General features: G+C 38.0%; 2 protein-coding genes and 1 pseudogene across 4 annotated transcripts; 1 reads left to right on the top strand and 2 right to left on the bottom strand.

Moving 5' to 3' along the window:
- Nucleotides 1-26,065: 26,065 nt before the first annotated feature.
- LOC143582072 (phenylacetaldehyde reductase-like) lies at nucleotides 26,066-95,657 on the top strand. 2 transcript variants are annotated; one of them, XM_077064717.1, is made up of 4 exons: nucleotides 26,066-26,076; nucleotides 94,216-94,338; nucleotides 94,690-95,401; nucleotides 95,475-95,657. In XM_077064717.1, coding segments are annotated over exons 1-4 (999 nt in total). In that variant the 5' UTR covers nucleotides 26,066-26,075; the 3' UTR covers nucleotides 95,638-95,657. The 2 variants fall into 2 exon arrangements, with proteins under 2 accessions (XP_076920832.1, XP_076920833.1); XM_077064718.1 differs by lacking the exon at nucleotides 26,066-26,076 and having other exon boundaries at nucleotides 94,215-94,338.
- Nucleotides 95,658-96,460: 803 nt separating this feature from the next.
- On the bottom strand, nucleotides 96,461-116,061 carry LOC143582071 (protein CHROMATIN REMODELING 5-like; annotated as a pseudogene). Its single transcript, XR_013143920.1, has 29 exons — nucleotides 115,945-116,061; nucleotides 110,843-111,280; nucleotides 109,884-110,107; nucleotides 109,701-109,784; nucleotides 108,973-109,032; nucleotides 108,798-108,895; nucleotides 108,098-108,149; nucleotides 107,555-107,621; nucleotides 107,262-107,355; nucleotides 107,082-107,169; nucleotides 106,854-106,988; nucleotides 106,142-106,330; nucleotides 105,999-106,066; nucleotides 105,231-105,324; nucleotides 104,997-105,121; nucleotides 104,850-104,913; nucleotides 104,116-104,328; nucleotides 102,787-103,028; nucleotides 102,587-102,697; nucleotides 102,400-102,487; nucleotides 101,884-102,066; nucleotides 101,696-101,776; nucleotides 101,117-101,353; nucleotides 100,183-100,338; nucleotides 99,890-100,067; nucleotides 99,585-99,802; nucleotides 98,256-98,544; nucleotides 97,144-97,237; nucleotides 96,461-97,066 (listed from the first exon to the last, which is right to left on the bottom strand). The product of XR_013143920.1 is annotated as a protein CHROMATIN REMODELING 5-like (transcript).
- A 19,243-nt stretch (nucleotides 116,062-135,304) lies between these two features.
- On the bottom strand, nucleotides 135,305-136,112 carry LOC143582069 (protein CHROMATIN REMODELING 5-like). Its single transcript, XM_077064716.1, has 2 exons — nucleotides 135,560-136,112; nucleotides 135,305-135,445 (listed from the first exon to the last, which is right to left on the bottom strand). Exons 1-2 carry the CDS (start codon nucleotides 136,011-136,013, stop codon nucleotides 135,339-135,341), a joined length of 561 nt encoding a protein of 186 aa, XP_076920831.1. The 5' UTR covers nucleotides 136,014-136,112; the 3' UTR covers nucleotides 135,305-135,338.
- Nucleotides 136,113-144,179: the final 8,067 nt, after the last annotated feature.

Below are 144,179 nucleotides of genomic sequence, written 5' to 3'. Positions count from 1 at the left end.
ATACGAAGTAAAAAAAATTGTTTTATAATTAAATAAAAGTTGTTTTAACTTCCGTTAGCATTTTCACTCAAGTATCAACTTTTACAAACCCAAACCGCTCGTTTAAAACTCGTTAAATAATTATATAGGAAATATATATATATATATATATATATATATATATATATATATATATATATATATAGTTGTATTTGTAACTTTATAAATTCTAAATCAACAAACGCTTATACTAATAATCATATCAGTAACGACAAACTCCTTAATTATTATTAATCTTGTAAATAATATTATAATAATAAATTGATAAAACCCGTTAACTTAAATTTTAATACACTTAAAAATGTGTAACAAAATACTTATAAATAAAAACGTATGAACTATAAAACCGACATTTTATTTTCATCAAATTAGTTAGTAGTTCTCTTGTTCTTATTATTTTTAGCTCGTGAGATTCGATCGTTTGGTTTCATATAACGCGCTATCGTTTCATTTTCAAGTTTGTCATCCCAATTCAAAGGTGAGTTTCTCACACCCCATTTTTACCCTTTTTAACTATTTTGCGGGTAGCTATATATCCTATCAACAATTCAATTTCATTTATTTATTAATACAAACAACAATTCGTTACATGCACTTGTGTGCTTATTTGCTTACTTGCTCAAAGACTACTTGCTCATGGTTTCCTCAATAAGTATGATAATACGCCCCCCATGCACTCAGGACCTCGATGTTATGAGTGGAATAGGGACCCCCGATCCGAGTACATTTGGTTGTTACCAAATGGAAAAGACATTATTTGCGCTATTACTACACCAAGTTTCATGGAATTGTATGGTTTTTATTTATTTGTATCAAACTTGTGTGAACTCACCAACTATTCAATTAGTTGAATTTATTTTATATATATGCTACAGGTACTTACATTAGAGGATGAAATGGTGAAAGACACTAGAAGTTAGGTTATTTAAAGAATAAACAAGAAGACATGTTTTGTTCCTTTTACTTTGTATTTGTTTACTTGATAAACTTGTGTACTTGGGATTTGAATGAATTAATGATATTATTGTTACTTTATAGTGTCACATGTGTTTTGGGCAATCTGTACGTCACACCCGGGCGTATTCCACTAAAGCCGGGGTGTTACAGATTGGTATCAAAGTCGTGACTATAAGATAGGACATTAGACGTAGTGTTCTAATTAGTTATACTTTATTTGCTTAATTGTTTAGGTTGCATGATTAGAAAATTATGTGGGCGTTATGTGATTGTTCAATGCACTTGCTTAATATTTTATTTTCAGTTCATTTACGCCTCATGTGCACAAAGAACACACGAGTCCAAGGCTTATGCCTAAAAGCAAAGATTTTTCAAACATTTTCAATAATCGATTTTTATTGTGGTGTTCCGATATTTCTTCTTCTTAAAGATTGTTCGTTATGGCGGGTATGTAGTAACTAGAAGGGGGCGTGCTTTTTTTTCCGAAACTCTTGACACCAAGGTTATTGAAACCTAAGGATAAGCAATGCGTATAAATCTCAATCAGACGCGGGACCCGGTTGCTTACCTGAAGAGTTAGGAAAGGGCATGAATCCTATTAGGCCAAAGTATACCACTTTCAACGCCATATGAATCACAACTTTAAGTTTTCACCATGATCATGTTCTCTTTAGGAAAAGAATATGGTTGCACTCTTCTATGTTTAACAATGTGTTTTAACTGGAAGTCTGTACACGAATACCCAACTTTCGGTTCAATTTGATTTCGAATTTCTTTGATGTTAGGAAAATAAGAGTCCATGGTGGTTCATGAAAACTCTAAAGTTCCACACAAGATTTATTACCATTGTTATGATTTTCATTTATGTATTTATTTTAAAACAAACTTTAACAAGGAATTTCTTTATACCACACCCTATTCCGAGTCTCACGAATTTCGTTACTATTGTTCGCAGAATGCCTATCCATTTCAACAAGCGACGTTCTTCCAAAACCTCTAGCCGCAAGTTAACTGCTCAAATCACCAAACAACTAGCCGCAGTCATTCCTGATATGCTGACCCAAATTCACCAGAACCTTTCTACTAGTATCGCCTCTGATTCAAGCGAGCCTAAACCATCTCACTATTCGTATAAGACTTTCACTAGCACCAAACCCCCGGATTTTGATGGGACTGAAGGTGCCACTGCCCTGCTTCAGTGGTACGAACAAATGGAAAGCAAACTACACCACATTGAGTGTCCAGATGATGAGCGAACCCATTTTGCTACAAGTGTCTTTGAAAAAGGAGCACTTACCTGGTGGGTGAAGGAAAAGACAACCCGTGGTGCCGAAGCTACCATGGCTATGCCATGGGACGAATTGAAATAATTGATGACCAAGCAGTTCTGCCCTCCAAGTGAGCTTATGAATTTGGAAGCTGAGTTTTGGAACCTCAAACAAGAGAGTGGTGAGCACGCAGCTTACACTTCTCGTTTCAATGAACTCAGTGTATTGGTACCTCACCTTGTTGCCCCAACTTCGCGTTCCATCGATAAGTACATTCGGGGACTACCGAGACAAATCCAAGATAGTGTTTTGTGTAGTGCTTCCAAAGAACTTGGTGACGTGATCAACCTTGCTTCAACTTTAACTGATAATCATGTTAAATCCGGGATTTTGACATTAAAGGGATCGAAGAAACCTGCTGATAAACACTCTACCGAGCCCAAAGAATCGAAACCCGAGTCATCCAAGCCTGCTTTCCCCTCACACCACCATAGCAAGAAGCGCAAGAACTATGCGCTAAGTCAACAAACCGCACCTCAACCTCAAACTAACCTTGCATCACCACCCAAGAAACTCTACAATGGACCCCATTCGTGTTGCAACTTTTGCCGATGTCATCACCCCGCCAATGCCGCTTGCCGCCAATGCACTCGTTGCAATTGCTTTTGGCACTTTAGCATCACTTGTCGTGAGACTGCTATGGTACCAACTGCTCCTCAGCGGTTTGTTCAACCCAACCCTCGCCATGCACCGTATGCTCAACCCATTAACAAAATGCGAGCTTGCTATAATTGTGCTGACCCTAACCACTTTCTCAACGCGTGTCCACGACTCGCACATGTGAATGCACTTAAGCTTGCTCCAGCTCCGTTGTATCAGGTTTAGACGTATCAAACCCAGCAAGCTTATTAGCCACAGGTTCCACCATTGTTGGATAACCAAGCTCAAGTTTAGCCACATCCCGCCGTTTTAGCTCCTGCACCACAAGGTGGTCAAGTTGTTCAAGCTGCTCAAACTCCTCAAGAAGATCGTGGGTGTGCTTTTCTGATTAACGCCAATCAAGCTCAACAAAACGGCGATGTGGTGAACGGTACGTTTCTCGTGAATGACCACTTTGCAACCATTTTATTTGATAACGTTGCCGTTATAAGCTTTGTGTCTTTTTAATTTGAGCATTTACTTGCTAAACCTCGATCTAAGCTTAAGAACTCGTATTCTGTTGAAGTAGCTAATGGTAAATCTGTAACAATTGACTCGGTTATTTGGAATTGCAAATTAAATCTAAATGGCCATAGGTTCTCAATCGATCTTATTCTATGCAATTGGGAAATTTTCACATCATAGTAGGCATGGACTGGTTATCTGTTCATCGTGCTGAAATTGTTTGCTTCGAGAAGTTCATTCGTATTCCGCTTGCCAATGGTCAAATTCTTCGTGTATCTGGTGAAAAGCTGTGGCATCCGTCAAATTTGAGTCTCAGTTTATATTCGTTTTGTAAACTTTCATATTGTACACCCGACTTAATATTTTTTGAACCTTATTTAATTATTATATAATACTATTATATACCTCTACCATCAATAAATCGATGTTTTGTCATATTATAGTGTCGTTAAGAAAAACATAAGGGGTTCAAACTAATTTTCGTAAAGTTGTTATAATATTTTAGAACTTTTAAACTCCTTTTAAACATTGATTGAAACTTAGAGGGGGTGTTGTGTAAATATGTAATATATATAAACAAACAAACCCTAAACCTAAACCACTATACCAGCCGCCACCCGCCTTCTTAGCCATTTTCCGGCAACCTTTTACCGGCGCCGTTTTCCGACTCCAGCGCACCTCCGGCCACTCCCCCTCTTCCGTTCCCGTTCTCTGGAAACCCCCCACCCAAATCCCCCATTTTTCCAGCGAGCACACCACCACCGAAGCCCCCTCCCTCTCTACTCGTTTTTCCGGTGACCGGAAAACCGGCCACAGGTGTATCACCTCACCGTCTCTCTCTCTACTCTCCCTCTCCGTCTCTCTCACTCAGCTCTCTCATTTATATAATATTAATCATACAAAAGGATAATCGATTTAGGGTTTTCTAAGAAACCTAAGACAGCCGTCACACAACATTCTTTCAATTTACTGTGTCTGTCTTATCCGTATTGTGCTCTCTCTGGCGGCGTGCCCTAAATATTCTATTTATAGGCCTACCAACCTTGGATAGCTGTCATTCCTTCTAGAAACCCTAAATACAGACATACATATTCAAATTACATATTCAAAATAAACTAAGTGTAAAACAAGTCTTCCGGGTAGGCTTTGCATCAATTTGTCTTTCCGAGTATGCTCGGCCATCCTTCATAACTTGATAACATAGAAGTGTGCTCGGGATCGGTTTCCGGGTAAACTTTACTTAAAGAGTATTTCACTAAGTAAAATACTCACCGAGCAGACTTCAGTCTTCTAGAATTTGCCAGACTTTGCCCGACAACTCCTTACGAGCAACCTTGTTCTTCAATGATCCATTTCAGCTCTTTGCTATAAAATAACTTATTAGCAAAGTGTACTCGGGAGTACTGTTCCTTGCTCTAGCTGAACCTTACTCGATATTACTTAGAGATATTCCTTTAGATTATCAAGCATACTTGGATCATACTTATTAATGAATACCTTGCCCGGTCTTCCAATCACTTGGCTTCTTGGACTTGGTTAACCAAACCTTACTCGGAAGAGTAATATACTTGGCTCTGAAGAACAGACTTGCTTAATAAAGTGAACATTGCCCGGATTTACATAAATTAGTGTACCTTACTCGGCAATGCACTAATTTGCAAACCCTGCTCGGATATCCACTTAAGAAGACTACTTGAAGTAAACCTTGCCCAGTAGGCAAAATATCGTACTCGGCTAAGTAAAAGCTTGCTCGGAGGTCTAAGGTGTGCTCGGATCCATTACTTAGAAAATTTAGAGGAGGTTGAGAAGATTCCAATCATCCATGTACTTCATTTAGGTCAAATATTTGACTCAACAATCTCCCCTAAGGTGAATTTCTTGACCCAACAATCTCCCCCTAGATTGGAACACCTCAGCTGACCCAAAACATTTCTATGGTTACTTACACTTAGCAAAAATACACATCAAATCAAAAATCAAAATTACATATTCAAATAACATAAGAAAATTACATAATCAGAAAGTTGTCCAAAGACATTACAAAACAAAGCCTATTCAAAGATTCTTTAATTTATCTAGAGATGCTTGTTTAGGCATGGAAAATCCAACTTTTCCTGCTCTCTTAAGAATCTTAACAGTTCTGATTGCTTAGCACTTGTAGGCCTTTGCCTTACATCATAATCTGAGAGATGCAGTGCTGCAATCACAGATAATTGCATAGATTGAATTTTCTGAAGTCATTCTTAGAGAATATCTTCACAATCTCACCATTTTCCATCATAACACTCAGATGTTCAGTCCTGGAGTCATAGAATACTCCACTTGGCATAACATTGTGGTTGACTGAATGGTTTTTGGCTTTTTCTGCAATCTCAACAAAGGGTTTATCCATCTTCAAGTGCATCTGCTTTGATTTTTCTTGAGTCGTCACAGACATCTTCCTTTTCTTTGTACTGTTTTGTTTTGAGAGCAAGGATGTTGTCTGTTTGCAGAATTTCTCTGCTTTAGATTTCCCCTTCATTGTCATCCTTGATAGATCAACCATCTTGTTGGATATTCCTTTGTTCTTACCAACTAGACACTGGGCAGCTCCCTTTTTCATGTTTAACTGCTGTCTTTTCATTTTCTTGAAGTTGCTCAAAATCTCTTTTCTTTTCATGACTTTTACATAATCAAAAGGAATTCCATTTTTAACCAAAAATTTTGGTTTACCACCATATTTACTCAAGAATTTTTGAATGTTCATATCTTCTTCCAATTCATCTTTCATTTTGTCTTGAACAGTCTTTTCTTCATTTAAAGCCTTTGAAATCTTATCAATGACAGTGTCTAGTTTCTCTTTTATCTCTTTCTCTGGTTCTTCTTGCTTAATCAGTTTGAGCAGAGAGACTACCACACCGTTTGGAATTTCTTGATCATTCAAGCATTTTTCAATCAGTTCTTGAGGGACTTCTCTCTGATTATTCTTCACTTCATCTCTTAGATTTCTCTCATCTTCAAACAGCTTCATCAAATTTTCTTGTTCTTCAAAGTCTTTATTAGACATCATTTGACTCAGAAATTCTCTGTCATAAATTTCTGTCATTATTTGCACATAGACTCTTTTGGCTTCTGATTCAGATTCATTCATTTTTGAGTCCATTGTGTTCTCCTTCTGAGAATTTAAAGTCTGAATTTTATCATCCTCCAGAGCAATTTCTTTTCCTTTTAGTTTCTTGCATTCCTCAAGTTCTTTTTTTTCATCTTTTGGAATGTTGTCAATTTCATCATCTGAGCTGTTCTTTTCATAAATGGAGAGACGCTTCAGCGAATTCTCCCCCTGATTCAGTGATTTCTCCCCCTGTTTTAGGGCAGCTGAGATTTTCTCAACCTCAGACTTTAGGATTTGAACTCGTTGCAATGCTTTCTTCAGTTCTTAAGAAAGATGATGTTTGTAGGAATTGGAATTACTTGGAGTTGGATCCATTGCTGATTTTCTGTTATATCAATGAACACACAATTCTCAGTTAGATCTCAAAGTAAGTATTAAAAAAAATTAAGGTATAAATTATATTTCAATTCAAACCGTTGTCTTGAATGATATAGAAATCTGCACAAAACATAAATGTAAGTTACTCTTGAAATGTTAAGTTTCAATTTTGAATAGCATATGCAGGTCTTCTTTTAATGAGAGTTAAGACAAATGTAAAGTACATATCTGCAATTTTTTCTGCCAAAATTGCAGATAAAGTTCTTTTGTTTATGCCTTTTTCTTTTACATGACAGGTAAAGTGAGAAATTTGAAAAGTGTTTTGCCTTTTAGCTTATAAATTCCTTATCTATTTAAAAGTGTGTAAAGATAAGGTAAAGTGTGTTTCTTTGAGGGTAAGGATTTGCAGTGGGAGGAGAGAGAGGGAAATAATGTTGAAAAATTTGCCTAACTCCCTCTTTTATACCTTTTGAAAGTGGGTTTTAAATGCTCTTTGTCCTTTTGTGAATTATTAGCTGTCAACCAGTAACATTATCCACTTGATATACTAAACATTTAATTTCATTTAAGTTCATAAGACCTTACTCGAAAGATTAATATATCCAAAGTCTACTCGGTATACTTCCACTTACAAACCTTACCCGGTCAAACTTTGCTTGGAAAATTTTCATTTTGAATATACAAAGTTTGCCCGAATTCTTCTATTTATAAACCTTGCTCAATCAAGTAAATTAATTTAAAGTTAAGACATGATGAAGAAAACTTACCCGAAATACTAGATTTCTTGAGAAATTAATCACAAGGCAAATAATCAAGTATAATCATCAAATAAATATCCTTACTAAGAATCAATTAAGATCCCCACATAGATTTCTCAATTTCAAATTAAAACTTATCTAGCATAAACCCTAATAAGAATCATAATCAATTTTATCATACTAACTAACATATTCAATCAAGCATACTTGAAAAACATAGTGTGCTCGAGCAATCTTTCTGATGTAAAGTGTGCCCGAACAACAATCTTATGCGGAGTATACCCGAATAATCTTCATATAGTACAAAGTGTGCCCGGAAAGGAATTCTAGCAGACGGTGTACTCGGAAAGTTAAGTTTTGAAATTACCAAGTATATTGAGGGAACAAAAGTGTACCCGGAATATAAAGTGTGCCCGGAAAACAAAGTTTGCCTGAAAACACTTGTAATTTCAAAGAAATCATAAACACACATATCACAGAACATGCTTGGAATGAAATTAAAACACATAGACATTTAAGTGTGCTATAGTCTAAAATTATATAGAGCTTGCCCGAAAATCCTATGTTAGCACTAAGCTTGCTAGGATAAACACATTCAATCATCAGGTATGCCCTTACCCGAGGGATTTCAACATGCCACACCATACCCGAAAAATGACAAACTTAAATAGTAATATCTAAGCATGCCCGGAAAGATTAACAAACCTTTCCTAACGACATATTCACACAAATCACAAAGCTTACTTGATGTACTTGACTAAGTTCATAAAGTTCGCTTGGAATCACAATCAGCATTTAACATGCATAGCTTGCCCGAAACAAGAATTTCTTGTTAAAAGCTAGCTATAACAACACATAATCATCTCAAGACTTCAAGCTTGCTCGGGAAATGAGTACAACAGTGTACTCTACCCTGAAAGTGTAAACACTTCAAAGCATGCCCGAAAATCATAAAGTTAGTCAAAAATGACTAAGCTTACTCGGAAAGGTTGAAAATTATCAAACCTTACCTGAAACAACATATTCACACATAATCAACTATTTTGTACTCGGAAAGGTTGTAGTTCATTAAACCTTACCCCAAACAACATATTCAAACACTTTGTTCCCGGAAAGGTTATAAGGCATCAAACCTTACCCGAACTTACATATTCAACCTATTTTAGGCAAAATGCAACACTTTTTGACTTAAACCACTTTGTCAAAATATATTTTTCATTTCAGGTCATAGTTTAAGAGCAAATGGTGCATTTAGAGATCAAATTTCAGTTATAATTCTCTTTAAAACAGTTTCTTCCATTTACTGAAAAGATCTCAAGAATGGGATCATATTGACTAAGTATCTATCTCAATACTTCACTCTCAGCATTATTATGGCAACATAGATAGGTTAACAGCAGGTATAAACTTAGCATGAATTTCATCTCTTTGGTGATATGATTTAGGTTCATTTAAAGCATAATGCATTAATGGTCAACACTGTGCTATGATGCCTCACATCTCTTCTCAAAGCTTATTTGGCTTTCCCCAGATCACCCCAATTTGACTCCAACCTCCTGTATTTGGTCAAAAATAGTTTTTGTATGACAGAACTTATTGTATTTTTGTATTTTTAGATTCAAACATATATAGAGGTTGAACGTTGGGCTTACAGTTAGTAACATGCATTTCATTAAAGATGAGACAGATTTTGTCAACATCTTTGTAGTTCTTGTTGTAACCCTCTTGTTTGATAAAATATTTAAAACACTTATCAACTTTTGGTTGATTTATTCATTCTTCCCCTTGTTTTTGTTATTTTCTCAAATTTTCTTAAAGTATGTTCCTTGTCATATTTAAAGATGTTTCATTTTTGGTTGATCAAATAACAACAGACTCGTGTATGACTGGGTAATCACTTTTCATGCCATATCATTCGGAGAGATTTATCTTGAGACATGCAAAGACAACTATGCATCTCCACATAAAGATTAGCATATTCATTATGTTTATATCACCTTAGATTTTACATCATCATGGGAAAGCAACCATACATGTTAATGACTATACTAAGGTCTTTTTAGTCTATTAATTCCATATGATCAGCTATGTAGTCAATGTACTATCATTTCCCATTAAACACAGTTTAATATTCAATCACCCCCAATATCTCTTCATTGTCAGGTTAATGGCTATCCTGTTTGACCAAAAGTGGTCAACAGGACCAAACATACATGTGAATATATGTCCTTTCAAAGTCAGAACTATTGACATAGTTTTAAGTGAAGGAATAAGAAACAAGTCATAATTGCCCCAAATGCATTCAGTTTTCAGGTCAATGGCTATCCTTTGAATCTGAGAGATTTAAGGACCAAACATACACAAGTGCATGTTCTTCCAACTGGGCAAATGACATAGTTTTCAGCAAAAACAACTACTTGAGACTTCTCTTTAAAAATCCTTCTTTTAAGCTTCTTAAAAGCTTGAACTGAATAATCTTATCATATCTCTACACTATTAATCAACTTGCTCATGTTTTAACCAAAATAAAGTATTTATGAAAAATTCATTATAAAATTCATTGAATCACTTAATTTTGACATAAAACACATTTTGACATAAACAGTTGAATCAAACAATCAAATCTTAATCATTCTTAACATCATCAAGAAAAACAGAATATACTAACATTCAATGTCTATCCTATCTTAACAACATCAGAAGATCAGATAAACATGTGATTACTCATGACATCAGACAAGCATTCAATTTCACCCAAATAGATCAAACTACTTATCATAACATCAGATCAGTTAACTTGATAGTCAACAATTATCATCAATTTCAAACAAATTGCACAGTTAGTTACTTAATCACCTATCAGTTAACTTCAAATCAGTGACATATTCAAAACATATTCAATCAACATTCAGTTGAAACATATTCAAACAACATTCAGTTGAACCTTATTCAAAACATATTCAATCTATTTTAGTTAAAACATATTCAATCAACATTTATAAGATGTAACCTCTGTCAAAATAATCAGTTAGCACAGAGAGACACACAACCAAGCACACATCCTTAATCAGATTTCATCAGAGTTGATCATTCCCAGGGCTTTCAGAAGAAAGTTGAACTTGGTTCTATCAAGTGGTTTGGTGAATAGGTCAGCCAAATTGTCACTTGTATCAACCCTTTGCATTTCAATCAAACCTTTTTCACTGCAGTCTCTGATGAAATGATGTCTGATTTCAATGTGCTTAGTTTTGGAATTTTGAACAGGATTTTTAACAGTAAAATATGCAGCATTATTGTTAATAAGAATAGTGGTGTTCAAGAAATTCAAACCATAGTCCAGCATCTGATTTGAATCCATAGAACTTGTGCACAGCAGGCAGATGCAGCAACATATTCAGCTTCTACAGTAGAGATTGAAACTGTAGTCTGCTTTTTACATTTCCATGACACTAGCCTTTCACCCAAAAATTGACATCCACCTGAGGTTGACTTTCTGCTCATGTTGCAGCAATCATAGTCACGGTCTGTATATGCAATCAGATCAAAAGCATGGTTCTTTGGATACCAAACCCTAAGTCTGGTCTTCCCTTCAAATATCTGAATATTCTTTTAACAGCATTCATGTGGGAGACTTTTGGACTTGACTGGAATCTTGCACACACACATACAGCAAACATGATATCTGGTCTTGTTGCAGTCAAATACACCAGAGATCCAATTTTAGCTCTATATTCATGTTCATCTATAGGCTCCCCCTTTTCATCTGCAATCATCTTTTCTTTGGTGTCCATTGGAGTTGAAGCAGTCTTGTACTCATGACAGTTGAACTTGTTCAAGATGTCCTGCATATATTTGCTTTGATGAATGAAAATCCACTCAGCTTTCTGTTGAACTTGCAATCCTAGAAAAAAGTGCATTTCTCCCATAGAACTCATGCTGTATTTGAACTTCATTACCCTTTCAAACACCATACATATTTGTTCATTTGTAGAACCAAAGATGATGTCATCCACATATACTTGTACTAGAAGCAAGTCTGATCCCTTTCTTTTGTAGAAGAGTGTCTTATCAATGGCTCTTCTTTTGAAACCATTTTCAAGAAGATGATTTGACAGCTCATCATACCATGCTCTAGGAGCCTGATGCAATCCATAAAGGGCTTTGTTTAACTTATACACCCTGTTTGGATACATTGGATCCTCAAAACCTGGAGGTTGAGCAACATACACCTCTTCATCAATCTTTCCATTTCGAAATGCAGACTTAACATCAAGCTGGAACACTTTAATGTTCTTTGAGGTAGCATATGCAAGAAAAATCCTGATAGCTTCAAGTCTTGCAACTGGTGCAAAGACTTCCTCAAAGTCTATTCCTTCTTCTTGAAGACATCCCAGTGCTACAAGTCTAGCTTTATTCTATCCCTTTTGTTCTAAAAACCCATTTGGTTCCAGTGGCATTTCTGTCATATGGCTTATCAACAAGATCCCACACATGCAGATCTCTAAATTGTGCCAATTCCTCTTGCATTGCTTCCACCCAACTATTATCTTTTAATGCTTGTGCTATGTTCTTTGGTTATATTTGGGATAGAAAACAAGAGTAAAGACAAATGTTTGCAATTTCAGAAGGACTTCTTGTAACTCTTTCATGCAAATCACCAATGATGTTTTCAGAAGGATGATTCTTTTCCACATAAGGAGTTTGAACAATTATATCTGTAGACATAGTTGTGTCAAGATTTGACTCATTGAGTTATGGTTCTTTAATGATCAAATCAGTCTCTGCATCATGAAATTATGGTGCTTCATCATTATGTTGTCTTGAAGTAAATGCACCATTATTTTCTAAGTTCAATATTTGAAATAGATCTTGAAATCTTGCTGTAGATGCAGCTTCTTCTCCACTTGCTTGGTTGCTTGTGTCATCCTCATTCTGAACTTGATCATTTTGTGCATCTTGATTGTCTTGATTGTTCTCAGTATGATTATGTTCAACATTGTGATTGTTTTCTTGATTAGGTTCACCAATATCACATGAGGAGTTCTTCACAAAAGTATATTCCTTTTCCTTTTCAGCAACCTTCTTCCATAATTCTTCCAAGTCCAATGACTTCTTCTTTTTCTCTTCAAATTCACTGGTCTTGTAGAAAGATTCATCAAAGTCTCCAGGATAAATCTTGAAAGACCTTATTAACTTCTCATGATCAAACAGCCATGCTGAACCATCAACTGTATTGAATTGATTCTCATTAAAAATGATGTCAGAAGATTCTATAACACTCAAGTGATCTTTTACATAGACTCTGTAGGCTTTTGAGTATGTAGAATATCCAACAAAGAAACAATCCAGGGACTTCATTTGAAACTTGTTCAAATAGTCTCTAGTGTTCAGTAGAAAACATTTGCATCCAAAGGGCTTGAAAAACTTAATGTAAGGCTTTCTGTTGTGAAATATTTCATAAGGAGTTTTGCTAAGCCTTTTGTTGACAAGTACCCTGTTCTGAACATAGCAGGCTGTATTTATAGCTTCAGCCCAAAAAGTGACAGGCAGATTAACATATGCTAACATAGTTCTTGCAGCTTCAATAAGTGTTCTGTTTCTTCTTTCTGCTACACCATTTTGTTCAGGAGTTCTAGGAGCTGAGAATTGTTGTTGTATTCCTTTTGCTTCACAGAATTCTTGCATAACTCCATTCTTGAACTCAGTGCCATTGTCACTTCTCATCATCTTGACTGTCTTATTCAACTTGTTCTCAATCATTGTTACATAACCTTTAATCAACTCTGCAGTCTCATCCTTGGTATTTAGGAAATAAACCCAAGTGTATCTTGAATAGTCATCAATGATCACCAGACAATATCTTTTCTTCCCAATACTTGGTACACTCACTGGACCAAAGAGATCCATGTGAAGTAATTCAAGTACTTGATCAATTGAATTGATGAGTTTTGACTTATGAGTAGATTTGTGTTGTTTTCCCTTTTGACATGAATCACAATGATCTCCCAACGTGAATTCTCTTGTAGGTAAACCTATGACATGCTCACCTTTGACAAGTCTATTCATGTTCTTCAAGTTCACATGACACAATTTCCTATGCCACAATTTTGACTCATTTTCAGTGGCTTTGGAAACAAATCATGCACCTCCTCTTGAAATAGCTTCTTTCATATTCAATTCATACAAGTTACCATTTCTTGGTGCCATCATCATAATCATTTCAGGTGGAATTACAAACTCATGTTTTAAAATGAAACAGTGTGAATCATCAAAACTGACTTTGTAACCCTTATCACACATTTGTGATATACTCAGCAGATTGTACTGAAGACCTTCAACATGAAATACATTATCAAATGAGACTTTCCCATTTGTTAAGATTCCTTTTCCAACAATCTTTCCACCATTCTCATCACTCCCAAAAGCTACTGGACCTTCATACTTCTCTTCATAATTGACAAGAGATCTCTTGTCACAAGTCATGTGCCTAGACCAACCACTATCCATATACCATATGTCATTTAAAGGAGTGGACTGTTCCTGCACATACAAAGAAAATTTGATTAGTTAAGTGATGAAGTGCAAGCCTTATCAACTTGCAGTTCATCAGATTCAGTTTCAGACACAGCTTGGGAAGTGAGTGTTGTTGGTTTAGGATCTTCATGAGCCAATTCTAAGTTGTCTGAATGATCAGTTTCATAACCACACTCTCTTGGAGTTTTGACAAGTGAGGTTGGGCAATGGTATTCATCTGAGTCAATGGCATACTCCTTTATCACATAGTCCTTCTTCTCAGAGTAGTCTCTCACATCAGCAACTTGCTCAACCTTACTCTCAGTCTTAGGTTTCCAAAGGAAACCATGTGGTTCATATCCATGTCTTAATAGAAACTTCTCATCACCAGTGAGTTCTGTTGGTTTATTTCTAGAATGTGCATCTTTTCTTCTTGTCTTCTCACTGCTTGATGATCCTTGTGAGCTATCAGATTTGACTGATTGAGTATCTTGCTTGATTCTCACAGACTGATAGTTCTTTTTGGTCAGTTCCTCATGCTTCTTAGGAGATTTACTTCTTCTTGCTAGTTCAGCCACTTTCTTTTCAATCCTTGTCTCCTTTTCAGATTTCTTCTCTTCTTTGTTCATAGTTTCATTTCCACACACCTTTCCATTTCCCAGATATTCATCATACTTCTTTTTGTACAGGACAAAGTCTTGCCCATACTTTGTTCCATCTGGTACATGAAATGGTTTGAATTTGAATCTTTCATTACATGAATATGTGTGGTGACCATATTCATCACACCTTTTGCACCAAACCTTGCCTTTGAATATTTCATGTTCTTTTGGTTTCTTGTATCTTTCACTTGGCTTAGGTGTCTTGACTCCTAGAGTATTCTGATTCTTTAAACTATCAAAATCAATTGAAAAAGAAACAAATTCCTCAATCTTGATGTCTTGTCTTTCAAGTTTGCTTTTGACAAAGACAATCTTCTCCATAATCATAGGTTCTTCATCACTGCTTTCTCTAACCCTTGACTGTCTTTTCTCATACTCTTCCATAGTTTCCACTTCTCCAACATCCAACACCTTATGACTAGAAAAGATTGGATAAACTGAGATAAAATTTTCTGTATCAGCTTTTTCAGTCACCATCTTCTTTTTGTTGTTCTGCTTTATCTTACCCAATACAGCCTTGCTTGGTGGTCTGACTGCATTGTAGTTTATCTTCCTCCTTTCACAAATATCAAAAGAAACATGTTCTCTTTTCATTTTATCATTCTGTTTCTTCAATCTTGGTGGGACTGGTGGATACTTTGGAAGTTAATTAACAGATTCAGGTTTCTTATATTTTCTTCCTCTTTCAGCAGCTTTGATTTCCTTTTCAGTAATTTGATCACTCAATTCACTCAAATCATCTTGATCCAACTCAACTGAATCAAAGTCATCCTCAGAGACTTGAACTCCAATTGACTTGTCCTCTTTTACTTATTTCTTAATCACAAACTCTCCTTCTTCATTCACTTCTACCTTTTTGTACAAATCAACAAATTCTTCCTTGTCTTGAAAGACATCTCTGAATTGTTGCAAGTATGCATCTCTTTTCTCTTTGTCAACTTTTGGCATGAAGTTGTTGTTGAATGGAGGTGGTACTGTTTTGTATTTTTCTTGTTCCTTCACCTGGTTCAGTATACCACATATGTTGCCTGTTGAGATCAAATTCTTCAGAAATTCAGTTTCAACCTTTAGTCTTGTGTTTTGTACCTTTTCTTCAACCAACATCTTCTTTAATCCATCAATCTCAGTGGTGTATCTAGTTTGAGTTCTGTAAATGATCATGCAATCATCTTCAAGGCTTTTAATCTTTTCATCACTGTTCAACTCACTTGCCTCATACTCATTGATGATGCTTTGTTTTCTAAAACACTCACTTTCCAGCTTGCCTACCTTTGTTTCAATTCAATGATAAGTTCATTTAAATCAAATGTAGGAGCAGAGTGTACCTGAGATGATGATCCTTTTTCTTTCTCAATTATAGCCATGAATGCCACATTTGCTTTCCTGATATCATCTGCAATGTCCTCTTCATGATTGCTCCAATCAAAATTTCCTTCATGCTGTGTAGTCACTGCCACATTTCCTTGATTTCTGATCTGATTTTGATTTGCTGGAACAGTGTTGTTTGGAACATTTTGAGCTGCTTGAAGGTTTTGATTGTTATTCATTTGAAAACCTTGAGTCTGTTGCATACTTTGTTGTTGATTAATCATTTGAGGCTGAAAGTTGTTGAAGTTGGGGTTGTAATTGTTGTTGGGATTGAAGTTGTTGTTGTTAAAGTTGTTCATTTGACTGTTGTTGTTGTTGAATCTTGGCTGATTTTGTTGGTAATGTTGCTGACCTCTTGGTTGATTTTGTTGATATTGATGCTGACCTCCTGGTTGTTGATTCTGGAATTGATTCATTTGAAAATTTCTTGGTTGATTGCATTCTCTTGCAAAATGACCAGGTTGCTGACAATTATAGCATATTGCTTTTGACTTGTTAAATCCAATCCTGTCATTAGGACCAGAAACCAGAGACCTACCAGTTCTGTTATACAACCTTTACTTCTCAAACCCAACATGGCAGCTTGCCACTTCAAATCCATGTCTTCCAAGTCATCTGCATCAATTTGTTCTAAATCATCTTGTACCACACTTGTGTGAATTAGATTCTTTGCAACAAATGCATTATATGACTCAGTAAACATAGACAACAAAGCTTGTGTTTCATTGCTTTGACCATGTCCTGTGCCAGTATTAGGAACATCTCCACTTGGCTTGGAGGCAGAATAAGTATCATCAATCATTTGCACATTGAACCTCTGCTGATTTCCTTGATTACTTGTGCTACCTCCAATGAAAGATTTTGGAGTAACAACATTATGTTCAAGTGGTTCTTCAATAATGGGAATTTGCTGTTGATTCTTGGTAGACAGATTTCCCATGGGTGCAATCAATGCATTTGAAACATTGAAGCAGGGTCTATCTTCCTTAATCATCTCATTCTCTATCATTTCAAGTTCTGCATCCTGAAGAAAGCATACTACATCATCCAATTTCAATTCATTGAAATTATGCTTCTGAATGATGAACTTGCAAGCAGTATACCATTCTTTTGGCATTGAGTTAAGTAACTTTGTATTTAAATCAAAGTCAGTCATTACATAATCAGTTGTCCTCAACTCATTCACAATACTTAGAAAACCTTCTAGTATTGATTTCAACCTTTCTCCATCCCTATACTTGAACCTTTCCAACTGTTGCTTCAATCTTTGCTTCTTTATGTTCTTTAGTTCAGTATTTCCTTCATACATTTCAAGGATAGCATCATACATTTGTTTGGCAGTTGTGTGATGAGCCACCTTGGTCAGAATCTCCCAAGACAAACCTAGATTAATCATAGCTAAGGCTTTGTCATCCACCTTTCTCATTTTTTCTCTTACAGCAGCAGTTGCAGTAGCATTTGCACCTTCTTCAACAGCAGTTTGTGGACCATTCTTGATGGAGTTCCACATATCAGTATCATTGTAGCATACGGCTGCTTCAAAGAGTACTTTCCATTTGATAAAGTTTTCCTGTCCATACAACCTTGGTATCTTGTTAGTAGACACCTCTTGTTCCTCATATCCAGACATTTTGAGAAATTAAAAAATCAGTTTCTTTTTAAAAAAAATTCAAAATAATCAGATCTGAAAACAGAATGCTCAGATCTGATGTGTCTGATGTGATTAGAACATGATTTAGATATAAAGATTAGAACTTTGAATTGAAATAAGGAAGAAAAAAACACCGGTAGATTGTAGATCTGGAAGAAAAATGAAAAACAGGGCGGCTGACGTCACAAATCAATAGAACAGTGGTCTGCTTACGTCATTCTTCTTCAAATCTTCAATCAGCAACAATCTTTCCAAAATAGCAGTAACAAGCTCTGATACCACTTGTCGGTCCCCTCGATTTCACCTGGATCTTAATTAATCATGTCATAACTCACACAGATTGATATGTCGACAAGAGAGTTAATGACGGGTTGCTATATTTAGAAAGATATCTGTTTGTTAAAGGTGGAATCAATAACAAACATACGGTTGCAATGAATAATCAAAGGTAGAAAGCACACTTAAGATTCACTCAAAAGATTTCCATTTATATAATAATAATCATACAAAAGGATAATCGATTTAGGGTTTTCTAGGAATCCTAAGACAGCCGTCACACAATATTCTTTCAATTTAATGTGTCTGTCTTATCCGTATTGTGCTCTCTCTGGCGGCGTGCCCTAAATATTCTATTTATAGGCCTGCCAACCTAGGACAGCTGTCATTCCTTATAGAAACCCTAAATACAGTCATACATATTCAAATTACATATTCAAAATAAACGAAGTGTAAAATAAGTCTTTCGGGTAGGCTTTGCATCAATCTTGTCTTTCCGAGTATGCTCGGCCATCCTTCATAACTTGGTAACATAGAAGTGTGCTCGGGATTAGTTTCCGGGTAGACTTTACTTAAAGAGTATTTCACTAAGTAAAATACTCACCGAGCAGACTTCTGTCTTCTAGAATTTGCCAGACTTTGCCCGACAACTCTTTACGAGCAACCTTGTTCTTCAACGATCCATTTCAGCTCTTTGCTATAAAATAACTTATTAGCAAAGTGTACTCGGGAGTACTGTTCCTTGCTCGAGCTGAACCTTACTCGATATTACTTAGAGATATTCCTTTAGATTATCAAGCATACTTGGATCATACTTATTAATGAATACCTTGCCCGGTCTTCCAATCACTTGGCTTCTTGGACTTGGTTAACCAAACCTTACTCGGAAGAGTAATATACTTGGCTCTGAAGAACAGACTTGCTTGATAAAGTGAACCTTGCCCGGATTTACATAAATTAGTGTACCTTACTCGGCAATGCACTAATTTGCAAACCCTGCTCGGATATCCACTTAAGAAGACTACTTGAAGTAAACCTTGCCCGGTAAGCAAAATATCGTACTCGGCTAAGTAAAAGCTTGCTCGGAGAGGTGTGCTCGGATCCATTACTTAGCAAATTCAGAGGAGGTTGAGAAGATTCCAATCTTCCATGTACTTCATTTAGGTCAAATCTTTGACTCAACAATCTCCCCTTAGGTCAATTACTTGACCCAACATGTCGTTGTCGGATTTCTTATCGGATCTCGTGTCGCTCACTAGCGCCGTTCGTTATCCCTCGGTAAATAAATTTAGGCTTTAGTATTATTAGTTTTCATATATTGATTTTCAGATTTAAATTGTTAATAATTGGATTGTGTATCGGTTATATTCTTTGATACGGGTTGGACGGGTATGAAGTTGGTTTGGATTGGGGAAAGGATAACACCCGGGTAATGGATATATAAATTTTTCTTATGTTTAATTAACAATTGTTATTTTTGTTTCGGTTGGTTTGTACATAAGTTGTTAAACTAGAGGTCACGGGTTTGTGTCTCATCCTAGACCGGTTTTGATATTATTTTATACTTAACAAATTTATTGTTACTACTAGTGTTAATATCAATATATAAAAATTATTATTAGTATTATTACGTATAACTTGCTATTATATTTATTTGATATTAATAATATTATTATTATCATTATTATTATAAATATTAAAGTTCTTATTATTATCATTAAAGATCATATTATTATTATCCATAAGAATCATATTTTATCATTAATTATTAGCAATAATATTATTATATTTATTTTGTGAACTCGTTTAGAGATCGAACCAACATCGTGTATGGTATCATTATTTACTATCAATATTATTTATTATTATTATTATTTTTATCAACAACATTTGAATTAATACTAAGATCTTTATTCTTTAACTATTATTATTAGTATTATTAGATATTAGTATTGTTAATAATAATTATTGTTATTATTATTATCATCTTTATCTTATATATATATATATATATATATAACATATCTTTTTATAATTATTATTATCATTACTATCATTATCATTAATAATATTATTGTAGACTATATTATCAATTCATTTTTATAAAACTGAACTCTTGATTTTAACTCGTCTTGTTTCTATTCAATATTTGGTTAGTTGTTTAAAAGCCCAATAAAATAATATTATTTTACTTTAAATTACCAATTAAGTACGAGTCCCTAATCAATAACAAATTAACCGGTAACCCGAGTAACAATCGAATCTTCTCGTTCAATGTTTCAAATGTAGTTTCAACTAAAGTTTAAGTTCATTAATATATTATTTATTCGTTTTCTTTTAGCTTTCAATTCGGATTCGTTCGTTCGTCCGCAAGGTTTCTATATTTCGATCATTTATTATTTCTCGATTCGTCAATCGAGGTGAGTGCATTTCATCCCCCGTTTTCCCTTTTATGGTTTGGGGATAACATGCATACTTATTCAAAACAAGAATGATTTAATATACACTTTTCTCAAACCACAAACTTCAGGGTGTATGATACTTAGAATACTTGCTCTGTTGTGTGTTATATGCCTCATATGCTTTACGTGCACGAGTGTTTATTTTTATGTTGATGTTGAGCCTCATCAAGTATGATCATATGCTCCCCTAACTACTTAGCCTTGTGCTAGTAGAATAGGGCCTCATTATCCGAGTATGTCGTTTGTTACCGATTAGAAAGGATCCTCATTACATATGTTTTATCTACCACGATTAATGCTTTTATTTATAGTCTCATATACGTTTGTGGATTTCGCTCATATTATATGTACTCAAACTATGAAATTGCTCACCAACATACGTGTTGACAAATATTATTTTATGCATTGTTACAGGTTTGACTTTTATTGACTTGAGGACTTGACGAAAAACGTTACCAAGACTATTAGGATATTAGTAAAACGAACAATATATATTTTTACTCGTATTAAATTTGTTTGTATGAACAAGATGTGTTGTTTATTGATTTTATAAAATAAAATGAGTTGATTAAATAATGTCGCTTTAATAGTGTCTTGTGTTTTGGGCAATCGGTTGCACCCCGGCATGTTCCGCCGCCTTTGGTCGGGGTGTGACAGATTGGTATCAGAGCCACATGACTATAGGATAGGTGGTTAGACGTAACGATCTAGTATAGTCTTTACTTTAGGGTCCTTATACGTGTTGCCTATACGTGTTTACCCTACTTGATTGTTCAATACACTTGTTTATTTATATACTTATTTATTTTATCAAATCATAAATATACACGCACACACTTTCATAGTACTCCAAGGTATCCTTACCTTAAAACACAAAAACATTAGTTTTTATTGTGTTTTATGGATCACGAGCTTAACTTGGATCCCGTTGTTTCAAATCTCCTTATTGATTGTCTCATATGAGATTACCACTTTAAGTAGTCGAATGCGAGCGTTCCGCTCGCCATCCTAATTTTCGGTGTCAAAACAATAGATCTGCGGTGGTACGTGAACTAGTTTTTTGACATGACGCTGTATTCCGACTTATTATTTTTGTTACAATCGTTATTTGAGTCGAAAACGTGAAAAGAACGCGGTGGTACGTGCACATGTTTAGACCCTAATATGGTATTTTTTTTGTAATAAAGGGTTTTAGTGTCGGAATATCAAGTCATGGTGGTTCATGCATGATTTTTCCGCCTTAAAATCTAAAAACATTATTATTACATTTCAAGAATTTAAACCGTTTTCCCTTTATTTTGTTATAAATTCTTATCTCAAGTCTTCATTTATAAATGTTATCTTCTCTTATATTGTTAATTATTCTTTTATATCTCGATTTTATATGGTAAAGTTATACACCAATTTTCTCATTTTGATTTCATTATGATTTTTATTACAAATTTCGTTCATTATGATCTCTTTGATATAAGTTAAATATATATATATATATACATATATATATATATACATATATAATCATATTAAGAAGGTTTTATAATAAATTTCACCTCAACTTTTCAAGTATATTTCCTATTGTATAAACTTTAAATTGTCTTTAAAGGCCTTGTACAAAATTTTATAAAATTTTATTTTTATAACTATTCCATTATTTTGAACGATCATTTAAAAATTTTAATTATTTAAACTTCTCACGACAAATTTAATTGTACTTCATTATATAATACACGTGGTAAAAAATAAAATAAAATAAAATTCGATACCCAAATTTATTTTCATAACAACTATCACCATGCAATCCTTGACTTATTATAAATTTTCATGAATAAAATTTGCATCTTACGAATTTTTTTCTCGTTTTGAAATTCTTATATTAGTTGTGCCTTGACTTTTCAAAAAAATTTACAAACTTATAGCTTGTAAGTTTCTTGAAACTATGCAAAAGTTCATAGATATTTTTTTACTTTAAAAATCAAAAATCGTTACTTATGATTTATCGATTTACAATGCAGGTCATTTTAACTTACCATGATATTTTCGTTACACGATATTAAGTAACGAACTTGGTAAAAAGAATAATTTTTCATTTCGCAACTTTATATTCCCAAAACGACATTCATCATTCAATATTGAGACCTCATAACAAATTTTAACATTCAATTCACTTATTTTAAATTCCTCATAAGCAAAGTTTTAATTTGATCCTTAAAAAAAAAAATGTGTGATTCACACGCTCAGATCTCAAAATTTTATTTATATAATATATATATATATATATATTTATATATATATATATATATATATATATATATATATATTCACTTGTAATTTTAATTATCAAAACTTTCATGGATGTTTCAAACATTATTTATAAATTATGATATTTTCAATTTAATACTTATTATTAGTCAAAAAAATCTCCCCAAACGCAACCACAAGTTTCCAAAACACCCGTATCACATCTCAAACTACCACCTTGAACCAAATCCTCACCTACCCAATTCCCATGCAAGTCCAAGATATACAAAAAAAAAATCAACCCAACGAAAGGCCCTAACTACCGACACTTCTACGCCACGAAAACCTATCAAACACACTACCCTAATACTTCAAAGAGTCCGACAAACACACTCACGAATACTTTGAACATATACAAACCAAAGTTACCCAACTATGACTCAAAACCCTTCGACCAATACTATGTCGAGTCACAAACCATATCGCCACACCGTTCACGTCCAACCATAGAGTTTGATATCAAATTAACAACCCAAACACTCCTTACGAAATACATGTATAAACCAAATCTCAACCCAAACTAGAAAAGATCAAAATTATCCAACCCATCAACTTAACTCGAGTTCAAATAAGCCAAACCTCACCTGTTAGCCCAACCACTACTCACACAAATCATCCAAGCCTAACCCACTCAAAAGACCTAGACTCAACAAACCCCATCGATTCAACTCAAGAAAACTCAACTACCCAGGCTGACCTAAACACTCCCACTTACTATTAAATTTCCAAACCATTCACCGTACGAAGCCTGAAACCCCTCCCTACACATTCAAGCTTCGTTTTTCCCTAAATTTATATATATATATATATATATATATACACACACAACTAGAGTATTTATAACAACCTCATATGTTCAAATAATCACTTTTAAATTATAAACTCTTCAAGGTTAATGATTTACGTATTTTGCTCATAGTTTATAAATCATCTTTGTAGAAAATAAATATTGTCATGACAACAAAATTTTATTATAAGGATTTGTCTTCAAAAACTATTGAACAAATATATACACGTTTTCAAGAGTATAAATATTGCCATCCAAGGTGATAAATCTCATAAAGACTTTATAAATACGAGGTTTCATCTTGAATGTTGAATGCGGGATTTATTTAGTAAAAAATTTTAACTTTCATCATTTTGCATAAACTCAATGACCATGGCTTTACGAAACTTTTGGGACGCATTTATAAATACTATATGTTTCATATTGTGACATGAATTTTGTTCAATAACGATTTACGCGAACTATTACCTCTTATTACCGCAAGCATCATTTCATAAATATTTTTCATCACAATGGCTTTACGTATACAATTCCTTTAACAATTTGGCTTACAAGATTTACATTTGATAATGATCAAAATGCTTCTCTAGCTACCCGTTACCGCGATGCCTTGTTATTATATACATTTTCTTTGAAACAATAAAACGGCCTTACTTAAGACCTCATTTCGAATTTTATTCTATTATACGCTACGCAATTTACATATTTCGACATTTATTCAAGTCTCATGATTATTGCGATTTTTCTTTTCATTTGATGAGATGTTTCGATGACAATATTATGCACATGAGATTTCATTTTGTGTTTCGATTATTCATGACCGAATTCAAGTTATTCTATAACAATTTGTGTAATACTTTCAAAGCCTCAATTTCGTTACAAATTTTGTTTATCTTTTAAACGATATTTTCATGACCATGTTATTTATAATTTGAGAGTTTATGTAAACACGAATTATATGTATTATTCTGCATCATGTCATCTAATCTATTAAGCGGCCTATGTGTGGTTGTCCGCAAGTTTTGGCGCTATTGGAAACCGTTATTATGAGGACGATTATATAAATGGTTTCACAATAGTAGTCGTATTCACGTTTTATCACATTTCATCGATTGTTTTGGTTGTTAATCGAATATTATTTTATTTATATTGATACACGTATGCGTCACTCCAAAGAAACTCACCTCATTCTCGTGATTTCAGGCAATCGAATTCTCAATTACTCATAACCTCAAGTTTGTTCACGTGTGAAACTCATCGTACAATGCTATTATTAATTGTAACGTAGTTTACACCTACCTTATGTACTCACCTTTCGGGTTTCTCATTTTCACTCTTTGGATCCTCGTTTCACTTATTGGATTTTTTCTCATTTTTCACTCATCGAATTTTATACTAAATTTTAGTGTCCCGACGTACAACCATGGAGCTCAAGGATTTTTTTATTCTTTTTGCATTGATGACATTTGATAATTGTTTACCCTGAATTTTATTTAATGAAACGTCTTTACTTATTTAAACCAAAAAAGTTAGTTTCGCCTTGGTTATACTTTAAGCTTTTAAATTGTTTCATTTATGTGTCCCATTTTCCTACTTATTAAAAAGTCAATCCCGAAATTTTCAATCGCTAGTACTATTTTATCAATATTGGTAAAATTCAACAAATTTATTTACACATTTATTAATTAAAGATTTGAAAATAAATATGTCCTTTAAACCACACAATGAGACGAACCATGTGGACCATACGATGATCAAAATAGTTATGGGTTCACACTTAATTATCGAAATCCTCGTATGGAAGCCATAATAAGTACGGTTGTGTACGATAACTCAGACACGAGGATGATGGCAGAAAAACGATAAAATGCGAAATCACGATAAGGTCATGGTGGATACGCCGCTGGTACATCCAATATATAAGTGCCTTTTTTATGTTTTCTCATTTGTACCGTTTTTCTAGTCATGCAAGGATTTGACATTATTCTTTTACTTAAAAATTGTTCATGCAATTATCTTACTGAAAACAATATTCTTTAATAATTACTTTTTCTTTAAATTTATTTTAATTTCGGGACGAAATTTCCAAAAGTTGGGGATACTGTGACATCCGTCAAATTTGAGTCTCGATTTATATTCGTTTTGTAAACTTTCATATTGTAAACCCGACTCAATATTTTTAGAACCTTATTTAATTATTATATAATATTATTATATACCTCGACCATCAATAAATCGATGTTTTGTCATATTATAGTGTCGTTAAGAAAAACATAAGGGGTTCAAACTAATTTTCGTAAAGTTGTTATAAACTTTAGAACTTTTAAACTCCTTTTAAACTTTGATTGAAACTAAGAGGGGGTGTTGTGTAAATATGTAATATAAATAAACAAACAAACCCTAAACCTAAACCATTATACCAGCCACCACCCCCCTTCTTAGCCATTTTTCCGGCGACCTTTTTCCGGCACCGTTTTCCGACTCCGGCGCACCTCCAGCCACTCCCCCACTTCCTTTCCCATTCTCTGGTAACCCCACACCCAAATCCCTCATTTTTCTAGCGAGCACACCACCATAGAAACCCCCTCCCCTCTCTACTCGTTTTTTCCATGGCCGGTAAACCGGCCACCGGTGTATCGCCTCACCGTATCTCTCTCTGCTCTCCCTCTCCGTCTCTCTCTCCCCTCCATCTCTCTCACTCATCTCTCTCCTTCTCTCCGCCACATTCTCTCCCCCTCCGTCTCTTTCTCTCTCTTTCTCTCTGCCTCTATTTCCCGCCGCTGCCATCAGAGCGCCACCACCGCCTCCAGCTGCTGCTGTTGTGCGCTGCTTGCTGCTGCCGCCCTATTTGTTGCTGCTGCTGTGCCATTTTTGCTACTGTTCCGCCACCACTCACAGCCGCGCAGCCACCGCTGTGAACCACTGTCGTTGTCGGATTTCTTGTAGGATCTCGTGTCGCTCACTAACACCGTTCGTTATCCCTCGGTAAATAAATTTAGGCTTTGGTATTATTAGTTTACATATATTGATTTTCATATTTAAATTATTAATAATTGGATTGTGTATCGGTTATATTCTTTGATACGGGTTGGACGGGTATGAAGTTGGTTTGAATTGGGGAAAGGATAAACACCCGGGTAATGGATATATAATTTTTTCTTATGGGTTTAATTAACAATTGTTATTTTGGTTTCGGTTGGTTTGTACATAATTTGTTAAACTAAAGGACACGGGTTTGTGTCTCATCCTAGACCGGTTTTGATATTATTTTTATACTTAACAAATTTATTGTTACTACTAGTATTAATATCAATATATAAAAATTATTATTAGTATTATTACGTATAACTTACTATTATATTTATTTTTTATTAATAATATTATTATTATCATTATTATTATAAATATTAAAGTTGTTATTATTATCATTAACAATCATATTATTATCCATTAGAATCATATTTTTATCATTAATTATTTGTAATAATATTATTATATTTATTTTGTGAACTAGCTTAGAGATCGAACCAACATCATGTATGATATCATTATTTACTATCAATATTATTTTTTATTATTATTATTTTTATCAACAAAATTTTAATTAATACTAAGATCTTTATTTTTTAACTATTATTATTAGTATTATACTATATTAGAAATATTAATAATAATTATTGTTATTATTATCATCTTTATCTTATATATATATATATAACATATCTTTTTAGAATTATAATCATCATTACTATCATTATCATTAATAATATTATTATAAACTTTATTATCAATTCATATTTATAAAACCGAACTATTGATTTAAACCTGTCTTGTTTCTATTCAATATTGGGTTAGTTATTTAAAAGCTCAATAAAATAATATTATTTTACTTTAAATTACCAATTAAGTACGAGTCCCTAATCAATAACAATTTAACCGGTAACCCGAGTAACAATCGAATCTTCTCGTTCAATGTTTCAAATGTAATTTCAACTAAAGTTCAAGTTCATTAATATATTATTTATTCGTTTTCTTCTAGCTTTCAAGTTGGATTTGTTTCTTTCGTCCGCAAGCTTTCTATATTTCGATCATTTATTATTTCTCGATTCGTCAATCGAGGTGAGTACATTTCATCCCCCGTTTTCCCTTTTATGTTTCGGGGTAACATGCACACTTATTCAAAACAAGAATGATTTATTATACACTTTTCTCAAACCACAAACTTTAGGGTGTATGATATTTAGAATACTTGCTCTTTTGTGTGCTATATGCCTCATATGTTTTACGTGCACGAGTATATATTTTTATGTTGTTGTTGAGCATCATTAAGTATATCATACGCTCCCCTAACTACTTAGCCTTGTGCTAGTAGAATAGGGCCTCATTATCCGAGTATGTCGGTTGTTACCGATTAGAAAGGATCCTCATTACATATGTTTTGTATACCACGATTGATGCTTTTATTCATAGCCTGGTATACGTTTTTGGATTTCGCTCATATTATATATACTCAAATTATGAAATTTCTCACCAACATACGTGCTGACAAATATTATTTTATGCATTGTTACAGGTTTGACTTTTATTGACTTGAGGACTTGACGAAAAACGTTACCAAGACTATTAGGATATTAGCAAAACGAACAATATATATGTTTACAAAGATGTGTTGTTTATTGATGTTATAAAATAAAATATGTTGATTAAATAATGTCGCTTTAATAGTGTCTTGTGTTTTGGGCAATCGGTTGCACCCCGGCGTGTTCCGCTGCCTTTGGTCGAGGTGTGACAAAAGCCTTCTTCCTCGAGTCTTAATCTTATCACTTGTTTTCAAGCCCAAACGTACTTAGGCAAGAAGTATGTAGCATTGTAGCCCATGTGGTGAAAAAGAAGGAACGAAAAATTAAAGACATTCCTGTTGTTCGCGAGTATCCTGAAGTGTTTCCCGATGATGTTTCTAGTCTTCCTCCTACTCGTGAAGTTGAATTTCGAATCGATCTCGTGCCGGGTGCAACCCCGATTGCTAGGGCTCCCTATCGTCTTGCTCCCTCTAAGATGCAAGAGGTGTCTAATCAACTCCAATAACTTTCGAACAAAGGGTTCATTCGTCCTAGTTCATCTCCTTGGGGCATACCCGTGCTTATATAGATCCTTCCGTATGTGCGTCGATTACCGCGAGCTCAACAAGCTCACAATCAAGAATCGTTATCCTTTTCCTTGCATCCACGAACTTTTTGATCAACTCCGAGGAGCTTCATGCTTCTCAAAGATTGATCTTCATTCGGGTTATCATCAACTACGTGTGCATGAAAATGGCATACCCAAAACTGCTTTTCGTACTCGTTATGGGCATTACGAATTTATGGTTATGCCTTTCGGGCTAACCAATTCACCCACGGTGTTTATGGATCTTATCAACCGCATATGCAAACCTTACTTAGATAAATTCGTAACTGTTTTTGTTGACGACATTCTTATTTATTCCAAGTCCAAAGCCGAGAATAAGAAACATCATCATTCCGTCCTTATCTCTTAAGGAAGGAACAATTCTAATCTAGGTTCTCAAAGTGCAAATTCTGGTTGAAGGAAATTCCGTTCTTAGGGCATATAGTAAACGAAAAGGGTATCCACGTTAACCCAGCCAAAATGGAAGCCGTCAAGAAATTGAAAACTCCAACCACTCCTACCAAAGTTTGTTCGTTTCTTAGTCTTGCGGGTTATTATTGTTGCTTCATTCTTAATTTTTCCAAGATCGCTTTGCCCCTAACCTCACTAACTCATAAGGATAAACCTTATGTATGGGGGCCAAAGCAGGATGAAGCCTTTCATACTCTTAAGAGCATGCTTTGCGATGCATCGATCCTTGCACTCCCCGAGGGCAATGAGGATTTTGTTGTCTATTGTGATGCTTCCAATAAAGGTCTCGGTTGTTTCCTTATTCAATGAGGTAAAGTTATCACATACGCTTCACGACAACTTAAGGTCAATGAAAAGAATTATACAACGCACGATATCGAACTCGGTGTCGTTGTATTCGCGTTGAAAATTTGGAGACATTATCTGTATGGCACTAAGTGCGTGGTATTCACCGACTACAAGAGTCTTCAACATATTTTCGACCAAAAAGACCTAAACATGCGGCAACGACGATGGGCTGAACTACTTAGCGACTACGACTGCGAAATTCGTTATCATCCTGTTAAGGTGAATGTTGTAGCCGACGCCCTTAGTCGAAAGACCCATGTGAAATCAATTCTGCTTAATTCTGTGACCGTTCAAACCGATCTCCAACTTCGTATCTTTGAATCCCAACATGTGTCTGTCACCGAGGGAAGTATGTACGATGAAATGCCATGTGGTGTCTATTGTGATGCTTCCAATAAAGGTATCGGTTGTGTCCTTATGCAATTAGGTAAATTTTTCGCATACGCTTCACGACAACTTAAGGTCAATGAAAAGAATTATACAACGCACGATATCGAACTCGGTGTCGTTGTATTCGCGTTGAAAATTTGGAGACATTATCTGTATGGCACTAAGTGCGTGGTATTCACCGACTACAAGAGTCTTCAACATATTTTCGACCAAAAAGACCTAAACATGCGGCAACGACGATGGGCTGAACTACTTAGCGACTACGACTGCGAAATTCGTTATCATCCTGTTAAGGTGAATGTTGTAGCCGACGCCCTTAGTCGAAAGACCCATGTGAAATCAATTCTGCTTAATTCTGTGACCGTTCAAACCGATCTCCAACTTCGTATCTTTGAATCCCAACATGTGTCTGTCACCGAGGGAAGTATGTACGATGAAATGCCATGTGGTGTCTATTGTGATGCTTCCAATAAAGGTATCGGTTGTGTCCTTATGCAATTAGGTAAAGTTTTCGCATACGCTTCACGACAACTTAAGGTCAATGAAAAGAATTATACAACGCACGATATCGAACTTGATGTCATTTTATTCGCGTTGAAAATTTGGAGACATTATCTGTATGTCACTAAGTGCGTGGTATTCACCGACTACAAGAGTCTTCAACATATTTTCGACCAAAAAGACCTAAACATGCGGCAACGACAATGGGCTGAACTACATAGCGACTACGACCGCGAAATTCGTTATCATCCTGTTAAAGCGAATGTTGTAGCCGACGCCCTTAGTCGAAAGACCCATGTGAAATCAATTCTGCTTCATTCTGTGACCGTTCAAACCGATCTCCAACTTCGTATCTTTGAATCCCAACATGTGTCTGTCACCGAGGGAAGTATGTACGATGAAATGCCATGTGGTGTCGAGAATCAACTTGAAACTAAGCGCGATGGTTTGTTGTATTACCTCAATCGATTGTGGGTTCCTAATCGGGACGATCTTCGCACATTCATCATGGACGAAGCTCATAAGTCTCGATATTCCATTCATCCCGGTACGGATAAGATGTATTTTGATCTACGGACCATATTTTGGTGGCCCGTATGAAGAAAGACATCGCGTTGTATGTGGGAAAATGCCTTACTTGCGCTAAAGTTAAGGCCGAGCACCAACGACCATCTGGTTTGCTCGTTCAACCACACATCCATGTTTGGAAATGGGAGGATATCTCTATGGATTTTGTGTTCAAAATCCCGACTACTCGAAACCGTCATGACGGTATTTGGGTTATAGTTGACCGTCTGACTAGTCCGCCCATTTCATCTCGATCAACGAATAGTTTTTGGTTGATCAACTCGCTCAGATTTATGTTCATCATATTGTTTGTCTTCATGGTATACCTTTGTGTATCATTTCCGATCGTGATAGTCGTTTTACTTCTCATTTCTGGTCATCGCTTCAAAACGCGTTGGGAACTCGATTGGATCTTAGCACGGCCTATCATCCTCAAATCAAAGGGCAATCCGAGCGAACGATTCAAACGCTTGAAGAAATGCTTAGGTCATGTGTCATGGATTTCGGTGGAAACTGGGATTCTAATCTTCACTTGATTGAGTTCTCGTACAATAATAGTTTTCATTCGAGTATCGGTATGGCTCCGTTCCAAGCACTCTATGGTCATAAATGTCGATCACCTATCTGTTGGAACGAAACTGGTGAAACCCAAATCACCGGTCCAGAACTTGTTCAAGAAACCACTGATTTAATTGCTCAAATCCTACAAAACCTCTTGACCGCTCGTAGCCGTCAAAAGAGTTATGCTGACAACCGACGACGACCCCTTGAGTTTAATGTTGGTGACCGTGTCCTTCTCAAGGTATCCCTTTGGAAAGGTGTTGTTCGTTTTGGCAAGTAGGGCAAACTATCTCCTCGTTTCGTTGGACCTTTCAAAATTCTTGCACGTGTTCGTAGTGTTGCTTACACACTGGAACTTCCTCAAGAGCTTTCTAACACCCATCCGACGTTTCATGTTTCAAATCTGAAGAAATGTCTTGCTGAGGGAAATCTCCACATACCACTCGACGAGGTGCACATCGACGAAACTATGCACCTTGTCGAGAAACCGATGGAAATCATGGATTGCAAAGACAACGAAACTAAATATAGCCATATACCTTTGGTAAAGGTTCGTTGGGAATCCAAACGTGGCACTGAGTTCACTTGGGAACGAGAAGATCAAATGCGAACAAAGTATCCTCATCTTTTTTTATGGATTCTTTTATATGTATCAATATATGTTCTATTTATTTTATTCATATTTTAGCTAAAAATGGCTAAGTCTGGTCAAATCTAATGGTTTTGTTTTCGATTACAATTTACATAGATTATAATTATATCCTCAATACTAAGGTATTTGAATGGTATTAGAATACATTTGCTTTAGATGCATTTGTATTCTAGTGATCACATTGTAATTGAATCCATGATGGTAATCTAATTTATACATTGTATTCGATTGAGGGTATGGTAAGCGAAGGCATACAATGTAACCGAATACTCATTGTATTCGAGTCTACAAGTTATATCGAGTTTGGAATGTATTCGATTAGTCGGTTATACACAAGGGAATGTATCAAGTGACTTATCGCAATCTGATGGCTTAAGGTATTCAAGTTATCCCATTGTAATCGAGTCACCGTCGTATACGGGTTACGTCCATGTATTCCAACATGGGTATTGTAATCAAATTCTTAAAATATAATCGAGTTTTACTTGTAGTCGAACATACATGTATTCAAATTTTAGCTTGTAATCGAATTCAACATTGTAGTCGATCTGCCACAATGTATGCTAATTTAAGGTTGTATTCGTGTCCTTCTACTGTAATCGAATTTGATGATGCAATCGAATACGTCAATGTATTCGAACGAATTGTTGTAACCGAGTTTATCCATTGTAATCTAGTTCCAAATTTTAATTGAGTCTAGCGTGTAATCCAGTCCCGAAATGTAATCGAATTTTACATGTAATCGAGTCCGAAATTGTAATCGAGTGAGCTGATGGTTTTCGGACGGGCTGTGGACTACGGGTTAGTCATTAAATCCATAATAATTTTATGTTTCCACCCTTAAACCCTTATTATTATATTATCTTACCCCGCAAACATTCCCATGACCATTTCCGGATAGGACTTGACCCAAGTGACCATAAAGCTTGGACCTTTATGCTCCAAAACGTTCAAAACTAGATCTAGGGTTTCTCTAAACGAGCCGTACATAACCATGGGTTCATTAGGTTTCTTTTAATTGTCAAGTTTGCAACTTTATGATTCATCTTGACCCAATCTACTCTAGGTTTGAGTTTCATGGCAAAACATTTATAAGAACATAACCTTTAAAGATCAAGAACGTACCTTTATGTGTTCGTTAGGTCACGGTTAGCTTGGTTATGAACTTAAATCTTGTATCTTGCTTAAATATCGAAGATCTAACAAGAATCTTTGCTCGTTTGGTTTCGGATCTTTCTTTCTTGCTCGCGGCCGTAAGTAAGAGAGTGTATGTGTGTGTTTTGAGTGTGTAGAGATTTATGAAAGATAGAAGGAGGATTTTAGGGTTTTAGGGAGGTTTAAGTGAGTATTTATACTCTCTTAAGCCAATGGACCTAAGGCCCATACCCATCCCTATAATCCATATTTTATTCCAAGTCCATACTCCTCATTATATTTGATCTTAATTAAATATTAACACACAATAAACGAACATAATTCTTTTATTCATTATTATAAATTTTATGATGTTACATTTATTCTTTTCAAGTAACTCATTAGTTTAAGTTTAACCACAATATTATTTATTGTGTCTATAAAATCTTTTGTTCAACATAACTCAATTTATGTGTTTTTAGTCCACTAAGTATATGTTAAATATATCTTTTGGCCATCTTAAGGTTTATGTCTTATATTTACTGGTTGCACATTACAAGGTCCATAACTTACAATTATATTTTAAGTGACAACATATTAGATTTTATTGTTGTGTCGTTATGTTCGTATTCACCTAATGCTAGTTTAACCAATTTAGTCACCTTGCTACATTATTAGTTTTGTTTTGTTGTTTTTACTTGGATGGACAAAGAATAGCCTAAACTAGATTTATAGTGTAATAATAGGGTTAGAATAGTGTTCATACAACTAGACAAGCTAGGTGGAGATTTCTAGTGGGAAAATAAAATAATCTTGAGCACTCCAAACCAACTTCTAGCTCTTGTAAATCCTTCCTACTCCTTGGTTCCTCCTTAAGATTAACAACCCTTCTTTGGACTTGATTCTGCCATGGCATTTTATTAGGGAATCTTGATTTATAGAAGTTAGTGTATGTGTGTATATTGGTGAAAAATCAAACAGAAAGGTGAAAGGTTTGGTAGATGGCCGAGAGTAATGTAAGTGGAAAAAGAAAGAGTTTAAGGTTTGTGATGTTTGTTGGGTGTTATGTGTGTTACTTTTAACCCAAGATTTTATTTTATAGCCATTACCTTATACATATAGTATACAAGTATCTAATGAGGGTGTGTGTGTTAAAAATAAGATAAAGAGATGAAAAGGAAATGGACAGTTGGGGTTGGGTGAGAACTAAAGTTAGAATGGGTTTCCTCTTTCTTTTCATGTACAAGACTTTGCTCCTATTATTTTTGAGTAAGGATATTAGTAGTAAAGTCTCTTGGTCAAAATTTTATTAAGTCTTTTTATTATTGTAGTTTTCATAATTAATGTGAGTGTGTGTGACATTTTTTAGATGCAACAGGGGTTCACGGGTGGGATTTTGGGTAGTGAAAGGGAGTAAATTTTAATGTTGCTTTTTATTACTTGAATTATTCAATTCTCATTCTTGTATAATAGTTAAATGGGGTATTACATTTGGTCAATAATAAATAAGATTCTTTTATTTTTATTACCATCTAATGAAAATTTTGAAGTTTGTAGCAGCATATGTTCATGCCATCAGTTATGGCATGCATCACATGGGGAAAATTAAATTTTGTTTTGTTATTATTATGTAAGTATGTTAACTAGTTTAGTTGATACACCCTTTAATTATAACTAGCATTGTTTATATAAATTTTGTGTTTACGCTCGTATAGCTAAAGTAATAACTTGAGTTTGTAAATAGCGGGACCAATTCTTGCCAAAATTTCGAATGGTCCAATGAACCTAGGATTGAGTTTCCCCCGCTTACTAAACCCAGCAACACCTTTCCAAGGTGAAACCTTAAGGAGAACTTTATCACCAACATTGGACTCTAAAGGCTTATGTCTATTATCGACATAACTTTTCTGTCTACCTCTTGCCGCCTTTATACGATCCCTAATTTGGAATATCTTATCAGTCATCTCTTGGATGATCTCGGGACCAGTGATCTGTTTTTCACCAACTTATGCCCAACAGACAGGCGAACGGCACTTCCTGCCGTAAATCGCTTCAAACGATGCAACTTTAATGCTGGTGTGATGTGACATTCATGACAAAACGAGGTATACTATATTCTTTACGTAACAAGTAAACGATAAATCGGTTAATTCGTAGGGCTTAAACGAGTAACCGACCGATACTAATTATGACCCGTATACATACTGAGGGGTCATATACGAGTTATATATATGTTATAGAGGCTAACATATTGATATTTAGGCCCTAGTACGTTTAAAACTCAATAAACGAAAAAGGTTTCGTTTATCGATACGCTATAAGCTTAAACGCAATCGTTAATATCAAAACAAGCATTGTAGCATCCGTTAAGCCGAAAAAGATTTATAAAACACTTATATGACATGTTCTAAGCAATCCGTGAAAATATTTTGGAATTTTACAACGAGTCAGTACGTTTTTCTTATTTTACAAAAATAAGCTGAAAAACACTCGTTTTTTACGCTATTTCTTACACCCGAATTAATTTTCTTGCGAAAAACCGTACCCGAACTAAATTTGAAGTGGGCTTTTCATGTTTGGGCTTGTATGATTGGAGTAATGGGCCAAAACAGCCCATTATGGGCCTCCAAGGAGTTCCGATCGGCCAGCCCCACCAAACATCACATTATTGTTTATAAACATAACTTCATCCTTAAGCTTTTGTTATTCATTTTAACATACAAACTTTTGAGGTCCAGCTCTGCTCTATCAACCTTCCTTCAAAAACTCTAGGTATTTTGATTACTTCATCATTTTTAACTTGATTTCGTTAACTATAATTAACATATAAACATGTTTTAGTTAGTTTTAAACATGTTTAACCATCCAAAAACCCTAAAAATCAAGTAAAACCATGTTTTGATGTTAAACATGTTTACAAACCAGGAACATATACTTTTTTGGTCAAAAACGCGGATTAGAACATGAATACAACGTTTTTACGGTTAGAAAGTTCGGTTTGAACCCAAAACCGAAACCCTAATTATCAAGGCTGTTACATGGATGATTTATGCTTGGTTTGATGTTATATGATATGTAGATATACTGAGTTTGCAACCCGAGACCCGGAAAGTCGTTTAAGCTAGCAAAATTCATCGAAAACCGACAAGGTAAACCCGTAATACTCGTTTAGGGGCTGTTTAGTATTAGGTTGTGACGTTCTTGTTGTTAGCTTGTGAAAACTTGCAGGGACATTAGGGATCATATAAATGAGTCCCTCTTCAAATTTGGTAATTTTTCGATAAACGGAGAATATTTGGTGAATTTATTTCCGTTTATGAGCGTTTATTTGGGAAAAATAGCTAAACATATTGAAAAATTATGAAACTTGGTTTTGGAGTTTAATATGTGATGGTAAGATCACTGGTAAAGTTTGGGAATCATTGGAAATGTCTAAGTATGGTTTGTGCAATCATGGCTTAACCGAATTTTAACAGCCGAAAAACGCACAAAAAGGCATTTTTTCAAAAGAGTTAGGTTCTGGAAATTTTGCAGGGGCTATTTAATAACATTGGGGTCATTGGTAAAAATTATCAGATTTTTCGGAGGTCGTTTGATATAAACGGGCCATTTATTACACGATTATAACCTATTAAATGAATTTTTATAAATAAATAAATAAGCATAAAATTTCTGAAAATATTTTTATAAAATTCTCCATGTCTTAATGTATTTTTACAAAAATTTACATAATTTATATATAAGTACATATTTAGTTATGATTAATCAAAGATTTAAATTATAATTGTTTTAACGAAACCGGCAGTTTTGTGTTTAACGGACTGACTGGTATGTCAATATGTCAAAAGTGGTCAAATATCATATTTTTGAATGATATTGATAAAAACGAACTTTTTACGAGAATTCCGGACAATTCGGGTGGATTGTGCGCGTTTTGTATAATCAAACCCGTGTAAAAACGGAAACGAACCCTGCAATCAAACCAGACACCGAAACTTTAAAATTCTTTCATAAATCAAATTATTTTATCAACCAATATATTTACTTAAGTTTTATGTGATCTTACCTAATCCCGAAACGTATAAACGATCAACTGAGCTAGGCTCGGAAAACGGTGAAACTGAGCCAAATCCAGTTTTAAACATTTCATAGTATACAACGTCGCAATCTAAGACAATGGTCATGTTCTGGGCCTAACAGCTATACCCAGATTATCTATACAGCCCGACTTAGCTTGAACACTGTACTAGTATTAACGATACGATACCGTTTATAGGAATCAGGCTATAAACGAGACATCTGACTATTTGATACGTGATTTCTGTGCAAACTACGATAAGGTGAGTTTCACGACCCCCACTTTCTAAACTGTTTTACGAACTTTTGGGGTGAAAAGCATGTTTACATAAACTGTTATACTTGAAAACGTGTGATGATGTGGATTATCTAAGTACTAACACTTGACAAGTCCCCACAAACACAAGTGATTAACTTCGTGCCGGTGACGTGTGGATAGTACTATAGGTTTGACAAACCCAACTGTGACAGAGCCGGTGGGGTAAGCCGGAACATATGTAAAACCAGTTGCACATTGTCATTATATATTTACATACTGCTATGTGGTGTTAGACATAGTACATACTTGGGGCAAAATGGCTGTTAAATGCCAACGGGAACGCATGGGCAGGAGAGGCCATGCAGTATAGCTCATTTCGGTTTCACTTGTGGCTTAGTATAATACATCATACACATACATATACACAGACATATATACATACACACTGTAAACTTTACGAACTCGTGAACTGATTTCATTGATACTCGTGAAACTTGAAACTCACCAACTAGACGTAGTTGACCCGTTTTAACATGCTTTTCAGGCAAAGCAAAAGTGGAATGATTTGCTTACATGCTTGGTGTTAGGAAGAAAGTTGAATAGCTGTGAATAGACGCTGATATAATACTGTATAAGAAGCTCGTAAACCGGTTATGTGTTTTTCTCATCTAGTTTGTAAACTTAGTACCAACCCATGTATTATGATGTAAATTAGTTTATGAATTTCTTTTTAAACAATGTTGTTGATACCAGTGTTATCTGTTACATTCCCGTAATACGCTTCCGCAACTACCTAGTCGGGGTGTGACAGAAGTTGGTATCAGAGCCATTGGTTATAAAGAATTAGGATGTCCCTTAGGATACCCTAAGATAACCGTAGGCTCGATTAACTCTGGGAATAAAATAATATTAAATAATATATACGAATGATTCTCGTGATGAACGCGAATGGACAAGTGGGTTATTATGGTCCGGAACGTAATAACAGACTTGTTTGTACGAGGAAATTCGAGAAGAAGTCGATAAACAATCGAATAGGTAAAAACAGCAACATATGTGTATAAAATATAATAATAAATAAATAATTGTGTATATAAACGATTATCTGTGCTTATGTATATAAATACATGCATATATTTTACTATGATGAGTATAGAAGGATATTATTCTTATTACTAACCATTGTGCAGGAATATGTCAAGATCTACTGATCGTTTACCTACTACCCTACCAACAAGGCCTGAGGAGGAGGAGGAGGAGGATCCGGAAGAAGAAACTGAGGAGGAACCAGAGGAGATGGAAGAAGGTGCAGATGCGGTAATTCCACGCGAGGTACCCGCAGATCAACCCGACTTATCGGGTTACCGTTGTGACACCTACCCCCCTAGGGAATCCCCTAGGAATGTTGCAGGACAGGGAGCTACTAGTGCTTATCGTTCACCTGTTAGAGCACCCAGATCCCCTACTCCACCTGTACAGCATACACCAGTACCCCCACCCACTATTAGAAACCGTCAGACCGCTCGTATTTCAGTGCGTCCACCTGAGCACACTTCTCTCCCACCTCGATCTACGTACCATAGGGGAGAAACATCACGTGTCCAGGTCACTGAGATACCTATTCCTACTTGGGGTTTACCCGCCCCGATACCCGAGCCACCTCGTTATTCTGATTCAGCATGGTTTGGTTTAGCAACTGATCAGCTTGTAGACCACTCACATTCTATAAATAACCTAAACCTGCATAGACATAATATGCAAGATCACATGCGGTACATGCAGCAATAAATCAGAATTGTGCAAAGATCCAGTGCTCACAGCCACGGGCGTCAGGATCGAGCGATGATACTACTGGGGGTATGCTTAACGGTTAATGCGGCCCTAGTGGCTGCTGTTGTTTGGTTGTGGCTCCATGTTGCAAAGAGTGGATAGGACATAATAGTCTAGTCTTATGTATATAGTCTTTTGATATCCCAAGCAGCATTTTGTTACAGCATGTTGGGCTGACTTGGGAGTTGTTTGTGGTTTAGTACTATTTCAAGCACTGGCCCTTATCGGGTTAAGTCTACATGTCACTTAGTGACAAATTTTGATACGCATATACAAGCGCTGGCCTATACCAGGTTAAGCCTATGCGCTAATTTTGGATGCATATGTACAGTAATGATTATAATTAATACAAACGTGTTTTCTTTGGCATAGTTATGTGTTGTGAAAGTGTAATATCGTAAAGTTGTGTTGATCATAGTGAAACGATATTGATTATTATATAATTGATTATTCTATAGAATGGCCCCGAGGAAAACAAACCCTTTGTCTGAGGCGGAAGTGGCCGCAATGATTGCTCGTCAACTACAAGCAGTGATACCAACAATTGTAACACAAGTCACTGCAGGCATACGTGCTACAGTTAATCAACCTACGAGCACTACCACGGCCACTGTTAATACACCTCCGCCGGACACTAATGTAGCCCCGGGTGTTACTACCCCGGTGAATACTGATAATGTCATAAATAATAATAACACTCTCCCAACTATGAATGTCACTGGGAACCCAGAACCTGTTGTGCACCCTGATAATATCCCGAACCCGAACCCTGTACCGGTTGTTAACACAACTAATAATGATAATACTCGGACCAATACCGATAATAATAATAACCGAGAACCCCCGCGTCAGGAGTACTCATACAAACAATTTACATCATGTAAACCGATTGAGTTTATGGGTATTGAAGGACCTAGTGGACTGGTCAAATGAATAGAAAAGACCGAATCAGTAATTAATATCAGTGAGTGTCCACCGAACCGCGTGGTCAAATATGCTACCAGTATGTTTCTAGACCAAGCGCTGATGTGGTGGAACACGGTAGTCCAAATAAGGGGACAAGATGTTATTAATCGTATGTCATGGACTGAATTAAAAACCCTCATGCTAGAGCATTTTTGTCCTAAAAGTGAGATTCAGAGGTTGGAACACGAGTTATGGAATCTGGAAATGAAAGGAGCGGACCATGTAGGATACACGAATCATTTTAACGAACTGTCCCGCTTAGTTCCATGGTTAGTTACACCGGAAGCGAAACGAATTGAACGTTATATCTGGGGACTGACTCCTGCTGTGAGAAGTATAGTGAATTCAGTTGCCCACCCGACATTAGAAAGTGCTGTATCTCAAACGGGTGTCGTTACCTTTGATCTGATGAGGAGTGGAGTGATAAGGATGCCAGGTGAAACAACAAGTTTAAAACGAACTGATTATGGAACAAGAATGCAAGGAAACCCTCAAAACAAGCGGACTCGTCCGAATACCCGAAGTTATACCATGACCAGTTCTAATGTAAAACAAGAGACCTATAAAGGGACGTTACCGAAGTGCAGAAGATGTAACTTTCATCATGTGGGTGATGTCATTTGTCAAAAGTGTGGAAGAACGGGACACTATGCCCCCAACTGTAGAACCCCCACCAACACTGTTAACCGTCCACCGCAATCAACTCAACTCCCTCGACCTCAACCAACCCGCCCACAACTCAACCAACAAACCCCACCTACCACGAACCTCCGTGCCTGCTATGAATGTGGCAGTACGGAACACTTTCGGAGATACTGCCCTAATTTAAACCCGGGTGCAGTGAGAAGGCAGAATCAAGCACAAGCATCAACCTCCAATGCAGCTAAGGGAAGCGCGTTTGTATTAGGACCGGGTGAAGCGCGTCATGATCCGAATGTGGTGACAGGTACATTCTTAGTTTCGGGTCAGTATGCTTCAGTTTTGTTTGATACGGGCGCCGATAGAAGTTTCGTATCTGTTAATTTCTTACCTTTAGAAAACATGCCAGTTAGTGAACTAACAAAACCATATACTATAGAACTCGCTAACGGTAAGCCTATACTTGTTAACCGAATAGCCCGAGACTGTTCCCTTATCCTAAACGACCACCCATTCCTTATTGATTTACTTCCAGTGGAACTGGGAAGTTTCGATGTTATAGTCGGTATGGACTGGCTATCTAAATATAAAGCTGAAATTGTCTGTAAGGATAAGACCGTTAGGATACCTCTTTCGAATGATGAAGCTATGATTGTTCAAGGTGAGAAATCTGGTACGGTACTGCCTCTCATATCTCAACTTATGGCATTGAGATATTTACGCCAAGGTTGTACTTTATACTTGGCGAGCGTAACAGTTAGGGAACCGAGGAAAAACGAATAGAAGACATCCCAGTGGTACACGAGTATTCAGATGTATTCCCCGATGAGTTGCCTGGTTTACCACCGACCCGACAAGTTGAATTCCGTATTGACTTGATACCAGGAGCAGCACCCATTGCTAAGACACCTTATAGACTTGCGCCTTCTGAAATGCAAGAACTGTCCAACCAGTTACAAGAATTACTGGACAGGGGTTTTATTCGCCCTAGTTACTCACCGTGGGGAGCACCAGTGTTGTTTGTAAAGAAGAAAGATGGGAGTTTTCGAATGTGTATTGATTACCGGGAATTGAATAAAGTGACTATAAAGAATAGATACCCCTTACCTCGAATTGATGACTTATTTGATCAACTCCAAGGTGCGAAGTATTTTTCAAAAATTGATCTTAGATCTGGTTATCATCAAGTAAGAATTCAGGAAGAAGACGTGCCAAAAACAGCTTTCCGAACTCGGTATGGTCACTATGAATTTTTGGTTATGCCGTTTGGGTTGACAAATGCACCCGCAGTGTTTATGGACCTCATGAACCGAGTTTGCAAACCTTACATTGACAAGTTCGTGATAGTGTTTATCGATGACATTTTGATATATTCGAGAAGTAAAGAGGAACATGAACAACATTTGCGGGAAATCTTAAAATTATTGAGGCAAGAGAAGTTATACGCAAAGTTGTCCAAATGTGAGTTTTGGCTACAAGAAGTACAGTTTTTGGGACACATTGTGAACCATCAAGGAATCCAAGTAGACCCAAGTAAAATTGAGGCCATTAAGAATTGGCAAGTGCCTAAGTCACCAAGAGAAATTCGTCAATTCTTAGGACTAGCCGGGTATTATAGAAGATTCATTGAAAACTTTTCAAGTATTGCACAACCTCTAACCTTCCTAACTAAAAAAGATCGAGCATATGAATGGGGAGAAGAACAAGAAATGGCCTTCCAAACGTTAAAACAGAAGTTATGTGAGGCTCCAATATTAAGCCTTCCAGATGGAACTGATGAATTGGTGGTATATTGTGACGCATCTCGTAAAGGTTTAGGATGCGTACTGATGCAAAGAAAGAAAGTAATAGCATATGCTTCCCGACAATTAAAAGTACATGAAAAGAATTATACGACCCATGATTTGGAATTGGGAGCAGTTATCATTGCATTGAAGATTTGGAGACATTACTTGTATGGCACTAAATGTACCATCTATACTGATCACAAAAGCCTACAACACATATTCGATCAGAAAGAGCTAAACATGAGACAAAGGAGATGGGTAGAACTGTTAAATGATTATGATTGTGAGATTAAATACCATCCGGGTAAAGCCAACGTAGTAGCTGATGCTTTAAGACGAAAAGACAGAATCAGACCATTAAGGGTACGAGCATTCGGAATGATTGTTCAAAGTAGCCTAACCGAACAAATTCGCGTTGCACAAGATGAGGCCTTGAAGGCAGATCATCTAGAAAAAGAAGAACTGCATGGAAATGAAAAGAATTTTGAGAAGAAAATTGATGAAGTATATTATTACAAAAACCGGGTCTGGATTCCAACACTTCATAAACTCCGAAAGCTGATACTTAATGAAGCACACAAATCCAAATATTCTATTCATCCAAGTGCTGATAAGATGTATAAGGATGTCAAAGAATTTTACTGGTGCCCTGGTATGAAAAAGGATATAGCCGTGTATGTAAGTAAATGTGCAACATGTGCAAGGGTAAAGACGGAATATCAAAAACCTTCTGGAATGTTACAACAACCCGAAATCCCACAATGGAAATGGGAACAAATTACCATGGACTTTGTGACACACCTTCCTAAAACCTCTCGAGGACACAACGTAATTTGGGTAATTGTGGACCGATTAACCAAATCCGCACACTTTATTCCCATCCGTAACAACTACACCACCGAAAAACTCGCTCAAATTTACATTGATGAAATAGTATCTCGACATGGAGTACCTCTTTCAATTATTTCCGATCGAGACAGTCACTTTACTTCACATTTCTGGCAAGCAGTACAAGAAGCCTTAGGAACCCGAATCGACCTAAGTACGGCTTACCATCCCCAGACTGATGGTCAATCCGAACGAACCATCCAAACTTTAGAAGATTTACTTCGTGCTTGTGTACTGGACTTCAAAGGGAATTGGGATCAACACCTCCCGCTCATTGAATTCTCTTACAATAACAGTTATCACAGTAGTATACAAGCAGCACCTTATGAAGCTCTATACGGGCGAAAATGTAGATCACCACTATGTTGGACAGAAGTGGGTGATACTCAAATTTCAAGATCCGATTTAATTCAGGAAACCACCGATAAAATTCACCAGATTAAGCAAAAATTGAAAGCTGCCCGTGACCGACAAAAGAGTTATGCCGATGTTCGCAGAAAACCGTTATCTTTTGAAATAGGTGATAAGGTATTTTTAAAAGTATCGCCATAGAAGGGTGTTATAAGATTTGGAAAGACTGGTAAACTAGCCCCGAGATACATCGGACCTTTTGAGATTGTCGCAAAAATTGGTCCCGTGGCTTACCGATTAAAACTACCCTTAGAACTGAGCACTATTCACGACGTGTTTCATGTATCGAATCTGAAAAAGTGTTTGACTGATGAAACGACAATAGTACCACTGGAAGATGTTCAGATCAACGAAAAACTCAACTTCGTAGAGGAACCGGTAGAAATTGTAGACGGGAAAACCAAACACTTACGACCTAACAAAATTTCCTTGGTAAAAGTTCGGTGGAATTCAAAACAAGGACCCGAATATACTTGGGAACGAAAGGACGAATTCCGAAAGAAATACCCACACCTGTTCCCTATAAAACCGATGACACATTAAATTTCGAGGACGAAATTTCTTAACGGGGGGAGAATGTGACATTCATGACAAAACGAGGTATACTATATTCTTTACGTAACAAGTAAACGATAAATCGGTTAATTCGTAGGGCTTAAACGAGTAACCGACCGATACTAATTGTGACCCGTATACATACTGAGGGGTCATATACGAGTTATATATATGTTATAGAGGCTAACATATTGATATTTAGGCCCTAGTACGTTTCTAACTCTATAAACGAAAAAGGTTTTGTTTATCGATACGCTATAAGCTTAAACGCAATCGTTAATATCAAAACAAGCATTGTAGCATCCGTTAAGCCGAAAAAGATTTATAAAACACTTATATGACATGTTCTAAGCAATCCGTGAAAATATTTTGGAATTTTACAACGAGTCAGTACGTTTTTCTTATTTTACAAAAATAAGCTGAAAAACACTCGTTTTTACGCTATTTCTTACACCCGAATTAATTTTCTTGCGAAAAACCGTACCCGAACTAAATTTGAAGTGGGCTTTTCATGTTTGGGCTTGTATGATTGGAGTAATGGGCCAAAACAGCCCATTATGGGCCTCCAAGGAGTTCCGATCGGCCAGCCCCACCAAACATCACATTATTGTTTATAAACATAACTTCATCCTTAAGCTTTTGTTATTCATTTTAACATACAAACTTTTGAGGTCCAGCTCTGCTCTATCAACCTTCCTTCAAAAACTCTAGGTATTTTGATTACTTCATCATTTTTAACTTGATTTCGTTAACTATAATTAACATATAAACATGTTTTAGTTAGTTTTAAACATGTTTAACCATCCAAAAACCCTAAAAATCAAGTAAAACCATGTTTTGATGTTAAACATGTTTACAAACCAGGAACATATACTTTTTTGGTCAAAAACGCGGATTAGAACATGAATACAACGTTTTTACGGTTAGAAAGTTCGGTTTGAACCCAAAACCGAAACCCTAATTATCAAGGCTGTTACATGGATGATTTATGCTTGGTTTGATGTTATATGATATGTAGATATACTGAGTTTGCAACCCGAGACCCGGAAAGTCGTTTAAGCTAGCAAAATTCATCGAAAACCGACAAGGTAAACCCGTAATACTCGTTTAGGGGCTGTTTAGTATTAGGTTGTGACGTTCTTGTTGTTAGCTTGTGAAAACTTGCAGGGACATTAGGGATCATATAAATGAGTCCCTCTTCAAATTTGGTAATTTTTCGATAAACGGAGAATATTTGGTGAATTTATTTCCGTTTATGAGCGTTTATTTGGGAAAAATAGCTAAACATATTGAAAAATTATGAAACTTGGTTTTGGAGTTCAATATGTGATGGTAAGATCACTGGTAAAGTTTGGGAATCATTGGAAATGTCTAAGTATGGTTTGTGCAATCATGGCTTAACCGAATTTTAACAGCCGAAAAACGCACAAAAAGGCATTTTTTCAAAAGAGTTAGGTTCTGGAAATTTTGCAGGGGCTATGTAATAACATTGGGGTCATTGGTAAAAATTATCAGATTTTTCGGAGGTCGTTTGATATAAACGGGCCATTTATTACACGATTATAACCTATTAAATGAATTTTTATAAATAAATAAATAAGCATAAAATTTCTGAAAATATTTTTATAAAATTCTCCATGTCTTAATGTATTTTTACAAAAATTTACATAATTTATATATAAGTACATATTTAGTTATGATTAATCAAAGATTTAAATTATAATTGTTTTAACGAAACCGGCAGTTTTGTGTTTAACGGACTGACTGGTATGTCAAAATGTCAAAAGTGGTCAAATATCATATTTTTGAATGATATTGATAAAGACGAACTTTTTACGAGAATTCCGGACAATTCGGGTGGATTGTGCGCGTTTTGTATAATCAAACCCGTGTAAAAACGGAAACGAACCCTGCAATCAAACCAGACACCGAAACTTTAAAATTCTTTCATAAATCAAATTATTTTATCAACCAATATATTTACTTAAGTTTTATGTGATCTTACCTAATCCCGAAACGTATAAACGATCAACTGAGCTAGGCTCGGAAAACGGTGAAACTGAGCCAAATCCAGTTTTAAACATTTCATAGTATACAACGTCGCAATCTAAGACTATGGTCATGTTCTGGGCCTAACAGCTATACCCAGATTATCTATACAGCCCGACTTAGCTTGAACACTGTACTAGTATTAACGATACGATACCGTTTATAGGAATCAGGCTATAAACGAGACATCTGACTATTTGATACGTGATTTCTGTGCAAACTACGATAAGGTGAGTTTCACGATCCCCACTTTCTAAACTGTTTTACGAACTTTTGGGGTGAAAAGCATGTTTACATAAACTGTTATACTTGAAAACGTGTGATGATGTGGATTATCTAAGTACTAACACTTGACAAGTCCCCACAAACACAAGTGATTAACTTCGTGCCGGTGACGTGTGGATAGTACTATCGGTTTGACAAACCCAACTGTGACAGAGCCGGTGGGGTAAGCCGGAACATATGTAAAACCAGTTGCACATTGTCATTATATATTTACATACTGCTATGTGGTGTTAGACATAGTACATACTTGGGGCAAAATGGATGTTAAATGCCAACGGGAACGCATGGGCAGGAGAGGCCATGCAGTATAGCTCATTTCGGTTTCACTTATGGCTTAGTATAATACATCATACACATACATATACACAGACATATATACATACACACTGTAAACTTTACGAACTCGTGAACTGATTTCATTGATACTCGTGAAACTTGAAACTCACCAACTAGACGTAGTTGACCCGTTTTAACATGCTTTTCAGGTAAAGCAAAAGTGGAATGATTTGCTTACATGCTTGGTGTTAGGAAGAAAGTTGAATAGCTGTGAATAGACGCTGATATAATACTGTATAAGAAGCTCGTAAACCGGTTATGTGTTTTTCTCATCTAGTTTGTAAACTTAGTACCAACCCATGTATTATGATGTAAATTAGTTTATGAATTTCTTTATAAACAATGTTGTTGATACCAGTGTTATCTGTTACATTCCCGTAATACGCTTCCGCAACTACCTAGTCGGGGTGTGACATGTGATAACTATTGTTATAAGAAAACTTAATCAACAGCAAGTGAGTATCCCAACTACCACCAAAGTCCATCACACAAGCACGTAGCATGTCTTCCGAGGTTTGGATGGCTCTTTCGCTCTGGCCATCGGTTTGCGGGTGATAATCCGTACTCATATCCAATCGAGAACCGACGGCACTCTGTAATGACCCCTAGAAATTTGAAGTGAAACGACTATCCCTGTCAGAGATTATAGAGATGGGGACCCATGTTTTGAAATAATTTATTTTAGGTAGATCCTTGTTAACGCTTCCATACGATCCTTCGCTCTAATGGGAATAAAATTAGCGGACTTAGTCTAACATCGACAATTACCCAAATGGTGTCGAAATCATTTCTTGTCTTAGGTAATTTCGTGATGAAGTCCATTGAAATTTGTTCCCATTTCCATTTTGGTATCTTGGGTTGCTGTAGAAGTCCTGATGGCTTTTGATAATCAGCCTTAATATTAGAACAAGTCAAGCATTTACCCACGTATGTAGCAATATCTCCCTTTATATTGGGCACCAATAAAGCTCTTTGAGATCCTTGTACATTTTGTCGGCTCCTTGGTTGATCGAGTATCTAGAATTGTGAGCTTCATCCAACACTAACTCATGTAGACCCCCAATATATGGTACCCAAATCCTATTTGAAAAATAGAGGGTTTCGTCGGCCTTTGATTCGAATTGTTTAACCATTCCTCATAGGGCTTCACCTTTCAAGTTTTCATCTTTAAGGGCTTCTTGTTATGCATTTCAAATTTGAGTGGTGAGGCTCGTATGTATGGTCATTCCCAATGCGCGGACCCGAAGTGTTTTAACCATTTCCTTACGGCTCAAAGCATCAGCTGCAACGTTTGCTTTACCTGGATGATAACGGATCTCACAGTCGTAGACGTTAAGCAATTCAACCCATCGTTGTTGCCTCATATTTAATTCTTTTTGGTCGAATATGTGCTGAAGGCTTTTGTGATCAGTGAATACGGTACACTTTGTACCATAAAGATAGTGACGCCAAATTTTGGGTGCAAACACCACGGCCCCTAACTCTAAGTCATGAGACGTGTAGTTTTTCTCGTGCACCGTTAATTTTCGAGAAGCATAGGCAATCACTTTATCTTTTTGCATCAAGACACATCCTAAGCCTTGATGTGATGCATCGGAATATACAACAAAATTTTCAGTACCTTCAGGAAGGAATAATATCGGCGCACTACACAATTTCTGCTTCAAAAGTTGAAAGCTGACTCCTGCCCTTCGCCCCATTCAAATTTCTTATCCTTTTGCGTTAGAACAGTCATTGATTGAGCTATCTTCAAGAAATTTTCAATGAAGCGTCGGTAGTATCCGGCCAATCCTAAAAATTGCCGCACTTCGGTTGGAGTATTTGGTGCTTCCCAATTCTTGATTTCTTCAATCTTAGCAGGATCCACGTGTATACCATTCTCATTGATCACATGCCCAAGGAATTGGACTTCTCAAATCCAAAATTTGCATTTTGAGAATTTGGCATACAATTTCTCGTTTTTAAGAAATTCAAGAATTAATTTCAAGTGTTTCTCATGTTCCTCTTCAGTTCGTGAGTATGTAAGTATGTCATCGATGAACACAATGAAAAACTTGTCCAAATAAGGTTTGCAGACCCTATTCATGAGGTCCTTGAAAACAGCAGGAGCATTTGTAAAGCCAAAGGGCATGACTAAAAACTCATAGTGGCCATAACGAGTTATGAATGCGGTTTTAGGAATATCCTCCTCTTGAATCTTCAACTGGTGATAACCTGATCACAAATCAATCTTCGAGTAGAAACTAGATCCTTGAAGCTGGTCAAATAAGTCGTCAATCCTCGGGAGTGGATAACGGTTCTTAATGGTGAGTTTGTTGAGTTCTCGATAATCGATGCACTTTCTAAAAGTTCCATCTTTCTTCTTGATGAATAAGACCGGAGCGCCCAAAGGCGAGTAACTTGGTCTTATAAAGCCTTTATCTAATAACTCTTGCAGCTGATTTGCAAATTCCTGCATCTCTGATGGTGCTAAACGGTATGGTGAACGTGCCACTGGTGCGGCTCCTGGCACTAAGTCGATTCGGAATTCGATTTGTCGTGGTGGTGGTAATCCTGGCTAGTCTTCGGGGAAAACCTCAGAAAAGTCTCGAACGATTGGTATGTCCTCGAGTTGACGCTCTTCTGGCTTCTTCTCGACAAACATGAGCAAAAAAGGCATAACATCCTTTCCTTAAGTATTTGTGAGCTCTCATACATGTTATGAATCCTAATGCAGCACTTTTCTTTTCTCCCAGAATTACCAGGGTTTTGCCTGTTAAAAGTGGTATACGAACTAGCTTCTCATGACAAACGATCTAGGCATGGTTTTTGATAGCCAATGAATTCCAATCACTATGTCAAAGCTTCCGAGCTCGACAGGTAATAGGTCAATATCGAAGGAATGATCCTCGAGGGTAAGAACACAGCACTGAATGATTTTACCAGTTTCAATTAATTTACTATTGACTAATTCTATAGTATATTTGTCTGTTAATGCACTAGATTCTTCACCAAGCAGATGTTTGAATTTAGTGGAAACAAAACTCAAATTGGCGCCAGTGTCGAAAAGTATAGAAGCATAACAATTATTTATAAGGAACGTACTAATGACTACGTTTGGGTCCTGGCAAGCATCCCCAGCCCCCATCACAAATGCTCGACCGCGAGCTAGATGCTGGTTCTGATTCTTAAGCTCAGGGCAATCTTTCTTGAAGTGTCCAGCTTTCCCGCATTCATAGCATGCCTGAGTACTCTTTTCAGCAGGTGGCAGGCTGACTCGACAAGTTGTTACCTTGTGACCGTATCTCTAGCACCAGTCACACTGTGTGCACCCTCCGGTGTGATGATAACCGCATTTGGCACACTTAGGCAGTGTTCCGACATATCCCTCGGGTTTAGCAACATTAGTTACAGTAAATGCTTTCGCGGTCTCTTTCTTTTTGAACCCCCGATTACCGAAATTGTTTCCTTGCTTGCCTTCCCACTTACGTTTGTTATCGACCTTCTTTTCCTCTACAACTACCGCTTTCCCTACACTTGTTCCCTTTTTGGGCAGCAACCCCATTCGTATGGCCTCATCGGTTAAACTGTAGGCTAGAGAGATAGCCTCTTGGACAGTAGAGGGTTTGGACGAGGTAACCATACTTCGGATTTGAGGTGCAAGTCCCCAAACATACTTCTCGATCCTTTTATATTCAGGGTTCACCAAATGTGGCACCAAACGAGCCAACTCATTGAAACGAGTGGTGTTGGCAATGACTTCAGATCCTACCATAGCCAGGTTCCACAACTTAGCCTCGATTTTCTAAAGTTAATTTCGAGAGAAATATTCGTCCAACACCAACATCTTCAAATTTCTCCCAATAGAGTTGGTTTCCACCTTCCCTACCCAATGATTCAACTTTGGAATTCTACCAAGTGAGAGCTTCATCAGCCAAGGTACATGTGGCATATTTCCCTTTTTGGTCATCGGCGCAACCACTTATATCTAGCACGTTCTCCATTTTCTTAACCCATCTCATGATTCCAGCGGCTCCTTCTATACCGTTAAAGCTACGGGGTTTGCAGCCAAGGAAGGCTTTGTAGGTGCAACCCCTTTATATGTTTTCAGTTTCTGTATAGTCAACGTATATGATTTAATGAGTGATTAGTTGTAGTTGATGCCTTTCTTTGCACAGGGGCGGAATTTTGTTTTCACTTACTAGTAGAAGTCCTTACTCCAGAGCCATCTCCGGATCCACTTCCTCCGTCTCATGGTTCTCGAAAATCAATACCGGATCCTCCATTTGCTGCTCGGTTGATCTCGTATTGAGCCAAAGATGTAGCCACTTGTTGTGAGAAAAGCGAGGCGATGTCGGCAGCTGTCATTGAAACTGCATCGCCATAGTTGTTATTGGTGTTTCGTCGTTTGGGAGCCATGTTTTGTTTTCTTTCTAATACACACAATATATAAAAGAAATAAGACAATATATATAACAATATCATCACATGAACAAGAAATATAAACAACCAAAGTACCATACAATATCATAAACATAAAGAAATACTTGCTACACTGTTCATCAAAGACAATACAAAATAGACAAGGATCATCAGTCCTGTCAGATACAAGTTTTCAAAATACAGTATGATAGATATTGCATGGGCACAACCTGCCCTGTGTAGGCTAACGAGTAAAGTGCGAAAACATGTCGAACAACACAGCGAGTGCATCTACAGCAGTGCTAACAACAGATAACATCACTGCGGAGGCAACACGACGCTCCAAGTCGTCAACACCATCACGCACCCCAGAAAGTGTCTGACAATCCATATCCATATGTCCTCTGACACCATCCATGATCCTGTGAGTGCTCCTCACATCTACACACATCAATCTTAGCTTCTCTGTCGTCACCCTTCTCATGACCTCCACATCCTCAGTGAGTGCACCAATGGAGTCCCCGACTCCTCTACGCATAGTAGCCAAATCCTCTCCAAGAACCCTGACCATCTCCTCCATATCAATCATCCTAACTAGTACCTCACCAGTCTCAGTATCAATCTTCCCTAGCAACTCATCTCTCACGCCTCCCATCACGCGAGAAGCATTCCTCCTCATGTCTCCTACCACATCCTCAACCACGTCTAGTCTCTCAAATGTCTTAGTAACTTCCTCAGTTACCCTACGTATCACACGCTCTTACAATGCCCTCATTTCATCCCTAGTCTCTCTAGTCACTTCACGAGCTGACTCCAACTGCTCTTCGTGAAGGGCGATCCTATCCAATGTAATGCATAATCCTCCGTAAACGCGCAAGGAATACGAATTAATATATAACACATGAGCCTATAATCAAACCTAAATCTGTTATGTATGCCCGATAACCGTGCCATTACGATGTGAGTTATAGAATATATGTTCCCATTAACACGTCGGTTATAGCGACTAACCATGAGCGGGGGATCAATCCCGATAGTACTACCCACATATTCCTCGGGTAAACCCATAGTTGATGATTATATAATGCATTAATCCGGAGATCTAAGGGCCTCGAGTTACTCATGATTATATAAAGATTATTTATTACGCATTAAAAGTAAATATATATTACACTATATCTTTATTTTAAAGGAAATTGTATTTGTTTTTATTTTTGTTAATAAATATATTACTTGTATAAACATATTTTGAGTAACTATAAGTATTTATACAACCAAAAATACATATTGTTGAAAAATGATTTTAAATAAATTATCATACCTTGTACTTTTATGGATTTTAACGAAATTAAACAAGTAGCTACTAGATACTTATATATGTGTGTTATTATAAGTATAAATATGTCTATGTTTTTACACAAAACATCTACCTAGTTTAAAAGAATATGTAATATTAAATATATTATTCTTTTGTATGGTTAAAATAAGTCTTTAAAACTAAATTAATACTTTATTAAATAAACTTATAATTTTTAAAGTAACTCAAATGTCTCATTTTAAATAAATCTCTTCATAACTAGTGTTGATATTAAAAAAAAAGAATATAACATCTTCAAGACACAAAAGTAATAAATTTAAAACATTTTATTCTTTTCAAGTAACTCATTAGTTTAAGTTTAACCACAATATTATTTATTGTGTCTATAAAATCCTTTGTTCAACATAACTCAATTTATGTGTTTTTAGTCCCTAAGTATATGTTAAATATATATTTTGGCCATCTTAAGGTTTATGTTTTATATTTACTAGTTGCACATTACTAGGTTCATAACTTACAATTATATTTTAAGTGACAACATAATAGATTTTATTGTTTTGTCGTTATGTTCATATTCACCTAATGCTAGTTTAACAAATATAGTCATCTTGCTACATTATTTGTTTTGTTTTGTTGTTTTTACTTGGATGAACTAAGCATAGCCTAAACTAGATTTATAGTGTAAGAAGAGGGTTAGAATGGTGTTCATACCACTAGACAAGCTAGGTGAAGATTTCTAGTGGGAAAATAAAATAATCTTGATCACTCCAAACCAACTTCTAGCACTTGTAAATCCTTCCTACTCCTTGGTTCCTCCTTGAGCTTAACCACCCTTCTTTGCACTTGATTCTTCCATGGCGTTTGATTAGGGAATCTTGATTTGTAGAAGCTTGTTTATGTGTGTATGTTGGTGAAAAATCAAATAGAAAGGTGAAAGGTTTGGTAGATGGCCGAGAGTAATGTAAGTGGAAAAAGAAAGAGTTGTAGGTTTGTAATGTTTATTGGGTGTTATGTGTGTTACTTTTAACCCAAGATTTTATTTTATAGCCATTACCTTATACATATAGTATACATGTATCTAATGAGGGTGTGTGTGTGTTAAGAAAGAGATAGAGAGATGCGAAGGAAATGGACGGTTGGGGTTGGGTGAGAACTAAAGTTAGATTGGGTTTCATCTTGCTTTCCATGTACAAGACTTTTCTCCTATTATTTTTGAGTAAGGATATTAGTAGTAAAGTCTCTTTGTCAAAATTTTATGTAAGTCTTTTATTCTAGTTTTCATATTTAATGTGAGTGTGTGTGACATTTTTGAGATGCAACAGGGGTTCAAGAGTGGGATTTTGGGTAGTGAAAGGGAGTAAGTTTTAATGTTGCTTTTTATTACTTGAAATATTCAACTCTCATTCTTACATAATAGTTAAATGGGGTATTACTTTTTGTCAATAATAGATTCTTTTATTTTTATTACCACTTAATGAAATTTTGAAGTTTGTAGCAGCATATGTTCATGCCATCAGTTATGGCATGCATCACATGGGGAAAAACAAATTTTGTTTTGTTATTATTATATAATTATGTTAACTAGTTTAATTGATACACTCCTTTAATTATAACTAACATTGTTTATATAAATTTTGTGTTTACGCTCGTATAGCTAAAGTAAAAATTATTAAACGACTATTAAATTTAAGTTTAGATTCTCACTCGCATTTAGTCGTTGGACGGTTTGTTTACGTAAGTTTGTTTACTGAGTTATAAGATACCATTGCGCTATGGACACGGTTCAAAGTCACTATTCATTTATATATAGAATATATAATTATTATTTTTTTACTCCAAAATATAGTATCACCAACTTTCGTGTTGGACGGGTATTTGTGACTGTGACGCGGTAATTCTTATAATTACCTAGAATACGCAACGAACATGTTTGGAATTTATGACCTCTAAATGATGAACGATCATGCATGCAAGTTAAAATGCCTATTAAACAATAATGACTTTATTTATTATTGAGTTGTACAGATATTGACCTGAAAAATGCTAGTTGTCACACCAGCGTACAAGCTTGTTCTAGCGTATAAGTATAGTTGGCGTATTAGTTCATCTGGCGTATAAGTACATCTGGCGTATAAGTCCTTCACATACGTTTCATACATACACAGTGTATATGTATACACGTTGATAATTCTTATACGTTGACATACATATACGGTACGTACACTATGCTCTCTACTGTACTTACACGTTACTTTATACATACACGCTTCTGCAACTTATACAACATCTATTTACATGATACTGAACATATATGTGGTTATACATACACGCTACCATACATATACGGCGTATATACTTATACGCCGTATAAGCAATGTTCAGCGTTCATATACCTGTTTTTGGGGTTTTTCTTTGATTCCGGCGCCATCAGCCGCCGTTAACCATAATGTTTGATCGGGGTTTGATCACTTATTGTCTAGGTAGCCTCGGGGTGTCCAGATCTGAGCTAAGGTGGTCCTTAAGCTCGTTTTTGGTTGATTAAACACCCGAGTAAAGCTAGATCTTGATCCAACGACTCATACAGCATCCCGGGGCAGCGATGTCGGGTTCTAATATATTGGTACATCTTAGATAACTCATTTCTTACCTTGGGTTGGTATCGGATCGTTGGATATAGTTGAGTTGAGAGTGTTTGGCTTAAGTGTGTGATTTTGAAGGTGTAGGCTAAGGTGTAGAATGGATGGAAATGGAAAGGATTAAGGTTTAAGGGGTATTTATACTCCCTTAAGCCCATGGACCTTAGACCCATCTTTCCTTTTTGGTCCATAATTAATTCTATCTAAAAAGCCTACTTATCCTTCCATCTTTATTATTTATTATTTCTCTACTAACTTAAGTAAACTTTTCTATCATAAATAAATAATATATAAAAATTATTCTTAGAAGATTCGGGATGAGACAAAACTTAATATTATAGTGTTCATTTCATTATTTTATAAAAGGAGCAATTTTGTATATTCCCTTACAAATATTGAAAATATCATGTATACCCACGCAAAACTAAAAAAATCATATATGCACTTACAAAGTTATTAATATATTATATATACCTAGTTCGTTAAAAACAATTTAAAATCACTATATTACGGTGGTTCGTTTAGATATGATAAATGATTTACAATGTAGACTATTCGATGCGATAAACCTTCGAAGGTTTGCAATTTTGAAGAAGTATCGAGAGAAAATTTGGTTGTCGTCAAAGATGAGAAACGTTAACCAAAATTAAAATAATAACATAGGGTCTAAACACATTATGCAATGGGAAGGGATAAAATGATCTATTCATTAAAAAAATAAGCATATATGAAAGTTAAAATTATATAAAAATAATGGTAAAATGGTTGTTTATTGAATTGTTACTAATGATTGGAGGTATAAATGATATTTTAACTATTTTATAAGGGTATATATGATATTTTAGTTATTTTGTAAGAGCATGTATGATATTTTAAGTTTTATTTGGGTATATATGATATATCTAATGTTTGTAAGGTTTATATGGAATTAATCTTATATAAAAATTTTGATGTACATGTGATACATATGTGATATATATGAATAAATATAAATAAACTAGTTTTTATCCCCCGTATTACGGGATGGTTTAAATTTATTTTTTCTAATATTTTCGTTTCTAATATTGTGAATGTAATTTTTTATCTTTTAGTTTATTTATTGTAAGAAGTCACTAATATACTTGAATCTATTTTAATTAATCTATGTTGGATTATGTTCATTTTTTAATAAAACGTTGAATGAATTATCTACTTAATTTTTATATTTGTTCATTAATTATAATTTAGATATTATTTTTTGAAACTTTTCATTTAAGTTAACTTAAAAAAAAGAATCTCTAATGTAACTAAATCCATATTGAGAAATTAAATTAAGGTTTAATTTTATTTATCGTAAGGAAATTAATAATATACTTAGAGTTTGATGATGAAAGGGTTTCACTAATAAATGAGATGTTATCATTTGTTTAAACTTTTAAAGCTATCTGGGTTTAATGAGACCCATGACCCGTTTATTTTTTTACTATAAAATTGTTTCATAATTATAAATAAAACAATTTAAAAAAAACGGATATTAATTTTTAGTGTATCCCTATTTTATAAGATTTTCATATCAAATATTTGGAGATATTAATTTTTAATATAATGAGATGTTATAACCCGCTTAATGGCTATCTGGGTTTAGTGAGACCCATGCCCATGAATTCGGGTCAAATGCATGAGAAACCATCATTTAAAAATAAAGCAATCTGGTGGTTTGAGAGAAAATAGAGAGATTTCGTTTATATATATTTAAGATTGTCACCATAATAGTGTTTACGAGCAATGAACGATCTTTCACATTCCAACCTGACGTATAATTCGCCATATATATTAGTTGTGTTTAAAAGTTCCAATATTTTAAACACTTTCTTTTATTATAAGTTATACGAGTGCTAATGCCAATATATATTGACTTTTTGAGAAAATTTCCAAAATTTGTATTTTCATAAACAAATTATTAGTTTTAGGTATTATAAGCAAAGATTTTCAAGAGATAGGTATTTTAAACTAATCGTGATGACTAGATTCTTGGTGTTAACGAGTAGTTTAAAAAACAGGTCGAAACGACTATTTTAGGCTAAGCAAATTTTAGGGACGAGTATTTCAAAGCACTAAACTTGTCAGGATGACTATTTTAGGTAAAAATAGTTTGGACGAGTTTTGTTGGGCCTACACTTAATGGTTTGTACTTAGCTGGGATTAGTTTTGGGCTTTGTATGTAAACCGAGATCCTTATGGATCTCGGTGGGCTTTGGGTTATTGTTGGGCTAGGTTGATTGGTTACTCTATATATAGATCTCAATTGTATAGGGTTTAGGTTGTTGATTTTCGAGTTTTGGCCGTCTAGTCTTGGTAGACGAGTATTGTAAGCAAGTGCTTAAGCACCAGACGTTGATAAGAACGTGTGTTTTGAAGCATTCCTTGTGTTCTTTGTGTTATTGGTAATCGTTCTTGAATCATCTTGTGTTGGATTTCCGTACCAACATCAAGATTAGTATATATCATATTGAAAGATCCTCCATGGGACTTACAATTGGTATCAGAGCCTTAGACCTATTCAAGCTCGTTATTGTGATATCAACGGATTCAAGAGATAAAACTTTGGTGGTTTTGTTACTTTCCAGCGAGCTCTTGATCGGAGAAGAAGAAAGGATGAAATTTGGTAGAGATTTGGTCATAGGAAATAAATTTTGAATCCCCTAATTTACGGGATTCATATGGTTGAAAATATTTATCAATCAATACAGATATCCGTCCAAATTAGTAGTTCTCGGCCATTGACCAAGATTTTTCAACTTAAAATAGTGTATTCAGCCAAGTTTAGTTTGCCTGTTTTCGGCTTAAGATCATCGTTTTTCGGCCAAAGATTAGTGTTCTCGGTCAACTGTTTCAGTTCTCAATCGGTCAACTTTCTCTGGTTTTCTGTCCAATTTATTGGTTCTCGGTAAACTATACTGGTTCTCGGTTAAACCTAGTTCTCGGTCAACGGTGAACAGTGAACATTTTTGGGCCTGATCAACTTTATTTGGGCTTTGTGTATTGGACTTTAGAGTTTCTCTAGAATAATATTACCTTTGGACTAATTGAACTAAAATGGAACAATTAACTAACGGTAATGTGTCATCCAATGCCTCACTCCATCAAGAACTGGACTCCATAATGGGGACCACCACTCGTGTGCCCTTTCTGTCTCATGAGGGGTTTAGCGAATGGAAGTTTCGGTTTGAGAAGTATGTTAAGAAGAAAGATGCCAAAATCTGGAGAAGTATTGTTACGGGACCTCAAAGAATTACTTATCAACGTGAGAACACAACTAAAGTTATTATGAAGCCTATTCCTTTGTATAATGATGATGATGATTTTTCTAAAGTTGAGGAGGATGAAAAGACACTCTCAACTTTAACTATGTCACTCTCACATGAGATTGCCCTAGGTTTTAGAGAACTGCAGTCTGCTAAGGAGTTATGGGAGGCATTGATTGAGGTGTATGAGGGAAACGAAGACATGAAGAGAAGTCGCCAAGACCTGTTGCGTCAGAAATTCAATATGTTTAATCATTATCTGGGAGAGTCGTTGGAGACTCAGCTTCAAAGATTCATAGCCCTGATGACTGAGATGAGATCTGCAAGCATCTATCTAACAACTTCTGAAATAAACAACAAGTTGGTGAATTCATTGCCTAAAAGCTGGGATATGAATGTCGTTGTTTTAAAGAAGACTAAAGATCTCAACAGAATGTCTATGTTGAGTCAAACAATTGACCTAAGGGGGAGATTGTTGAGTCAAATATTTGACCAGAATGAAGTATATGGAAGATTGGAATCTTCTCAACCTCCTCAGAATTCGCTATGTATGGATCCGGGCACACCTTAGACATCCGAGCAAGGTTTTACTTAGCCGGGTATGATATTTTATCTATCGGGCAAGGTTTACTTCAAGATGTATTCTTTAGTAGATATCCAAGCAGGGTTTGCAAATTAGTGCATTGCCGGGCAAGGTTCACTTTGTCAAGCAAGTATGTTCTTCAAAGCCAAGTAAAGTTCACTCCCGAGTAAGCTTTTGGGCCAACCAAGCTCATGATGCCATGTGATTGGAAGACCGAGCAAGGTATTCATTAATAATAGTGGTCCGAACATGCTTGATGATTTAAATGAATATCTTTAAGTAATATCGAGCAAGATTCAACTCAAGCAAAGGAACAGTAATCTCGAGTACACTTCGCTAATAAGTTATTTTATAGAAAAGAGTTGAAATGGATCATTGAAGAACAAGGTTGCTCGTAAGAGTTTGTCGGGTAAATTCTGGCAAAGTCAAGAAGATTGAAGTCTACCCGGTGAGTATTTTACTTGGTAAAATACTCTTCAAGCAAAGTCTACCCGGAAACTGATCCCAGGCATACTTCTATGTTACCAAGTCCTGAAGGATGGCAGAGTACACAGCGTACTCGGAAAATGAAGATTTATGAAAAGCCTACCCGGAAGACTTGTTTTACACTTAGTTTATTTTGAATATGTAATTTGAATATGTACGTTGTATTTTGGGTTTCTAGAAGGAATGACGTTTGTCCTAGGTTGGCAGGCCTATAAATAGAATGTTTAGGGCAAGCCGCCAGAGGGGAAGAGACAGATACACACGAGACACGATATTCATGGATAAGGATAGACAGACACGTTTATTGAGAGAGAATATCGTGTGACGGCTGTCCTAGGATTCCTAAAACCCTAAATCGATTATCCACTTTGTATGATGAAAATTATATAGATGGAAATCTTTTGAGTGAATCTTGTTTGTGTTATCTATCATTGAATACTTATTAAGCAACCGTATGTTTGTTATTGATTCCGCCTTTAACAAACGGATATCTTTCTAAATATAGCAACCCGTCATTAACTCTCTTGTCGGCACATTAATCTGTGTGAGTTATGACATGATTAAGTAAGATCCAGTTGAAATCGTGGGCCCTGACAAGTGGTATCAGAGCTTGTTACTGCTATTTTGGAAAGATTGTTGCTGATTGAAGATTTGAAGAAGAATGACGTTAGCAGACCACTGCTCCATTGATTTGTGACGTTAGCAGCCCTGTTTTCATTTTTTCTACATATGAACAAATGTGTATGGAGTTTGAAGGGGTAATGAAGTCCAAATACAGCATGAGTTCTATGGGAGAAATGAACTTCTTTTTAGGACTGCAAGTTCAACAGAAGGCTGAGGGGATTTTCAATCATCAGAACAAATATGTGCAGGACATCTTGAACAAGTTCAACTATCAAGAGTACAAGACTGCTTTAACTCCAATGGACACTAAAGAAAAAATGATTGCAGATGAAAAGGGGGAGCCTATAGATGAACATGAATATAGAGCCAAAATTGGATCTCTGATGTATCTAACTGCAACAAGACCAGATATCATGTTTGCTGTATGTGTGTGTGCAAGATTCCAATCAAGTCCAAAAGTCTCCCACATGAATGCTGTTAAAAGAATATTCAGATATTTGAAGGGAAGACCAGACCTAGGGATTTGGTATCCAAAGAATCAATCTTTTGATCTGATTGCATATACAGACAGTGATTATGATGGCTGTAACATGAGCAGAAAGTCAACCTCAGGATGATGTCAATTTTTAGGTGGAAGGCTAGTGTCATGGCAATGCAAAAAGCAGACTACAGTCTCAGTCTCTACTGCAGAAGCTGAATATGTTGCTGCATCTACCTGCTGTGCACAAGTTCTATGGATTCAAAATCAGATGCTGGACTATGGTTTGAATTTCCTGAACACCCATATTCTTATTGAAAATACTGCTGCATATTTTACTGTTAAGAATCCAGTTCAACATTCCAAAACTAAGTACATTGAAATCAGACATCATTTCATCAGAGACTGCAGTGAAAAAGGTTTGATTTAAATGCAAAGAGTTGATACAAGTGACAATTTGGCTGACCTTTTCACCAAACCACTTGAAAGAACCAGGGTCAACTTTCTTCTGAAAGCCCTGGGAATGATCAACTCAAATGAAATCTGATTAAGGATGTGTGCCTGGTTGCGTGTCTCTCTGTGATAACTGTTTATTTTGTTAGAGATTACACATATTGAATGTTTAGTGAATATGCTTGATTATGTTACTTAAGTATGATATTTGAATATACTACTGAATATGTTTACTGTTATGTGCTTTAACTGTGTATGTATGCAAAATTTGACATGTTTGATCTGATTGATAGGTTTGCATGATTATCAGTTGATGTGAATTTGTGGTGTTAGAATAAGTGCTTGTGTTATGATTTACTTGTGAGAGTAAGCTTATTTGACATCACTGCTTTAATGCTTTACTATGTGTTTTATCTGATCATTTGATGTTGTTAGGATAGGCTTACACATGAATGTTGTTAAATATTTGCTTGTCCTGATAATATTGAGTGTCATTCAGATTTAATTATGTACTGCAACTGTTTATGTCAAAATGTGTTTTATGTCAAAATTAAGTGATTTAATGAAATTTCTAATGAATTTTGCATAAATACTTTATTTTGATCAAAACATGAGCATGTTGTTAATGGTGCTGAGATATGATAAGATTATTCAGTTCAAACTTTGAAAGAAGCTTAAAAGAAGGATTTTTTTAAGAAAAGTCTCAAGTAGTTGTTTTTCCTGAAAACTATGTCATTTGCCCAGTTGGAAGGACATGCACCCGTGTATATTTGGTCCTTAAATCTCTACAGATTCAAAGGATAACCATTGACCTGAAAACTGAATGCATTTGGGGCAATAATAACTTGTTTCTTATTCCTTCACTTAAAACTATGTCAATAGCTCTAACTTTGAAAGGATATATATTCACATGTATGTTTGATCCTATTGACCACTTTTGGTCAAACAGGATTGCCATTAACCAGACAATGAAGAGATATTGGGGTGATTGAATATTAAACTGTGTTTAATGGGAAATGATAGTACATTGACTACTTAGCTGATCATATGGAATTAATAGGCTAAAAAGACCTTAGTATAGTCATTAACATGTATGGTTGCTTTCCCATGATGATGTAAAATCTAAGGTGATATAAACATAATGAATATGCTAATCTTTATGTTGAGATCCATAGTTGTCTTTGCATGTCTCAAGATAAATCTCTCCGAATGATAGGCAGAAAAGTGATTACCCAGTCATACACGAGCCTGTTGTTATTTGGTCAACCAAAAATGAAACATCTTTAAATATGACAAAGAACATGCTTTAAGAGAATTTGAGAAAATATCAAAAACAAGGGGAAGAATGAATAAATCAACCAAAAGTTGATAAGTGTTTTAAATATTTTATCAAACAAGATGGTTACAACAAGAACTACAAAGATGTTGACATAATCTGTCTCATCTTGAATGAAAGGCATGTTATTAACAGTAAGTCCAACGTTCAACCTCTATATATGTTTGAATCTCAAAAAATACAAAAATACAATAAATTCTGTCATACAAAAAAAACAATTTTTGACCAAATACAGGTGGTTGGAGTCAAATTGGGGTGATCTGGGGAAAGCCAAATAAGCTTTGAGAAAAGATATGAGGCATCATAGCACAGTGTTGACCATTAATGCATTATGCTTAAATTGAACCTTAATAATATCACCAAAGAAATGAAATTCATGCTAAGTTTATACCTGCTGTTAACCTATCTATGTTGTCATAATAATGTTAAGAATGAAGTATTGAGAAAGCTACTTTGTCAATATGATCTCATTCTTGAGATCTTTTCAGAAAATGGAAGAAACTATTTTGAAGAGAAATATAACTGAAATTTGATCTCTAAATGCACCATTTGCTTTTAAACTATGATCTGAAATGAAAAATATATTTTGACAAAGTGGTTTAAGTCAAAAAGTGTTCCATTTTGCCTTTAATTGGATGAATATGTAAGTTCGGGTAAGGTTTAATGTTTTATAACCTTTCCGGGCACAAAACAGTTGAATATGTTTGAATATGATATTTCGGGTAAGGTTTGATGATTTATGACCTTTCCGGGTAAGCTTAGCCATTTTTGACTAACTTTATGATTTTCGGGCATGCTTTGAAGTGTTTACACTTTCCGGGTAGAGTACACCGTGTACTCATTTCCCGAGCAAGCTTGAAGTCTTGAGATGATTATGTGTTGTTATAGCTAGCTTTTAACAAGAAATTCTTGTTTCGGGCAAGCTATGCATGTTATATGCTGATTGTGATTCCAAGCAAACTTTATGAACTTAGTCAAGTACATCAAGTAAGCTTTATGATTTGTGTGAATATGTTGTTAGGAAAGGTTTGTTAATCTTTTCGGGCATGCTTAGATATTACTATTTAAGTTTGTCATTTTTCGGGTATAGTTTGGCATGTTGAAATCCCTCGGGTAAGGGCATACCTGATGATTGAATGTGTTTATCCTAGCAAGCTTAGTGCTAACATAGGATTTTCGGGCAAGCTCTTTGAAATTATAGACTATAGCACACTTAAATGTTTATGTGTTTTAATTTTATTCCGAGCATGCTCTGTGATATGTGTGTTTACGATTTCTTTGAAATTACAAGTGTTTTCGGGCAAACTTTGTTTTCTGGGCACACTATATATTTCGGGTACACTTTTGTTCCCTAAATATACTTGGTAATTTCAAAACTTAACTTTCCGAGTACAGTGCTAGAAATCCTTTTCCGGGCACACTTTGTACTATATGAAGGTTATTCGGGTATACTTTGCATTAGAAAGGTGTTCAGGCACACTATTCTCTTGAATGGTTGCTCGGGCACACTATGTTTTCAAGTATGCTTGATTGAATATGTTATTTAGCATGATAAAATTGATTATGATTCTTATTAGGGTTTATGCTAGATAAGTTTTAATTTGAAATTGAGAAATCTATATGGGTGTCTTAATTGATTCCTAGTAAGGATGTTTATTTGATGTTTATACTTGATTATTTGCCTTGTGATTAATTTCTCAAGAAATCTAGTATTTCGGGTAAGCTTTCTTCATTATGTCTTAACTCTAAATTAATTAGCTTGATCGAGCAAGGTTTATAAATAGAAGGATTCGGGCAAACTTTGTATATTCAAAAATGAAAATTTTCCAAGCAAAGTTTGACCGGGTAAGCTTTGTAAGTGGATGTATACCGAGTAGACTTTGAAAAGAATAATTTCGAGTAAGGTTTTACTACCTCAAAAGATAAATATTGTTTTTAATATATCAAGTGGATAACGTTACTGTATGACAGCTAATAATTCACAAAAAGACAAAGAGCATTTAAAACCCACTTTCAAGAGGTATATAAGAGGGAATTAGGCAAAATTTTCAACATTATTTTTCTCTCTCTCTCCTTCCACTGCAAACTGCTTACTTTCAAAGAAACCTAACCGACTAATCGCATTTTACTTCAATCCAAACTCTAACTTGAATTAGCCCTCTAATTCCGACTCGGTAAGCAACATTAATGTGTTTTTTGACCACGATTAGACTATAATGGGATTTGATTATGTATCTGATTACTAATACTCTGTTTATGTGTTTAAGTTATAAATTTGTCGAAGAACAGACTCTTGATGATTTTCTCTCTTTTCTTTCTTCTTCATTTTTATACCTTGAAATTATCTAAAGTACTGAACTTTATGACTAATTTCACTTTGAATATGTTTGTTTATGTGATTCAGATATGGAAGACGATGAACCCAAATATGTCTTCGAACCAAAACATAATATGTGTGCACTTCTGCAAGTGACACCTGACAATGAGCCGATGGCGAGGATGATAACATGGATGGCACGATCAAATGTTACCAAGTCCTGAAGGATGGCAGAGTACACAGCGTACTCGGAAAATGAAGATTTATGAAAAGCCTACCCGGAAGACTTGTTTTACACTTAGTTTATTTTGAATATGTAATTTAATATGTACGTTGTATTTAGGGTTTCTAGAAGGAATGACGATTGTCCTAGGTTGGCAGGCCTATAAATAGAATGTTTAGGGCAAGCCGCCAGAGGGGAAGAGACAGATACACACGAGACACGATATTCATGGATAAGGATAGACAGACACGTTTATTGAGAGAGAATATCGTGTGACGGCTGTCCTAGGATTCCTAAAACCCTAAATCGATTATTCACTTTGTATGATGAAAATTATATAGATGGAAATCTTTTGAGTGAATCTTGTTTGTGTTATCTATCATTGAATACTTATTAAGCAACCGTATGTTTGTAATTGATTCCGCCTTTAACAAACGGATATCTTTCTAAATATAGCAACCCGTCATTAACTCTCTTGTCGGCACATTAATCTGTGTGAGTTATGACATGATTAAGTAAGATCCAGCTGAAATCGTGGGCCCTGACAAGTGGTATCAGAGCTTGTTACTGCTATTTTGGAAAGATTGTTGCTGATTGAAGATTTGAAGAAGAATGACGTAAGCAGACCACTGCTCCATTGATTTGTGACGTCAGCAGCCCTGTTTTCATTTTTTCTTCCTGATCTACAATCTACCGGTGTTTTCTCTTCCTTATTTCAATTAAAGTTCTAATCTTTATATCTTAATCTTGTTCTAATCACATCAGACACATCAGATCTGAGCATTCTGTTTTCAGATCTGATTATTTTGAAACCCTGTTTTTACAAAGAAACTGATTTTTGATTTCTCAAAATGTCTGGATATGAGGAACAAGAGGTGTCTACTAACAAGATACCAAGGTTGTATGGACAGGAAAACTTTACCAAATGGAAAGTACTCTATTAAGCAGCCGTTTTCTACAATGATGTTGATATGTGGAATTCCATCAAGAATGGTCCACAAGCTACTGTTGAAGAAGGTGCGAATCCGCAAGCAACTGCTGCTGTGAGAGAAAGGATGAGAAAGGTCGATGGAAAGGCTTTAGCTATGTTGAAGCTAGGTCTGCCTTGGGAAATACTTACCAAAGTTGCACATCATCCCAATGCCAAGGCAATGTATGATGAAATTCTTGAGATGTTTGAAGGAAATTTTGAACTCAAGAACATCAAGAAGCAGAGATTGAAGCAGCAACTAGAAAGATTCAAGTATAAAAAAGGAGAAAGGTTGAAATCAATTCTGGAAAGGTTTCTGGGAATTGTGAATGAGCTCAGAACCACAGATTATGTCATGACTGATTTTGATCTCAACACCAAGCTGCTAAACACTATGCCAAAGGAATGGTATACTGCCTGCAAGTTCATCCTCATAAAGCACAACTTCAATGAGCTAAAGGTAGATGATGTGGTATGTTTTCTTCATGCTGCAGAGATAGAAATGATAGAAAATGAAATGATAAGGGAGGAAAGACCCTGCTTCAATGTTTCAAATGCGTTGATTGCACCTATGGGTAATCTGACTACCAAGAATCAGCAATAGATTCCTATCATTGAAGAATCTGTTGAGCATAATGCTGACAATACAAAGGCATTTATTGGTGGTAGCACAAGTAATCAAGGAAACCAGCAAAGATTCAATGTGCAACTGATTGATGACACTGATTCTGCCTCTATGCCAAGTAAAAATGTTCCTCATACTGGTACAGGACATGGTCAAAGCAATGATACACAGGCTTTGCTGTCTATGTTTACTGAGTCATATAATGCATTTGTTGCAAAGAATTTGATTCACACAAGTGTAGTGCAAGATGATCTAGAGCAGATAGATGCTGATGATTTGGAGGACATGGATTTGAAGTGGCAAGCTGCAATGTTAGCTTTGAGAAGTAAGAGGTTGTATAATAGAACTGGTAGATCTCTAGTTTCTGGTCCAAATGAAAGAATTGGATTTGACAAGTTAAAGGCAATCTGCTATAATTGCCAACAGCCAAGACATTTTGCTAGAGAATGCAACTTGCCAAGGAACTATCAGATGAATCAATTCCCGAATCAACAGCCAAGAGGTCAGCAACAATACCAGCAAAATCAGCAAAGAAACAACAACCAAAACTTCAATAACAACTTTAATCCCAACAAAAACTATAATCCCAACTTCAAAAACTTTCAGCCTCATATGAATAATCTGAATCAAAGTATGCATCAGAATCAAAGTTTTCAAATGAACAACAATCAAAACCTTCAAGCTGCTCAAAATGTTCCAAACAACACTGTTCCAGCCAACCAAAATCAACCAAGAAATCAAGGAAATGTGGCAGTGACTACACAACATGAAGGAAATTTTGATTGGAGTAATCATGAAGAAGACATTGCAGATGATATCAAGAGAGCAAATGTGGCATTCATGGCTATAATTGAGAAAGAAACTGGATCATCATCTCAGGTACACTCTGCTCCTACTGTTGATTTGAATGAACTTATCAATGAATTGAAAACAATAGTAGGCAAGCTGGAAAGTGAGTGTTTTAAGAAATAAAGTATCATCAATACATATGAGGCAAGTGAACTAGTGAGTGAAGAAAGAATGAAAAGTTTAGAGGAAGACTGTGTAAACAGTTACAGAGCTCAGAAAAGATTCACCACTGAAATTGATGGGTTGAAGAAAATGATTATAGAAGAAAAGTTGTTAAACACAAAACTGCAAGTTGACAATGAATTCTTGAAGAACTTGGTCTCCACTGGAAACATCTGTGGAATTCTGAACCAAGTTAAGGAAGAAGACAAATACAAAGCAGTACCTCCACCATTCAACAAAAACTTTATGCCAAAAGTTGATAAAGAGAAAAGAAATGCATATCTACAACAATTCAAAGATGTCTTTCAAGACAAAGAAGAACTTGTAGATTTGTACAAGTATGTTGAAGTCAGTGAAGAAGGAGAGTTTGTTGTGAAGAAAGAACTGAAAGAAGAAAAGTCAATTGGTGTTCAAGTCTCTGAAGATGATCTTGAATCAATTGATTTGAATCAAGATGACTTGAGTGATTTGAGTGATCAAATTACTGAAGAGGAACTTAAAGCTGCTGAAAGAGGAAGAAGTTACAACACGCCAGAATCAATTGATAAACTTCCAAAGTACCCACCAATCACACCAAAAATGAAGAAACAGAATGAAAGAATGAAAAGAGAACATGTGTCTTTTGACTTATATGAAAGAAAGAAGGTGAATTACAATGTTGTAAGGCCTCCTAGCAAGGATGTATTGGATAAGATAAAGCAAAACAGCAAGAAAATGATAAAAGAAGATATGAATGTTAAAAATTTTATTCCAGTTTACCCTATTTTCTCAAGCATTGAAGATTTTGACATTGGTGAAGTAGAAACAATGGAAGAATATGAAAAGAGGAAATTGAGACAAAGGGGAAACATTAACGAAGAATCCTTGAGTACAAGAGAAATTGTTTTTGTGAAAGGGAAAGTGGAAAGAAGTGACATAAGAATAGCAGAGTTTGTTCCCTTCTCAATTGACTTTGACAGTTTAAAGTCTAAAAGGACAATTGGAGTTGATCCACCAAGACCAAGTGAAAGGTTCAAGAAGCCAAAAGAACATGAAATATTCAAAGGAAAGGTTGGGTGCAAGAAATGTGATGAATATGGTCATCACACAGACTCATGTAATGAAAGATTGAAATTCCAACCTTTCCATGTACCAGATGGAACAAAGTATGGCCAAGACATTGTTTTATACAAATAGAAGTATGATATATATCTGAGAAAAGGAAAGGTGTGTGGAAATGAAACTTTGAACAGAGAAGAAAAGAAATTTGCAAAAGAGACAAGGAGTGAAAAGAAAACTGATGTTAAAACAAAGAAACAAATGACTAAATCAGTAAGAAGAAGTATGTCTTCTAAGAAAACTGAGAAATTGGTGAAGAAGAATTATCAGACTGTGGAAATCAGACAAGACAGTCAATCAGTCAAATCTGATGGCTCTCAAAGATCATCAAACAGTGAGATAACAAGAAGAAAAGATGCACATTCTAGAAAGAAACCAACATAACTCACTGGTGATGAGAAGTTTCTACTAAAGCATGGATATGAACCACATGGTTTCCTTTGGAAACCTAAGACTGAGAGTAAGGTTGAGCAAGTTGCTGATGTGAGAGACTACTCTGAGAAGAAGGACTATGAGAATGCCACGGACTCAGCTGAATACCAGTGTCCAACCTCACTTGTTAAAACTCCAAGAGAGTGTGGTTATGAAACTGATAATTCAGACAACTTAGAATTGACTCATGAAGATCCTGAACCAACAGCACTCACTTCCCAAGCTGTGTCTGAAACTGAATCTGATGAGCTGCAAGTTGATAAGGCTTGCACTTCATCACTCAACTAATCAAACTTTCTTTGTATGTGCAGGAACAGTCCACTCCTCTAAATGACATATGGTATATGGATAGTGGCTGTTCTAGGCACATGACTTGTGACAAGAGATATCTTGTAAATTATGAAGAAAAGTATGAAGGTCCAGTAGCTTTTGGGAGTGATGAGAATGGTGGAAAGATTGTTGGAAAATGAATCTTAACAAATGGGAAAGTCTCATTTGATAATGTATTTCATGTTGAAGGTCTTCAGTACAATCTGCTGAGTATATCACAAATGTGTGATAAGGATTACAAAGTATGTTTTGATGATTCACACTGTTTCATTTTAAAACCTGAGTTTGTAATTCCACCTGAAATGATTATGATGATGGCACCAAGAAATGGTAACTTGTATGAATTGAATATGAAAGAAGCTATTTCAAGAGGAGGTGCATGTTTTGTTTCCAAAGCCACTGAAAATGAGTCAAAATTGTGGCATAGGAAACTGTGTCATGTGAACTTGAAGAACATGAATAGACTTGTCAAAGGTGAGCATGTTATAGGCTTACCTACAAGAGAATTCAAGTTGGAAGATCATTGTGATTCATGTCAAAAGGGAAAACAACACAAATATACTCATAAGTCAAAACTCATCAATTCAATTGATCAAGTACTTGAATTACTTCACATAGATCTCTTTGGTCCTGTGAGTGTACCAAGTATTGGGAAGAAAAGATATTGTCTGGTGATCATTGATGACTATTCAAGATACACTTGGGTTTATTTCCTAAGTACCAAGGATGAGACTGCAGAGTTGATTAAAGGTTTTGTAACAATGATTGAGAACAAGTTGAATAAGACATTCAAGGTGATGAGAAGCGACAATGGCACTGAGTTCAAGAATGGATTTATGCAAGAATTCTGTGAAGCAAAAGGAATACAACAACAATTTTCAGCTCCTAGAACTCCTGAGCAAAATGGTGTAGCAGAAAGAAGAAACAGAACTTTAATTGAAGCTGCAAGAACCATGTTAGCAGATGCTAATCTGCCTGTCACTTTTTAGGCTGAAGCCATAAATACAGCCTGCTATGTTCAGAACAGGGTACTTGTGAACATAAGGCATAACAAAACTCCTTATGAAATATTTCACAACAGAAAGCCTTACATCAAGTTTTTCAAGCCCTTTGGATGCAAATGTTTTCTTTTGAATACAAGGGACTATTTGAACAAGTTTCAAACAAAATCCCTGGATTGCTTCTTTGTTGGATATTCTACACACTCAAAAGCCTACAGAGTTTATGTGAAATATGCAATTGGAACCAAATGGGTTTTTAGAAACCAAAGGGATGAAAGGGGTTTGGTGATTAAGAATAAGACTTGTAGCACTGGGATGTCTTCAAGAAGAAGGAATAGACTTTGAGGAAGTCTTTGCACCTGTTGCAAGACTTGAAGCTATCAGGATTTTTCTTGCATATGCTGCCTCAAAGAACATTAGAGTGTTCCAGCTTGATGTTAAGTCTGCATTTCTAAATGGAAAGATTGTTGAAGAGGTGTATGTTGCTCAACCTCCAGGTTTTGAGGATATAATGTATCCAAACAGGGTGTATAAGTTAAACAAAGCCCTTTATGGATTGCATCAGGCTCCTAGAGCATGGTATGATAAGCTGTCAAATCATCTTCTTGAAAATGGTTTCAAAAGAGGAGCCATTGACAAGACACTCTTCTACAAAAGAAACAGACTTGCTTCTGTTACAAGTGTATGTGGATGACATCATCTTTGGTTCTACAAATGAACAAATGTGTATGGAGTTTGAAGGGGTAATGAAGTCCAAATACAGCATGAGTTCTATGGGAGAAATGAACTTCTTTTTAGGACTGCAAGTTCAACAGAAGGCTGAGGAGATTTTCATTCATCAAAACAAATATGTGCAGGACATCTTGAACAAGTTCAACTATCAAGAGTACAAGACTGCTTCAACTCCAATGGACACCAAAGAAAAAATGATTGCAGATGAAAAGGGGGAGCCTATAGATGAACATGAATATAGAGCCAAAATTGGATCTCTGATGTATCTAACTGCAACAAGACCAGATATCATGTTTGCTGTATGTGTGTGTGCAAGATTCCAATCAAGTCCAAAAGTCTCCCACATGAATGCTGTTAAAAGAATATTCAGATATTTGAAGGGAAGACCAGACCTAGGGATTTGGTATCCAAAGAATCAATCTTTTGATCTGATTGCATATACAGACAGTGATTATGATGGCTGTAACATGAGCAGAAAGTCAACCTCAGGATGATGTCAATTTTTGGGTGGAAGGCTAGTGTCATGGCAATGCAAAAAGCAGACTACAGTCTCAGTCTCTACTGCAGAAGCTGAATATGTTGCTGCATCTACCTGCTGTGCACAAGTTCTATGGATTCAAAATCAGATGCTGGACTATGGTTTGAATTTCCTGAACACCCATATTCTTATTGAAAATACTGCTGCATATTTTACTGTTAAGAATCCAGTTCAACATTCCAAAACTAAGCACGTTGAAATCAGACATCATTTCATCAGAGACTGCAGTGAAAAAGGATTGATTGAAATGCAAAGAGTTGATACAAGTGACAATTTGGCTGACCTTTTCACCAAACCACTTGAAAGAACCAGGTTCAACTTTCTTCTGAAAGCCCTGGGAATGATCAACTCTAATGAAATCTGATTAAGGATGTGTGCCTGGTGTGTGTCTCTCTGTGATAACTGATTATTTTGTTAGAGATTACACATATTGAATGTTTAGTGAATATGCTTGATTATGTTACTTAAGTATGATATTTGAATATACTACTGAATATGTTAACTGTTATGTGCTTTAACTGTGTATGTATGCAAAATTTGACATGTTTGATCTGATTGATAGGTTTGCATGATTATCAGTTGATGTGAATTTGTGATGTTAGAATAAGTGTTTGTGTTATGATTTACTTGTGAGAGTAAGCTTATTTGACATCACTGCTTTAATGCTTCACTATGTGTTTTATCTGATCATTTGATGTTGTTAGGATAGGCTTACACATGAATGTTGTTAAATGTTTGCTTGTCCTGATAATATTGAGTGTCATTCAGATTTAATTATGTACTGCAACTGTTTATGTCAAAATGTGTTTTATGTCAAAATTAAGTGATTTAATGAAATTTCTAATGAATTTTGCATAAATACTTTATTTTGATCAAAACATGAGCATGTTGTTAATGGTGCTGAGATATGATAAGATTATTCAGTTCAAACTTTGAAAGAAGCTTAAAAGAAGGATTTTTTTATGAAAAGTCTCAAGTAGTTGTTTTTCCTGAAAACTATGTCATTTGCCCAGTTGGAAGGACATGCACCCGTGTATATTTGGTCCTTAATTCTCTACAGATTCAAAGGATAACCATTGACCTGAAAACTGAATGCATTTGGGGCAATAATAACTTGTTTCTTATTCCTTCACTTAAAACTATGTCAATAGCTCTAACTTTTAAAGGACATATATTCACATGTATGTTTGATCCTATTGACCACTTTTTGTCAAACGGGATAGCCATTAACCAGACAATGAAGAGATATTGGGGTGATTGAATATTAAACTGTGTTTAATGGGAAATGATAGTACATTGACTACTTTGCTGATCATATGGAATTAATAGGCTAAAAAGACCTTAGTATAGTCATTAACATGTATGGTTGCTTTCCCATGATGATGTAAAATCTAAGGTGATATAAACATAATGAATATGCTAATCTTTATGTTGAGATCCATAGTTGTCTTTGCATGTCTCAAGATAAATCTCTCCGAATGATAGGCAGAAAAGTGATTACCCAGTCATACACGAGCCTGTTGTTATTTGGTCAACCAAAAATGAAACATCTTTAAATATGACAAAGAACATGCTTTAAGAAAATTTGAGAAAATATCAAAAACAAGGGGAAGAATGAATAAATCAACCAAAAGTTGATAAGTGTTTTAAATATTTTATCAAACAAGAGGGTTACAACAAGAACTACAAAGATGTTGACATAATCTGTCTCATCTTGAATGAAAGGCATGTTATTAACAGTAAGTCCAACGTTCAACCTCTATATATGTTTGAATCTCAAAAAATACAAAAATACAATAAATTCTGTCATACAAAAAAAACAATTTTTGACCAAATACAGGAGGTTGGAGTCAAATTGGGGTGATCTGGGGAAAGCCAAATAAGCTTTGAGAAAAGATATGAGGCATCATAGCACAGTGTTGACCATTAATGCATTATGCTTAAATTGAACCTTAATAATATCACCAAAGAAATGAAATTCATGCTAAGTTTATACCTGCTGTTAACCTATCTATGTTGTCATAATAATGTTGAGAATGAAGTATTGAGAAAGCTACTTTGTCAATATGATCTCATTCTTGAGATCTTTTCAGAAAATGGAAGAAACTATTTTGAAGAGAAATATAACTGAAATTTGATCTCTAAATGCACCATTTGCTCTTAAACTATGATCTGAAATGAAAAATATATTTTGACAAAGTGGTTTAAGTCAAAAAGTGTTGCATTTTGCCTTTAATTGGATGAATATGTAAGTTCGGGTAAGGTTTAAGGTTTTATAACCTTTCCGGGCACAAAACAGTTGAATATGTTTGAATATGATATTTCGGGTAAGGTTTGATGATTTATGACCTTTCCGGGTAAGCTTAGCCATTTTTGACTAACTTTATGATTTTCGGGCATGCTTTGAAGTGTTTACACTTTCCGGGTAGAGTACACCGTGTACTCATATCCCGAGCAAGCTTGAAGTCTTGAGATGATTATGTGTTGTTATAGCTAGCTTTTAACAAGAAATTCTTGTTTCGGGCAAGCTATGCATGTTATATGCTGATTGTGATTCCAAGCAAACTTTATGAACTTAGTCAAGTACATCAAGTAAGCTTTGTGATTTGTGTGAATATGTTGTTAGGAAAGGTTTGTTAATCTTTTCGGGCATGCTTAGATATTACTATTTAAGTTTGTCATTTTTCGGGTATGGTTTGGCATGTTGAAATCCCTCGGGTAAGGGCATACCTGATGATTGAATGTGTTTATCCTAGCAAGCTTAGTGCTAACATAGGATTTTCGGGCAAGCTCTTTGAAATTATAGACTATAGCACACTTAAATGTTTATGTGTTTTAATTTCATTCCGAGCATGCTCTGTGATATGTGTGTTTATGATTTCTTTGAAATTACAAGTGTTTTCGGGCAAACTTTGTTTTCTGGGCACACTATATATTTCGGGTACACTTTTGTTCCCTAAATATACTTGGTAATTTCAAAACTTAACTTTCCGAGTACAGTGCTAGAAATCCTTTTCCGGGCACACTTTGTACTATATGAAGGTTATTCGGGTATACTTTACATTAGAAAGGTGTTCAGGCACACTATTCTCTTGAATGGTTGCTCGGGCACACTATGTTTTCAAGTATGCTTGATTGAATATGTTATTTAGCATGATAAAATTGATTATGATTCTAATTAGGGCTTATGCTAGATAAGTTTTAATTTGAAATTGAGAAATCTATATGGGTGTCTTGATTGATTCCTAGTAAGGATGTTTATTTGATGTTTATACTTGATTATTTGCCTTGTGATTAATTTCTCAAGAAATCTAGTATTTCGGGTAAGCTTTCTTCATTATGTCTTAACTCTAAATTAATTAGCTTGATCGAGCAAGGTTTATAAATAGAAGGATTCGGGCAAACTTTGTATATTCAAAAATGAAAATTTTCCAAGCAAAGTTTGACCGGGTAAGCTTTGTAAGTGGATGTATACCGAGTAGACTTTGAAAAGAATAATTTCGAGTAAGGTTTTACTACCTCAAAAGATAAATATTGTTTTTAATATATCAAGTGGATAATGTTACTGTATGACAGCTAATAATTCACAAAAAGACAAAGAGCATTTAAAACCCACTTTCAAGAGGTATATAAGAGGGAATTAGGCAAAATTTTCACATTATTTTTCCCTCTCTCTCCTTCCACTGCAAACTGCTTACTTTCAAAGAAACCTAACCGACTAATCGCATTTTACTTCAATCCAAACTCTAACTTGAATTAGCCCTCTAATTCTGACTCGGTAAGCAACATTAATGTGTTTTTCGACCACGATTAGACTATAATGGGATTTGATTATGTATCTGATTACTAATACTTTGTTTATGTGTTTAAGTTATAAATTTGTCGAAGAACAGACTCTTGATGATTTTCTCTCTTTTCTTTCTTCTTAATTTTTATACCTTAAAATTATCTAAAGTACTGAACTTTATGACTAATTTCACTTTGAATATGTTTGTTTATGTGATTCAGATATGGAAGAAGATGAACCCAAATATGTCTTCGAACCAAAACATAATATGTGTGCACTTCTGCAAGTGACACCTGACAATGAGCCGATGGCGAGGATGATAACATGGATGGCACGATCAAATGTCAGTTTTGCGTTAACCGAAAGCCTTGTCATATACAGAAATCATTCTTTAGATTTCTAGAGATCTGTTAAACTGGTTGAGGACATAAATGGTAAACAAATTGAAGCAACTGTTGGCAGACAAGAAATCCACATTACAGAGGGGTTGATAAGAAAATGTCTACGGTTGAATGATGGTGATCATAATTCTATAAACTTCAGCACACCTCACTTGATGAAGATATTTGAAGAAATAATGGGGTATCAAGGAACTATACATGACAGACAGTTTCAGAAGGGTATGTCCCCTATGTTGTACAGGTTTCTTATTCACCATGTGATCCATGGATTTGCTCCAAGAAAGGGATTATGGACATTGATGAGTCATGACTTGGCAAATGCCATTGTTGGGATTATATATGATCTACCCTTCAATTTTTCAAAGATGATATTTGAAGGACTAGTAGGAAACTTGAAGAAGGATGAAAAGAAAAGATTTTTACAATATCCAAGGTTCTTACAGATAATCTTCAATAGTGAACTTCAAGATCTACCCACTGTTGGAACTACACACACACTGCAAAACCCTGATACATACACAAGAATCAAGAATCCAGGTGTTTCAAATATGTACAACTCAAATGTCCCATTTGAGATATTACCATGGTTGTTGGACCATGATCTGAATGTGATGCTTGTGCCTGAGTTAAGCTCAGAGGAGGAAGGTGAAGATGACACTGAGAGTAATGATGATAGAGACTCTGATGATGGAGATGATGATGTTGATGGAGTTGAAGGAGGAGATGGAGTAGCTGTAGAAGTTGTTGCACCTGAACAGAGGAGCAATTTGAGCAAATTGAACAACCTATTCCAACACCACCACAAACACCACCAACAACAAGCCCAACTCATACTGATCCAATCATTTCAAGCCCACCTAACACACAATCACCACCACAATCAACTGTCCAACCTCAAACCATAACTCAAGAACCACCTGAATACAGACCAATCCTTTTCCACCTACAACCTCACCCATTGACACAGACTTTTTCCAAAGAAACCTGGAGCTGTTGGAAGAAGTTGCTGAATTGAGAAGAAGAAATGAGGAGGTGACAAATGAAAATGTGATGCTGTTTGAGAAGTTGATACAAGCTAAATTGAGAATTCAAACCCTGGAGCATGAGGTTGAGAAGACCTCAGCTGCCCCAAAACAGGGGGAGAATGATAATGTACCAACTGTCTCTGATATGAATCTTGCTGAGACTGTAACATTTGTGGATACTGCAGACAGTCTAAAGTTGATCTTGAATATGTATGATGATGATGAAGAGGAAAGTAGTGAGGAGAGGAGAATATTGGATGATGAAGAATATGAAGGTGATAAGTCAAATATTGGTGTACAAGATTATGATTACATTAATGAAAGAAGGGTTGAAGAAAATGTTGAGGTGGTGAATGAAATTGAAAAGATAAATATTGAAGAAAATGTAGCTATCAATGATGTGGCTACTGATATGTTAACTGACATAGCCACTGACGTCTTAACTGATGTACAGACAGAAGAAGAGACTGAAGTAGTGAATGAAGGAGATACTGCTACTGAGGAGCTAATACTCACTGAACCTAAAGCTGAACAACCCGAATGCTCCAAGAATGTAGAGTATGATGAAGAAATGGATGAACTTGAAAGAGACATTGATAATTTCCCTCAAGAGGATGAAGAAGATGTAAGGAGGAGGATTGAGACAGGCAAGGCAAAAGTTAATGTAGAAGAGCCTGCTAAGGCATATCCTGAAAAAGATGTAGCTTTTAGAGATGATGATATTGCCAATGCTGAAGCCCTAAGAGAACAAGAAAATAACTTGAGAGAAACAAGAGATAGGGAGATATTGGCCCAATCCATGACTCCTGAAGAGATTGCAGAATAGGAGGTCTTGATCAACCAAGCTAAGCTTGCAAAAGAAATAAGTGATGATGTGGCTGATCAAGAAGCAATATAGACCTTGATTATGATGAATAGAGCTGAGGAAGTTGACAATTCCCTAGCTATGGTGGTCAGTAAGTTTCAATCTCAAAGTCAACAACCAGAAACTACTGAACCTGCCAACTTGAATACAAGTCTGATTATTGAAGAAGAAATTGGTGAGTCCATTGCTTCAATGGTTGCCAAGAAATGGACTGAGCAAGTAAAATAAGATCTGAAGAAGAATCCTACTGACAGCTGGTCAGAAAGGGTGAATGTTCCTGAGCCTCATGAAACACTTAACCAGAAAAGAGAAAGACTTTCTAAACTTCATGAAGAATTTGCTGAAAAAGTCAATAGGTTTGCCAAGACCTACATGAGGAGAAAGAGGACATATGAGCAGCCTGAGCATGAAAAAGCTGCTAAGAGGGGCAAGCGGGATTAAGCTAGTCCTATAAGGGCTGTCCCACTACAAACCTTGCAACCAGGTGAAAGATTTCAAAGTGTCCCTGATGCGCCAAACAGAAGTGAACCAGATCATCCATCTTCTGATGAACCACAGATTGATGCAATGAATGATCTATCTGAAGGAGAGGATGAATCTGAGGATTCTGATGATGATGATGATGATGACCCTGAGAATGATCAAGGGAAAGTTGGTGCAGCTACTTATGTTATGTCCCCACAAGTTGAATTGACTGATGAACATAGGGCAAACATTGAGCTGAGTGTTCTGGAAGCTAAAAAGAAAAATCCATTGGTTGTAAAGCTGAGAAAGCATGGGATAAGTTTTGAATCTTTGACTGATCTTGATGATGATCAGTTGCAAAGAAGACTTGATAAAGAAAGTGATGCCTTGAAGAGAAAGATGGAGGAAAAGAATAGAGATGCCTAGAAATACAGAGATTATCTCAGAAGGCATGACTATTCAGAAAAAGATCTATCTCACTTAACCTTTGACAAACTCCAAGATCTTTACAACAGTGAAAGGGAAAAGGTGATTGAAAAATGTGTAAAACAGAATGAAAAGCTTGAGAAGATTGAGGAGTTGAAGAAAAAGTTTGGAGGCATGTGTGGTTATTTACTACAGAGAGGTATGAAGCCTGAGATTGTTGAACATTTATCCAGAGAATCAGTGTTGGACCAATACAACAAACTGAAAAGAAAAGAAAAATAGAAAAGGGTCCAAGCTGAGAGCTCTACCAAACAAGCTGAAGCAACTTATGAACCCCAAGCTAAAAGAAGAAGAATTTAAACTCTGAGGGAGAAGGAAAAAGAACAAGACAGATCAGCTGAAACCTCTGCTCCTCCAGATGCGAAACCTGAACCTGATGATGAACCATTTGTTCCATGGGAAATGAAGAAATGATAAATATACTGAGGAACATAATGATCAACCAAAGGGGAATGAGTGAAGCAGACTTCAATGTCTTGGAAAAGGAGGATTTGAAATACCTCTTTTATATTAAAAAGAATGAATGGGAAAAAGCCCTAAGGGAAGGAGAGAACCCTAGATACTATGCTGATGATAGGTTTGTACCTGCTGGATTGGCAAGAACCCCTGGCATGGATAAAATGTTAAAAGAACTTAAAGCAGCAGGACACAATGTTGTTGAACTTGCCAATCTACCAACAGAGATGGTTGAGGATGTATACATTAATGTCTTTAACTTGAGGCCTAGTAAACCAAAGAAGTCCATTCCCTTCAGGCCTCCTATTTCAAGAAGATTTCCAATAGGAGGAAGAGATCAAGGAGGAAGAGGTGAATCAAGCAGCTCAGCATAACAAAGAACAAAACCATAATCTAATGTGGATCTACCAAGAGAACTGTACTTTGATTCTATTATTGGTGCATTAAAGGTGATTATGGAGAGTAGACAATTGAGAGAAATTGTTGTGAGAAGTGACTTCCATGAATTCAATGAAGAACAATTGCGAAGGATGGCCACTCTCAAATTGTATGATTACAGAAATAGAAGCAGATTGGCAGGTAGACAGATGAATGATCTGTCGAAAAATTTGTTGGAAGAAGCTAACAAAGGGTTCTAGTTCCTAAAAGAAAAGAGAAATTGAAGAACAGCCCAAACTCACAAGTCAAGAAGGACTGCAAAGCTAAAAAGAATGGACATAGCTGAGAGAGACTTTCAGATGACTTTCAGAGATGAGAATCCATTGTCCAACATGAATACTTGTATAAGTATAGGAAGAAGAATGAGACGCCCCAACTACACAGTACAAAAGAATGGCATTATAACTGAAATTGAATACAAGGAAGATGATGATCATTTTGTACTGAGAAACTCTGATGGAAAAATACTGGGGATCATTAAGATAGATGAAGACTTGACATGCCTGCACAATGAAGAATTGATGGATATAAGGGATTTGGCTATACCAGAAAGTCACACTCACTACCAAGCCCTTAATATCTTCAAAATGAAAGCTGCTTCAGAGATAATCAATCGAAGACAAGCCATTCATAATGCAAGAAAGAGACAAGATCAATAGAACAGGCTTTGTTTTGTAATACCTTCGGACAACTTTCTGATTATGTAATTTGCTTATGTTATTTGAATATGTAATTTTGATTTTTGATTTGATGTGTATTTTTGCTAAGTGTAAGTAACCATAGAAATGTTTTGGGTCAGCTGAGGTGTTCCAATCTATGGGGAGATTGTTGAGTCAAACAATTGACCTAAGGGGGAGATTGTTGAGTCAAAGATTTGACCAGAATGAAGTATATTGAAGATTGGAATCTTCTCAACCTCCTCAGAATTCGCTAAGTATGGATCCGGGCACACCTTAGACATCCGGGCAAGGTTTTACTTAGCCGGGTATGATATTTTGTCTATCGGGCAAGGTTTACTTCAAGAAGTCTTCTTTAGTGGATATCCGAGCAGGGTTTGCAAATTAGTGCATTGCCGGGCATGGTTCACTAGTTTATGTAAATCCGGGCAAGGTTCACTTTGTCAAGCAAGTCTGTTCTTCAAAGCCAAGTAAAGTTCACTCCCGAGTAAGCTTTTGGGCAAACCAAGCTCATGAAGCCAAGTGATTGGAAGACCGAGCAAGGTATTCATTAATAATAGTGGTCCGAACATGATTGATGATTGAAATGAATATCTTTAAGTAATATCGAGCAAGATTCAACTCAAGCAAAGGAAGAGTACTCTCGAGTACACTTCGCTAATAAGTTATTTTATAGCAAAGAGTTGAAATGGATCATTGAAGAACAAGGTTGCTCGTAAGAGTTTGTAGGGCAAAGTCTGGCAAAGTCAAGAAGATTGAAGTCTACCCGGTGAGTATTTTACTTGGTAGAATACTCTTCAAGCAAAGTCTACCCGAAAACTGATCCCAGGCATACTTCTATGTTACCAAGTCCTGAAGGATGGCAGAGTACATACCGTACTCGGAAAATGAAGATTTATGAAAAGCCTACCCGGAAGACTTGTTTTACACTTAGTTTATTTTGAATATGTAATTTGAAGGAATGACAGCTGTCTTAGGTTGGCAGGCCTATAAATAGAATGTTTAGGGCAAGCCGCCAGAGGGGAAGAGACAGATACACACGAGACACGATATTCACGGATAAGGATAGACAGACACATTTATTGAGAGAGAATATCGTGTGACGGCTGTCCTAGGATTCCTAAAACCCTAAATCGATTATCCACTTTGTATGATGAAAATTATATAGATGGAAATCTTTTGAGTGAATCTTGTTTGTGTTATCTATCATTGAATACTTATTAAGCAACCGTATGTTTGTTATTGATTCCGCCTTTAACAAACGGATATCTTTCTAAATATAGCAACCCGTCATTAACTCTCTTGTCGGCACATTAATCTGTGTGAGTTATGACATGATTAAGTAAGATCCAGCTGAAATCGTGGGGCCTGACAATCTATCTCTGAGATGATGGTACTCTCAAGGCATGTGACATGGATGACAAGAAACGTGCAATAAATCATGCAAACTCTTACAGTGCAGCTGGGTACAACGTTGCTTCCAACAACGCCCTTATCTCACAAGACAGTTTCTCAATGTTCAAGACCACTCAGCAACTTCCACCTCAAGGAAATTTCCAAATGTTTAAATCCACTCGGGGCCAATCATCTTCCACTCCACCCCAACCAGCTCCATTACTCTTCACTAAGTCTGCTCAATCTCCAGCTGATAATGGTAAACCTTCATCATCTAGCGTTGCTTCTTGTCAGAACTCCAGTCAGGTTCCCACCATTCCGAAAGAAACTCAACAGAACACAGCTCTAATGGCGGGATTCATGAATTGCTATAATACATTCCTAGCTGGAGATTTGGTTCAACATGTAGTTGTTGCTAAGCTCGATATGATCCATCTTGATGATGTTGAAGAAATGGATATCTCTTGGCAAGTCGCCATGGCAGTATTGCGGGCTAAGAAATTCACCAAGAGGACGGGGAGAAATAGTTGGAATATGCCAAATAATCAGAAGGTGGGTTTCAACAATGACACTCTGAGATGCTACAACTGTCATGAGCCAGGTCACTTTTCTTGTGAATGCATCAACCCAGCAAAGGAGGGAAAAACGGAAAGGGCACTGGTTCTGGTGGGAAATGGTAGAGGAGAAGTTAGGGCTAGTTCGGAAATGGTGAGAAGGGTTTAGTTGCTCAACAATTCTCTTGGGCTGATCGGATGGCTGCTCTCAACATCAACAATCAGACCACCAACTTTGCTCATGTTGAGGACACTGAGGAAGAAAATGCTGCTGAGGAGCACGTCAAGTAACTTCAATTTACATTCATGGCCTTCACTCCTCCCGGCTCATCTGAGGTAAGTTTTCAATCATGTTCTCAAGATTGCATTGATAAAATAAATTTATATAAGCTCCACAATGATAACTTGATTAGAGACATGAAATGAGTAAATCTGAAAAATTTAAACTTAAGAAAAATGAAAAATCTTTCCTAGACAAAATAGGAGCACAGAAAAAGGACATCTCTAAGCTTAAGTCTGATTTCAGTATAAAAAGTTGTCACCACCTAGATGCCAAAAAGGAAATCGCTGAACTAACTACTAAACAGGAAGCCTCCAAGTTAGAAATTCTGGATCTAACTAGTAAATTTGAAAGGGCTAAACTAGATTTCAAAAAATTCGATGGTTACAGTAAAGTAGTCAATTCAATGATTGAAAATCAGTTATGGTGGAAAGAGAATGAGGGTTAGGGTATAGGATACAGTCAGATACCCCCACCATATAATGATAACTATACAGGTCTTCCTCTACCAAAGAGCAAGAAGAGAAGGTTAAAGATATGAAGTATGGTAAACAAGCTAATAGTGAAAAGAACAATTAAGTAGAAACAATTGTGTCCACTTCAAAAGTGAACGATTCTAATGTGTTTGCCTCATGTGCAGAGAAAGTAATCGTTGAGGAATGGACTGATGAGGATGATGACCCCATTGTTTCAATTAATAAAGACTTTAATTTTGATGTTTCTTCAAAACTACCTGCTATAAAATTCTGTTATTCCGACTGTTTGTGTGGGCTCTGGTTTTAAGAGCAAGGATTCTTGTGTGGTTGATTCTGTTAATACTTTGAATTCTAATAATGATGTTTCTAATAAACTTAAAAAATTCAACAAGTATTCACCGCCTAAGTTTGTCAAGGAGGGATGCTCTAATGACAAACAGGGTGGTGAAAATTATGCTAAGCGATCTGGTCCACACAATCGCTCCAGACAAGGATTTGCCCAAAATGATTTCTATGTAAAATGTCAAACTTGTTTTAATTGTGGCACTCTCGGTCATATTTCCATAAATTGTCGACATCGTCAATATGTTTCCTATTATGGATTATATTAGAGGAATATGCCTTATATGTCTTATAATACATACAGGAAAAACTTAAGGCACTACCCGGCTAATCCCTCTGATGATGATTGGAACAGACACATATCTGGAAGGTTTAGTCCTCATCAGACCAAACCCGACATGTTTCTCAAAAAGAGGGTAGCAAAAATGTTTTGGCTCTCAAAACGAGCATGAATTCGAAAACAAAACGAGTGAGAAGGACAAAATAGTTTGTTTCTAACCCTTAAAAACTGGAGATCAAGTCATCCATTCGTACATATAATACTAAATCTAACAATGGTAGACATAAATGGTTGCCTAAATCTCCGGTGAAAGAAATTTGGAATTTTGTGTTAGACGATCATAAGGACATGTCATGGAAACCTGTGACAACTCTATATGAGTCAGGTTCACCCAGTGTAACTATGGACTGGGTACCAAAGTCTAACAAATCTCGCACACCGTGCAGGAACAGCTATGGAGGAATATCATCAGACCTTGGTCTGTTGATAGTGGCTGTTCCAGGCACATGACAGGAGACATCTCCCAGATACATGACATTCAAATCTTTAAAGGTGGGTATGTGTCCTTTGAGGGAGGAGAAAAAGGGAAGATTACACAAAAGGGTACTGTAAGTAACGGTGTTTTAAAATTTAAAAATGTCAATTTTGTTCCAGAGTTGAGGCACAGTTTGTTGAGCGTGTCACAGATCTATGATAAGGGTCTTTCAACTCACTTTACTAAGCAAGAGTGTCTAATTTTTAAACCTGGTATCATTATACCAGAAGACTAGGTTCTTGTTCGATCACAAAGAAAAGATAATGCTTATGTGATCGACATGAACAAAAGTGTTCCTGATGAAATAACCTGTTTGATTTCAAAAGCATCTGAACATAATGTCATGCTTTGGCATCGGCGTCTTGGTCATGCTAATATGAAAAACTTGAACCACCTTGCTAAAAACGATTTGGTGTGTGGTTTACCCGTTAAAGATTTTATTACAATTGAAAAATGTGTGGCTTGTGCTCTGGGTAAGCATCATCAAAAAACTCATAGGCCAAAATTGATTAATTCCATTTCATCAGTTTTTCAATTGCTTCATATGGATCTTTTCGGTCCAGTTCATGTTCTGAGCCTTTCTCGCAGTTCTTATTGTCTTGTTATTACTGATGACTACTCACGTTTTACTTGGGTGTTTTTCTTGTTAAACAAGAGTGAAACTGCAGAATTACTCAAGAGGTTTATCGTGCTTATGGAAAATCAACTAAAGTTAAAGCTTAAGGGAATTAGGTGTGACAATGGTACAGAATTCAAGAATGCCTCGTTGAATCATTTCTACTCTGAGAGGGGGGTGCTTCGTCAATACAGTTCCGCTCGGACACCGCAGCAGAATGGTGTGGCTAAAAGGAGAAACAGAACTCTTATTGAGGCGGCAAGGACCATGTTGTGTGATTCTAAACTACCATAGTTCTTCCGGGCCAATACAGCTTGTTATGTTTAGAATTGGGTGATAATCAACAAGTCTCAAATGAAAACTCCAATGAGATTGTCTATGGTCATGAGCCTATTGTTGCACATTTCAGAGCATTTGGTTGTCCGTGCACTCTACTGAATCTCGAGTCTACTCCGAAATTCGGGGCCAAAGCTGATGAATGTTACTTTGTCGGTTATGCGGGTCACACCGCATACAGGGTCTACAATAAGTCAACAAGCAGATTCAAGAGTCCTATGATGTTCTTTAGTTGGAAGAAAACGATACTAATGCTCGTGTTGGTCCGGACTGGTTATTCGATTACAATGAACTCTTCAAACCGTTAAATGTGTTTCCGGTCATCAACACAGAATCTTCAGGTGGTGCTAGAATGGATGCTGAGGAAGAAGACCCACATGCAGTATCTCACATCTCTCCCCATCTGGATGATGATGTCACAGAACCACATGATGACAACTCATCCGCGTCCATCAGACAATCGAAAGAAGTTCCAGAAGCTGAATATTCTCAAAATTCCTCTTGAAATACGACAACAGTTGAAGGGGAGAGTCCTATTTGTCAAATCTTTGGGAGCACCTTGTTTCCCAATATCATTACAAATAAATACGTTGCCAGCACTTCATACTCACACAGCACGACAACCACTGGATGGAAGAATCCCCTCACTGAAATTGATGAGAATTTATCAAACTTAACTCCCAATGGAGTTGCTCCCGAACAACCAGTTCCGACAAGAACTCAACGAAATCATCCTATTGATAATGTTATCGATCCTTTAGAAACAGGTGTGTCCACCAGAAGTTAGGCAATACACATAAACAGTTGTTTGTTCTCGTGTTTCATTTCTCATATTGAGCCGAAGTCGGTGGAAATGGCTCTCCAAGAACCCAGTTGGGTAGATTCTATGCATGAAGAGTTGAATTGGTTTGATAAATTAAAGGTATGGAGATTGGTTGAACTGCCAGAGGGAAAGAAAGCACTAGATACGAGATGGGTTTTCCAAAACAAGCAAGATAACATGGGGGTTATTGTCAGGAACAAGGCACGGTTGGTAGTTCGTGGTTTCGTCAGGTTAAAGGGTTAGATTACACTGAAGTCTATGCTCCCGTAGCTAGACTTGAGGCCATCAGGATTTTTCTGGCTTATGCGTCATACATGGGTTTCACAGTATATCAGATGGATGTTAAGACCGCATTTCTGTACGGCGAGGTTAAAGAAGAGATTTATGTGGATCAGCTATCGGGTTTCGTTGACTCCAAGAATCCCAATCACGTCTACAAGTTAGATAAAGCATTGTATGAGCTTCACCAGGCTCCTCGAGCGTGGTATGCTACGCTGACAGCTCATCTTCTGGGTCATGGTTATAAACGAGGGACTATTGATCAAATTATGTTCCATAAAACTGTTGGGAAAGATTTGATCCTAGTTCAGATTTATGTGGATAACATTATCTTTGGATCTACCAGTGCTGAGTTGTGTACAAAAATTGAAGAAGTAATGAAGAAAAGATTGGAAATGAGCTCATTGGAAGAAATGACCACGTTTCTGGGCCCGCAGGTTCGTCAGAGCTCGACGGGAATTTTGCTGCATCAAGGGAAATATGTTGAAAATATGCTTGCAAAATTTGGGTTTCAGGATTCCAAAAGTGCTACTACTCCTATGGCGGAAAGACCACTCCTGACATCTGATCCAGAAGGGAGTCCCGTAGATCAAACGTACTATCAATCGATGATCGGGTCTCTGATGTATCTCACTGCCAGTCGTCTCGACATTATGTTTACAGTCTGTCAATGTGCTCGTTTCTAGGCTAATCCTAAACTCTCTCATTTAATTGCTGTTAAACGTATCTTTAGATATCTGAAGGGACAACCGAAGTTAGGTCTTTGGTATCCCAAAAACTCAGAATTTGATCTTTATGCTTTTGCTGATAGCAATTATGGTGGAGATGACATTGACAAAAAATCCATATCTGCCGGATGCCAGTTCTTAGGAGATCGTCTTATTTCATGGCAGTGTAAGAAACAACAAAAGGTGTCTACTTCGACTGCCGAGGCGAAATATGTTGCTGCGTCAGCCTGCTGCTCACAAGTTATTTGGATGCAACATCAATTGCTGGATTACGGTTTGGAATTTCTTGACACCCCTATCTTCTATGATAATGATGCTGCTATTGCCATTGTTATATATCCAGTACAACATTCAAAAACCAAGCACATAGATATTAAAATTCATTTTATCCGTGACTGTTATGACCGAAAATTGATTCATCTTGAACAAGTTCACACTGACAACAATGTGGCAGACTTATTTACAAAACCGGTCAGAACAGCCAGATTTAATGTGCTTGTGTGTTTTCTTAGAATACTTCGTTTCGAGGATTGAGTCTTTCTGGATATAAATTTGCACATAATTTGTAAGTTTGCTCAAATTTAGTGGGAGAAAATTAAAAATTTTCAAAAAGAGTGTGTGTTTATTATTTAAAAAAAAGGTTTTGATTATGTTTTTCAAGATTCACTCTCGCTTAAAATTATGCCGGTTGCTCAAGTTTGAAGAACATATGCTTGCATATGTTTGGTCCGGTGATCTACTTATAAATTCACAGGATAGCCATTTATCTAAAGACTGAAAGCATCTGGGGCGATTGTGATGTGTTTTTGTGTTTTGAATTCTTTCACTTAAAATTATGTCGGTAATTCCAAGTTGGAGGGACACGTACTCTCACATGTGTTTTGGTCCTGTTAACCACTAGTGGTCATACAAGATAGCCATTTACCTGAAAACTGAAGAGTGACTTGGGTGACTGAGTTCTTAACATGTGTGTCTTCTATAACCTTCTGGGAAGTGATATGATTATTTAGTTAACAGCTTTTTAAAAGCTTCAAAATATTTTCAAATGAAAATTGATCCAACCTTTGGAAAATGATAGAAAAAATTGTTCTTGTGTGCCTAACAGGTGAAGTTATTAAGCTTAAAAACCTCTAGAACAGTCATTGATTTGTAGCTAGCTTTCCATGATGCGTAAAAGTAGAAGTGATATAAACTAAATATGTTGAACTTGCTGTGGAGGGTCATTTTGAAGAAATGTGCATGTCTCCATATACATCTCTCTAAATGATAGGCAGAAAAGCAATTACCCTGTCATACACGAGCCCGTTAGTGTCTTGATAACCAAAAATATTGTGTTGTTCTATTGTAGTGAACAAGATTTGGGACTTACAGAAGCTTGTTGTTTTTATTAAAAAAAAATCTTTTGCACTTTCAAAGTGCTCAGTACGTATATATTATGTGCTGTTGTTTCTCAATAAGCGTTAAGTTCAAAGTGTTATCGCTTCCAATATTTTTGATCAAGCACTAGGGGGTTGGAGTCAAATTGGGATGATCTGGGGAAAGCCACATACGCTTTGAGAAGAGATAGGAGGCATCACAGGTCCATAAGTGATGTCCATTAAAGCTTTATGCCGAACTGAACCTAAGTCATATCACTGATATAATGAAAATCATGCTAAGTTTGTTATACCTGCAATAAACCTGTTTCTTTATGTCATAATAACGCTGAACATGAATCCTTGTGACATCACCTTAAACAATAAGATTCCATGTTCGGAACTTTTCATAAAAGACGACGAATTTTATCAAAAACTGAAATTTGATCCCTAAATCATGCTAAGTTACAAGAAGACTAGTGTCTCATGGTATATTTGTTATTTTTGTACTTAATTTACTTCTTTATTATTTTTAATCTTTTTTTGTCCTTTATGTTTTCATCTCGAAACTACTCTCCACTAAACATGCGTTCAAATTGGGTTCTCTTTGATATGTGTAAACTTCCTTGGGCCTTGTTTTGGCAACTGGTTATTTTACAAATTTGATTTGAGTCAAATATCTGGTTTGGGCCTGTCTTATTGGATTGGGGTCCAATTGGGTTCTCGGCCCGCTTGCCCTTGGGATATAAAAGTTGTTTAACCTCCCATTTGGGTATTATTCTCAAAAATCTTCACTCTCAATTATTCTTGGCTGAAAACCCTAATTTTTCCGCTAACTTAATAGAGGTGTTCTTGGCTTTTGATTGCTCTTTGTTTAATAACAGGTAAAGGATCGACGAATGATATGTTCGATACTTAAGAGTTTGATTAAAATGTGATATGGATGCATTGCTTGGTCTTTGTTTGATGAATTATATAATAATCTTGTATTATGGACATTTGACCTGTTTAAGACCATTGTTGGAGTTTTTAGGATTAGTTGCAGGTGTTTTTCTCTTGATCCATGGTGATTTCAGCCCTTCTGGAGAAGATGACACGAACCACGAAGCAGAACTCAAGGGTCTTTCCTTTCCGGCTTGACCGAAAACCCTTGGTCAAACCAAGAGTTCTCAGTTGACTTTTGTTGACTGAGATCTCTTGTCCCTGACCGAGAACTCCTGTTCTCGATGGGACTTGACAGAGATCATAATCCTCTGACCGAAAACTTAATTATTTGACCGAGAACTCTCTCCTTTGACCATTTGCTCACCTATGTGGACTATAAACTCATTCATGGACCGAAATCCATTATAATATTGTTATTATTTTTCATTTACGGTCCCTCTAATATGATTTTATTTAAATTAGTTCTAAATGGTTATTAAATTAGCAATTGTACCCTCAAGCTTATGATTGTTGGTCAAGTCATGTGAATATTTGCTAACTTGACTCGTTTGTTGCAGTAATGGCTGATCAGGCTCCTTTAAAGTTTGTCGATACTCACAATATTGTTGGATACTTGTTTGATCCTCCTCTAGCACACAAGGAGTTCAAGTCCATGATCTTTGGCCTAAATACTTGCAGGATTTCTCACGCTTTACGAGAAAATCCTATCATTTGCAAGAAGATGATCACGGACTTCTGGAACAATGCTTCGATCAACCAGCGAGGACCTGGTGGAGTTGTGTCTATAGACTCCAAAGTGCAAAAGAAGCCGGTCGTCATCACAGAGGCTATCATACGGGAGGTTCTTTTAGTTGGGGATCAACCTGATTACCCAACGGAATACCCGACTGCTGCTACCTCCGAGGTTCTTACAAGAATGGGATATGAGGAATCCTATCCTCCAGCAATCAAGTAGCTATTCCACCCGTGCTGGAGATTTCTGATACACACATTCTTTACGTGTGTGTCGGGACAAAAGGGAGGTTCCGATGAGATTAGCCACATGCAGATGTCAGCTGTGGTTGCTCTGATCATGGATTGGAATTTTAACTGTTCCAAGTTCGTTCTCGATAAGATGATGAGCAATCTGAAGGGAAAGGAGAAAGAGTTGTTTCTTATGTATCCACGGTTTCTACAGATGATATTTGATTCGCACTACAATGACCTCGTTAGATTTGTTGAGACACGGCCCAATCTTTTACTAAAAAGATTGGGACGAATTTCATTGAAATTCAATTAAGAGAACGAACGTTATATCTTCTTATCCTTGTCCAAAGTATCCGTTGCTTGGAATTTAATCAACAGTAGCCACTTCAGCGAATTCTTTATGGTAAGAGACTATGATCCAACTACTCGATACAATTGCAGGCTGCAACTCGCCTGCATGAAGCCGAAATCGATAGTAATCACCGGTCATCCATACGGCGGTGAATCCGTTCCCGGGCCTTGTACACAACGCCCGTTTTGGTCTGATTGTATAGGAGTTTTTGAACTAAAAAAGGAGCAATAGCTTCCCTCTTGATTGAAGTAAACTATGTAAGGCAAATAGTACTAAATAAAAAAGGAGCAATAACGCCCTCTTGTTTTATCAAGAGGGAAGCTATTGCTCCTTTTTTAGTATTGTCAAGGGGGAATTTCTTAGTATTTGGGTGATTTTTAGGTATTTCAATAAAAAAAATACTTGGGTTGCGCCATATATATGAAAGAGTATACAATAATGATGTATTTGTCGAATCAAATACCATGGTCTAATAATTAAACATTCTAACTAGTTGATAATTTTACAATTAGTTGGGAATTTGTGAAAGGTTCCTGTAAAAGGTTTCATATGAAGTCAATGGGACCCAACACCTTTGGATTAATGAAAAGTCAAGAAAAGGGGGCTAAATTTGTCAACCAGGGTCTTCACAAACTGGTTAAATTTGGTCGATTTGCTGAAACAAAGACTGTACCAGTTATAGCTCAAATTGCTGAAGAGCATGTGGCGCCAGCTCAAAGGCATGCTGCTACACTTGAGATTTCTTATGATGAAGATGAAGAGACAGAACACCGTGAAAAGGATAGTGCTACGACTACTGAGCAACTAAAGATTTTGAGATTTTTAAAGTTTACTACAGTCGACTGCCTTGAAGCCTCCTCAAGCAGCCACTGTGAATGAAGGTGATGAAGATATCCCTCAAGAACCAGCCGCCGATCTCATTCCACGTAAACGAAGGAAGAAAGATCCGAGACCTGGCGTGCTGGTCAATGAAGATGAAACAACAACACCTTCAACAACAACAAGCCTACAGCAGTAACCACATCAGCTTGAGTCGACTGCTCCTGAGACTCATGTTGATCCTAGTCCATCCACAGCTAAGCCTCAAACTTAAGATCAAATTTTTGATGACATTGCTTGTGAGTTTGATTTTGAGGCAGACATTCCACATACTTATAAGGCCTATATTCCATATACTGATGCTCCCTCTGGATCATCTGACCCAACCAATCAGGGTCAGTCAAGTTCTAGTGCCTCCGAGAAGCTTGCTCAGATTTTCGCCATGCAAGAAACTTATTTGAAAAATAAAGAAATGGGGGTTGTTCTTGAAGATGCTCCTGTTGATGTACAAGCTCTACAACGTTGAGTTTTTGAACTCGAACAGGACTCGGTTGTCAAAGACATCCGTATTCAAGAACTTGGAGTGAGTAACATTGATAAAGATTCAAAGGTGGATCTCAGTGACATGATAAATGCTCCATTCCACAACCAACTAATGATAAACGAGGTATTGATTTCAGGAACTTCCTGAGGAACCAAGTTGATAAAGGCTTTCGAACAAGACAACTGCAGAATCCTTTTTGAGTCAAGGATCCAAGGACAGGAAAGACCATGGTCAACGTTATGTGGCCTGCCACTAATAAGGCTATTCATATTCCTGTGCCTAAAGCTATTCCAGATGGTACTCCGGATAACATGAGGTTCTGGATGTATGATAGTGAGACTACCACCGTTGTTATACGCTTATAGAAGGACAAGGGGCAGTTCAGATTTGTTGATCCAAGAGACTTGCTTAAGTTTGGGGAAAAAGATATCAAGACCCTTAGCACTTTTCAAATAATAGCTGACCCAATTTTTGAAGCAGTGCAAAGGAATTCACAAGTATGGCAGCTTCTATTATCATAACTAAATTTTGGGCAGGTGGTTTAAAGGATGCTGACATTGACTACATGGAACACGATTAATGAACGAAGCTACAAACCAAGGGGGAGATTGTTAGGCCTACATTTAATGGTTTGTACTTAGTTGGGATTAGTTTTGGGCTTTGTATGTAAACCGAGATCCTTATGGATCTCGGTGGGCTTTGGGCTATTGTTTGGCTAGGTTGATTGGTTACTCTATATATAGATCTCAATTGTATAGGGTTACTCTATATATAGATCTCAATTGTATAGGGTTTAGGTTGTTGATTTTCGAGTTTTGGCTGTCTAGTCTTGGTAGACGAGTATTGGAAGCAAGTGCTTAAGCACTAGACGTTAATAAGAACGTGTGTTTTGAAGCATTCCTTGTGTTCTTCGTGTTGTTGGTAATCGTTCTTGAATCATCTTGTGTTGGATTTTCGCACCAACATCAAGATTAGTAGATATCATATTGAAAGATCCTCCATGGGACTTACAAGTTTTTTATGAAATTTTTGGTACTTTTCTTAATATTATTTTATTATATTAAATTTTACTCATAATTACTTTTCTTTTATAACTTTTAATATATAAAGTTTTACTAAAATCGAAATACATTGTTGAGACGTGTTTTTATTTATCTACGCGCCGACATAAATTTTATTCAAAATCGAAACTTCGACAAAAATTTGACTCACCTGGTTTTAAATAAAATTTATGTCTGTGCATAAATAATAAAAAGGGTGTCTCAATAGGGTATATCTAAAATAATCATCAATACTAGTTTTAAATATTTATTTCCGGAATATTTTGCAAAATGATACCTAAAGGCTAAAACTGTATAGTGAGAATTTTTAAGGTTATATTTATATGATTGAATTAAAATAATTAGTAAAATAAATAGAGTGGGTGTGGAATGATAACAATATAATCCGTGGGGACCATCAGTTACGAATATCATGATGATCATGGTGGCCTACAAAATGAGAGACCAAACCGCACTTGGAACACTTACTTAAAACAAACAAAGAAACAAGCAAACCCTAAGACAGACAATGAGTATGAGTGGTGTTGGAAAAAGTGTGTGCGTGACCGGTGCTTCTGGGTACATAGTCTCATGGCTCGTTAAGTTGTTACTTGAACAAGGTTACGCCGTCAAGGCGTCTGTTCGTGACCCAAGTAAGTAACCTTGCTTTTATATATATATATATATATATATATATATATATATATATATATATATATTATTACAATTTGATTTGCCATTTTTATCATTTCCATTCCATGTACTTATAGTTCCTCCAATTTGATATGTTTTATTTACATCAAAATAGATGTTTTTAATAATAGCTAGCTATCGTCTGTTGTTATTCGCTACTAGTCAGCCATGTCCTAATTATGGACATCTAGATTCTTATAATTTGCTAGTTGCTAGCTGAGAAATGACATCCTGTTAAAGTTGAAAATTTCCTTTTTTTAATTAGATAGATACCATAGAGAATTATTAATGAATTTTGTTGGATGTCTCAGAGGACCCTAAAAAAACAGACCACTTGCTTAAACTTGATGGAGCTAAAGAAAGGCTTCACTTGTTCAAAGCTAACCTGCTTGAGGAAGGCTCCTTTGATGCTGCAATTGAAGGCTGTGATGGTGTCTTCCATACCGCGTCTCCCTTTTACCACAATGTCACCGATCCACAGGCGGAACTCATTGATCCTGCGGTTAAAGGAACATTGAACGTGCTCCATTCGTGCTCAAGAGCCCCATCGGTTAAAAGAGTGGTTGTGACCTCCTCTGTTGCTGCAGTTGCCTACAACGGCAGGCCTAGGACTCCTGATGTTGTTGTTGACGAGACATGGTTTTCAGATCCAGATCTTTGCAACCAAACAAAGATGTGGTATGTGCTGTCAAAGACATTGGCTGAGGAGGCTGCATGGAAATTTTCAAGAGAAAAAGGGCTAGACATCGTCACCATAAACCCGGCAATGGTGATCGGTCCTCTTTTGCAGCCAACACTTAACACGAGTGCTGCTGCAATTGCAAACCTATTGAATGGCTCAGAAACATACCCGAATGCTAGTTTTGGATGGGTTAATGTTAAGGATGTTGCAAATGCACACATTCAAGCTTTTGAAATTCCTTCAGCAAATGGAAGATATTGTTTGGTGGAAAGAGTTGCTCATTATTCAGAGATAGTTGAGATATTACGCAACCGTTATCCTTCCTTGAACCCTCCACACAAGTAAGCAAGCTTTTCCCCTTGCCGTTTTTTTCTTTTTGTACCTTAAAAATACAGTAATTATTAAAACCTGCAGGTGTGCAGATGACAAGCCTTTTGTTCCTATATACCAAGTGTCAAGGGAAAAGGTGAAGAGCTTAGGGATAGACTACATTCCCCTTGAGCAAAGCATCAAGGAAACTGTCGACAGCTTGAAGGCAAAGAACTTTATAACTCTACCTGGCTCATCAAATATGTGAAGAAGAAATCAAAACATGGTGTTGGTCGGTGATTCAATAATAAATTCAAAATGACTTTGAATAATGGTGTGTAATTGAAGATGATGGTGTTGCATATTATTGTGTCTTGTGTTCCTAGCTTAAAACACTAGGATCCTTCTAAGTATTTAAATCATCCTAGCTTGAAACTAGAACAGTCCCAACTAACTAGGTTTACTCATCATTAGAAATCAAAGAAAGAATAAAAAAACAAAAACTCTTTCCTTTATTCTCATATTCTTACCCAGATGATTCTACCTGTTAAGAGCATCGTAAAACACTAGGATAAGTATTAAAATTAGAAGACACCTTACAAAGGAATAAAGTGTCAAGGTCGCCGCATGATGTTTCGATACAGTTTGTCCTTTTGTTTTGCTTTTTCATTTCAACTCGTACAATATGTGCAGCATTCTGATGATGCTGATCAACTAAACATTTGTCTATTTACCCTCACAATTTAATGAAATATATCAAACAAGTGTATTAAGATCCGAATAAATAACAAGAGAGCTTAAAACAATAAATTTCAAACAGAAAAAATTAAAAGCAAACGTCTTTTATTTTAAGCTACCATTTATTTGGGTCCACAGACTCACTTTTACACACTGGTATTCAGTTCCTTCTATCTTGTCAATGTCCATACTCATCCTTGCAATATTCTTCACCCAAAGAATCAATTAAAACAAAAACAAAAACTATTCCTCTATGCTCATAGGGTTTACCACAGTGATACCAACTGTTAAGAGTATCACCAAATTCAAAACCAAGTTATAATTCCAAGACACCAATGTCTCAATATGGACTATAAATTTCTTTGAAATACCCAATATATACAAAATAAACCAAGTTATCTAAATTTATATAATCAAAAGGTAAAAAGCAAAAAAATAAATAATAATCAAGAGAAGAAAGATTAAGGTTGCATTATGACTCCATGCACTTTGTCCTTTGTTTTGTTTCATCTCATGCAGATATAAAACGACTGTTGATTCACACATCTGCGCACTCTGAAGATGCTTTGCGCCTTCAGTTCATTAACATTTGCAAGGACAAAACCACTTTCCCCATTCGAATCAAGGCGGAAGTACCTGTTTTGAACCAAAACCCGTGTGTCGGGTCCTTTGGGGGTGGTTATGAGACGGAGGTGGACCAAGAATACCAAAACTTGGATCAAGCAGTGTGCTATTATTTGAAGCATCGGCTCGCCGCCTCCTTTTCCATGCTTCAAACTTTTCGGTATCTACCAATCCTTGGTTAAGTAAAGACGATGATTGACTCTTCCCGTTTATGTGGGATGATGATGATCCCGCAGCCTCTTTTTCTTGTTTGAGTTTTGAATATATTTGATGAAGTTTCGGCCCCGATAGATTTGAAAAGGTTGAGACGTAGTTCGGTAATCTTGTTGTCATTCCTTTCAAACATTTGAGACCATATACAAGTTTAGACATGAGAATCTCAATGCTATAGATATAAAGAAATATATATTACTTTCTTGTTTAGATGGATCGGCCTCATGATCGATAACAATTTCATCAATTCTTCGCCCAAGAAGCTGCAGATAGTTTCTGATTCTTGAAAGCACCTAAAAGCAATCAGAAAACTGGCTATAAGTAGGCTTGTAAACGAACCAAACAAACACGAACACGCATGCATGTGCTCGTGTTCTTTCGCTTAAGTTTAATCGCACAAACGATCGAACAAGAACAATTCAACGGACACGGTTTCTTGTTCGCGTTCATTCATTAAGAAAACGATTTTGCTTGTGTTTGTTTATGATTGTTTGTTAATAACATAAACAAACGGTTCACAAACGCATTCAAACGAATTAATTGAAAAGTGATGAAAGAACATAACCGAGGAACATCAAATAAAAATAAACGTGAACATATGGTGGGCCTAAAAATAATAAAACAAGTCTAAATGTAACGCGCCAAATGAACTTTAAAACCTAAACTAACGAACATAAGCAACTGTAACTAAACTAATGTTCACGAACATAAATGATCAGACAAGACATGTGTGCATGTTCATTTGTTTAAATAAATGAAAAAAACAATTGTTCATGTTCATTTGTTAATCTAAATAAACGGATTTTGTACTGGACGGTTTACGAACATTCGGTTCGTTTACAGGCAGGGGTGTAAACGAGCCGAGCCGCTAGTGAGCAACTCGAGATCGGCTCGCTAAAACCTCGAATCAAGCCGGGTTTAAACGCGCTCGAGCTTTTATTGAGGCTCATTTAATAAACAAGCTCAAGCCCCAGCTTAACGTGCCAAGCTCGTGTTGGCTCGCGAGCCTAAACAAGCTTTTTATTTAAATAAATCTTATCTACTGTATTAATATATTTAAATAATAATTATTATATATAAAACTGTGCTAAAAAAAACTAAATAGTATATGTTATTATACATTTAAAAATTAAAATTACTAATATATATCTAAATAAGTATAATATTGAATTAATAATAAATGATCCGAGCTTGAACCTCAACAAGCTCGGGCTTGGCTCGACTCATTTACAATTAAAGGCCTAGCTGGAAGCCTGTTATAATAAGAATATGTTTAAACCAAATAATAATAATAATAATAATAATGTGAACCTTTTCTTTAGGAAGATCAGCGCTAGTGGTTTGCAATCTATGAAGACGTTCAAGCATCTTTTTTTCATCAATTAAAACATCTTCGCACCATTCCATCCATTTAACTTCCTTGAACTGTTGATAAACTTGTTCATTGTCTGACATCTCACCTTCCTCTTTAGCCAAAGCAGCGTGCACGTGTCAATCTTAACTTATTTGCCGGCTCTAGTGATCCTGTTTGTCTTCCTTTTATACGAGAAACTGGCATATTTGGAAGATTATCTTTCTGCTTTTTGAAACCCTTTCGCCCCTGTAGTTTTCCCTCCAATAGCAACAAGCTCCTTCATGGCACAGAAACCCATATCAGTTAATAGAAAGCCAAACGCATATTACCAAAACTTTGTCCATGCGGAAAGCAAAATAACACAATCACTTGAAAAACAGGTGGTTCAGTTATATCTTTTTTTAATCAAGTTTTATGGTTCGGTTATGTGTATCAATAACTAAAATATTCAAATCATACCAACCTTCGTATGTAAACTTTTGAATTTCAAAATATATGTCGGTTTAGTTTTTTTTATACAGAATTTACTACTTGCCCCACCTTTATAAATTAACATGCTTGTTGCTTTTTTAGATTTGGCTAAAAACCTTATTGGATTTACCAAACCGTTTGTATCAGAACCGATCTCTTACGAAAATCTAAAACCGAAACAACGGTTACGAAAAGCTAAAAGCTGAAACATACGTTAGGTCTGATTTAAGAATTAAGGCATGTAAAATCTGTAAAAGTCAACTAAAGCATCACATGACTAAAGCTTTTTGCATTACTATCTTAGTTCTAAAATGTTTGCAAGACAAACTTTGTAATTGTATTATGAATTGTCAATCATAATTAGATGATTACATAGGATATAAATAGAAAATATATTTACACATCGTAGCCCTCTAATACTAAAGTATATTATTCTAGTACTAAAGTATATTGTCTAATAGTGCATCACATGATGCAGTGTTGAAGTTGTATCACACAATGCAGTTGACCGGTATTTGACCAAATCGGACCATCCATTACAATGGGTGTTGAGTTTTTCAGATGATGAGGATACCTTAAAATCTAGATTTTAAAACATAACATGTTAAAATATAATTTATAAATAATATTTTAGTAATTCTTTTAACAATGAATCTCTCACATACGTGATGCACATGCTTTGCACTTTGCGCATCACGCGATACGCTTTCTAAAACCAAGATTACTAATTTACTTGTCTTGAGAAAATATATTTAATGAAATGCAAGATTGTCTTGAAAACTTCATACCCCCAAATTTTTTATAATATCAAAGACGGCATTCATGTTTGTAAAGGAATCACAAATACATACCATTTCAATAAGTTGAGAAGCCCGTTCTTTTAACTGGGGAGCCCGCGGTAAAAATGTTTCATGATGCTGTAGTTCCATGGGAGCAATCTTCTTTAAAAGACCAAGCTTTTCATCTAATCTTATCTTTTCCCAGTTACCAAACCCATGATAATGAATCCCCAAAAGCAATCTAGCATCATCCTCTGAAACATCAACAGCTAATAAGTAAACAGGTCATTTAAATTATAAAAACACTAATACTACATGAAGACAACATATAACAAACTTACTTTGGTTCCACCCACAACCTTTAGACCAAGTAGCAGGTTTGAGGTACATCAAAGCCTGAAACTGTGTGATTGGGTCATTGTAGCGGTTAATCCGTTTGGACAGAAGTTGAAGCTCATCCACACGGCTTAATAACTCATCTGCTTTCACTAGAACACCAAAAAAGTCTAACAGTGGTCCCTACATGCGAGAACGAGGCGGATATTACATAAAACAGAGGATGTGAAATGAAAGAAATCGAAACTTTTTAGGTTTGAACCAACAAAGAGTCGGAAAAATGTTACATATTGGCAACCTTTGGGTCCAGACTTCCTACATTGACTGCTTCTCTGCATCCCTCTATTAGTAAATCAAAAAGCACTATTTGAGATTCTACAGGAGCAGCTTCAACGGACCCACCCACTTCTAATGTGATTAAGCTGATTTGGCTATCGGTACCATACTTCTTGACCTAATTTCAACAGCAAACAAACAGTTACGATAATCCTGTAAAGCAAAATCACCTGTTTGTTTGTTCAAAGTGCTAAAACCCAACATGCCAAGACCGACCCAACACAATTTAAACGAACCGAATACCAGTGATCTGCTTGGTGGGGGGTACATTCATTAAACACAATTTAAACGAACATGGATCATGGATGAACAAAAAAGTTTGTTCATGTATTAAACAAATGAATATGAACACACATCTCATTTGATTGATTACGTTGGTGAACGTTCATTTGCGTTTCGTTTACTTAGAACCGTTTATTTTTGTTCATTTACGTCTTACATAACTAATTTTATCTGTTGTTACTAGTAACACTAATTGGTCCAGCACGCATCGACCCATCAATCCATCGCCACAATCTTTATGTTTGTTCTTTTATATTTTTATATTCTTTCAATTACATTAGTTTATGTTTGCTCATTTACACTTGTTTAGAATATAAACGAACAAGCACATTCATTTTCTTAACAAACATGAACAAAAAGATCAGTTTGTATTAAGTTTTCATGTTTGTTCGTTTGTTTGATTAGAGTTATATAAACGAACATGAACAAGCCTCGTATGTATTCGCTCAGTTCATTTACAGGACTGGTCACGTATATGAAAGGATGTTGCTCATGTTAATCAAATATATGCAGGTCTCAAATTTAGGAAGTGTAAATAAGTTGCAATTGAAAATTCAGTAAAAAAAAAGTCAACCATCCAAAGAAAATAAAAAGCGTGTAAGAGAAATTCTTACTGCACGGAAAAAACGAGTAGCGTCTCGCTTTGGCAAGCTCCCATATGACCACTCTCTAACTTGAGCAGAAGCTCCATCAAGTGGTGGTGGCAAATAACTAGAATGATCAGCATTTCTTCTCTTTATGGCCCTCTCATTAGTTTCAGCACCCTTCTTTTTCCTTTTATTAACCCTTTCAGGTGGGATGACCTCAGCATAACTCTTGCTGTTTCTTGCAGCTCGTGGGGCTAAAGCTTCCTATATTACAAAACGAAAATCCTGTTAAAATAGTAGCCTTGTATAATTAGCTGAAAGAAGTACAACAGTTTCATCATTCTTGCTAATGGTGAGAAAATGGACTTGGTGGGTCAAGAATGAAAACAGAAATCTTTTTTTTTTCTTCGTCTGTAATAATTAACAAAAATTGTGTTTTTTCAACATAATCTGTTTTTTTTTCTAAATACTAGATTTAAGCATCCAATTGCACTTTTGGAGACCTATTTCTTTCTAGTTTCTAGGCAAACTTTTTTAATTTACCAGTTTGAAATGTAACATAACCCAAATCAACTTTTTTTAAGTAAATATACTGTATATACATACCTCAGCCTGTGAAACAGCATCAGGTTTTATCCATCGACTCCAAAAACTTCCATCATCTTCAGTAGATGCAAAATTAGCAACCTGTGAACATGGTAGAAGATAACAAATGCAAAGGTAAATCTACAGTTTTGTAGAACATAAATCATGAACTCAGTTTATGCACTCGTTATATCTAAATATATGCTTGCCTTAAATGCACTCAGTAATTCATGTCCCTTTTCGTCCTCGGCTCCCCTTTGTTCAACCTTCTCTGCTCTTTCAAGAATTTCATCAATATCCATGCTCAAAAGCCTCTTTTTACTTTCTTCATCATTTTTCTCTTCTTTAAACAGCTCTTCAGCCCCAAACCTCAAAATAGCCGATAGCTCATTCTGTTAAATAAATATTAGCAACTTTAATACAAGCTTTTTACACGAAAAGAAAACCATAACCCACCAAAGAATGACCATACATGTGATATTATCAAAAGCCACCTCCCAATTTTATTGTCCACAAACAAAAAAAAAAGTTCTAACTTAAGATATATGCATTAAAACTCACATTTTTTACTATATCACCAATGACAAAAGGAGAGTTGAAATAAGAGAAAGAAACTAGCAATTTGTTAAAAAAATTTAATCAAAATGAACAATATTTTGGGACAAAAATTAGTAATACAGACAACAAAACTGAGAGAAACGAAAAAAAATATTGCTGATCAATACCTTGTCAAAGGTACTCGCTTTTTTTTGCTTCTTTCTTCTCCAATCTTCCCTCTGCATTTAGTTTCTGAATGACCAAATGGTCAAGTACCTATACAAACAATGACCAAATGTCACCAAGAAAGCACACATAAATTCACAATACAATGAATAATTAAATGATTACAAAAGTAACCAATAATTTAAATACCATCTTCTTTTTAGCACGTTCCAAGATCTCTTCCTCAACACTTTTGCTAGTCACGAACCTATAAATATTAACAACTTCTTGTTGTCCAATCCTATGAGCTCTGCTCATTGCCTAACAGTCATAAAATCAGTATCAAAAAGACCATTCATCAAATATGTATTCTAAACATACAGATAGAAATTATATACTATATACCATACCTGCAGATCATTTTGAGGATTCCAGTCTGAATCGAATATGATGACGGTATCTGCTGTGGCAAGATTGATACCTAAACCACCAGCACGAGTGGAAAGAAGAAAACAAAATCATCACTACCAGGTGCATTAAAGTGGTCCATAGCCTGGTGGCGCACCTCAGCCTTTGAACTCCCATCAAGCCTCTGAAACTTGAACCCTTTGAATGACAAATATTCTGCAAGGATATCCAACATCCTCACCATCTGATTTTAAAAAAAATTAAAAAAATAACAGATTGCCCGATAACTAAGACACAAAAACTTCTAAACAAAACCTAACTATATATATATCTATAAACCCTAAATATGGAAGGTTAACGTACAAATGTCATTAACGTGCTAAACGTGAGAATCAAGTAGAGTAATTATATATACAAGTAGAGTAATTATGTAATTACATCATAGAGTAGTTATGTAATTACTCTATGATAATTACTCAACTTGTATATAAAATTACTCTACTTGATTCTCACGTTTAGCACGTTAATTTCATTTGTATTTGATCCAAACCCTATATAGAACAGGGTTCAAATAAAAAGAAGTTGTTTCCTAGGAATGGTAAGAACCAATAGTATTTTGACATGTGGCACTAAAACTTATGATGAAAGAATAATTCTATGAAACTATGTCGGTTATAATGGTGAAAGAGTAATTCTAGGAAACTATGACGGTTTTTGGTAATTTTAAATCTCAACCATTGATTGATATGATCCCATGGCTATGATTTATTCTTAGTCTTCCTAGAAAACTACTTATTTTTAGGATAACCCTCCCCTATATATATATATATATATAATCGAGGTTCGACAGAGCCCGTTCTAATGCCTCTGAAATGAGTTCAATCAGAGTTCGTTTGATCAAAGGTTCGCCGGTTCCCCATTTTATGTGGTTTCCCAAAGAATGAATGTTGCTACTCATTTAATAGAACTTGGTATAAGTGGTTTAGCAAGATGTATAAGCCCTTTAAGCATGTAGACGTGGTACCGTGAAGAACTGAACCTACACTGACCAAACAACATAGGTACCGGTGTCACTGTTATCGGTACCGGTTTCAGTAATATCTGGACGGATATCGGTATTCATTTTTTGTGGTATTCTGCCGATGTAAAACTCCGCATTCAAAAAATCCACCGCAACGCGTGGGTACGTTTAATAGTTTGATGTATATAACAAGTTGGAAATCTACAAGATGGCTTGTTGCATCTAACACAAGCCAACACCAAAGAAGTTGACTACCCAACATGCACGCTCCTCACAAAATACATTCATGCATGCAAAGCAGTTGAAATACCTGAGAAAATATTAAAACACGGTGGTTTGTCTCGTGCAATCGGTCAAGAAGCTTGTCAAGGATAACAAGCTTTCCACTGCTTAGAATTATCCTTTCAAGTTTACTGCTGCCTGTAATACTAGAGTCTCCACCATAACCATGGTCCGCGCTCTCAAACAAGAAAGGATGATTACAACATTTCTTCAACTCTACCACAATGTTCAAAAGAGAAACCTGCAGGGTTCCAAATCAATAATTTTAAGTTCCAAAACCAATCAAATGAAGATGCTATCGTGAACACTGTAAAGTCTAATAAGACCTAGGATATCAAAAACTATAGTGCAACTGACTTATGAGATGATATAAGTCCAAAACGATATATCATAAGAACAAACAAAGAGAGGATGAGAAGTTGGAACAGAGCAGATAATCAAACTAATATCTTTTTTACATGGTCACAAATAATTTTGAATACTACTTGCGAAAATGTGAACAAGGATGACTGATATTATGCCCTCTAAAGCAAGAACTATTGCACTTCCTGAACCCTCCATAACTCTTTCCCGCTATTTTTCTCAGCGTTTTTACATTAAAAAAAAAAAGCATAAATGCTCCACTCGAGTCTCTTGGGAAAATTGAATTCACAATCAATTTGAGAACATGAATTAACATAATAATTATAATTATAAATGGAACTGCTAAGACACTATAAACCCTAAAAACCTACTTCAGGAGTGTGAATACTGAATACCTACCTGATTTCCACGTACACCTTTGTTCAAGTCATGAAAATTGCGTTCCAAAATCCACTTGTAATACCTGCAAAAAAAAAAATAAGAGAATCATTGTGAGTCTGATAACTGACATCATTAACCACAAATTGAAATAAAATAGAATGTTACTGTTTCTGTAGTGGAGACATCTCAACCCGGAGAACCCGCTCAATTTTTGGGGGCAATGATTTCTCAACATCCTTGATAACTCTTCTCAGAATGTGAGGTCTCAGTTCCATATGAAGATTAGCAAGCTATTGAAACAAAAACTCACACTTCAGCCATCATGTTTATCTCACACACATAAGTTCATAACTCCTCAATATATCAACATTAGCAAGTCTAATTAAAGTTAATTGTTACCTCATTTCCGTTAAACGAGCCAAGGTTCTTGTAATTCTGAACAAATTCGTCCTTACTGTAAAATTTATTCGAGTCCAGAAAGTGAAGTAAAGCCCTGCCAGAAAAAAAAAAGAATCCGCTATAAATCTGGAATCGTGATGACAATAATTTCATAGATGATGTGCCCCTGTAGTATAACAAGCCATATTTTCTGGGCTCCCAGACCTTATATTAGAAAAAGTAAACATGGAAATTTCAACAAGAAATGAAACACCTATCATCTATCTTAAAATTCATTTCAATCAGAGACAAGCACATAAAAATAAAATTGCAACAAAAGAAGTGTTTAATTGTGCATATTAAGTCTCAAACAAGAAGTACAAGCAATGTGAGGCACATAAAGCACATAAAATATCTCATTAGCATACTATGATTTATCTTTAAATTATATCTTTATTCTTGACAATTTAACGAAATAGTGTTCTGTAACATAGAAAGATGATGAAAGAGTGAAAACAAGTACAAGATTTATAAATCATGTGAAGGTGTAGATTGATAAAAAAAAGCAAATTCTGAATGATCATAATTATCATAATAGCTTAAATTTCAAGCCGATATATGCGCTAGAAAACGTGAAAAGCTTTAACTTATTAGCTATACCATTATATTCTTAAAGAACATAAGATCATAGATAGAATTATGTCAACAATCAAAGGATCTGGTAACCCTTGTAGCATTAACAAATCAAGCACAATTGCACTGAATTACAATCGTAGCCAAAAAAGTTACCATAGTTCTTCCACACTGTTCTGCAGGGGAGTACCAGTAATAAGAAGTTTGTTCTTGGTGCTGAATTCCTGTGAAATAAGATGTAAATATATAACAAACAAGGACTGTTATGTTGCTAATAAGAACAGATAACACGAGAGTACCTTAAGTGTTGTATACAATGAAGCTTCACTGTTTTTTAATCTATGTGCTTCATCAACCATAAGATAGTTGCAATTTATTTTTGAGATCACAGCCTTATCCTTCAACAAAACTTCATATGTAGTCAACAAAGCATCAAACTTCGTACCCTTGCCAGCCTTTTCAGAGAAAAACTCATCCTGCTGACAAAACTTTAACCCAAAATAAAACATTTAGAACTTTTGACATATGCATTCTATCATAGTTAGCACCCCCCCCCCCCCCCAACACACACCACCCCACTCAAAAAAACAGTGAATATGTTTAAAAACAATTATGTAGCTACTTTCATCTTTTAAGCCTAATGCCTTAGCATATTTTCTATAAAGATCTTAGATTCAAGCTCACATTTATCAAAAAAAAATGATGACATTTAACATATATCAAGTCACAACTATGCAGCAACATTTGAGATAAAAAAAATGGTTTTTCTTTCCTAAACAATATTAAGAATTTCTCTCAAACCACATTAAGAATGCCAAAATCTCTTCATCATATGATTCAAATGTACCTTGCAAAACAGTCTCTACTTGCATATTTCAACAACAAAATAGAGGCATAATATTCATTAATCATAATCATCATGTAGCAATCTAATCTAGCAAATTATCACATACAGGAAACTTAAAATTTGAAAAAGAAAAAAAAATCCACACTCTACAACTATTAGCATACCTCTCGGCTTGCGCGAGTCCCAACGTATATGATTACATTCATATCAGGAAGCCACTTCCTGAATTCTTTAGCCCAATTTGACAAAGTCGATAGAGGTACAACAACAAGAAAAGGACCACGAATTTTTTGAGCATTCTGTGGAAACAGTAAAAACATTAACCAAATCTGAGCACTAGATCAGTTTAATGTATTGACAAAAGGGAAAGCACGGCATGAGCATATAACAACCTGCAAAAATCCTAGCAAAGAAACTGATTGAACTGTCTTCCCAAGGCCCATTTCATCAGCTAGTATGACATTAGTATCATTTCTCCAACTTCACCGTAAAATAAAGTATAAGCATAAGTATGAAACTCCAAATAAAACACATCCTATGGTGCAATGTTACTTTAATTTGACAAAAAATACCTGTTAACAAGAAAGTTCAAGCCCTCAAGCTGATAATCCCTAAGTTTACCACCTCTTAACCACTCAGACTGTTCCTCCAGCTTTCTTAAACTCGCTGTAAGTGAATAAATAAATAAACAAATAAAATAGAGAGTATATTTGATGAGTCAGAAAAGCACTACAAAATTAGTTTAAAACAAAAGCAAAGTCAAGACGCTCATTTGTTATGTAGCGCAGGAATAATGTCTCATAAAATACTAATGTACCTAAAATTTAAGTTGTAATTTCAGTTCACAATAGACAATACAGCATACCTTTACTATTCCTTCGCTGAAAATCAACCATTTTTCCCTGTACAGCTGTCAGGGCAGCTTCACGCGCCTGCATTCAAACCAAAAAAATTAGAACCTTAAATGCTATAAAACATTCTTCAAACTTGCTAGATAGATGGCCAAGGATATTTGCTAGCAGTTCATAGAATGAAAAGAAGCTACTAAACATATATGTACATCTAAATGGTTGTGGGCACCAACTTATTATAACTTTTACATGAAAAAGTTTAGTTGTATTATTAAGGGGGTGTTTGGGATTGCTTATAAGCCTACTAAGAACTTATTGAAAAGTAATAAGGAGTTTGGGATTGTTTTTGTTGTGAGAGAGAAAAGTTAATAAGTTACACTTTTGTAACTTATTAACTTATTGAAAAGTTATAAGGAGATTTCATAAGGAATCCCAAACACCCCCTAAATAGTAAAAACTTTACTGTCCAGCTGATGAGTAAAAAAATATTTATTTCATGTTAAATTACATAGATCATCAAATGTGGCATATTGAGTACATACATCTTAAAGTGGTACCTTATATTCATCAATAGCTGCCTGGGCAAAAGCAATATCAACAAATTTCTCCCTGAAGATGTGATGCAACACCAAATATAAGCATTCTGACACTAATCCCAAAATTATATCTACTAAAGTGTGACTTCAACTGCAAAATCAAAAGGCTATAAAAGCAGAGACCTCCCCATGTATGTAAAACATTAAACGCATCATTCCTTTTTACATGTATATAATATATGAACAAATACTAACAGACTTAGGCAATAACTATAATCAACACATGGAACATTATCCATATGTGCAAGACAAAATAAAATGCCACTCCCATTCCCAATTTCCCGTATGTCCATTTGAGTTTAAATATAATTATAAAAGTTAAAAAATGGAATCATAAATATGAAGCATTGTTACTGGAGGTAGCAAATGAGCTGTCTAAACAAAACTGGTACTTCGTTATTAAACAAATACCTTAAACACATACTTGTACTTAACCTTGCATTTTAAACCTTAAACAAACTGGTAAATAACTTATAAGAGTAATTCTCATTTGTTCAAATAAAGTGTTCCTGTCTCTTGAAAATTGCAATAATTACTAAAATGCTAAAACCAATTTGAATTAGGAAGGTACTAGAAATGTAGCAAACGATAAAGAGACTTCCTTGTGAGTTTTGGTCATACATTTGAAAACTCACGATAAATAAATAAAAAATGTGCATACCATGTTGCTTCAGCATAGGAGAGACCTTGCCACTTGACCAAATATTCTGGTGTTCCAGCTCCTTCTTTGCTGATTCTATCAGCAATTATCCGCTCAACCTAATTGAGTCAGTTGGAAAATCTGAGGTGAAGAAAGTAGAAAAGGATAACGCAATTGAACACGTAAAATGTGAAACCTGACAATTCTGCTTGATAAGATCCAAATCCATCTCCTTGCTCACATCGATTACCTCAATCTAAGTGGTAAAAAACAAAACCAGATAATTAAAACACACTTCAAAATTAGATAATCACTACATTAACAGTACAACAAAAGGTCTCATGACATTACGAAAAATGGTTTGATGCCTCTTTTATATCCAGATTCCAGAGATAGCGAGGCAGCTGTCAATATGTGTGTGTGTGTGTATATAAAATCATGTTTCACGAGTGACATTTCTCAGTTTTGTAAATCTACACTAGAAAGGTTTCAACTTTACATCAATATACGGTTTGATGCCTCTTTTATATCCAGAGATAGCACAAAAGAAGGATGCTGTCAGTATACATGCACACACACACACACACACACACACACACACACATACAATCATGTTTCACAAAAGTGACCATTTTAGTTTTGTAAATCTACACTGCAAATGTTAACTCTCAATATTAAGTAATTGTGTTTCTGTTATATCCTTGTGAACCGTAGCAAGCTTCACCTTAAATACAACTTGCAGCACATGTGCATTAATGTGTGCATGGGGGTGACGAGTAATGATCATATGCATGGGTAACAAGTTAAGGTTTTGTGTCTAACACAAATTAAGGGCTTCTTGATTGCTCATACATCAAACAAAATTAAGTAAACAGAACGAAGGAACAAAAAACAGTGAACCAAAAGAATGGCGGTCAGCATTACCTCCTCACGAGAGACTGATCTTCTGTACTTGATTTCCTCCATCACCCTTTTAGTGTAATTCAGAACTTTCTTAAAGCCACTCAACTGATCGTCAATAGAAAAGTAAAAGTTTATATAAAGAATATCAAACACCATATTATATTAAAAAAAACAAATCAAAGAATACACAGACTAAAAGCTTACTGTTTGCAAATCCGAAAATGATTTCCATTGGCAATGCAAATGTGATTGAACTTCCATTTAATAAAAAATTCAATCTCATTCCAATCTGGTAGCGAGTCGTACAAGTGGCTCAACAATAAAGGGTCTGTTGATTTGTTGTTTCGCTCAGCTTCTTCAGCCATTCCTTTTGGTTGATGCCATAGCACTTTCTCAATAGTGTCACGATCTTCCTCCCCGTTTTCCTCCTTACCTCACAAACAACAAACACAATATGAAGAGAAATATAAAATGAAAAGAATAGTACGTCAAACCACAAAAAAAGGTACCAAAAAGAAAAAATTAGAAAGTAATTAAAAAGATAAATTATTCAAACTCCATGTATTTAACTTTCTAAGTGCGTAACTATGAACAGCTTAAGTCTCGTGAAAAGCATTTACAGGTCAGATCAAAATGTCCACATATGTTTGATCATAGTATTACATCAAGGTACAAGTATTATCATGAAATGAATTTGTATTATTACATCAAGATAAAAGTATTTTAATAATAACCACCAATTATCAGTATTACATCAAGATACAAGTATTTTCATAATAAACTCCATCCACTAGCCGAGCTTGACAAGAAAGCCACAAGTTTCACTTACCTGCATTGGTGATATATATTATTAAATGAGTAAGTATTTGTATGATCATATTAAATCAGACTAGAAAATTCAACACTATTATAAATTTTGGATTATTAAAAAAGCAAAAAGGATAAAACTGTTCATTCTATAGTGTTGTTTGTTTTCTAAAGGTGTCCAGGTCATATCAAGTTTTTTAAGAGAAAAACTTATGCTTGAAACAGTTTTCAAAGTTCAACCAGCATCTAGACACATATCTCAAATGAAGCATTTAGAACTATGCTGCACCATATGATCGCTGCAACAGGAATATGAAGAAGAAAATTCATTGATTTGCACACGGATATTTCCAAACCTTTTGCCTCTTTCTCTTGATATCATCATCCTGTTCTTCACGTTCTTCACTTTCAGCATACGATACTTTCTGCACAGATCGAGTTGAAGTTCGAACTTCATTATAGCTTCCAGAATCTTCTGTAAAAACGGATCGACCACTAGTTTTTTTGTGCATATGTCTGCTTCTCCCTCCTGTACTTTTAAAGTGCTCTTCAAAATCATCCTCTAAATCATTTGCTGATAAATACTCCTCTTCAAAAAATGGTCTGCCTCTTTTCCTCCTGTTAGAAGCTGTAGATACATTAGGCTCTCTACCAGACCTTACATTACCACGCACACCCTTCCGTTTTGGCTTCTTATAGAAGTCGTCATCATCATCATCAACTGAGATGTCTAATTCATCATCAGAGTTACCAACTTCCTCAAAATATCCGCCTTCCCACTCTTCATCATGTTCCTGTAAAAAAATTAAAAATGCATGTTCATCACTTAAAAATGTAGTCAAGTCAATCCATGTATAATAAGTAAATAAACAAAATGGTTTAATGATGACATCATATTCAAATCCATCAAAATTCAAACCCGTATGCAAATATTAGAGGCGTCTTTGTTCTACCTAACTCAGCATTCAAATAAAAACAGAGCAAGAAAAAAATTGCACAATAAAAAATCAAAAGGCTGCTAATGTCATAGTTGCCAACAGAAGTTCAGGTTCAATCACATGCTAATATCATAACAAGAACAACTGAAAACTCATCTAATTCTTTTTGTCAAGTTGGATAGGCTTAAACATGTGTGTGGGTGCACAGGATGATGTTAAACTTGCAAGCAGTTGAAAGGCAGTATGATGTGTAGAAACCTGTACAAACTTTCGTGGTCCAAGTTTGTTACATGAAGAATTTAGTATGTGGTCGAGGATAAAAACTTTTGGAGACGTAAGACTAAGGTTAATGACTTTTAAGGGGGCAGGTATAGTTTTTGGTAAGAAATGTCTCTTAGGCTTTACGCTATGGGCGTTCAAGAGGGTGGTTTTGGGGAAGTAATGGAAGGAAACACTGCCAATGGGCGATAAAAGGGTGGGCTCCTGAAGACCGGCGCTAAAGGAGTGGATGGTGTGGGCCCTCATGCTTTTCACTCTCTCTGTCTCACACACACATACATATATATGTATGTATGTATATTGTGGCGGCAAAGGGGCTTAAAACCACAGTGGGCGTTATGGAGAAGGGCTTCGAAGCCCCTTTCCTACGTGGAGATGACGTGGAGGGGCTTTAAAGCCCCTCCATAGTGAACAGTCTTAGGGGCTTCTCTTTACCTTATTTTTGTTTTATGTCAATCTAATTTTAGTTATTTATTTGTATAATTATTTATTTAATTTTTATGTATTTACTTTATATCCTCATACTCTATCAAGTTCTTCTATTTTGTATTATGTATTTATCTTAATTAAATTTATTTAAGTACTTATTTATCTTTTTTTGAGTATCAAATGCTATATTGTTGTAATATATTACTTATTCGTTATTATATACTTTATTATTTTTTTTAATATTAACACTAATTTTATATATCTATTTATTATAAGGTATATTGGTTTTAAATAATCCCAACTATGCCTGAAGAAACACTAAGTGACCCCGGCAGATTAAGGATAATCTTAGGGTTAAGTAGATGTTTCCCACGAGGGTTAGGTCCAGCAAAGATGGTTATTCTTCTCAACCTGCAAAATAGACACCGTGAGCTCGTCACTGAGAAGGGGGGGGGGGTTCCTCCCTGTGACCACCCTCCGGCGTGAGAATCAGACTAGATTGCTTGGAATATAAGTGTATATTGAGAGAAATAGCTAGAGAGAAGATAAGATAAGATAATGATACCGTTCCAAGGTGTTGGTGTATTTATAGCCGAAGGTAGGTTTCCAAGCAGGTACGGCCAGCTGTATATAATATTCCTTTTCCAACAACTATGGGCTACGTTCGTGCCACGATGGGAGTTGGTGGGTAGGCAGCGGCTGATAGTGACATTTTGTACTGGAGCGTGCTCCTCCTCGTACTATTTGTCGGTGAGCTGTCACCCTGTGATTGGTTCATGGGTCGCTTTTGTCAGATCTTGTCTATTTGTCCATACCTTGGTAGGTATAGTACAAAAGATCTTCTAGAAGCGTACGGACTGGCTCTTTTGGGCGGGAATATTCCCACCCTGCTCATTCCTTCTTCAGGTGACATTACTGAAGTATAAGAGTTAGTGCCTTATGCGTGTAGCCTTACTGTTATTGCGGGTAGCCTTCCTTCTTGGCTTGTACCCACAGCTGCGGGGACAGGCAGGGTACTCTACCAAGGGAGGCTTTCCTGCGGGGACAGCTGGCTTACTGCGTGTAAGGTCTTCATCTCTCTGAGCATGGTGGGTCCTGCGGATCCAGTTGGTCTTTGCGCAGACGTACCTCTTTAAGGTGAGTCTTGCGGGTCCAACTGGGCTTTGCGGGGACCTACCTCTTCAAGTCCCCCCAGTCCATTGTTCTTCTCATGAATTGTTAATAAGTGAAGTGAACTTTTGGACTTTAAGCAAGGGGTTTTAAAGGGGTTTTCGTTTTCTAAGGTTCTCCGTGGGGATTCTTCCCGCAGTTTTCCTAATGTCACTTGCAGAAAATTCCCGACTTTTTTTGCCTGATCTTTGGGTATGATGCGGGTAGGTGCGTAACCTCTCCGCAAGTTGGGAGCGTTGAGTTTCACTTGTGTAGATTCTCCACGGGGTATTGGTAGTTTTAGACATAGTGATCAGTTATGTTAAATAACCAATTCCACCTTGAAGCTTTAAACAATCTAGTTCTCAACGTTCCCGCCATGCGGGGGTGTTATTTCCCTTTCCGCAATCATGACCCATAAGATCCATCTTGGGTTCAATTCCCTGCAAGTGCTAAGTATGTAAAGGGTTTCGCCTTGACACTGTACCCGCACTTGTCTTATGGTTTCTTGTTTTCCAAGGTATCTTCTTGGCTTCCATTCCCTGCAAGTGCTAAGTATGTGAAGGGTTTCGCCTTAACACTGTACCCGCACTTGTCTTATGGTTTCTTGCTTTCCAAGGTATGGGGGTATATTCCCTCTTATTTTTGAATCTTTTTGAATCTTTTTGGAATTCGGAGAGTTGGTGAAAGGATAAGGACAGTCCAAACGGTTGAAGGGACGTTGGCGTCTTCTGACGGTTTCAGGACGTACAGGAAGTTATGACGACGTGACAGCATGTGGTCAATCAGGACGCTTTTTCAGGCGCGAGTTTTATGACACGCGCCCTTTTGACACCTGTTGCCAGCTTGCTTTATCCACACGTGTCGCCGCTCCTGCGCCTTCTTTCTCATCCGCATTAAATTCATCGCATTCATTGCGATGAGTATATAAGGGGGAGAGGGTGTATTTCATCCATCATCTTCACTTCACTCTCCTTTTCCTTTTAAGCGATTTCCGGCGAATACTCATCTTTTCCGGCGAGCATTCTCCTGAAACCGCTTTCTTTCATCTTTAACATTTATAAAATGTCTTCTTCTACTCATGATCCAGAGGTTAACGTCAAGGAGTCCGATGTTTACCTCGAGAACCCGACATCGACGTCCGATAAGGACGATAAGAGTACTGCTGGCGAGTGTCAGTGTACTCTTTCTGTCGATGTATACCATTACATCGTCAAGAAATTTATGTTGGAGCCCTATGAGCCGGAGTTCCCGGAGGCCAACCAGACGGTGTACGATGCCCCTAAGGGCAAGATAGGGGTTTACGATTCGTTCTTCATATATGGGAATCTAAGATTCCCATTAACGAAGTTCGTATACCGTGTTTTGGAGAAACACGGTGTTCATCTGAAAGAGGTGCACCCAATGGCGATTTCCAAAGTTCGCCACTTCGAATGGGTGTGCCGTATTTTGGGTATCGAGCCTCGAGTCGACCGCCTGATGACCTTCTATACTTGGAGGTGCATCCAGGGTTGGTATACCCTTGTTACTCGGATCAAGGGTTTGAAGATCTGCGCTACTGAGCGTAGTCTTCGTTCTTGGAAGCGGGAGTTTTTTTACATCTCCGCTCGCGTCGTCCCCATCGCGATGACGTTCAAGAATGGGAGGGCACTTCCTAACCTTCACGCCTCCAATTACCAGGAGACGGAATGGTTCACCAAGATTTCCCAGATTCAGACTCCGATTTATCGCTTCGCGGAGTCTGGGATGGTGATGCTTAGGATGAGCCGCGTGTGGAAGGATGCCAGGTCTGGGACGCCGCAAATACCTATCGTTCTCGAATACGGTTTGAACTATCTTCCTTTTGGTACGCCCCGTCTTTTGTGTTGGATTAGGGTTTTCCTTCTAACATTTTTATCGTTTTTATTTCAGAGGGGAACGACCTACAGTTGCTCTTGCACCCGCGGGAGACTGGTGGTCCCGCACTGTTGGGTACTCGTGATCTCGATGAGAACGAGTTGCTCATTTTGGAGCAGACTGCGGATAGATTCGTAGAGGTATACCCGCCAGGCCACGAGATTTTAAGCGCCACTCGGCCAGGTAAGGAGTTTTTTAATCCTCGTCCTCTTCATGCTCAAACTTTTGCTGGAATTCCTCTGATCTTGTCATCTTCTGATGAGGGATCCGCAGATGGGCCTTTTATTGTGAGGAAGAAGAAGGCGGCCGGCGTGAAGAGCAAGACGAAGGTTGCTACCTTCGTTGACCTGGGGAATCAGTCTGATTCCGAGACTGAAAGTGAGGAGGTAGGGGGGGGGGAACCTTGGTGGTGGTGACGAGGTTATTGTCTCAGAGGTTGAGACAACGGCTATCACTTCTAAGCCGCCAAGCGTTGCGAAGATAACTGGCGTGAAGAGGTTAGTTTCATCGGGTCCATCTCCGCCTATCAAGGCTTTCAAAATCAAGAAAACCAGTAAGTGTACTTTTGTGTACCTTTTCCGCATTTCCTTCCGCCTTTGTTTTTTTATATCTTTGGTTTTTCTTTATGCAGGAGTGGACTTATTTGCCTTTGAGAGCGGTGCGGGAGGAAGTGGTTCAGGACCCACGACGATAGGTTTGGTCAACCTATCCGAGGCGATGACCCAGGCGGCTGCGCCTGTTTCTGGTACCGGTTCAGTTGCTTATACTGTTGAAGCAACTGTTCCGGTTATGACGTCATCTGTCATGGCTGCTGTGCCGACGATGGCATCCAGTTTCATTGCTGCGTTAAGCAGTTCAACTTCTCCGCCGGCCGTCAGTGCCATCTTTACTACATCATTCACCGGACCGGCGGTGACTTTTTCTGCGAGCTCATCTGCGGCGGCTACCACGGTTATGAGTTCATCTCCGATGGTCTCTACCTCAGTGGCTTCTACAGCGTCACTTTCGGTGTCAACGACTACCTCGTCTTTGGTCGGTTCATCAGGTATGTTTAGAGTTGGGACCTCTAGACTTACCTCTGTTGATGAGGGAGTCCAATCTTTGCCTCATTCCCATCTACTTGACCTCTTGGATGGATATCCTTTAGGTTCAGGTGATGGGTTTAGCGGCTATCGGCCTGTTATCGACCCTACAGGTGCGTGGGGTTACTTTGGCCTCTTATCCATCCTTGTCATTTTTTCCTAACTGTTTTTTGTTTTCGCAGTTTCGGATTCCAATGAGGTCTATGCGCCAAGGTGGAATACCCGCTGAGGGACCACTCTGAGGACTTCTGCAGACTGCGTCGTCTGGGCGCGCCATGCCGCTCCAAGTGGTGCATTGGGGGAGGCGATGATTAGTTACCAAGAAGGCCGGTTGTCTACCGAGCTTCGAATTTTACTCACCCGGATGCAGCCCCGTGTCGAATTACTTTGTCGTGAAAACGATAAGTTAAAGACTACGCGTAGCTTGGAGGTGGCTCAGGTGCGATCGCTGCGGGAGGAGAACAAGAAACTTGCCGCCACCGCTGCTGAAAAAGAAAAGGCCTTCAAGGATCTTGAGGCCGAGATCCAAGCCAGGCATGAGGCCCGTTCCAAGGCTACTCAAGCTGTTAACGAACAGCTTAGGTTGGCCAAGGAAACTGCGCGTAATGCGACCGAAAGGGCCACCAAAGTTGAAGCCGTTGCTGAGCCTCTGCGCGCTGAGAATGAAGAGCTGAAAGCCAAACTGGAGAAGCTTCAACAGGCTCTTGAGGCTTTGGCTTTGGAGGATGCCAAGAAGCTACAGGAGCTCTTGGATCAGAGGGGTGTGCTTGATCGCACTGAGCGCAAGCTTAAAGGCGTTGAAGAGGCTGCTGCCAAGGACGTGTTGCTTGCCAACCTAAAAAGGAATGAGGCCGAACGCGCCCGCGATCAAGCTCAAGCTACCCTTCAAGAGGCTAAGTCCAATAAGGATTGGCTTCTACGAGAAGCGTTGCCGTAGGTACGCATAGCTCCCTAACTCTTTGCTTTTTGCTCTTTTTCTTTATACTTAGAAAAGTTTTTTTTTTTTTTTTTTTTTTTTTTTTTTTTTTGTGTAGGTTGTGCATCAGATTTTTGCGAACACATCCTAAGATGATGCCATGAGTGCAGCCCTCAACGCTTCTCATGAGGATGGAGAGAAGGCTGGTTTCTTGCTTGGTCAAGGATTTGCAGAGAAAGGCATCCCGCCTTCCAAATTTCCTCTACATGATGTTGATACTGAAGCTGCCTACGACCAAGCTGTGAACCAGTATGCTGCTTTCTGTCATCCGGTTGTGGAGAAGGTGAACGAAGTTGCTACTGCTGTTGACGGGCTAGCTGTTCTCAAATCTTTCCTTTAACAGCCGCAGCCAACTGATGGTGCGGGTTCAAATGTGTTTGGAGGGAGTGGTTCCGAAGCCTGAATCTTGAGATTCCTCCCAGCCGTTAAGATAGATTTGTATTTTTTGTAGGCGGGTAGATACCTGACCATTTTGTAATGTTTGAACAGCTTTTAATGTGAATACAAATGTTTTGTTAACGCCTTGCCTTGTAAACATTATATGATTTGTTCACGCATATTTCAGTTTAACTTAGCAATTTTCTAAGTGTTTTGAATAAGTTAACCTTTCGACGCGTGTCAGATAATAGGTTAATGTTCTGTTTCCTCTATCATGATTGTGCGGGTAGGACCGTCACTTTCACTTAGTAGGATGACCAAACTTCATCTATGTCTGACCTGCGTGAAGGTTTTCCTCATCTTCCCCTTAGAAATTTTTGCTGTTTTTGTGTTTATGCGGGTTGTGCCGCTTTCCACACGCAACGACTTACTTCCTCCCTCACTTATTTATGCGGTGAATACCGGCATATCAGTGTGGTCAGTTCATAAGTATAAAGGCAAGGCTATCAACATCAATGTGATAAGGAGAATAATTTCCATTAGAAGTGGCTCTAGGCCTTTTCTTTACAAGTTTGGAATTGATCTACATGTAACATCTGCGTAATTGAGCTCCATTCCATATTCTTGGGATGGGGGTGCCATCGAGCCTTTCGAGCCGGTATGTGCCCTTTCCCAGAACTTCTTTAATAATGTATGGCCCTTCCCAGACCGGGGCCAGCTTTCCTGGGCGCTCCTGGTTTGAAGCCTCGTTGTTACGCAGTATGTAGTCTCCGACATTGAAGTTGCAGATTTTCACCCGCGTGTTGTAGTACTTTTGCATTTGTCGCTTTTAGTTCTCTTCACGCGCTGCGGCTAAGTCTCTGCGCTCTTCGGTTAGCATAAGGTCTAACCGTCTTTCCGCATCATTGTCTTCTGGTTGAGTCATGACTCTTGGAGAGGGTAGACCGATCTCGACTGGAACCATGGCTTCAGTGCCATAGGTGAGGCTGAACGGGGTTTCGCCCATGCTTGCCTTTTTCTGCGTTCTTGTTGCCCAAAGGACGTGTGGAATTTCGTCCACCTAGCCGGATCTATGCTCCAAGAGTCTTTTCTTTATGCCGTCGACGATGCTTTTGTTTGCTCTTTCCACCTCACCATTACCCTGCGGGTGTGCCACTGAGGTAAAGGTGTGGGTGATTTGAAGCTCTTTCAGCCACTTTTGTAGCTTCTGGTCAGCAAAGTTGGTGCCGTTATCACTCACCAAATTCTGTGGAAGTCCAAAACGACAAAAAATAAATTCCCAAATAAATTTTTTGATATGTTTTGCGGTTGTTTGGGCTAGGGGTTTTGCTTCTATCCACTTGGTGAAGTAGTCGATGGCTACCACTAGGAACTGAACGTTCCCTGCTGCTGTGGGAAATGGGCCTGTCACATCGATGGCCCACTTCTGGAATGGCTATGAAGAAGTGACTGGAACAAGTTCGTTCTTCGGGCGATGCGTGTTGGGTGCGTAGAGCTGGCCGGATCTACATTTTCTGATGTAGGCCAGCGCATCCGTATGCATCCCCGGCCAAAAGTATCCCGCTTTGTTTAGCTTAGCTACAACTGCGCGTGGACCTGCGTGTACTCCACAGATGCCTTCGTGTACTTCCCTTAGGAGGTAGTCAGCATCTTGGTCGTCAACGCATCTGAGGAGTGGGCCAAGAAAATTACGCCTGTAAAGTATGTCATCAACAAGTTGATAGTTCAGTGATTTACAGCGTATCTTTCTTGCCTTTGTCTTTGACTCTGGTAGTACACCCGCTGCAAGGTAATTTATGATTGGTGTCATCCATGTTTCCGTGCCGATTTGGATGACACAAATTTCCTTGTACGGGACTGATGGTGCTCCAAGAAGTTCAACGCGGACGTCTTTTCCCAAGTGGGTGAAGGCTAACGATGCAAGCTTGCTTAACGCATCCGCAGATTTGTTTTCGCTTCGCTTGATATGCATAACTTTGCAATCGTTGAAATCGCGCATAAGGGTTTTTGCTTGGTCGAGGTAAAGGGCCATTGTGTCATTCACGGCCGTGTACGTCCCGTTTATCTGGTTGGCTACTAGCATGGAATCCACGTGGGCTTCTAAGTTTGTCAACCCCATCTTACGCGCAATTCTTAATCCGGCCAAGAATGCTTCGTACTCCGCTTCGTTATTCGTACTTGGGAAATCCAGCCGAATGGTGTAAGTGTATTCTTGGCCTGCTGGGTTAGTTAGTTTCAACCCTGCGCCTGAACCTTCATTGTTGGCTGCTCCATCAGTGTAGAGTCGCCAGACATCGTTAATGTCTTGTGCTGAATAGGGTTGAGCCTCTTCCTGGCACTCTTTTTCCCGCGATGCGGGAACTTCTGCAATAAAGTCGGCCAAGACCTGGCCTTTTATGGCTGGTCTTGGCTTGTACTTTATCGCGTATTATCCCAACTCAATTGCCCATTTAGCTAGGCGTCCCGACAACTCGGGTTTGCCTAGAACATTTGCAAGTTTGAAGTTGGAGAGAATGGTGATTGGGTGACCTTGGAAATATCGTCTTAGCCTGCGTGAAGCCTGTACAAGCGCTAAGACTAATTTTTCCAGGGTAGAGTACCGGGTTTCCACGTCTGTTAAGACGCGACTTACATAGTAGATGGGCATCTGGATGCCTTTTCGTTCTACTAGTAAGACTGCCCCGGTTGCTCTGTCTGTGGCGGAGAGGTAGAGAATTAATTCCTCCCCCACTTCTGGTGCTGTGAGCGTTGGGAGTTCGATCAAGCGTAACCGAATCTCTTGAAAAGCTGCTTCCGCTTCAGGTGTCCAGCGGAAGTGCGTTTTCTTAAAGCAATTTCTCAATGTTGACACGAATGGGAACGACCTATCCGCATGGTTTGCCAAAAAGCGGTTAAGTGCGACTAGTAGTCCATTCAGTGTTTGAGCCTGTTTGATGGTAGTAGGTGATTCCATTTTCATAATGGCTTCGACCTTTTCAGGGTTCGCTCTGAAGCCATCTTTGGTAACGATGACTCCTAAGAACTTCCCTTCTTCCATCCCAAAGGAACACTTGCTCGGGTTGAGCTTCATGTTTATTTTTCTGAGCGTGTTGAAAGTTTCTTCGATGTCTTTCAACATCGCCTCTGGCTCGAGGCTTTTGATGACCAAGTCATCCATGTAAACTTCCAAGTTCCTCCTGATTTGGGCATGAAACTCTTTGTCCATCAGGCGTTGGTATGTGGATCCGGCATTCTTTAGTCTGAAAGGCATCATTTGGTAACAAAATGTGCCATCGGGCGTTCGAAATGCAGTTTTATCCTGATCGTCAACAGCCATGTGGATTTGATGGTATCCTTTATACGCATCAAGAAAACATTTAAGGCGAAACGGTGCTAATGAATCTACCTTAAGGTCAATTTCAGGTAACGGGTAACAATCCATGGGGCATGCTTTGTTTAGGTCTTTAAAATCTATGCACTTGCGCCATTGTTTTGGTACCATGACGGGATTTGCAACCCATGTTTGATATTTACTAACGCGTACGATGCCTGCGTCAAGGAGTTCCTTGACTTGGGTTCTACACGCGTTAGCCTGCTCAGCACCCATTACGCGACGCTTTTGTATGACCGGCGTAAACGCCGGGTCACACTTGAGCTTATGCTCAGCCTTCGAGGTACATCAGTCATGTCAGTTGGTGTCCACACGAAGATGTCGGCGTTTTTTTGCAACAAGCGTTTGAGTAAGGTGCGTGTGGGATTAGTGATCGTTGGGCCAATGGTAACAGCCTGGTCAGGGTATTTGCCATTGAAGGCCCATTCTTCTGGCTCAGAGGTTGTTGGTTTAGCCATCTTTGGTTTGGGTTTAGATGAGACAGATGCGATGCATACCTGGGGAATACCCGTGATCATCGCGACGCCCTCAGCTGTTGGCCATCCCATCATACCATGGACCGAAGACACCACGGCATTAAATCTTGCCATCCCATCTCTCCCGAAGAGAATGTCGTATGTGTGGTGTGGCTTCCTCATTACAACAAAGTCCACGTCTTCTGTGCGGGAGTACTTCTCGTCCGTGAGAGTGACTGGGAAAAATAGGATACCCAAGGGGGTGTTTGTGCTGCCGTCAAACCCTTCCATCGAGGCGTAAAACGTTTCTAGGCGTTTTTTGTCTTCGTCGTCTAGCTTGTCAAAGAACTGCCTATATATGACCGTTGACGAAGCGCCATTATTAGCAAGAGTGCGGGAGGTGATGTAGTGCCCCAGCTGGCTTTTAATGACTATGGGGCCTTCTTTGTTGGGCCCTCCTGGCACACGCGGGAAGCACACTTCAGCTTCCTTCCACGCACTTGGCTCTGTTGTTCGTCGTTTTCTTCCTCTGACGTTGCCATGAACCATGTGAATGCTGATGTCGACGGGCTTTCGTCCTTTGCCCTTGTACCGATTGTCATTCCTCCCTCCGTTCTTGTTTGACGCCACGAGGTGTGTGAGTTTCCTATCTTTGACGAATGTTTCGACGATATCCTTCAAAGATGTGCATTCCTCCGTGGTGTGGCCTTTTGTCCCGTGGAAGTCACAGGATTTGCTCTGATCAGCGTTATGACGCTGTCGGATTATTGGAGCCTTTGGCCATGGGAGTTTCTCAGTGGCAAATATCTCGGTGACGCTTTTGGTGAGTGGCGTCCATCTGGGATTCCGGTTCGACGAGTGCATGTTGTCCCTTCCGCCTAAGAGAGGGCGAGAGCTGGATGAGGTGTCAAAGTTTATCCTTGACTGCCAAATACCAAGCTTCCTCTTTTTATTTTGTTGGGCGGTACGGACGTTATTTTCTCTTGTTCTCTGCGTGTAGAGGTTTGTGCTCTGGGGAAGATTTCTACCCAGTTGCTTCTCCGTCTCGGCAAAGTGTTTAGCTGCCGTCATGATGGCATCCCACGTGGATGGCATGCCATCTTTACCCGTCAACGTGCGGATGAGCTCTGGGTACTCAGCGCCCTGGATGAAAGCGGCGCGAACAAGATCTTCGCTAATAGTGCCCAGACTTAGCTTTTTTGAGTTGAAGCGAGTGATGAGGTCTAGCAAAGATTCGTCTTCCTCTCGGATGCAGTTGAGGATCGTCCATTGCTCTTCAGTATATTTTCTTTGTTGACTGAAGTGCTGGCTGAACTTGTGCTGGAAGTCTGCCCAATCATAGATGTGGTGGACCGGTAGACGATCAAACCACGCTCTGGCTACCCCCACGAGCGTCATCTGGAACATGTAACACCATATGGGTTCCGTCCAATTACTGACGGTTGCCCCCGCTATAAATCTGTTCAAGTGATCGTCCGGGTCAGATATGCCATCGTAAGTGCCTATGTTGGACATCTGTTTGGCACTCTTTGGAGCGATTGTTTCCGCAATGTCCCTTGCAAATTTGGACGTTCCCGCATTCGCAATAGTTGGTCTGAAAGTTTTGGAGAAGTCACGTGGGTTTCCCCCCATGTTCTTTGGTTTGAAGGTTCCCTCGAAATTTCTTCTCGAGTGGAAGTCTGCTTCTTTACACTTCCCTTTCGCCTTATGACGAGGGTTTGCGTCACTGTCAGATTCTTCCCAATCTTCATCATCCAAATAATCGCAATCATTGCTCATGTTGAGCTGTTGTCGAGTGCTTCCAAATTCGCCATTGGCCTGTTGGAGTGAACGTAAACGTTCGTCCAACTCGGCTTGGAATTCTTTCTGACGTGCTTCCACCAAAGCTTTAACTTGATCTAGTGTTTTTCGGGGAAGCCTCGTCTGTTGTTTCTCCAACTGGGTATCAATGAATCCCAGGGGTGGATTGTTTACTGCACTTGCCCCGGCTTGGGTAACCGAGATAGTGTTCGTAAAAATCGTGTACTCACCGGTGTTCCCCCCAGTAGCTGGGGTTGTGGTTACCGGAGTTTCTTGGTCACTCGGTGGCTTTGGCATCGGAGTAACCTTAACCATCTTTCCAGAAGTTTGAAAAAACTGAGAAAAAGAAGAATTAGTTCTAGCTTAATGCACGGATGGCGCCAATGAAGAAACACTAAGTGACCTCGGCAGATTAAGGATAATCTTAGGGTTAAGTAGATGTTTCCCACGAGGGTTAGGTCCGGCAAAGATGGTTATTCTTCTCAACCTGCAAAACAGACACCGTGAGCTCGTCACTGAGAAGGGGGGGGGGGTTTCCTCCTTGTGACCACCCTCCGGCGTGAGAATCAGACTAGATTGCTCTGAATATAAGTGTATATTGAGAGAAATAGCTAGAGAGAAGATAAGATAAGATAATGATACCGTTCCAAGGTGTTGGTGTATTTATAGCCGAAGGTAGGTTTCCAAGCAGGTACGGCCAGCTGTATATAATATTCCTTTTCCACCAACTATGGGCTACGTTCGTGCCACGATGGGAGTTGGTGGGTTGGCAGCTGCTGATAATGACATTTTGTACTGGAGCGTGCTCCTCCTCGTACTATTTGTCGGTGAGCTGTCACCCTGTGATTGGTTCATGGGTCGCTTTTGTCAGATCTTGTCTATTTGTCCATACCTTGGTAGGTATAGTACAAAGGATCTTCTAGAAGCGTACGGACTGGCTCTTTTGGGCGGGAATATTCCGCCCTGCTCATTCCTTCTTCAGGTGACATTACTGAAGTATAAGAGTTAGTGCCATATGCGTGTAGCCTTACTGTTATTGCGGGTAGCCTTCCTTCTTGGCTTGTACCCACAGCTGCGGGGACAGGCAGGGTACTGTACCAAGGGAGGCTTTCCTGCGGGGACAGCTGGCTTACTGCGTGTAAGGTCTTCATCTATCTGAGCATGGTGGGTCCTGCGGATTCAGTTGGTCTTTACGCAGACGTACCTCTTTAAGGTGAGTCTTGCGGGTCAAACTGGGCTTTGCGGGGACCTACCTCTTCAATGCCCTATTGAGAAATAACAGTCTCAACTTAACACTTGACTGGTGGCGGTCCCAACTAAAGGTGTATTTGTTTACAATGATTCGCGACTAACAGAACCCTAAAGTCGTTAATTGCAGGTCACCAGAAAAACACTTTTGGCCGAAAAACCAACATTTTTCACCGAAAACTCATTCTTTTCGACCGAAACCTCTTTGTAACCTTAGTTCAGACCTTTATAAACATTTTTATAGTAAAAGCCCCATTTATTGAGATCGTCAGAACCCTAAAATCACCGTCGGAGTCAATTGGCATTAGGGTTCTGTTAGTCGCGAACCGTTGTAAACAAATACACCTTTAGGTGAGCCAGCCAAGTGTTAAGTTTAGACTATTATTTGCCAATAAAGCACAGTTGGGATTATTTTAAACCAACATTCCTTATTATTGTTATTATTGTTACCTATTAATTTATTTGTTTTTAACTGCTTTCTAGAGGTTTATTGTTACTATTTATACATACAGTATTGGAGTTGGGTGTCTCTCTGGAAGCAACTTCTCTATCCTTTGGATGGATAAGATGTGCCTACATCCAACTCTCTCCAGACCATGCTAATGGCCTTGCTATTGTCAGGATTTTTAGAGTATGTTTGTTGTGTTATGCTACACACTAAAAGTATTAAAAAAATGAGTTTTACACAAAAGATATATTAAGACTATTCATTACATATATTCATGAGACGAGAGGATTAGGCATGATTTGCTAGACTTGCACCTCTCTGAGGACATGGTTGAGGATAAGACTTCTTGGAGACGTAGGATTAGTGTTAAGGACCGATATTGGAACTTGGAAGGGAAATGTTTTGCTATAACTTTATCTTAAGAGACCTAGTTTTATCTATACTTTAGGTGACCTTTGCGTTGTTTTATCTATTTTATTATTTGCATTGTTTAATTTATTTTATTATACTTCATCATTTTTTGATATTGGAAGATGTCTAATATTATAATTTTTTTTTAATATTATTCTATATTTTTATTAGTTATTAATATTGTACTTCTTTAAAACCTTTTTTTATGTATTTATCTATTTTATAGGTAGATGCATATGTTTCTTTTGCTTATACTATTTATGACTAGATACAATTTTGGAGCCGTTCATTACAAATATTCATATATTCTAGCAATACTACAATAAACTCCTATCTCAAATGGGATCAACAAGAACCATAAGAAATGATAACATCGCACTATATTACATAATGATACCAATAATTTGAATACTAGATTCCTAGAGCAAGTTTGAGAAGTTCTATCACGTCAACCAAAGTGATAGACTTAGAAATATTCAAATTTAATCAAAGTATCTACAATGCTACTTTTTTAATTGGGCGTCTAATTTACCTCAGTTTAAGCGTATCCCACAGCCATGATAGACAACTGATGAATTAAATGATTAGCAATACTCAGTAGAGATTAATCAACTTTCCTCAACTAGAGTCAAACAATCTTCTCTAAACCCTAATGTGAGATTTCCAATCCTACAAGAACAATTGGAAATTGGAACAAAGAAATAAATTATTACTGGATTCTTAATTCAGGTATGTATATGTGACCTAACAATAACTATATTTTACATATTCAAATAAGTCACTTACGATCCCTTATCTCAGTTTAGATGATTAAAGGAATAGAAGCCATATGGTCACATGAAGAGGTAGGTCCCGCAAAGCCCAGTTGGACCCGCAAGACACACCTTGAAGAGGTACGTCTGCGCAAGGACCAGCTGGTTCCGCAGGACCCACCATGCTCAGAGAGATGAAGACCTTACACGCAGTAAGCCAGCTGTTCACGCAGGAAACCCTCCTTTGGTACAGTACCCTACCTGTTCCCGCAGCTGTGGGTACAAGCCAAGAAGGAAGGCTACCCGCACTAACAGTAAGACTACACGCATAAGGCACTAACTCATACTTCAGCAATGTCACCTGAGGAAAGAATGAGCAAGGCGGGAATATTCCCGCCCAAATAAGCCAGTCCGTACGCTTCTGGAAGATCTTTTGTACTATACCTGCCAAGGTATGGACAAAATAGACAAGATCTGACCAAAGCAGCCCATGAACCAATCACAGGGTGACAGCTCACCGACAATAGTACGAGGAGGAGCATGCTCCAGTACAAAATGTCACTATCAGCCGCTGCCTACCCACCAACTCCCATCGTGGCACGTACGTAGCCCGTAGTTGGTGGAAAAGGAATATTATACAGCTGGCCGTACCTGCTTGGAAACCTACCTTCGGCTATAAATACTCCAACACCTTGGAACGGTATCATCATCTTATCCTCTCTCTCTAAATATTTCTCTCAATATACACATATTCAGAGCAATCTAGTCTGATTCTCACGCCGGAGGGTGGTCACAAGGAGGAACCCCCCCTTCTCAGTGACGAGCTCACGGTGTCTGTTTTGCAGGTCAAGAGGAATAACCATCTTTGCCGGACCTAACCCTCGTGGGAAACATCTACTTAACCCTAAGATTATCCGTAATCTGCCAGGGTCATTTAGTGTTTCTTCATTGGCGCCATCCGTGAATTAAGCTAGAACTTAATCTTCCTTTTTCTTAGTTTTTTCAAACTTCGGGAAAGATGGTTAACGTTACTCCGATGCCAAAGTCACCGGGTAACCAAGAAGTTCCGGTAACCACAACCCCAACTACTGGGGGAAACACCGGCGAATACACCATTTTTACGAACACTACCCCGGTTACCCAAGCCGGGGCAAGTGCAGTAAACAATCCTCCCCTGGGATTCATTGATACCCAGGCAGAGAAGCAACATACGAGGCTTCCCCACCAAACACTGGATCAAGTTAAAGCTTGGGCGGAAACACGTTAGAAAGAATTCCAAGCTGAGTTGGATGAACGTTTACGTTCACTCCAACAGGCCAATGACGAATTCGGAAGCACTCGACAACAGCTCAACATGAGCAATGATTGCGAGTATTCGGATGATGATTGGGAAGATTCTGACAGTGACGCAAACCCTCGTCATAAGGCGAAAAGGAAGCGTAAGGAAGTAGACTTCCGCTCGAAAAGAAATTTTGGAGAAACATTCAAGCCAAAGAGCGCAGGGGGAAACCCACGTGACTTCTCCAAAACTTTCAGACCGACTGTTGCAAATGCGGGAACGACATTGCGGAAGCAATTGCTCCAAAGAGTGCCAAACAGATGTCCAACATAGGCACTTACGATGGCGTATCCGACCCAGACGATCACTTGAACAGATTCATAGCGGGGGCAACCGTCAGTAATTGGACGGAACCCACGTGGTGTTACATGTTCCAAATGACGGTCGTCGGGGCAGCCAGAGCGTGGTTTGATCGTCTACCGGTCCACCACATCTATGATTGGGCGGACTTTCAGCACAAGTTCAGCCAGCACTTCAGTCAATAAAGAAAATATACTGAAGAGTAGTGGACGATCCTCAACTGCGTCTGAAAGGAAGACGAATCTTTGCTAGACTTCATCACTCGCTTCAACTCAAAGAAGCTAAGTCTAGGCACTATAAGCGAAGATCTTGTTCGCGCCGCTTTCATCCAGGGCGCCGAGTACCCAGAGCTTATTCGCACTTTGACGGGTAAAGATGGCATGCCATCCACGTGGGATGCCATCATGACGGCAGCTAAACGCTTTGCCGAGACGGAGAAGCAAATGGGTAGAAATCTCCCCCAGAGCACAAACCTCTACACGCAGAGGACAAGAGACAACAACGTCCGTACCGCCCGACAAAACAAAAAGAGGAAGCTTGGTATTTGGCAGTCAAGGATAAACTTTGACACCTCATCCAGCTCCCGCCCTCTTTTAGGCGAAAGAGACAACACGCACTCGTCAAACCGGAATCCAAGATAAACTTTGACACCTCATCCAGCTCCCGCCCTCTTTTGCCACCGAGAAACTCCCGTGGCCAAAGGCTCCAATAATCCGGCAGCGTCACAACGCTGATCAGAGCAAATCCTATGACTTCCACGGGACAAAAGGCCACACCACAGAGGAGTGTACGTCTTTGAAGGATATTGTCGAAACATTCGTCAAAGATGGAAAACTTACACACCTCGTGGCGTCAATCAAGAACGGAGGGAGAAATGACAATCGGTACAAGGGCAACGGACGAAAGCCCGTCGACATCAGCATCCACATGGTTCATGGCAACGTCAAAGGAAGAAAACAACGAACGACAGAGCCAAGTGCGTGGAAGGAAGCTGAAGTGCGCTTCCCGCGTGTGCCAGGAGGGCCCAACAAAGAAGGCCCCATAGTGATCAAAAGCCAGCTGGGCCACTACATTACCTCCCGCACTCTTGCTGATAACGGCGCTTCGTCAACGGTCATGTATAGGCAGTTCTTCGACAAGCTAGACGACGAAGACAAAGAACGCCTAGAAACGGTCTACACTTCAATGGAAGGGTTCGATGGCAGCACAAACACCCCCTTGGGTATCCTATCTTTCCCCGTCACTTTCACGGACGGGAAGTACTCCCGAACAGAAGACGTGGACTTCGTCGTAATGAGGAAACCACACCACACATACGACATCCTCTTCGGGAGAGATGGGATGGCAAGATTTAATGCCGTGGTGTCTTCAGTCCATGGCATGATGGGGTGGCCAACAGCTGAGGGTGTCGCGATGATCACGGGCATTCCCCAGGTATGCATCGCATCTGTCTCATCTAAACCCAAACCAAAGATGGCTAAACCAACCGTCACCGAGCCAGAAGAATGGGCCTTTAATGGCAAATACCCTGACCAGGCCGTTACCATTGGCCCAACAATCACTAATCCCACACGCACCTTACTCAAACGCTTATTGAAAAAAAACGCTGACATCTTCGCGTGGACACCAGCTGACATGACTAGTGTACCCCGAAGTAAGGCGGAGCATAAGGTCAAATGTGACCAGGCTTTTACGCCGGTCATACAAAAGCGTCGCGTGATGGGTGCGGAGCAGGCTAACGCGTGTAGAACCCAAGTCAAGGAACACCTTGACGCAGGCATCCTCCGAGTTAGTAAATATCAAACATGGGTTGCAAATCCCGTCATGGTACCGAAATCTAACAAACAATGGCGCATGTGCATAGATTTTAAAGACCTAAACAAAGCATGCCCCAAGGATTGTTACCCGTTACCCGAAATTGACCTTAAGGTAGATTCGTTAGCACCGTTCCGCCTTAAATGTTTCCTTGATGCGTATAAGGGATACCATCAAATCCACATGGCCGTTGACGATCAGGACAAAACCGCATTTCGGACGCCCGATGGCACATTTTGTTATCAAATGATGCCATTTGGACTTAAGAATGCCGGGTCCACATACCAACGCCTAATGGACAAAGAGTTCCATACCCAAATCGGGAGGAACTTGGAAGTTTACATGGATGATTTGTTCATCAAAAGCCTTAAGCCAGAAGCGATGTTGAAAGACATCGAAGAAACTTTCAACACGCTCAGACGGATAAACATGAAGCTCAACCCGAGCAAATGTTCTTTTGGGATGGAAGAAGGGAAGTTCTTAGGAGTCATCGTTACCAAAGATGGCTTCAGAGCGAGCCCTGAAAAGGTCGTGGGTCCAGAACTGCTTCCGCCCGCACCGCTCTGGAATGCGGATGCGTCCACTCCTGCATAAAGAACAAAACATTAATAACAATGGCCAAAAGAAATGCGGGAAAGGTGAATAAAAATTATGCTTACGGGTTTTCTTAATCTTGAAAGTTCTGACGGGCGGGGACGAAGCCGATGGAACTGGCCTCTTCAGAGCGAACCCTGAAAAGGTCGAAGCCATTATCAAAATGGAATCACCTACTACCATCAAACAAGCTCAGACACTGAATGGACGACTAGTCGCACTTAACCGCTTTTTGGCGAACCATGCGGATAGGTCGTTCCCATTCGTGTCAACATTGAGAAATTGTTTAAAGAAAACGCACTTCCGCTGGACACCAGAAGCGGAAGCAGCTTTTCAAGAGATTCGGTCACGCTTGATCGAACTCCCAACGCTCACAGCACCAGAAGCGGGGGAGGAATTAATCTTATACCTCTCCGCCACATACAGAGCAACCGGGGCAGTCCTACTAGTAGAACGAAAAGGCACCCAGATGCCCATCTACTATGTTAGCCACGTCTTAACAGACGTAGAAACCCGGTACTCTACCCTGGAAAAATTAGTCTTAGCGCTTGTACAGGCTTCACGCAGACTAAGACGATATTTCCAAGGTCACCCAATCACCATTCTCACCAACTTCAAACTTGCAAACGTTCTAGGCAAACCCGAGTTGTCAGGACGCCTAGCCAAATGGGCAATAGAATTGGGAGAATACGCAATAAAGTACAAGCCAAGACCAGCCATAAAAGGCCAGGTCTTGGCCGACTTTATTACAGAAGTCCCTGCTTCGCGGGAAAAAGAGTGCCAGGAAGAGGCTCAACCCTCTCCAGCACAGGATATTGATGATGTCTGGCGACTCTATACTGATGGAGCAGCCAACAACGAGGGTTCAGGCGCAGGGTTGAAACTAACTTACCCAGCGGGCCAAGAGTACACCTACGCTATTCGACTGGATTTTCCAAGTACGAATAACGAAGCGGAGTACGAAGCATTCCTGGCCGGGTTGAGAATTGCGCGTAAGATGGGAGTGAAAAACTTGGAAGCCCACATGGATTCCATGTTAGTAGCCAACCAAATAAACGGGACGTACACGGCTGTGAACGACACAATGGCCCTGTACCTCGCACAAGCAAAAACCCTTATATGCGATTTCAACGATTGTAGAGTTATGCACATCAAGCGAAGCGAAAACAAATCTGCGGATGCGTTAAGCAAGCTTGCATCATTAGCCTTCACCCACTTGAGAATGGACATCCGCGTTGAACTCCTTGTGGCACCATCAGTCCCGCACAAGGAAATTTGTGTCATCCAAACCGGCACGGAAACATGGATGACACCAATCATAAATTACCTTGCGGCGGGTATACTACCAGAGTTAAAGGCACAGGAAAGAAAGATACGTTGTAAATTGCTGAACTATCAACTTGTTGATGACATACTTTACAGGCGTAATTTTCTTGGCCCACTCCTTAGATGCGTGGACGACCAAGATGCTGATTACCTCCAAAGGGAAGTACACGAAGGCATCTGTGAAGTATACGCAGGTCCACATGTAGTTGTAGCTAAGCTAAACAACTCGGGATACTTTTGGCCGGGGATGCATACGGATGCACTGTCTTACATCAGAAAATGCAGGTCCTGCCAGCTCTACGCACCCAACACGCATCGCCCAAAGAATGAACTTGTTCCGGTCACTTCTTCATGGCCATTTCAGAAGTGGGCCATCGATGTGACAGGCCCATTTCCGACAGCAGCTGGGAACGTCCAGTTCCTAGTGGTAGCCATCGACTACTTCACCAAGTGGATAGAAGCAAAACCCTAAGCCCAAACAACCGCAAAACATATCAAAAAATTTATTTGGGAATTTATTATTTGTCGTTTTGGACTTCCACAGAATTTGGTGAGCGATAACGGCATCAACTTTGCTGACCAGGAGCTACAAAAGTGGCTGAAAGAACTTCAAATCACCCAAACCTTTACCTCAGTGGCACACCCGCAAGGTAATGGTGAAGTGGAAAGAGCAAACAAGAGCATCGTCGACGGCATAAAGAAAAGACTCTTGGAGCATAGATCCGGCTGGGTGGACGAAGTTCCACATGTCCTTTGGGCGAACAGAACGCTAAAAAAGGCAAGCACGGGCGAAACCCCGTTTAGCCTCACCTATGGCACTGAAGCTATGGTCCTGGTCGAAATTGGTCTACCCTCACCAAGAGTCATAACTCAACCAGAAGACAATGATGCGGAAAGACGGTTAGACCTCATGCTAACCGAAGAACGCAGAGACTTAGCCGCAGTGCGTGAAGAGAACTACAAGCGACAAATGCAAAAGTACTACAACACGCGGGTAAAACTCTGCAACTTCAATGTCAGAGACTACATACTGCGTAACAACGAGGCTTCGAACCAAGAGCGCCCAGGAAAGCTGCCCCGGTCTGGGAAGGGCCATACATTATTAAAGAAACTTTGGGAAAGGGCGCATATCTGCTCGAAAGGCTCGATGGCACCCCCATCCCAAGAACATGGAATGGAGCTCAATTACGCAGATGTTACATGTAGATCAATTCCAAACTTGTAAAGAAAAGGCCTAGAGCCACTTCTAATGGAAATGATTCTCTTTATCACATTGTGTTGATAGCCTTACCTTTATACTTATGAGCTGACCACACTGATATGCCGGTATTCACCGCATAAATAAGTGAGGGAGGAAGTAAGTCGTTACGTGTGGAAAGCGGCAAAACCCGCATAAACACAAAAAACGGTAGAAAATTTCTAAGGAAAAGATGAGGAAAACCTTCACGCTGATCAGATATAGGTGAAGTTTGGTCATCCTACTAAGTGAAAGTGACGGTCCTACCCGCACAATCATGATAGCGGAAACTGAACATTAGCCTATTATCAATCACGCGTCAAAGGGTTAACTTATTCAAAACACTTAGAAAATTGCTAAGTTAAACTGAAATATGCATGAGCAAAACATATAATGTTTACAAGGCAAGGCGTTAACAAAATATTTATATTCACAATAAAAATTCAAACATTACAAGAATGGCTAGGTATCTACCCGCCTACAAAAATATAAATCTATCCTAACGGTTGGAAGAGATCTCAAGGTTCACGCTTCAGGACCACTCCCTCCAAGGAAAGCCTTGAGAACAGCTAGCCCGTCATCAGCAGCAGCAATCTCGTTCACCTTCTCCACCACCGGATGCGGGAAGGCAGCATACTGGTTCACTACTTGGTCGTAGGCGGCTTCAGTGTCCACGTCGTGTAGAGGAAAGTTGGAAGGCGGGATGCCTTTCTCAACAAACCCCAGACCAAGCAGGAAACCAGCCTTTTCCCCATCCTCATGAGAAGCGTTGAGGGCTGCACTCATGGCATCGTCATAAGATGTGTTCGCAAAAATCCGATGCACAACCTACAAAAAAAATATATATATATCAAAAACTTTTCTAAGTATAAAAAAAAGCGTAAAGAAATTATGAAGCTATGCGTACCTAAGGCAACGCTTCTCGCAGAAGCCCCTCCTTATTTGTCAGAGCCTCCTGAAGGGTAGCTTGAGCTTAATCGCGGGTGCGTTCGGCTTCATTTTTGTTGAGGTTGGCAAGCAACACATCCTTAGCCGCAGCCTCTTCAATGCCCTTAAGCTTACGCTCAGTGCGATCAAGCATACCCTTCTGATCCAGGAGCACTTGGAGCTTCTTGGCGTCTTCTAGGGCTAAAGCATCATGAGCCTGCTGAAGCTTCTCTAGTTTGGCTTTAAGCTCCTCATTCTCGGCGCGCAGAGGCTCAGCAATGGCTTCAGCTTTGGTAGCCCTCTCGGTCGCGTTAAGCGCAGTCTCCTTGGCCAACCTAAGCTGCTCGTTGACAGCTTGGGTAGCCTTGGAGCGGGCCTCATGCCTGGCCTGGACCTCGACCTCAAGGTCCTTGAAGGCCTTCTCCTTCTCCGCTGCGGTGGCAGCGAGTCTCTTGTTCTCCTCCCGCAATGCTCGCGCCTGAGCCACTTCCAGGCTACGTGCCGTTTTTAACTTATCGTTTTCACGACAGAGTAGCTCGACGCGCGGCTGCATCCGGGCAAGGAGGATCCGGAGCTCATTGGACAGCCTACACTCCTGGTAGCTGGCCATTGCCTCCCCTAACGCACCGCTTGGGGCGGCATGACGCGCCCACTCGACGTAGTCCGCAGCCGTTCGGAGGGTCGTTCCCCGGAGGATCTTCCACCATGGAGCATACACCTCGTTGGAATCCGAAACTTCAAAAACAAAAAACAGTTAAAAAAATGACAAAAATAGATAACAGGCCAAAATAACCCCACGCACCTGTAGGGTCGATAACAGGCCGGTAGCCGCCAAACCCATCACCCGAACCTAAGGGATATCCATCCAAGAGGTCAAGGAGATGGGAAGGGGGCAAAGATTGGCTAGAAGCCCCAACCCTGAACATACCTGAAGAACCAGCCACGGACGAGGTAGTCGCTGGCGCCAGAGGGGGCATGGTAGAAGCCACCGTGGTAGAGACCATCGGAGGTGAACTCATTGGAGATGAACTCACAACTGTGGTCGCTGCTGCGGAGCTTGCAGAAGAAATCACCGCCGGCTTAGTGAAAGATGCGGTAAAGATGGCACTGACGGCCGGCGGAGATGACGTCATTACTGGAACAGTTGACTCAACGGTATGAGCAACCGAACCAGCACCGGAAACGGGTGCGGCCGCCTGGGTCATCGCCTCGGATAGGTTGACCAAACCTATCGTCGTGGGTCCAGAACTGCTTCCGCCCGCACCGCTCTGGAATGCGGATGCGTCCACTCCTGCATAAAGAACAAAACATTAAAAACAATGGCGAAAAGAAATGCGGGAAAGGTGAATAAAAATTATACTTACGGGTTTTCTTAATCTTGAAAGTTCTGACGGGCGGGGACGAACCTGATGGAACTGGCCTCAAATAAGTCACTTACGATCCCTTATCTCAGTTTAGATGATTAAAGGAATAGAAGCCATATGGTCACATTACATACTTCTAGTTTATGCTTTGTAGAACATACTTAACTATGTAGCGCTAGTGAAGTTTAAAAATGGGCAGAAGCAGTGGATTTGTCAAAACATATCACATGCTTGATAAGCAGTAAGATAAAGAACATCAACCACAAAAAAAGTGAATATAAGTAAGCTGATAATATAACCAGTAAACATCTAATTATTATTAGCAGTAAAATTTTAGGTCTAGAAATCACACAACTGAAATAATGTAAAATTTATTGCCTTGTTCTCTCTCCCAATACTTGCAGTGCCAAAGTCTGGATCAAAATCCGCATCATCAGGGTCATCTTCTGCAGAAAAGCAAGTTGTGTTTCAGTGAGGGTGATTATACAAACGACAGGTAAAATCCACTTCCTAAACAAAACTCATTAACAATTTTAGACAATGTAAGGTGCACGAGTTACCATCGACATCTTCGTCCTCATCCTCAAAATTGTCTTCATATTCATCATCATATGAAACTTTTGGCTTCTTCCCACGCACAAAGTTGTTGGAAGCAGCTGCAGTAAAGTTGGACTGTGGTATTGAACCATAACGATCAGTATTATTATTTAGCAATTTGTGGCGTAAAAAATAGCCATGATCTTCCTCCTGTTCATAGTAATCATCAGACAACATCTCATCTACATTTTGACCTTTACGTGCCTTTTCCACTTCTGACAAGTCATTTTCAGACCCCTCTTCATTTTTATAGCCAGAACTGTTTTTTGATTCTAACTCAGGTCTTTGATGCATGGGTTGACAGTCCCTCCAAAATGTTGATCCCCATCTCCCGGCTGGCTTTTTTGTACTAGCAGAAGCAACGTGTAAATTACCTTCACCGCCACCAGTTGTTGGTGACCTACTCACATCCTCCATCTTTGTTTCAAAGTCCTCATTGCGTACATTGTTTTCACTAGTACCATGCTGGATTTTGTCATTTAATGCACCCTCAAAACCGTTCCATTCGTGTAGTTTCTAAAACAAGCCATTCTCCACGTCACCTACGACTTCAATTACTCCCGCGTTGTCTCGGAGTCCCCTTCCTTGACACAAATGCAAACAAAATCAATCTTCAATTGCATATATTATTTATCTCTCAAACATCCAGTATATATATGAATGAAAATAATAACAGCAAAGAAGTTAGACGAGTAGCAAGGCAATACGAATGGTGAAAACAACTAAACAACGAACTGATGCATAACAAAGCCTGAAAACAAGAAATAAATGAAAAACCTAAATGCAAACGGAATCAAACTTGTTCAATTAAACATCTCAAGTGAAGGATATATAAAAATAAGAAGAAATTTGAATTGATTATAAAACAGCATAATATAATTAGGTCAATCGGAAGGTATTGAAGAAGAAGAGTCACCGTTAAACATCTACACATATTATTCGCTTAGCCGGCGGAAGTGGAATAGTAATAATAATAATAATAATAATAATAATAATAATAATAATAATAATAATAATAATAATAATCAATAACAGAATATTGGATGGATTATTGAAGCGACTGGATTCACCTGTTTGATTATTTTTATAATAATTATTATTATGTCCGATGTGAGAGAGAGAGAGAAAGAAAGAGCGGATGCGACTGTGTAAAGGAGAAACATGGAAGGATGGATTTGGCGAAATTTTTACCAAATGTGTTTATAGATTATTATTGTTATTATTATTGATAATTAATAATGTAGCAACATCTAGTGCGTGTTGTTACAAGGGCGAGACGGAACTCGGTTAATCGGTTTGATTTATCACGGTAATAAGTTTTTATAAGTTTTATTTATAAATTTGAAAGTCTAAAAGTTTTGTTACCAAAATTAATGGACCAACTGAAGAAACACGGATCCAATCTCCGGATATGAGTCCTGGATCCAATGAGTCCACAGGGTAAAGTATGTTAATTACAACTAGGATATGAGTACGACTTCCCAAAGTCCAATGACCGGACGCTGCAAAACAGACACCGTGAGTCTCGTTACAGGAAGGACAAGAGGGGGGTCTTCCTGTAACCACCCTCCGGCGTGAGAATCAGTAACGTTCGTAAATGAAGAAAGTACTGAAGTAAACAGACTAAGTGTAGTCAAAATACAAGTGATACCGTTTGACAAGGTATTTATAGCCGAAGGATGTAGGAAGGTGATTGGGCCATCTGTCCTCTTCCAGAAGATCTTTGATAACTGCCTGGACGCGTGTCCTCTTGTGATAGGTTGAGCTATACGTCCCATGTGCATGGGTATAACAACCTGGACACGCTTCGCCTAATGATAGGATGGATTGCACCCTGGCCATGTGCACGGTTATAACAAACTGGTCAGGTATCCTTTAATTATTGGTTGTTCAGTCACGTATTCCCCAAGTAAGTTCTTCTAGAGAGTATTTGAGTGATGACAGCTATCCCGCTGGCATTGTCTTCCGAATGTTTAGGCGGACAGATATCCCGTCTGGCGGACGACTTTTGAGGATGCTAGGACGCTTCCGCGCGTGGTGTGAGGACGTTCCTCATCATTCGTGATATGCGGGTGGTCCATGTGTCCCGCGGGTGGCTTATAAGAGGATTCTCTGTGACCCGCGGGTGGTACTTAAGGGTATTTGGGTCTTTTGGTACCCTACCTCTACAAGTCCCCCAGTCCAGTATTTATTCCGTGTGAAATCTTTATGCGGGTGAAATTCTGGACTTAATGCGTGTTGGGGATTTTTGTTGTTCAGAAGTTAGGTAGAAAATATCTTCTGATGGTATGGATAATCATGAAAAAGGACAAGTTGACCACTCGCAGGCGTGTGAACAGGTGATGGAACGTTTTTTACGGCTGCCACTGTACCCGACTGTACAACTTTTTCTCTTTTTCGAATTTCCAGCGTGACGTGTCAGTCGCTGGTTGGGTGATGTTTTCTCTCTCTACTATTCATATCCCATCGCATTAATTGCGATGGGTATAAATAATGAGATGTATCTTCTAATTGAAGTTTTATCGTCTTTATTCTCTAGTCAACTTTTTATTTTTTCTCTGATAAAGTATCGAATCTTTCTTATATGTCATTCTTAAATCTTCCTAAAATATCGAACGTTCAGACTGAAGTTGATGAGATAGAAATTTTATGGGACTATTCTGACTATGAGAAGTTGTTAGAGACTTATATTATTCCACCAGAGTGGGAACCCGAGTTCCCGGTCCTGGTTCGATAGCCAGTTTCCCACCGCTTGGGAAAATGGCTTTGTATTCTGATTACTTTGTTCATGGGAACTTCCGTTTACCTATAACGATATTCCTTGAAAAAGTGTTAACCGTCTATGGGATCCATATATCCCAACTGCATCCACGTGCTATGATGCGAATTCGTCACTACGAATTCGTATGTATAGCACGTGATATTGTACCTCATGTTGATCGACTTCCAGTTTTCTATCGTCTTGTTAACCGTAATGGCTGGTACACATGCCAAGAAGTTTCCGATCGGCGTATCGGGTACGAAGTTGAAAAGATTTCTACGGACTGGCGGAGCAGATTCTTCTGGATTTCTGAAGACGTTATTCCTTTATCTATGGTCCGCCGTCCGATAAATTCTACTCTCCCGGATGTTGTGACGGTTGTTCACGAAGGTCGTGACTGGTATCGTATTCTCATGACGGAACCAACGCCCATGCGTGCATTGCCAGAGGAAGCCCTAGTGTGGGCAGGCATGAGCCGTTTGTGGCTGGCAGAATTTATGGAACCTATATTTGTGGATCTACATGAACGTAAGTTATTTGTTATTGTCTTTTTTCTTACTTGAGTATTCTTATAGATCAACTTTTATGTTTTCAGGTCGGAGCTCCATGCTTAATACCCTTTTTGAGGACAAAGGGTGCGTGCGTAAAAGCATCCGCGAGGCGGGGGATCAACCTTTTAAATACTGTACTCTTTTCTATGAGTGTTTGGCTAAGTATAACTTTGTTATGCAAATCCCTTATTTTTTAGCGAGGACATATCGGAAAAGCTACCTATGCCAACTGAGGATGTTGAGACTAAGCAGCCTACTCCACCGAGTGATCTTAATGTGGGAAGTCAATCGACCCTTCCTCCAACTGAGACTATCGTGGAAGATAGGATGCCAGCTCTGCCGGCTGATATTGCAATAGAGGAAACCAATATCCAGTCTGAAATTGATACTCGTTTTGACTATCTTTTTCAGGCTGGGGGTGGTGTTGGTGGTCAGCAGGACAACCCTGATTTTACCGAAGAAGAATTAAGGAATGTGGAATCTCCTCCTCGTCCTCATCCATAACAACATTTTTCTACCCCAGCACGCCTTAAACCTTCTGGTTCCCGTTATTATGGGGATACGGGTCTGGGTGACAAACCTGAGCTGTTTGTCCCTCCATGGGGTATTACTAATGGGTCTCGGTTTTCTCACCCTGGAACTTGCATGGATTTTGTTGAACATTGCACGCCACCTGCCGAGATGGCATATGAACGTTACCTTTCCTGCCATGAACTTCACACAAATGTGGCTTATCATCTGGCTAATGCCTTGGCCGGCAGCCAAGAAGTTTTAAGTGAATGGCGCACTTTAGGCGGGAAGGTGGGGGAAGCTCACCGAGCTGCTGAAGCTGCGAAGAAGGAAGCTGAGGAGCACCGTGTCGCGGCTCAAACTGCCAAATGGAGACAAGTCGATGCGGAGAATGCCCTCAAGAGCGAGCAAGATCGTAACGCTGTAGCTGTTTGCCGATGGAAGGAAGCTTGTGAAAAGCAAAACTCCCTTCATGAGGCCGCTCGGGAAAAAACTCATAAGGAGAAAGATGATTTGGCCCGGGCGCATGAAGCAAACTCAGCTCTAGAAAATCAAGCGTCTCTTCAAAGTATTCGAATTCAGGAACTTGAGGTCGAGTTAAAGTTGCAAAGAGAGCAAAATGAACTTAAAGCCAAAAGTGCCCTTGAGGTTCAAACTGCTTATGAATCTCTTCTGCAAGTTCATGAGAATATGGTAGCAGAATCCCAAACGCTTCAGGCGCGAGCTAAGCAGGCGGAGCAGGATCGTCAGTGGTTCCTCACCCGAGGAATTGATGCTGTGAGTTTTCCTTCTTTGAATGTTCAATGCTTATTTCTTATTATTTGATATTGAAGGCTTTTGTATTTTTGTCCTTGCAGGTCGTCCGCCATATCAAGGGAAGCAAGGAGCTTGCTGACAATTTTGCTAATGTGATGACTGCTTTTTCTTCCCTTGGGCGTGTGATAGGATTTCATGAAGGGATGAAGTATGCTCAGAACAACCGCACATTTAAAGATCATCCGCTTCATGGAGTTGACGTCAAGCAAGCCTGAGCTTTGCGGGTGAAAGAACATGACGATCTAGTGTTCCCGCTTCAGTAAATGCTTCCGGAGTTTGCATCCACAGATGATGGCTTACAACTCTTGAAAATCTATCTTGGTGAAGAGTCTGAGGATGATTCTTCGGAAGATACCTCGTCAAAGGCTCCGGAAGGCGAAACTTCCACAAACCTTAGAATAGCTTCGTAGGTTTTTATTACGTGTAATTTTTCCTTTCTCTTTTTGTAATTATTTTTTGAATAATTAATGAGAGAAAATCTTGTCTTGTGTGTATATTCTTTTGTTTAAAGAAAATATCTTTTGGAATATATCTTTGAAATCCTCAACTTTTTGAAATGTTTGAATGTTTCGGATAACTATGTGATATGGAGGAGAGAGAAATTCTTGAGGGCAACGGAAAAGACGTGTATGACGTCATTGACAGTCTGTTTGCACTATCTTGAATTTCTCGCCTGACGTGTCAGCCATCTGGCGGCCCGCGGTTTCTCTCTCCTCTGTCATTTTTATGGATCGCATTGATTGCAATGAGTATAAATATAACCCTTGTGACTTCCATTTAACCTCTATTACTTTCATAATTTCTTTCAAATACTTCAAACTTTTCTGTAACTTTCTGAGATTTCTTAATTTTCTTGGAACTGAAATGGCTAAAGAGAAGAAGAATACCCCCACCATCAACGACGTTGTTGTCGGCCTTAAAGAAGAAGATTATAATGACGTTGTTAATGTTTACGGATTAACGAAGGAGTGGAAACCAGAACGTCCTGCTAGTGGTTCTATTGCCATTAGTCCTCTTCCGAATAAAATGGCTGTCTACGTGGACCAATTACCACGGGGAACTTCCGGATTCCGATTACCAAATTTGTCAGATTGGTCTTAACAACTTATGGGATTCATCTATCCCAAATCCATCCCTTTGGGATGTTGAGGATTCGAGATTTCGAATTTTGTTGCTAAACTCGTAACCTAGAACCGACTGTTGGCATGTTTGCCTTTTTTATAAGATGACCTTTCGTGATGGATGGTACAGTTTTGCCTCAATCGAGAAGAGGATTTTAGGCACGGAGTGGCTCCGTAGTCTTCATGGCTGGAAGCCAAAGTTTTTCTGGATTCATGAGGACGTCATTCCGTTCAAGATGTCGAAGCGTACAGCGGACGCTCCCATGCTCGTAGTTATTGCCATTGCTCATGAGGATCAGGCGTGGTATAAAACACTGATCTCCATGCCAACTCCCTTACGCCCAATTCATGAAGGGGCGATGGTGTGTGCAAAGATGAGCCGCCTGTGTCCGTTTCCAAGTCTGGAACCGTACTACGAGGAGACCAACAAGAGTAAGTTTGTTGTTATCTCTGTTTTGTCATTAAGTATTTTCTAACTTTGTTTTCTTGCTTTGTGTAGGTGAAGGTTCCGCCTTTAGCACTTTGTTGGATCGCGAGGGGGGAATGATGGTGCGCTGCCCAATCGATAAGAGGCATGCGCCTTTTCTTGGGCGCACCAGTTCGAACTTCGTGTTTCCCACAACATTTCGCTCGGAACCCAAAGTTTCCGAAGCGATGTATGCCAAAGGTGAGGCATACGTTAAAGATTGCATCAAAAAAGGTGAGGGCATTTTGAAACCCAAATCTATGACTGCTATTACTTCCAGCGGAGTGATTGTGCTCTTCCCGTCTAGCGAGGAGTCATCACTTTGTGAAGAAGCTTGTTCAACTGATGTTAATAGAGCTGTGGACTCATCTGCAGGTCTCACTCGCCAGAGAGCTGCGTCTAGCCAAACGGCGGATCAAGATGATACTACAATTGAAGCAGAAGGTAAGAGACCTGCGTCTGATGACGTCACTGCTGAGGGTGATCGTCGAGCGAGTGAGGCGGACGTCTCCAAAGCGGCTGGAAAACGCAAGGTTAATCCAGTCAAGATTGTCCTAAAGAAGAAGAAATCTAAAAAGACAAACCCTGCTGCTTTGGAAGCGCGTTTGGATCAACTCGACGCTGACGATCCTTCATTAGGTAAGCTAAATCTTTTCACTTGTTAATTGTTGTGGATTGGAATGTTTCCAACTCATTTGTTGATGTTTTTCAGTGAACCTGGATAACCTCTCTGAAGTTATTTCCAGTTTGAAAGATTCTCCTGTTCGTCCGCCACCACCGCGCCCTAACAATGCTAAAGATCCGGTTATTGTGGCGGACGACTCCCCAATGAAGAAGGAGGAGGCCGACACCACTGTTCACGCTAACGTGTTGCCTTCTCAAAATGTACACCACTTCAAAGATCAAGGGGGTGTGAGCACATTTCCATATGCTTCCCCAACTTCTCCTCCTCCTGGGGGGGAAGACCCCACCCCACACCAACCTAACTGGTCCTTATGTCGGGATTCAATATTCCGTGACGTGGACGCATGTTTTGATTTCCTGGGGGAGTGTCTTCCGCCTGGTGAAAGGGAGAGGCATCGCCTTAGTGTTCGCCAAGAGTTGCTAAACTCCCATTCTTATTATTTGGCGAACTCTCTTTCCACTACCCATGGAATAACCAGGGATTGGTTGGCAATGAATGAACAATGGGATGAGCTGGTGGCCTCTGCTTCTGATGCTAAAGAAGAAGCCCTTAGGGCTATAAACGAAGCTAGAGAAACCGGCCAGGCCCTGGAGGCGGAGAAGGTTGCCCGGTCTGCTGCCGAGGAAGCCAAGATCATTCTCCAAAAGCAACTGGATGAACAATCCAAGATGATGGCTGACCATAACAAGTTGCTGGAAGCCCTGCAGGCTGAGTCAGCGGCTAAGGAAAAGCGCTTGACTGATCTTAATGCCAGAAACCGTGATCAAGCCCTAGAATGTGCTAAACACAAGATGGAACTTATTCAGGCCAAGGCAGACTAAAAATGGCTATTGGCGAAAGCTATTCCCAAGGTATGTGTCTTTTACTCTTATCATAAATAATCTAAGTATTTGTAGGATTACTTAAGCATGATTATTTTAACAGGTCATTGTTGACGTCCGGGCTAGTGATGAGCTTGGGAATTGTGTTGCTATCCTCCTCAAAGCTTCTAAGCAGGCCGATCGCCAACTAGGCTTTCAAGAAGGTTATCAGTTTGGATTAAACTCCAAGCTTCCTGAGGAGTATGTTTTGGCTGGCCAAGATACTGTTGCCATTCTTAAACACAAATCAAAGCACTTTGATTCTTTGAAATTCTCTATGACGGAGCAGATATCCGAGCTTGCTGATAAGGAGGATAACATCCAGCAGCTAAAGACTCTTCTTGAACTTGATGAAGAAAACGAAGAAGAAGAAGATGACGAACATGCTGATGATGCGGGAGGCGAAGGTGCGGAGCATAAAGATGCTGCACCATGAATTTTTCTGTTCTTGTAACTTAATTTTTTTTTGTTTGTTTGTAATCCCATTTGTGTAAATAAAGAAGGTTTTATTTTTTATCTGGTACACTTTGTTTATTTGTCATAATATAAGTGTTTTGTAGGATTTTCTTTGAATGCCAATAAAGGATTACATAATAATACAAGTCTCACATGACTGAAAAGAAAATTTTCATAACTGAGGCGTAAGTCAAATTACAGGAAACGAAATTACAAAGGTTCTTAATATCTAGTTAGGCACGCAGGCCAAAAAGAAAAACCAACTAAATGTAAAATTTTCTCAGTTGGGCCCCATTCCAGGTTCTAGGGATCTCTGCCCCATCCAACCTTTCAAGTTTGTAGGCACCTTTAGATAGA

The sequence above is a fragment of the Bidens hawaiensis genome, unplaced genomic scaffold (assembly GCF_021521415.1).
Source record: "Bidens hawaiensis isolate Kalapana, Puna unplaced genomic scaffold, B.hawaiensis_p1.1 tig00031433_1, whole genome shotgun sequence".
NCBI lineage: Eukaryota > Viridiplantae > Streptophyta > Magnoliopsida > Asterales > Asteraceae > Bidens > Bidens hawaiensis.
The sequence above is the reverse complement of the archived record's forward strand: the minus strand, read 5'-3'. Positions and strand labels throughout refer to the sequence as shown.

Coding starts and splice junctions, on each gene's coding strand:
- LOC143582072 (XM_077064717.1), top strand. Junction 94,339..94,689: donor GGCGTCTGTTCGTGACCCAA/GTAAGTAACCTT, acceptor TGGATGTCTCAG/AGGACCCTAAAAAAACAGAC. Junction 95,402..95,474: donor TCCTTGAACCCTCCACACAA/GTAAGCAAGCTT, acceptor TAAAACCTGCAG/GTGTGCAGATGACAAGCCTT.
- LOC143582069 (XM_077064716.1), bottom strand. CDS start 136,013: ATGGAGGATGTGAGTAGGTCACCAACAACTGGTGGCGGTGAAGGTAAT. Junction 135,446..135,559: donor TGAGGACGAAGATGTCGATG/GTAACTCGTGCA, acceptor GCTTTTCTGCAG/AAGATGACCCTGATGATGCG.